Raw genomic sequence first — 101,651 nt, forward strand, 5'->3', positions numbered from 1 at the left:
ACCCAGCACAATCACTTTCCAACTTGTTGATTTGCCCAAAACCTTGGGAATTTTCACTTTCACTCCAACCCAAACATTTTGCTTTTTTAAACAACCAACGAACTGGAAAATCCATAATTCCCTCATTTCTTATCCTCCCCTCCCCACTCTGCCTCATTCAGGACCCAGCAACAGCCAGTGCCCTTAGCTCAGTATGGCCCTGAGAATTTCACACGAGCTCAGCTCTGCGCTGATTGGGCTGCAAGTGGCCCAAGTGGGCTGCAAGTGGCCCACGGGCCGCAGATTGAGAACCACTGCCCTAGCTTAATGCACACCCCATACCCCAGTGAAATCTTACCATCTCCAGAGCTCAGCATGGTATAGAGAGTCATGGGACCTTTGGTGTTTTTCTTCAAGCCCCAGCTCCCAGAGTCATGGGATTATGACACACTTAGTTAGCAATTTTAAAAATGTCTATAAGGCTTTGGCTACACGGGAAAGCTGCACTGACGTAACTAAAAGTGAGATTTTAAACTGCATTAGTGAGACTCCTACAGCCCCATGTAAATGCGCTCCTTTCAGTTTAGCTTAAATCAGTTCAAACCAGATTTAAGCTAAACCACAATATGCCACTCAAACTGCATCTACATAGGGGGTTGCACCAGTTTCACCAAACCCATTTAAAAGCTCATTTAAGGTAAACTGGCACAACTTTCTTGCACAGACAGCTCATCAAGAGAAATTCGGGGCCATACAACATCACGTTCACTCCCCCCCGCATTTCACCCCAGTAACAGATGTTTCGGGGGAGGGGCCTGAGAAAATGACCACCCCCACCCCCGCTCATCAGCCCTCCCATGGTCTATGTTTCTAGCCCTCTAGTTACAGACAAAAGCAGAAGGCAAATAAATGGAGCCCGACATGTACCTGTTTTAAATCGCGTGATTCTGAAGCTAATCTCGTGATTTTGGCCTGCTTGGGGTTGACCGCACTGCAGCACTCACAGGGCAGGCCAAGGGGTGAGGTTCCTCCCACAGCATTTACTCAGCTTCTTGCAGGGCCTGCTTAGTTTATGGGCTGCATTAATTCAAACAATGGTCCTGCCATTGGCTCTCCATGGGCAGACTACCCTCACCCCCACACGGAGTCCCAGTGGAGTCGAACACACGCAACTGCCTACACAGCTCTGATTGCAGCCTGGGGACAATAACCCCAAACATTTGCCCTGAAGAAGGAAAACAGGAAGAGTACCAGTTCTGGGGCCTGTAGTATAAAAAGAATATACAGGTACCTCCCCATGGTGGAGATTTCTGATTGCAGAGGGCTCCGTAAACTAGCAAAGGCAAAAGAACATCCCCAGGCTGGAAATTGACACTGGGTGACATCAGCCTGGAGCGGAGGTGCCAATTTTTAACGGTGAGGAGAACCACCCTTTGGAACAGCTCACTGAGGGTTGTGATTGATTCGCTGCTATGAGAGGCTTTACATCAAGAAGGGGAGTCTTAGCTCTGTTCTAGCTCAGCCAGCAGCCCTGGGCTCCGAGCAGCAGTCGCTGGCTGACATGCTCTGGCTTGTGCTGTCAGGAGGGCAGCTGAAGTGACCAGTACGGTCCCTTCTGGCCTTAACATCTAACAGTCAAGGGTGTTCGGAGTCCCCCTGAAAGTCTGTTCCTAGCTAAACAGCGGGAGCTGAGAGGGCTGAAACAGCTTTCCCTGCTGCAGCAAAGGAAAGCAAGAATCAAAGGCAGAGGATCATTTCCAGGGAAGCACAGGCCGTGCACCAGGTCATGTGTCCAGGCGTTGGGGGACTTCACTGCAGTGGGTCTCTCATTCACAAAAGGCTGCCATTCTGTGACTGGCTCTCTGGGAGATCCCGTCTGAGCAGCACACAGCGGGGAGGGCAATTGGGGGGAGAGATAGCTCAGTGGTTTGAGCATTGGCCTGCTAAACCCAGAGTTGTGAGCTCAATCCTTGAGGGGGCCATCTAGGGATCTGGGGCAAAAATTGGGGATTGGTCCTGCTTTGAGCAGGGGGTTAGACTGGATGACCTCCTGAGGTCCCTTCCAACCCTGATATTCTATGATTTCTGTAGCTTTTAAGGGCCAACTGGTCCAACGTTGGCCTCCATTTTCCCCTTGCAATTATTTGCAGGTGCCCAAGTGTCACATGGGCTGGGCCCCTGGGTACCTGGTTGTGCCCACACATCAGGACTTCATTGTTCTCACAAGCTCAGCAGCTTCTGCATGGCTGATTGCAATTTTTGGCCTTGAGATTATTTGCACCTGCAAAATTGCAGGTATAAAAACAAAGCTCAGACTGGAAATTTCACCTAAAAGGTGTGTTCAGGGCAGGAGGAAAGATGTCCTGGGGCTGCTCCATTGCCCCCGCGTGGAGGTGAACCTCTCTCAACTGAGGCAGGCCAGAGGTGGCTTCCTTCACAGCCCAAGACCCTTTCCTATCAGGTCACCCTTCAGCGTGGGAGCTGAGTCCCTTTGCTGCCCCCACCCAGCATGTAACATCTGGCAGGGTACCATCCCACGACGCCTGTGCAGCCAGCTGGCTGGGGCAGAACTCCTCACCACACCCCAGCGGGAGGCCTGGCTGGTGCTCTTTGCTGGAGCTGGGAGGTGACTGGTGGCTTAAGGAGGCTGGAAGTTCTCTACCACAGCAGTTCTCAACCCTGGGGGGCCATGAGCAGGTTTCAGAGTCACACAGGGCCAGCGTTTGACTCGCTGGGGCTCCAGGGCAGAAAGCCGAAGCCCTGCCGTGCGGGGCTGAAGCCCGTGGCCCCACCACCTGGGGCTGAAGCTGAAGCCCGAGCAGCTTAGCTTTGCAGTGCCCCGGACAATTGCCCGGCTTGCTACTCACATCCCTGGCCCTGGCTGCTTTATGCAGAAAAAACCCTGTTGTGGCTCAGGTGGGCCAGAGAGTTTTAGGGCATGGTGGGGGAGGGGTTCGGAAAGAAAAAAGTTGAGAACCCCCTGCCCTACCAACGTGGGAAAAGGGTGACTCCCTGCCACCCCCTGCAATAATAACCCTAAACCCAGCAGCCCCAGGCTCCCTCCTCCTGCGGGCCCCATTTGTGGGGGGCCTGGGTATCAGAGCAAGGAGGAAAACGGACCAGAGCAGCGCAGCTCTGATCGCAGCCTCAGGGCCATTGTATCGATGCAGCCCAAGGGCTGGGCAAGGGGAAGGCTGTGGGGGCAGCACAGGTCTCTGCTCAGTTCCAGCGTGCTGGGAGGGTCGTTCTACCCCATTTGATACCCCCACTGAAGAGAGGCATTAAACAGCCTCACTGCAGCTTCCTCTCCCAGAGCCCCTCTCCCGGCTTCTCTGGGGAGGGTTCTGCAGGTGCACAAAAGGGTTATCGCATGGAGCAATGACCCAACGGAGGGAGCTGCCTCTTCCCCCAGGAGCTGGGCAGGGCTCTCGAGGAGCCCAGCTGTGTCAGAACCACACCTAGGGACTCAGCTGTGGCATGCAGGTTGGTGGCTGGGCCCATATAGAGGGGGAGGGAGGATGGAGATAGCTCCACCCCCTGTGCACAGCTGAAAATGAGACCAGGAGTGGACCAGGGAAAACTGGTCCCTAGCACGCCAATTCAGACCCATGCCAGAGACGCACTGCTCGACCTGCAGCAAGGCCCAGCACCGCTCTTTAGCTCAGTTTCCCCAGCTGTGGAATGGGGCTCAAGCGGGCGAGGTACCTACCCAGCGCTCTGGCAAAGCAAAGCACCTGAGCAGGGGTTTAACTATAAGCAGGCAGGCAGCACCATCGGCTGCAAGGGGACTTGTTATGGGTTTAAGTGCTTTGCTGGCTTGAGGCTGGAAGAGTTCCCAGCACCTTGTAGGACCGAGCCTGACGTGCCTTTGTGAAGCTCTAAGAGACCCACAGATAAAAGGGTATCAGGACAAACTAAACATTAGCGTCAACCAGCTGCTGGCTTCTCCCTGAGCCTCAGTGCTACTGTAATCACTGCTATTGAACTGCAGTTGAAAGCAACAAGAGGCCTCTTAATTGTTTTATACTTAATTACTTAAAGCGCCTCACCTGGGTAGTGTGAGGCTTAATCAGCTGATGCCTGGAACCTGCTGTGAAGCTGCAAATCGCTATGTCATTAAGCAGTGTCATTATATTTGGGTGGATTTTATTTCTTTTCTTATTAACTTTATAGCCCAGGTCTCTGGCCCACCCCACCTAGTTTTAATGTTAAAGCACTAAGAAAGGCTGTACACGGAGCAGACACTAAATGTCACTTTGCACATTTCAGATTCAATTGTCTGAGATGTTCTTAATAACAAAGGGAAGAAGACAACATTTGTAGTACTATTTGACAGTATCGCTTCAGCTACTTATATTTGCCCGGTATATATCAGCGTTACCGCCACAAATGTACCGCAGTCACACACTGGAAAGTCGAGAAATGTCACAATTAAGGTTGCCCGTGCATGTAATTAAAGACTGCATATGCACCAGGGGGCTGAATCAAAGTTGCACAGGCTGTCTTAAGCCTGGCATCCCCTAACTGTAGGGTGCTTGATGGAGCCACCTTCAAACGGTCTTTTAAAAACTGAAAAAACAGAAATTCCATCACACGATGGAACCAAACTGGGTCATCAGCAGGGACCAGCTCTTTAGTGCCACCGAGCAGCCCTGTGCTAACAAAGGAACTGGGAGCAGTAGCAGGCTGAGTATGCTGATCAGGCATGAGAATGGGATGAGACACGCATTGCTGGTGCATTTCACAGCTATTTGCTGACAGCAGAGGAATAGTGAGACGCAGAACACCTGGGTTCCATTCCAGGTTCTGGAGGGGAATGTGTCTATCGGTTACAGACCTTTCCACCCCTGTCCTCAGCATACCTGTCTCTGTCCCCCCGTCTCTGTTCCTGCCCCCTCTCCCACTCTGCTCCTATCATCTCCACCATCGGTGCCTATATAGCCCCCAGCCCTTTCCCCCTCTGCTCCCATCCAACCATACCACTGGGTTCCTGTCCCACTCTGTAACACACCTCTCTCCTCCACAGCTCTCCCCCCACCCTTTTCTGGCTATTGCCCCCCAGCCCACTCTGCTTTTCCCACACCCCTGGTTGCTGCAAACCCCTCATCTCCCCTGGCCCACTCCCCATCCCTCTGCATTCTAAATCAGAACCATTCCTCCTCCTTGCTATCTGGGAGCCAGCCCTGGGAGCCTGGAGTGCACAGGAGAGACAGGCTCCCTGCTCTTGGCTCCAATGCCTGGCCCGGCCCCTGGCTGCCAGGACACACCATTACAGGGAAAGTCTGGTCACACATAGGGGCTGTGAGGGGCTGCAGCATGCTCAGCACAGACAGAAGAATCTTGAGGGAATGCAGCTGCCAAACCGTACCAAGTCTCTGCGGAACGTGTGTGACAGGGTCAGGCCAGAGGGCTACAGGAGAGTGATCCTATTGGGATCCGGGAAGTGCTGCTAAGAGGGGGATCGACAGGACCTGGACACCAAATAAATTTCAATAATGAAATAACAGGGACAGGAGTGTGGTCAAAGGGTCAAACGAAGGGAACCGGACGGGGACACCGAGCAGAGAACCCCGGACAGCACCCACTGCTCCTCAAAGGCATCAAGGGAGTCAGTGAACGCCGCCCAGAGGAACTCTGCCCAGATACGTGAACGGACCGAGGATCGGAAAGAGGCCCCACAGTCACAGGAGACTGCATCGGCCAACCTCCTCACCCTGGTTTTATAGATGGCCATTTTAGCTAGGGCCAGGAGGAGGTTGACCAGGAGATCCCGTGACTTTGTGGGGCCGCGGATAGGGAGTGCATAAATAAGAAGGTGAGGGGAAAAGTGCAACCAAAAACGTAATAAAATATTGGTGAGGAGCCGGAATAGGGGCTGCAGCCTGGCACACCCCAGATGTGTGTGCCAGGGTTTCCCTCATGCCGCATAAGGGGCAGGTGTCTGGGATAGAGGTGAACTGCACCAAGAACAGGCCCGTGCTCATGGCTCCGTGAAGGAGCCGCCAACGGATATCCCCGGCGGGCCTCGGGACCAAGATGGAATATAGGCTGGCCCACCGGGGCTCCTCACCTTCCAAAGGTGGCAGGAGGTCCCGCCATTTTGTATCGGGGCAGGACACCAGGGTGACGGCGTGAAGGGTGTGGAGCACGAGCGTGTATAGATGTTTCCTTGGCACGGTTTAGAAGCAGACTGGCTGCAGCTTGTGCAGCCGGCTCATGGTGAAGGGGCGGGTCCATGGGTCAGGGGCTCAATTTAAAGGTCTGGCGCGCCCTTGTGCAGGATCTGGTCGAGGTAAACCCGAGCAGCGGGCGGCAAAGCGGCCTTCACCTCCAGAAGTGCCAGGGAGTACGAGGTCTGGAGAGCCCCATGCACTGAGCGAGCGTCAGGGGGTCCAGCCAGTCTCCCCGGTCGTAGTCCAGGAGGTCTCCGACTCTTATGACTTCTGCCAGGACCAACCTCTGGCGCACCAAGGGGGACTCCGCCACCTGCACACGGAGCTGGGGGTTGTGTAGCAGGGGCTCCGTGAGGAGATCTGCCCCCTCGGTGGCTGCTATCGAGCTGCTCGTTGAAAACAGTTTCCAGGTCCGGAGGAGGAGGTCCTGGTAGAAGACCGGTGGCCCGGAGAGGTCTCACGGAAGACCTCTCGGATGGAGATAAAGGAGTTGCCAGTCGTATCGGAGCCCTCAGAAGCGGCGCAGGAAGGAGTGCACCAGTATGCTCCACGCCGGACTACCTGCACCATAAAGGAGCCTCTGCAGGGCCTGGAGGCGGAAGACATGGACCTGAGTGCGGAGACACTTCAGGCCCTGACCTCCCTCCTCCAGGGGTAGATGGAGAACCCCTGCAGAGACCCAGTGCAGTCCTGACCAGAAGAACTTCAGAATTGATGTCTGGAAGTTGGCTAGGAAACTCAGGGCCGGGACCAGGGTGTTGAGCCAGTACCAGAGCATGGACAGGACTAGTTGATTGAGCACCAGTGCCCGCCCTCGAAAGGACAGACACCGGAGTAGTCCTGTCCATCTCCGGAGCCGCTCTACCACCCTGCCCTCTAAATCGTGCCAGTTCTCCGGCGGAGACGGATGCGTGGCAGAAAGGTAAACGCCAAGATAGAGCAGCGGACCCACGCTCCACCGGATGGCTTGAAGCGCGGATGGGAGGGAGCTCGCCTGCCGCCAGTCCCCTACCACCAAGCCAGAGCTCTTGACCCAGTTGACCCGGGCGGAGGAGGCTGCCGAGTACACAGCCTGGCAAGCCTCCACCCGTGCCAAGTCGCCCGGGTTCCGGACCATGAGGAATATATCGTCGGCGTATGCCGACAGGATCAGCCGCAGCTCCGGCTCCCGTAGTGCCAACCCCGTCAACCTTCTGCGGAGGAGACAGAGGAAGGGCTCGATCGCTAGAGCGTACAGCTGGCCAGAGAGGGGGCACCCCTGCCGTACTCCTCGCCCGAAGCTGACCGGTTCGGTCAGGGTCCAGTTGAGCCTGACCAGACACTCTGCGGAGGCGTACAGCACCTGGAGAAAACCCACAAACTGGGGTCCGAAGCCAAACGCTTGCAGAGTGCTCAGGAGATACCCGTGATCCACCCTGTCGAACGCCTTCTCCTGATCCAGGGACAGGAGGGCGAACGACAGATCGTCCCTACACTCGAGTTCCAAGAGGTCCCGGACCAGATACAGGTTGTCGAAGATGGTGCAGCCCGGGACGGTATAGGTCTCGTCTGGGTGGATCACGTCCGCCAGCACGGACCCTCGCCGCAGCGAGATGGCTTTCGCTACGACCTTGTAGTCCGTGCTGAGGAGCGAGACGGGACGCCAATTTCGTAAATCGCGGAGGTCCCCCTTCTTTGGCAATAAGGCGAGCACGGCTTGCCTGCACGAAAGAGGGAGGACCCCGCTCTGCAAAGACTCAGCGCATGTGCGCTTGCACAGAGTCAGTTTGGCTGGCTGCTGCTTCTGGCCCAAAGGGTGGAATCGGGGTGTGGCAAGCCAAGCAAGCAGCTGAGTCCAGAGGCAGGAGCTGAGGCAGATAGTAAACAGCCAGTGGGGGTGGTGGAGGGGGCAGCGGTGGTGGCAGTGGTGGGGGTTTGGGGGGGACACAGATGGATCGGGGGGCAGCTCCACACCACACCCCTGTGTCCCTACAAACACAGTCAAGACCCCCGCCACAAGAGCACAGTTTGAAAGTTTCTCAGTTCCAAAGGCCCCCTCCACGGTGGTCTGCAAAGTCTCCAGGTGCTCCCCCACTGGTAGATGGTCCCCTTCTTCTCCTCCTCGGGGCTTCAGCAGCTCCAGGCAGCAGACTCCGCAGCAGCAGCTCCAGGAACTCCAGGTGGTGGTCCAGGCAGGCAGAAAGGACCCCCTCAGGTGGTGGTGGTGTTCACAGCAGCAACAGCTGGGGCTGGGGTCCCTCACTCCTCCCTTCTGGGGAGTGGGACAGCAGGCTCCCCCCCCCCGGGGGGCTGCAGTTGGAGCAGTAGCAGCACCCAAAGTTGGGGGGTCCAGCAGCCGGCCAGCAACCAGGTAGCAGCAGAGAAAGGGGTGGTGGTGTCTGGCCTAGCCAGGGGAGCAGCTGGAGCAGGAGCAGTAGCAGCAGGCAGAGCCCAGAATCAGCAGCAGCCCTCTCCCTCCTTCTCCCTTCAGGCCAGAGGGCTACAGGAGAGTGATTCAAAAGGAGAACTATGGGTCCCAGGTTAAGCAGGTCCCTTTTCCCTGGATAAGGGAACAGGGGCAGTTCCAGAACAATCAGGAACCTTCTGAAGACAATTAAGACAGGCTGATTAGAACTCCTGCAGCCAATCAAGAAGCTGCTAGAATCAATTAAGGCAGGCTAATCAGGGCACCTGGGTTTTAAAAAGGAGCTCACTTCAGTTTGTGGTGTGCGTGTGAGGAGCTGGGAGCAAGAGGCACTAGGAGCTGAGAGTGAGAACAAGGACTGAGGTGTACAAGCATTATCAGACACCAGGAGGAAGGTCCTATGGTGAGGATAAAGAAGGGGTTGGGAGGAGGCCATGGGGAAGTAGCCCAGGGAGTTGTAGCTGTCACACAGCTGTTCCAGGAGGCACTCTAGACAGCCGCATTCCACAGGGCCCTGGGCTGGAACCCGCAGTGGATGGCGGGCCCGGGTTCCCCCCAAATCCTCCCAACTCCTGGTCAGACACAGGAGGAGTCGACCTGGACTGTAGGTTCAGAAAAATGGCCAAGCTGAGGGCTGCCGTGAAGCTCTAAGGCGAGCAAATCCGCCAATAAGCGCAAGACCGTCCAAGGTAGAGGAGGAACTTTGTCACAATGTGCAAAGTGACATTTTTCAAAGGTTTAGAACTTGGCCAAATTAGGGCAGATTTTCGTGGGGTTGGCAAAGGGCATGTCCTTAACACCTGGGCAACCCCCCCTCAACAGCAAGTCCCTGCTACAAACCACGGCGGGGGGCTAGAACTTCTAAACAAAATGGCTGTAGTATTTGTTTTAACATGGGGAAAACAAATTTTTCCCTAATCTTGTTCTTGGTTGGTGGGGGGAGCAGAACCATTTTAGCTGAAATTCCCCCCCCGCCCGCAAAAAAAAAAAAAAAAAAAGAAAAAGATCAGTCTGAGGCAGACATCCGGCATGAACACTTTTCAGCCCAAAGAGTTAAAGTCTGGCAAAGTTATAAGCAACTACAAACAGGGCCTTGTAATGGGATGTGTTGGGCACCCTATACAGGCATCGCTATCTTTGCTGCCTCTGAGCAGTGTTTGCCATTTGTTCTGTGCTGTAGCTACATTCGGACTGTGGCAAAGGAGAGGTTCCAGCAAAAGAAGTGACTGAACAGCAACAATCACCTTTGATATTTTAAAAAGAAATTGAGGAGTCTCCTGCTGAATCACCAACCCCCTTTCCAGCCCCACCTTGGAGGGCTGTTGCTGGGGAGGCTCCATACAAGTTCTAACAGCCCAAGCCTGCTTGGCTTGTGTGATCTGATATGATCCCAGCACAAAGAGAGGCGGTCGCAGAGTAACCTGGGAGTAACCTGGGAGGCAGTGACCATGAGATGGTCGAGTTCAGGATCCTGACACAAGGAAGAAAGGAAAGCAGCAGAATACGGACCCTGGACTTCAGAAAAGCAGACTTTGACTCCCTCAGGGAACTGATGGGCAAGATCCCCTGGGAGAATAACATGAGGGGGAAAGGAGTCCAGGAGAGCTGGCTGTATTGTAAAGAATCCTTATTGAGGTCACAGGGACAAACCATCCCAATGTATAGAAAGAATAGTAAATATGGCAGGCGACCAGCTTGGCTTAACAGTGAAATCCTTGCTGATCTTAAACATAAAAAAGAGGCTTACAAGAAGTGGAAGATTGGACAAATGACCAGGGATGAGTATATAAATATTGCTCGGGCATGTAGGAATGGAATCAGGAAGGCTAAATCACACCTGGAGTTGCAGCTAGCGAGGGATGTTAAGAGTAACAAGAAGGGTTTCTTCAGGTATGTTGGCAATAAGAAGAAAGCCAAGGAAAGTGTGGGCCCCTTACTAAATGAGGGAGGCAACCTAGTGACAGAGGATGTGGAAAAAGCTAATGTACTCAATGCTTTTTTTGCCTCTGTCTTCACGAACAAGGTCAGCTCCCAGACTACTGCACTGGGCAGCACAGCATGGGGAGGAGGTGGCCAGCCCTCTGTGAAGGAAGAAGTGGTTCGGGACTATTTAGAAAAACTGGACGTGCACAAGTCCATGGGGCCGGATGCGTTGCACCCAAGAGTGCTAAAGAAATTGGCGGATGTGATTGCAGAGTCATTGGCCATTATCTTTGAAAACTCATGGCGATCGGGGGAAGTCCCGGAAGATTGGAAAAAGGCTAATGTAGTGCCCATCTTTAAAAAAGGGAAGAAGGATGATCCTGGGAACTACAGGCCGGTCAGCCTCACCTCAGTCCTTGGAAAAATCATGGAGCATGTCCTCAAGGAATCAATTCTGAAGCACTTAGAGGAGAGGAAAGTGATCAGGAACAGTCAGCATGGATTCACCAAGGGAAAGTCATGCCTGACTAATCTAATTGCCTTCTATGATGAGATAACTGGTTCTGTGGATGAAGGGAAAGCAGTGGACGTGTTCTTCCTTGACTTTAGCAAAGCTTTTGACACGGTCTCCCACAGTATTCTTGTCAGCAAGTTAAAGAAGTATGGGCTGGATGGATGCACTACAAGGTGGGTAGAAAGTTGGCTAGATTGTCGGGCTCAACGGGTAGTGATCAATGGCTCCATGTCTAGTTGGCAGCTGGTATCTAGCGGAGTGCCCCAAGGGTTGGTCCTGGGGCCGGTTTTGTTCAATATCTACATTAATGATCTGGAGGATGGTGTGGATTGCACCCTCAGCAAGTTTGCTGATGACACTAAACTGGGAAGGAGTGGTAGATATGCTGGAGGGTAGGAATAGGATACAGAGGGACCTAGACAAATTGGAGGATTGGGCCAAAAAAAATTTGATGAGGTTCAACAAGGACAAGTGCAGAGTCCTGCACTTAGGACGGAAGAATCCAATGCACTGCTACAGACTAGGGACTGAATGGCTCGGCAGCAGTTCTGCAGAGAAGGACCTAGGGGTGACAGTGGACGAGAAGCTGGATATGAGTCAACAGTGTGCCCTTGTTGCCAAGAAGGCCAATGGCATTTTGGGGTGTATAAGTAGGGGCATTGCCAGCAGATCGAGGGACGTGATCGTTCCCCTCTATTCGACATTGGTGAGGCCTCATCTGGAGTACTGTGTCCAGTTTTGGGCCCCACACTACAAGAAGGATGTGGAGAAATTGGAGAGAGTCCAGCGAAGGGCAACAAAAATGATTAGGGGACTGGAACACATGAGTTATGAGGAGAGGCTGAGGGAACTGGGATTGTTTAGTCTACGGAAGAGAAGAATGAGGGGGGATTTGATAGCTGCTTTTAACTACCTGAAAGGTGGATCCAAAGAGGATGGATCTAGACTATTCTCAGTGATAGCAGATGACAGGACAAGGAGTAATGGTCTCAAGTTGCAATGGGGGAGGTTTAGGTTGGATATTAGGAAAAACTTTTTCACGAGGAGGGTGGTGAAGCACTGGAATGCGTTACCTAGGGAGGTGGTGGAATCTCCTTCCTTAGACGTTTTTAAGGTCGGGCTTGACAAAGCCCTGGCTGGGATGATTTAGTTGGGATTGGTCCTGCTCTGGGCAGGGGGTTGGACTAGATTGCTTCCAGAGGTCCCTTCCAACTCTGTTATTCTATGATTCTATGATAACAATGCAGCTAATGACAGACCTTATGTGAAAAGACACCAGCGAAATGACACCAGAAAGCCACCAGCAGTGCAGTGGAGACAGCTCCAGAGCAGCAGTTTTGGTGGCACAGAGCACAGGGAATTCAAGGCAGCATCTCAGCACCAAATGCCCCTCGTTCCCAGGGCAGGTCTGAGCATGGTTTACATACCACATCTGACCCCGGTGTTTGTTAGGATAGATATTCAGGCCTGTCTGCAAAGGCCTGTACTTTAAGAATTTAGGTGTATTCTTATCACTTGGCTAGTTATAGAGGTATAAAAGAAAGAATCAAAATCACTGTCTGCCAGTGTAAGGTCCTTCTCTTACTGTGACAGTCTAAGGACCTGGTCTTAGGCTAAGGCCTTTGGCTAAGCGACAGAGGCAGCCATAAGCTGGGAAGCGACCGGTCACATCCTCACATTCCAAACTAGTCACATTGAAATCAGGTGCTATTGGGCTGTTAGGAATACAATCCTGTCCTGATAGTGCCTATCGCCTCCAGAGAAAGGGAAGTGCCTAGAAGGTGTAAAAGGAAACTTAGTTTGATAGCATCCTGTCTGGCAAGAACTCACTTATCAATACTGGGATGTGAAATCCTCACTTCTGTATTGTTTTGTCATTATAGTTCCCATTTTGCTATTGTTTATTGGCATGGTCTCTGTCTGGTTCTGTGATTGTTTCTGTCTGCTGTATAATTAATTTTGCTGGTTGTAAACTAATTAAGGTGGTGGGATATAATTGGTTAGCTAATCATGTTACAATATGTTAGGATTGGTTAGTTAAATTTCAGTAGAATGATTGGTTAAGGTATAGCTAAGAATATTACTATATAAATTAGGGGCAAACAGGAAGTAAGTTGGGATTCGAAAATAAGGAAAAAGAAACTTGTATTTAAGCTTGCTGGAGGTTCACCCCAATAAACATTGAATTGTTTGCACCTTCGGACTTCAGGTATTGTTGCTCTCTGTTCATGCGAGAAGGACCAGGGAAGTGGGAGAGTGAAGGAATAAGCTCTCTAACAGTGTTGTTTAACCAAAAAGGCAAGACAGAGCATATGGGCTGACCTGATCAGCGCTACACATCCAGTGTGTGTTGTCGGATCATGGCAAAGTACATTCCTACCCCAAAACGCCCAACAAAGGCCGTCAATAAGCCCCATTGGTCATGGTCTGCATTGTCTCGTAGCTGCGTGGCATGGAGATTGCAAAGACCCATGCACCCCAAAAGGTCTATAGAGCAGAGCTCATCTGCAGAGTCATGTGCTTCAACAAGGCTCCCTGTTATCCACGGCCATGGAGACCAGGGTGCTCCCTGATGGGCTAGCAGTCCCACAGCACTTTCCCAAGTATCTGGCCCGGCGCTGGTCCACTGCTGGCTTGCCTCTGCTGTTCCTCCAGCTGCAGGGGCTCTTCACCCCGCCCCACCCCACCAGGCTGGGTGTCACAGGGATGCAGGGGGAGGGGGCAGCATACTAGTCCATTGCTCCCTCGAGAGGGGAGGGGGCAGAGCCACCCTGAGCTGCCTGGCTCTTTCTGGCCCCCACGACCCCCATAACGGCATAGGCTCCTCCCTCCACTCAAAACCCCTGCTCGGCTCCTGGGGCTCTTACAGCTGTTCTGACTGGCTGCTCTCCCCCACAGGGTGGGGCTGGCAGGCATCCTCTTGCCGAGAGTGAACCTGCAGCCCTGAGGTGTGTTTGTGCAGCACGACCCGCTGGGCCCATGCATGGCGTGCTGGGCAATTCCCTCCCAGGGGATCAGCCTGCGCCTTGGACTGGGGCGTGTGTGGGTGTGTCTGACCAAACCCTGCAGCTCTGGCCTGAGGTCGGTTTCACACTCAGCCTCGGCCACCCAGAATGCCCGCCGGCTGCTAGGCTGGATGCCCGCCGGCTGCTAGGCTGGATGCCCGCCGGCTGCAGGGTCGGGGGTAGGCGCCAGACCAGACACCCACTGCCTTCAGGGGAGGGGGAAGGTGCTGGGCCAACAGAGGGGAAAGGTGCCAGGCCAGACACCCGCTGGCTGGCAGTGGGGGGGGGGGTGCCAGGCCGGACACCCGCTGGCTGGCAGTGGGGGGAAGTCGTTAGGCCGGACTCCCGCTGGCTGGCAGTGGGGGGGAGGTGCCAGGCCGGACACCCGCTGGCTGGCAGTGGGGGGAAGTCGTTAGGCCGGACACCCGCTGGCTGGCAGTGGGGGGAAGTCGTTAGGCCGGACACCCGCTGGCTGGCAGTGGGGGGGAGGTGCCAGGCCGGACACCCGCTGGCTGGCAGTGGGGGGAAGTCGTTAGGCCGGACACCCGCTGGCTGGCAGTGGGGGAAAGTCCATGTTGTCAAGTTCCATGAGACTGTGAAACCTGCAGGCTTGAAATGAGCAGGGAACATGTACCAACCCTGGGAAATGCTCCGAGCGAGCCCTAGGGCCGAGAGGCGGAAATGTAACACCGATGCAGGGAAAGGAACCAATGGTTCGCAGCGGAGTTGCAGGGGGAATGGCCCCCAGGAGCACACCGGGACGCTCTGGAAGCCGGGTGAGGGCTTAGCTACGCTCTGCTAAGCGGGTGTGTTTATTAATTTATGGTTTGCCTGGGGCCCAGATCTGGTACCGTAACCCCGGCTTACTTGCCCTGTCCCCCTCTAGTGGTGGCTAGGCCAGCTGGAGATTCATGCATTTAGCTCCAGAGGGCCCAGGTATGATCCCCTGGATGGGTCGGTGTTACGCTACCAAGCCCAGTGCCAAAGACACCTCTCAATCCATGCATAGAGCAGCCCTGTGCTTGCGGTCTGAACAGTGCCTTGTTTAGATTAAGGAAGCCCTGACGCTAGAGAACACCGACACATTTCCATGGGAGAGCACAGTGTGGGCATCCCCGGGAATAGGCTGCAGCAGCACAGGGAGACAAACAGCTGCAGGATGAGTTGAGGTCGTTTTGGGCCCTGATCCTGCCAACACCTGCACGTGGGCTTACCTGGATTGCTGTGGGTGGTCCCACTGCAGTCTGCAAGCGAGTGTTTGTAGACTTGCAGCGTAAAAGCTGCAGGGCACAGAAACCAACGGCGGCACAGATTCCTAGCACCAGAGTGTGGTCCCCTCCTCCCCAGGGCTAGGAGATGAGGAGTTCATAGTTAGGGTTATTTGATGTGACTGAATGTAAATCTCACAGCATGGGGGACACCCAATGGGATAAAGAGCGCTGGTAAAGCTGAGCTGACCTGTGTGGAAAGCATTTGAGGCTCAGAGTTGAAAGTCAAATATTTGAACCCTGCTAATCTTCCCTGGTTTGGGCCCTCCTGGTCAGGTACTTGGTGACTAGAAGATGGGAAGGGCTTTCAGCATGCCCAGCATTGCCAAACCCTCATGTTCAGAAAGCATGAATCAGGCCTCCAGACCTATGGGATCCAACCTTCTAAGTCAGAGATTTGAATAAGAGCGTGGCTTGGAGTGCTGGGCTTTCTGTTTGCCAGCAGAACCTGTTGGGTTCCCATTTCCAGGGTTTTCTCTGCAACCATGAAGGCTAAAACCATTCTTCAGAAAACAAAAGCTGAGGTTCTATGCATTCACAGGACTGTAGACCCAGGTGGTTAAGAAAAACCTCCAATCATCAGGCAGCTCTGGTTAAAGCCGTGAGAGCGAGGACACTGCATTTGTATGGTGAAACGATCATTCAAGTGGGTTCATTCACTTGGGAACCTGGATGGGGATTCTTGCCAAGTGGGTTTTTATAGCATTAAAATTTCTGTCTGCTCTGGTCAGACGAACCATGCTCAGACCCTAGGAGCAACCGTTGTATGTGACCTGATCTTTCTATCGCATCGCCCGCCTGAGCTGGTGGGATTATTCATTGCAAATAAATTATGGTCCTTATTCTCATTTATACCAGCCCCGTGAGCCCCGTGGCAGCATGAGGTGTCATTAAAGCGCATTCAGACATAACTGACACCCACCGTGTGGCCCGTTGACACTGCCCATGAGGTGTAAAGGGGTCTTGGTAGAACTGAGAATCCAAGCCCTTGGGACCATTGCCAGTTGTTATCCGAGGCAGGAGACTGGGCACCTGTCCATGTGCAGCTCTTAGCTGAGTTTGGAAGTGGTCTAGGGCCTGCTCTGCTCCGAACATAGCTTGTGTCTGCACATAGCCTGGGTCACCCTCAGTGACTGTGGCATCTATGCCCCTGGCAGCAGCCTGGGCTGGCACAGGCTTGGCTCCCTGGTGATCTTTGCCATGAGGAATGGCCCCCCCTCACTGCATCTGTGCAACTGGAGTGTCAGCCATTCCTCCCAGTACTGTGACATCCCACAGTGCACTGCTCTGGGTGCATGTCTTCTGGGCATCCACTCCCCTGCTGAAGCATTATGGGATAGTCGCCCAGCTTTTCCCATAGTTCACTGCAACACAGCTGGCTGGCCTGGCCGCTGTGGATGCCCAAATTCACATTCAGTTTTGCTGTGAAAGATGCTGCTAGGTGGCCAGAACTCACCTGTGCTAGCTGTAATGGGGTCTTGTGAGAGGGGCACAGGGTGAGTTCTGTGAAGCTTGATCTGCCTGCCCCCAGGCTGGGGGGCTACGGACACAACCCTGCCTGGAGTGCTCAGTGATCTAGGGCTAAGCATCATTATCAGACAGCAGATCAAATCATGCTGAACACAGTGCGCACGCAGGCACCAGTATCTGATGTCACTGATTGCCCTGTTCTCAGGCAATGGCCACTGCAGCAAGGAGTCCAAGTGAGAAGAGGCCTGTGGGGAAGGCTGTGCCCGGACGCTTCCTCTCCCAGTTGGCAGCTGCACTGAACAATCCAACCATCAAGGCGCTGGAGGTAAAGAACGATTGCACTTTTAGAATGCGAGCCATAATGGAACAGGCACGTTTGCAAGAGCTGCGGCTGCCTGAAGCAGGCATGTTCACAAGGGGCTCTGGCCAGGCGCATGGGGAGCGGGGAATGCGTCTCCTCCAGCCGCGGTGTGGGGCTGAGACGTGGCCAGGCCCTGAGGAAGCCAGCTCGTCTCCCCTGGGGAAGGGGCTGTGTCCCAGAAAGGCAACCTACCAGTTCTGTTACATTTCCACCTCGTCCTTGCGAGAGATTTAACAAGAAGAAGTGGGCCCCAAAATGATGATTTTCAAAGTTTCCAGTTCATTCGTGTGAAAAACCAGCTGGGTAATTTGGGGCTCACATTTCTCCTGGCTGTTTTGACACCTTCCTGCCCCAGAGACCCTGCCCAGGGTTCCCATTACAAGGGGACTTTGATAGTTACAGCTGACCTGCCTCCCTTGCATTGTCCTGCCTCAGTAGCTGACCGCGCAGCATTGCTGTTCAGCAGCAGTCTCACTCCCATGCTGTTTGTCTCATAGCAGCACAGAGCCCTGGCATCCTACCATGAAATTATTGTATCCTACCTTTGCGTATGTCTAACACCACAGAACCCAGCGTTTGCTCCGAGCTGCAGCACACGGGCCTCAAGCTGCCATGTAGGTCCTGTTGCTAGCCGGTCCTATGGCCTGGTGGGGGCAGGCTCTGTACCACAGCACAGGTCCAAGGACGCCTGATCTCTTATGCAGATGGATTTTAAACGTAGCTTAAGCAATTCACAGTCCAGAAACCCCCAGCCACGTGTTCAATGCGAAGCTCAGCTTCCCCTCCAGGACCAGAGGAGCAGCACAGAACGGGCTGCCGCGGGGCTGGTCTGAGAGCTGGCATCTGGGCCAGGCACTGCCGCCGCTAAGTGTTACTTTCATCTTACGCTTCCCAAGCAGTAACTTTTGTCTCCCTCCCTAGTGGGACGAGGACGGGCAAGGAGTGGTTGTGAACACCAAGCTGTACGATGAAGAAGGTCAGAAGCACAAAGAGCTCTTTCCGGAGCTGAAACCCCTGCGATCTGTCTCCGTGCTCCAGGCATGGCTGCTGACCTCTGGCTTTAAAGCAAAGGCAGTGAAGTAGGTTGGAGGGTCCCCTGTGGGCTGTATTACTAGCATCAAACTGCAGTGGGATCATACCCCAGTGTGCCACGGGCGCCAACCAAATGGCGAGGCCTAGCCTCTGGCTCCCAGGAGCTCACCACCTGCAAAGAGCTGAGACAGAGGCTGGGACCAGGGCCCTAACTCATGCACAAAGGGCTTAGGGCAGGGGCCAGCACATGGCGTCCCAGTGCCAGGCCTGGTTACACACTGGCTCAGACCTGTGTTCTGTTGAGAATTAAGTAGCTTGGCACTGGGGGTTGAAGTTGGGCAGGGAGTGGGCACGGGGGGAGGGAGGAGATGAGAATCTCAGAGGCCAGAATGAGAGGTGGGGGACACCAGCACCCAAGGGTAATGCAGCAACAGGGCGTTGGAGCTGAGTGAATGATGATGCCAGGTTGTGAAGGCTCCTGCCAGCTGCTGCTTGCTGCTCCTCTTGTGGGGGGAAAGGGAGCTGTTGGGTTTGGCGCCCCAAACAGGCCCTTCTGGGGATCCTGCAGGGGCTGGCAGGCCCTGACTTGCCCTGTTGTGGGGCTGTCAGTGTTCTGCGCCAGCCCTTTGCGCTGGGCCCTGGTACAGAGAGGCTGCTGGACCTGTGGATGGGCTTTGCACGTGTATGTTCCTACAGGGTTTGCCATCTCTCAACATGGGAGAGCCTCCAGTCTATGCTAGGACTGGAAGGATGGGATGGTCATAGGCCAGCCTGGCATGTCCCAGCCATTCCTGTGACAGCACCATTTATTCAGCCCCCAGGCCTGGTGGCAGGAGGGGTGGAGGGACAGCTGGGAAAGTGTTTGTTGTCTTTAGCACAATGGCATATGGACACTGGGTCGCTTGGGAGTCCTGAACCCTCTTGTCTCAGAGACAGAGAGTCGAACCCAGTCCAGGTCAGTATTGACCCAAAGTCAGGACCCACTGATGGCTGCTGCATGACCTTTCCGACATGAGCCAGCAAGACTGGTGGCCAGGGCTCATACCCACCACAGCTGGCACCCAGCAGAGGATCATAGAATCATAGAATATCAGGGTTGGAAGGGACCCCAGAAGGTCATCTAGTCCAACCCCCTGCTCGAAGCAGGACCAATTCCCAGTTAAATCATCCCAGCCAGGGCTTTGTCAAGCCTGACCTTAAAAACCTCTAAGGAAGGAGATTCTACCACCTCCCTAGGTAACGCATTCCAGTGTTTCACCACCCTCTTAGTGAAAAAGTTTTTCCTAATATCCAATCTAAACCTCCCCCACTGCAACTTGAGACCATTACTCCTCGTTCTGTCATCTGCTACCATTGAGAACAGTCTAGAGCCATCCTCTTTGGAACCCCCTTTCAGGTAGTTGAAAGCAGCTATCAAATCCCCCCTCATTCTTCTCTTCTGCAGGCTAAACAATCCCAGCTCCCACAGCCTCTCCTCATAAGCCATGTGTTCCAGACCCCTAATCATTTTTGTTGCCCTTCGCTGGACTCTCTCCAATTTATCCACATCCTTCTTGTAGTGTGGGGCCCAAAACTGGACACAGTACTCCAGATGAGGCCTCAGCCTCCAGATGAGGATCCAGGAGCTGAATGGAGCAGAGACTGAGCTGCCTTAGAGGGGCTCCCCTCCGAGCGGGCCTGTGGCACGTTGGCTGAGCACGGCGGCTGGGCACGGCAGGGGAAGCTGGCACAGCAGTTGTGGCTGTTCTGTGTTCTCAGAACACGGCCGTATTAAATAATACCAGCTTCAGTCCCATTAATAACACATCAGGAAATGGACCCAGAACAGGTTCTACTAACCAGCATCCCTTCTGGGACCATCTCAAGGTAACTCCAGCGTCCAGAGTAGGATTCAGCTGCACTGCAGCCTGGCAGCTCGCCATGACCAGCTTCTGCAATGCAGACGCATGCGTCGGGCGTGCCTGGTGAAGCCTCTCCCCACCGTTCCAGAGGAGAGGGCAGAGACAGCGGAACATGCCAGCCCGCTGGAGAGCTGCACCAAGGCTATGGGAGGCAGCCGCACCAGGGCTGCGTAAAGCAGGCTGGCTAAAACGCAGACCTGCCCTGACCCTCTCCTAAGATACAAAGCCAGCGCAAGGTTCAGCAAGGGTTGGGTTAATTTATAAACTGTTCTCTCGCAGTTAGGTCAGAGGGGATTGGGAATGTGAGTCCTGGGTTCTCTTCTCCCGACTCTGCCACTGACTTTGGGCACAACCCTGGGCAAGTCACTGCCCCGCTCTCTGCCTCAGCTTCCCCATCTGCACAAGGGGCGAGGTCCTACTTCTCCATCTTCATCAAGGGCTAAGGGCAGAGCATTTCAAGCTGTGATGCCTCGAGCTTCAGACAGGAGCAGCATTGCCCAAGCCCCCCGGGAAATACTCTCCCAGCCTGCGGAGGGCCAGAAGGAGTCAAAATAGCCCAAAGGTAAGCTTGTTTTCTGGAAGTTTCCTGGCACTGGTGCAGGTTGTGTGGGAAGCAGGGGACGCTTCTGCCCTGCCAGGGGCTGCTGTCCCTCTGCCCAGCAGCTCAAACCCACTGTCCCCTTGTCTCTGGTTCTGCTCCACAGGGCTGATCCTGCAGTACCTGTTTTCCAGCACGCTGACTTCAGGAAGCTGCCTCCCAAGGCGGGGGAGGTGGACTCTCCCCTCGCTACCAGGCAGCACAAGAAAGCCAAGAAAAGGAAAAGCTCGTCAGACCTCCCTGCTTCTGCAGCCAGCATGGCAGCGGCTCTGCCCCCGGACACACTGCGCACGGACAGTAAGTGCACACGATGCACCACCAAAGAATCGCACAGCCCCCTTCCCGGCGCGACGGCGGTGCTCGCTGTTCTCGTTGTACCTGTGGGAGGCAGCAGGCATCCTCCTTCTCAGTGCACGCCGGTGCCTTTGTGGTGCCGTCTATGGCAGTATGGTGGGCCGGCTTAGGGCAAGGTAGGTTGGCCCCCAGAAAAGATAATGGCCCTGCTAGTGCTACCAGCTAAAGGGGATCTCCTGTAGCTCAGGTAGCAAAGACCTGTGGTTTGGGGATAGACAGGCAAGAGCTCCAGGCTGGGCTCCCTGACTCTGTGTGTGTGTTGTGGAGTCCGGGTGACTGTTGTCCCCAGCAGCGGTTTCCTTACACGATCAGGCTGTGTGCGTGCCTGACATCCTCCACCTGCCAGCCTTGGCCTCAGGTCTAAGGAGCAGCCTGATCGCTGAGCTGGGGCCCGGTCTGCTTCCTCCTCCCCATAGACCCCATTGTACAGATTGGGCGAGTCCTGCCTCTCTCCAAATATATACAAGCAGGTGCCCTCCAAGGGGATAAGGGCCGAGCCCCAGTGCCAGATTCCATTCTTCCTCCTCCTCCCTGGTGTCTTTCCATCACCACCAGCTCTGAGCTCTTCCAGCCCAGGGAGGGCTCCCCTTCAGAGAGCTGGGCCCCCAAGGCAATCATGCTCCAAGAGCCTTGCTGCCCTTCCTAGGGCTGGCCCCCAAAGAGGATTCAGCCAGGAGAGACTCCCCCATTGCCACATACCCCAGCTTCTCCTTATGGTGATAGCACCCCCAGGCTGCGCCTGAGATTGGGGTTCCATCGCCCCAGACTCTTCCCAGGCACAGAGGGAGGCAGTCCCAGCACGGAGTCTAACTAGACATGACAGACCAAAGTGGGGGATGGAAGGGTTGGTATCCCCAGAGCACAGATGGGGAACTGACGGACTTGCCCCAGGGCACCCGGCCAGTCTGCAGCAGAGCCAGGAACTGAATCCAGGTCTCCCAAGTCTGAGATTGGAGCCTTCGCCACAGAACCAACCTCCTTTGCGAGAGTGGTCACTGCTGAACTGTGTGATCTTGGGCAAGTCCCTCCCCTGCCCTGTGCCTTAGTTTCCCCCTCTGTAGCCCAGGGATCATGCTCTTCCCTGGGGCCACGAGGCTTTGTTGCAGTGCGTTGGGGAGGTGCCCTGAGGGCCTGGGCTGGGAGGCTGGGGTGTAGAGTGCTGTGTGTTACAGCGGTGGTGTTATCACCCCGCTAGGGAGACCACAGCGCTTGCGACCCTTATACCAGTACATAAACTATGACAACCCGGAGCTGAACAGCCCTTCGGAGGATGAGAGCGACACACCAGGGACAGCTGTACTGGGGGATGCTGTGGGAGCCCCAGACAGGGCAGACACTGAGGAGTCAAAAGAGTCTCACCACGCAGGTAACAGGGAAGGAGCTGTGGCTCTGGGCCTGGGCCCAGCCACCAGACTAGCAATTGCTGGGGGCTAACACAGCAGTTTGCTCCAAGAAAGGGTGGCTTCCAGCCAGGGACACATGGGATGAGGCAAGAAGGGGGTTAAAGTATGGGGGGGCTCATGCTGTTCCTTCTGGGGCAGCCCAGCTCTGTCCTGTGGAGAGCGAGGGGCAGCCCACAGTGCTGTGTGTGTATGTTGACTCGTTACCACCCCTTTTCCACCCAGGGGCTCCTCCCTTGGGTTTGTGGGCACACTTCGAATCCTCTGCCCCGTTAGGCGGCTGAGGACGGCCCCAGCTGGATAGCGCTGGCAGAACTTGCCCTGACCTTGAGGGAAACCTGATCCCACTAAGACAGGGCCAGGCCGCCTGACCCAGCTTTACCCTCCTTGCTGTCCAGTTGCCTTTGGCCCCAACGCTCCATGAGCTGGGGAAGCAGGGGGTTGGGGCAGGGGCAGGAATTAGTCTGGGCCCCACTTACCTCTGGAGAGTAACATCACCAGAACCCACAGCCTTCTCCAGACTTCCTCACGCCTACAGCGCTACTGGCTGGTTCACAACGCAGGCCGAGTATCACCTCTTCTATCATGGGGGAAACAGGTGCCCAGAAGTGAAGTGACTCGTCCCAGGGCCCACAACAGGCCTGGGGCACAGCCAGGAGCAGAGTCCAGGTCTCTCACTTCCCAGTCCTGTGTCCTAAGAACTGCACCGTGCTGCTCAGCGTGAAGTGGGGACCCACTGGGAAGCTTATGGACTGAATGCTGTGAGACACAATCAGGTAGCCGGGTTCCCCTCTGTGGGGACAGCCCAGCAGTGAGGGGCCTGTGGACTGATTCTGGGCACAGAGAATGCTCCATCCTGCCTGAGCACACTGGGCTTCCCCGAGCAGCTGGCAGCGCCGTGTGTGATCTGCTCCGTCCCAGGGCTGGAACACTGCGGCTTCTGGCTGAGTCGCTCTCGGTACCCGTGCAGGCTGGGCCCTGTCACTGCTGCTGAAGCGAGCTTCCACTGCTCCCCATGAGGCCGGGTGGGCCAGGCCCTAGTTCAGTAGTTCTCAAACTTTTGTCCTGCTGACCCCTTTCACACAGCAGGCCTCAGGGTGCGACCCCCCCTTATGTATTAAAAACACTTGTTTATATTTAACACCATTATAAATGCTGGAGGCAAAGAGGGGTTTGGGGTGGAGACCGACAGCTCAACCCCCCATGTAGTCACCTCACAACCCCCTGCGGGGTCCCACCCCACCCCCTTTGAAAACCACTAGCTCTTGAGCAAGCCAGGGCAGAAAGAAACCTGTTTGCACCGTCCAGTGTGCAGAGCTCTCTGCCAGCCAGCAGCTCCTCCCCCAGGGACGCTCTGCAGGTTTGGTTGGTGTTTTGTAAACATTAATACCGATTTCCGGCTGCTTTGATGACAACTCCCTGCATGGTGGGGCAGCACCTTTGCAAGGAGGGGAGAACAGTCAAAACGCTTTGCCTGCTTGGAAGAGCTGCTGAGGGTTAGGATTTCCTCAGCCTACAGCCTCCCCCACACCCTGCATCACATCCCCTCGGAAGCTGGAAGAATTGCTCCTCCAGCCCCAAATAACTGATTCGCCTTTCTCTGAGCCCAGAAGAGCTCTTCTCTGCTCCCTGCTGAGGGTGTGGCCCAGGCTGAGTGGAACCCTTGTTTGAAGAGCTGATCACAGGCCAGGGGGTCATTCCCTCGCCCGCCCCCTTGCCCCCAAGTGAAATGCTCCAGGTCTGCGAGCATGCTGGTGGCAGCAGAGCTGCAATGAAGCATGCTCCCCCCTCTCCCCATTACCAAGTGGGCAGGAAAAGGCCAGGCCATGGCGCTGCGGGGTGGTTTCAATGCAGACTGAGAGACAGGCCCAACCTGCTCCAGCGCTCGGAGGGGTTGGGGGCAGAGGGCTCACTGCTCCCTGGGATGGACCATGAGAACTCCCCCCTGCGGGAGACATGAGGCCAGATGCTCTTAGTTGGTGGGTAGTAGCAGGGAAATGATCCATTGGGGCAGGTACAGCCAGCCTGTGTGTCTGCTCTGGGATGGCGTGTGGGGCATTGGTCCGAGGAAGAGCCAGGCTGGCCCTGCCCAGCCCCACAATTAGATCTGCACCAAGAGGGGCTCCCTCGCTGTGCTCAGAGAGGCACAGGCCTGACTAGCACATGTCTGGGAAAAGGACCCGTGACCTTCTGAGGACAGGAAGACACCCTCACACCCTGGGCAACCCCTGAACCAGCAGCTCCTGTTTATTCCTACAGCACAGGCTAGAGCACCCATCTCCTGTGTCCAGCCCAGACCTCCTGCGGGCGCTACAGAAGATCTTTGGGAAAGCTGCCCTTGCACAAGAGGGGGTGGGGGGGGTCCACAGCACCGAGCAACATTGACACAGGCACCATGCCTCAGTCTCCCTTTTGCCTGTAAATATACGGGAAGCATTAAAATGCTTCTAGCCCCTTTAATCAGTAACTCGGGGAGAGCTATGGAAGAGAGAAGATGTGGGTGGGCCGGGGAGGTTCATGGCACCCAGGCTCCAGGGGGATTTAGGAGCAGCGTGAGGAAAGGCTGCTGCCAGTGTGGCTGAAATGGGGAGTGCAGTAATGGGAAGACGACAGAGAAGAGGAGACCAGCTATGGTCAGGGAGTGAGCTGGGCGGCTCTCGTGGACGTAAGGTGTGTAGAGCAGCCGCCTACTGCCTGGCCTAAGGATGATGCTTTGCGGCAGAGTCACAGAGCTACCCTCGGTAAATCACCCAGGGAGTTCTGTGAGTCCAGCCTTTGTGTCCCGGCCGTGCCTCAGGCAGATATGAAGTGGCAGAGTTTGGGTCAGAAGCTCTCGGCCTCAGATGGGAAACCCATCACTGCAACATTAGCATCTCGCTCAGCACTGCTTTAACTCCACTCACAGCTGTGCAGGCCAGGACGGGTCTGCCCCTGCGTCTCAGATTCAGCAACAGCCATCATGTAGGAGCCAGTGCCAGGGACTAGTTCAAAGTTACCTAAGAGAGGGGAAGGGAACGGGCGCACAATTTACACCCGCCCGTTTCCTGTATGAAGGGCACAGGCTATAACCTTCTTTGTGTTCGAGTAATTTCCCGTTAGCCTAGGAAGCTGCGAAGCATCATTAGGGCTTCAGCACGTGCAGCTGAGTGACACTCAAATGGCAGCACAACCTCCAGGCATGGGACCCACCCTGGAGAGGGCATAGCTCCATGTGATCCTGTGACGTGATCCTGCCACTTTTGTTCCATTTACAGCTGTAGCTGTTCCAGATAAGCTGGACGCACCTGGTCTACTACACCCCATTTGACAGCAGTCTGTCTTTTATCATAGATTCTAGAGGGCCTAAGACAGACAGATTAGAAACTCTCCCAGCAGAGGAGCCCCTTCAGTTCCAATCTGAAATAGTCACCAGCTGGCATTCTCCTTCCAAAAACGAATCATCCTACCCATTTCTGCCCTGGGAGGTAAGCTCAGATACCCACCTGTCTTGCATCTCATTTCAGGAACAAAAAGCGATAATCCAGAGAGTTGCTCCCCAGGAACTCCACCCCAGGCAGCGGTCGACAAGTCAACACAAGTTGACATCGACAAGATGCTGAGTGTCTGTGCAGCTCACCTGGTGCCACCACTCTCACCACAGTATAAATAATCTCACAGGTTTCCTGCCTTGTCAGTTTAGCATAAAAGAAGCCTGTTGACTTTCGGCCTTCTTAAAACTCTGCAGTGAACCCTTAAGACAGCTTTTGCCAAGCGTTTCTGGTAAAAGCCACTGCCTTTATAATGAGCTCCTGCATCTCCCAGATGCTGCTCATTATGGCTGGGAGGTGAGCATTAACCTTTTGTGCCTTTCTGACTCGTTTATGAAATAAAGGGAGACTTTAAAATTGCTGGCTCTCAGAACTGTCTAAAGATTCAGTGCACCATTGTAACTGGCTTAGTTTGGCCCTGGAGCAGGAGTCAACCGCTGATTACATTTCTGGGTCAATCAGACTCTTCAGGCTCCCAGGTTCCCTTGGGCTGCCCTTCCCCAGCAGCAGAGCGCACTTGTTGGAGGAGATAGCATTAGAGACCTCTCCAGCCACAACATGCTGCACAAGCGAACAGCAGGTGGGGACACTGCTTACATTCCAATTTTCTAAAAAAGAGGGTCGGGGGGTTGTGCGGCAAAATCTCCTCTCACTCTACCAAGAGGTGCGGCGGCATGAGTCACTTTGGGTTGCGGGGTTCGGGCTGAACATCGATTTGGCCAGTGCCCCATATGCTATCACCATTAGATGGGAAGCCCAGTCCCAGCTCCAAACACAAAAGAAGCCACTCCCGGTTATCCTCTCTTCTCTCACTCCTCTTGTATGTTCTCCTTCCCTCCTAGGATTCCTACTCCACTGCTGGACTTGCTGGGGTCTATCTGGAATTGTTTTCTGAGTCCCTCTCTCCCTTGACGAACAGTGTTTCGTTTAATGTTTCCACTCCAGAATACATTTAATCCTTTTGCTGTACAAGACCATCTTAGCATTTGGAACACTGTCAGAGTCAGTTCAGGAATTACAGCTTCCAAATGGGCATAAAGTTAGCAGGAAATAAGCCAGTGAGATCCTCCCTGAAGGAATGTGACATCTGCTGTGAGTAAGCTCCACGGGGCTTATATTGTTGGTTTTACGGCAGCGCCTAGCACAGACTCAGATCAGAGCCTCATTGTGCTAGGCACATTACAAAAAGACCCAGTCGCCACGTACTTCTCCTTTCTCCTAATTAATGAATTTGCTTTCCTGACCACAGCCTTATAACTCCTCTCACTCACAAGGTTGTCCACATGGCCAGGTTTATTGCTGTTTGCACAGCCCCAGGTTATACACAGGGTCAGGTTCAACCAAGTTGGCTACCATACTAGTGGTTCACCCCCATCTTAAAGAAATATAAATAGAACTGTATCTACAACCAAAACAGACAGCTACAATTTAATCATCTATTAACCCTTTTATTGAAAAGAGACCACATGCTTCTGAACATTTCTAATTAAATAGAAAAATGCAAGTAAAACCACTGAGCTAAATAAATACAGCAGCAATCCAGCTACCAGAATATACAGCTCACACAATGATAAACATATTTTAAACCAGGTAATTCTCAAATAAGCCGGCGGTTCTATTTACACATCCAAAAGCAATGTCGAAAAGAGATTATTCAAAGGAGCCAAGCTGGTTAAAAAAGCGACTGCACTTGTGCTCAGCTGCAGTGACACCTGGCTGAAAGACGCAAGGATTAAATGCTCACATTAATTTAGCCCTTGCTGTGCAATGCAGTGTCATTGCACCATAGACTGACCACAGGCCGATGGGATGAAGCTAAATACTGCAGGCAGGGGGCACTAGAATCACAAGAGCTGCGGAGAGCACCCCTAAGAGAACTTTAATAAAATGTGCATGGGGTGCATAGACTAGGTCCAATGCATGCACTTGCTGGTAATCTGGGGGCAGAATGAGTTTGAACCTTTCCTGGGCAAGAGGCAGGCAGCACGGGAGGATGCTAATTGCAGGCTCTGATCCAGGACAAAGAATCTTTCTGGAAGTCTTCATCCCTTTGGGGGTTGGACTAGATGACCTTCTGGGGTCCCTTCCAACCCTGATATTCTATGATTCTGATATTCTATGATCCCTTTATGAGACCCTTCAAGCAGCATGAAGAGGAACATGGTGTTGCAGAAGGGTTTACTTTGAAAAAGGCTGATCCAAAACACCTGGGGGACATCCAGAGACGGGCAATCAACCTTGAGTCTGGCCGTGGGATAACAGCTTGAGCTCTCCTGGTTAAGGTGGAAGGCCAAGACCACCTCAGGGAGGAAGCTTCAGCTCGTTCAGAGAGCTAGTGTCTCCTTGTGGAAGTGAGAACTCAGGGAGCTATAAGCTCCAAGGCTCCCCAGGCTGAGGGAACAGGCACTTTCCAGACTGAGAGAGTGAGTGGAACAGCAAGGATGGGTCAAACCGCTCAGAGCGCAGGGCATTACCTTTAGGCTCCAAAAGACACAAGACACTTAATGCTCCTGGGGGAATTCTGTGTCACTGCGCATGCACAAAATTCATGTCCCCACGGAAAACAGATTCTGCCGGGGAGGCGCCACAATTACATGTCTCAGTCACCAGGGGCTGCTGTGTCACCAGAAGAGAGGGCAGCCAGCACAGGGCCAGAGCAGCCAGCCACAGAGAGGGAGGAGAGCAGAAGCTGCCTTCTCAGAGAGCTCTGCCCGCAGGGCCAGGTGAGGAGACACAGGATATGGGGGGGAAGGACAGAGCTGGGCACATGGGGCTGCTGGGGGGTCACAGACTGGGATTCAGAAGGGCTAGTGGGGGGAACAGACTGAGGCAGGGGCACAGAAGCTAGTGGGGTGATAGCATTGATACAGGGGCTGAATGGGAGTGGGGTTTAGGGACACATGAGGATAGGGGGAAGAGGTGGCTGAGTAGGGGTGCAAGGACACATGGGGACAGGGGAGGGGGACACATGGATGGGGCAGATGTGCCTGACTGAAAGGGAGAGGCTAGGAGTCAGGCAGAATCTGCATGGGGGAGGCTCTCCAGCTCCTTAACAATCCCCCCTCAAAAAAACCCAACTGTTCCATACTTCTCCCACCCTCACCCCTCCATGTTCACTCCCAGGCTCCTTCCCAGAAATTACTTCCCTCTCCCTCAGCTCCTCTGTTACCCCTGACTTCCCCAAGCCTTTGCACTGCTTCTGAGGGGTGCAAGAAATTTCTATATTGTAGTTTAAATGAATTATTTCTCAAAGTTCTTGACTAATATGCCTAGTGAGGAATCTATTTGTCAAAAAAACATATCCTGAATCTTTTTTGTTGTTCGCATTATTACAAACATACTTGCTAACAGATATTTCGAAATAAATTACCAAAACAACTGAAACTGGCATGATTATATTGTGTTACTTTGACAAATAAAATACACATAATTTTAAAATATTGTGCACAGAATTTATTTATTTTTTGGCACAGAATTCCCCCAAGAGTAACTTAACAGCGGGGTTAAGGTAAGATACTGCCTTAAGGAATCTGGTTATGAGGGCACGGCCCCCCCACTGGGAAGCTGCCTACAGAGCCCCTGAGGGTAGAAGCTGAGACCCTTAGGGAAGTAGATCTGCTCTAGTTCAAGAGGAATTATTTTGGGGAAGTTCTCTGGCCTGTGTTTACAGAAGTTTGGGCTACATGATCACAATGTCCCCTTACGGCCTTGGAATCAAACCTAGCATAGAGTCCTCCCTCAGACCCATACTGGGGGAGCTCCAGGACAGAGCGAATTCCTGGCCAAAATCCTATGGATGGCCAAAGGAGAAAGAACCCTTCGTCTGGGAATGGGGAAGGGTGATAAGAACCAAGCCCAGGATCTCTAGCTTCAGGAGGAAGGAGCATTTGGGAGTCAGGCCCTGAGTATGAGAAGGATGGGGCCAAGTAAAGGGTCAGAATGGTCTTTTCTGTCTGGTAGATACAGACTGAGACCTGGGGACAGCCAGATGTGGTCTGCAAATCAGGCTCCTATAGACCTTCTGAGGCTGGGGGATTCCGCAAACACCAATTCTCTTCTGCTTTCTTCACAACCCAATGTCACAGAAGGAAGGGGTGGTGTAAGCTACCTCCTCCGCCCATGACATCTTACACCCAGGCCTTGGGAGTGGCCAGGTACCTACTGCAGTATCTGGGAAGTAGGGAACTGCAGCTTGACAAGAAGAGGTTGATTGAGGGAAACCAGGACCAGGCAGCAGCAGGACTGAAAATCTCCTAGTGAAGGGGCTATTCCCTCTGGAAGGAGGTGTTTCTGGCTCAGCCCATCTGCCTGAAGATTCAGACAGCCAGGCCCCTGCAGGGCTGTGAGGCACCCTGGCTAGTTGTCAGCCCTGTGCAAGAGGATGCTGGATTCCTACTGGAGGGAAATGCTCCAGGTCCCATCTCGATAATTCAAATAGGCTACCTGGCTGATGTGGGTGTATGCTGGGGAGGATGCAACTGTGTGTGAGGAGGGGGATCTCTGAGGACTGACAGCCAACTTCGTGGAGACTTTAAAGGGCAGGGATGATGGAGGGTAGGAGGGGCTGGGAGCTCACGTGTTGAGGGAGGAGGCTCTCTTGGGAGTGCAGACCCAAGACTCGGCATGAACTCTGACCTGAGTTCTGGTCCACCTGTAGGGCCTCTCCCTGGGTGTCCAGGATTATGTGGGAGCTGTCTACAAAGTGTGCATGTGCGGGCCACTACAACGGAGCATGGCTGTGTGGGTCAGAGCAGCTCAGTACTTGCCCAGGCTTGGCTGCAGCAACTGGGCACAAGGCCACAGGGGGAGAGGGAAACAGAATGGACCTGCCCCCCAGCACCGCAGGACAGAGGCACAGGAGCAGGCTTTCCTCCCTGGTTTTTCTGGGAAGAGGTTTCCTTTGTCCTGCCCTGGCCCCTGCAGTTCCGAAACTCTGCTGGGGGCTAAGATGAACAGAAGGTGTTGCTGCTTCCAACTAGGCAGAAGATGTGGGAAGCCCACCTGCCCAACTGGTGGAGGAACTATATATAGAAATACTGCATCCATGTTGGTTACCACCTGATTGACTTACAGCTGAGGTGCACTGTACCCATTTGTACATACTGGTGGCAGCCACAGGTCAGAGAGAGAATGGCTGTTGAATTGCCCAGGAGTGAAGGGGCAGGACTTAAAAGGCTCTTGAAGCTACCTAGCACATGAGAGCAGATTTCTTCTCCTGTAGCTGCAACAGAAATTCTGGAAGTGGATTGAACTACCACCAAAAATCCCTGTATTTTATTGATTTCCACCCCGTTAGGTCAACACAGATATACGGTGCTGTCATAAATATAAAGGGAAGGGGAACCACCTTTCTGTATACAGTGCTATAAAATCCCTCCTGGCCAGAGGCAACATCCTGTTACCTGTGAAGTGTTAAGAAGCTCAGATAACCTGGCTGGCACCTGACCCAAAGGACCAATAAGGGAACAAGATACTTTCAAATCGGGGGAGTGGGGGAGAGAAGGCTTTTGTTTGTGCTCTTTGTTTACGTGTTTGTTCTCTCTTGGGACAGAGAGGCCAGACAGAAATCCATCTTCTCCAACCCATCCTAAGCCAAGTCTCCAATATTGCAACCAGTAGAGGTAAGACAGGCAAAGCGGATTAGTTTATCTTTTGTTTTACGTGAATTTTCCCTATGTTAAGAGGGAGGTTTATTCCTGTTTTCTGTAACTTTAAGGTTTTGCCCAGAGGGGGATCCTCTGTGTTTTGAATCTGAATACCCTGTAAAGTATTTTCCATCCTGATTTTACAGAGGTGATTCTTTTACCTTTTCTTTAATTAAAATTCTTCTTTTAAGAACCTGATTGATTTTTCATTGTTCTTAAGATCCAAGGGTTTGGGTCTGTGTTCACCTGTACAAATTGGTGAGGATTATTATCAAGCCTTCCCCAGGAAAGGGGGTGTGTAAGGCTTGGGGAGATATTTTGGGGAAAGACGTCTCCAAGTGGGCTCTTTCCCTGTTCTTTGTTTCGCTTGGTGGTGGCAGCGTACTGTTCAAGGACAAGGCAAAGTTTGTACCTTGGGGAAGTTTTTAACCGAAGCTGGTAAGAATAAGCTTAGGGGGTCTTTCATGCGGGTCATAGAATCATAGAATATAAGGGTTGGAAGGGACCCCAGAAGGTCATCTAGTCCAACCCCCTGCTCGAAGCAGGACCAAATCCCAGTTAAATCATCCCAGCCAGGGCTTTGTCAAGCCTGACCTTAAAAACCTCTAAGGAAGGAGATTCTACCACCTCCCTAGGTAACGCATTCCAGTGTTTCACCACCCTCTTAGTGAAAAAGTTTTTCCTAATATCCAATCTAAACCTCCCCCACTGCAACTTGAGACCATTACTCCTCGTTCTGTCATCTGCTACCATTGAGAACAGTCTAGAGCCATCCTCTTTGGAACCCCCTTTCAGGTAGTTGAAAGCAGCTATCAAATCCCCCCTCATTCTTCTCTTCTGCAGGCTAAACAATCCCAGCTCCCTCAGCCTCTCCTCATAAGTCATGTGTTCCAGACCCCTAATCATTTTTGTTGCCCTTCGCTGGACTCTCTCCAATTTATCCACATCCTTCTTGTAGTGTGGAGCCCAAAACTGGACACAGTACTCCAGATGAGGCCTCACCAATGTCGAATAGAGGGGAACGATCACGTCCCTCGATCTGCTCGCTATGCCCCTACTTATACATCCCAAAATGCCATTGGCCTTCTTGGCAACAAGGGCACATTGCTGACTCATATCCAACTTCTCATCCACTGTCACCCCTAGGTCCTTTTCCGCAGAACTGCTGCCTAGCCATTCGGCCCCTAGTCTGTAGCGGTGCATTGGATTCTTCCGTCCTAAGTGCAGGACCCTGCACTTATCCTTATTGAACCTCATCAGATTTCTTTTGGCCCAATCCTCCAATTTGTCTAGGTCCTTCTGTATCCTATCCCCAAGGTACGAACTTTGCCTTCGCAACTCTAGGGTCCCCACATCCGTACCCTAGAGTTCAGAGTGGGGAAGGAACCCTGACATGGTGGCAGAGCAGTGGGATCACTTTGAACCAGAGATCATTCTGAACCAAAAGCACAGACCTGAAGAGGTTTTTTTTTTTTAAGTTGAGAGCAGCTAGAGGGTTTTCTATTTGCCTGGAGACAGAGGTGTTAGTTTTTTTACAAAGGGATTTTTCTTTTTTGAGCTGGAGTTTTCTCTATCTAAAGGCAGGGTAGTTAACTTCCTGCAGGGAAATTCACAAGTCTCCCTCCCCTGAACTTTCAGGTATAGCTAGAGTTAAGCACAAGAAAGCAGGAAAATGACTACCAGTGAAGCAGCTAATAAACTAGAGCAAGCCAGAATCAAAGCTGAAGAGAAGCAAAAAGAGCATGATAGACAGATGGCCTTAAAACGCTTGGTGGTGGCAGCATACTGTTCAAGGCGAAGGCAAAGTTCGTACCTTGGGGAAGTTTTTAACCAAAGCTGGTAAGAATCAGCTTAGGGGGGTCTTTCATGCAGGTCCCCACATCCGTACCCTAGAGTTCAGAGTGGGGAAGGAACCCTGACAGGTGCCAAACTCAGAGCTGGTGAAACTCTGCCAGAGAGACAGCTGCCAACTCCAAATCTGAATGAGAAGTGTTCAAACCACCACCAATAAGGATAACCTGTTTTAAAACCTGTAAACATCCTCTCCCTTCCCTCCAGTAGAGGTCACTGTATAACAGCAATACCCAGGACTTAAAAGACAACTTAGTCATTCTGTAGTTCATTGCTATAGGGTACATATTCGGAATCAACTGGAGTGGAGTTATGAAACTTGGCTATACCGCACACAGCCAGAACTAAAGGGTAAAACTTCACAACTAGGATGGTTTTAAATATGATAAAGCTTTACTAGGCTGGCTAACACAGCCCTTAGAAACCTATTGCTCTGCATAGCAATACGGTACCAAAGGTACGCCTGTTATGATTAGATCTTTAGGTGGCAAACATCAAACATTGATTTTACTTTACATGGAAACCGACAAAAAATATTTCCATTGATATAATTGAAATTTACAGATAGGCAAAGTCAGAAAAATACTGCTTGAGAACTTATTCGAGTTTGATTTCAGGTTATTTACTTTGTATATTTTGACATGTGATATTGACAATTTGTGTTTTTGAATCTCAGTATCTATAGCTGTTCAATAATTATCTGACCCACCTCCCCACTGTCTGATAGAAATGGACAGAATTCTTTAAAAATACTGTAGAAATTATCAAAAAATTAAAAACCAAATTCTACCAAACCTAACCACAGGTCAAAACCCCCCTGTCATTTAAAGAGGCTCATTGTAGTTTTAACTATTTCTGTACTTGTAATTAATTTTAGGCAGTACCTGGTCACAATATATTTCCTGTTACAGAATGTGTCAGACTTTCCTGGAAACAATGGCATTCTTTAGTTTTCCTATTCCCCTGCAACATACAGTATTTCTTTTGTAACAAAATATCAGCTTCTAAAATAATGTTGAGACATAAATAAAATAAAAGCACATTAGGTATTAGATAATCTCTTCTCTCCCCTCACCCATAGCCCCTTTTCTTTCCTCTTCCTATCTCCGCACTGGACTTTTGGCTAAGCTTGAATGGAGGGGAACAGACAGGTTGAAGCAGCCTGCTTGACATATGGTTGAGTTCTTTCAGCTTACCCTGGAAATAGAAGGACTTCAATTAGCACCAGTTAATTAATGGTTTTCTTCTATTATTCTGAGTTTAAATACAAAATTAAGTTTTCACAAAAGATGGATGTGGCACTCTGCCCCTGTTCCACTTGTTGATTGCATTGAGGTGAACAGCACATTAATTAGGGAGTAGAGCAGAACACAGCTAATGCAGCCAGAAATTATATAGGATGTGTATTCTGGTGGTTCAATTACACATCACTAGACAATGAAGTAACACTTGTATGTTCAAGGATACAGCTGTGGTTATGGTTTACTTACATAATAAAGATAACTTTAAATAAATTGAAGACTCAGCAGATGAGAAAAGACCAGCATCAATACACAGTATAAAACAAGGTGAAACAGCCAATGGTCTTCTCTACTTCCATTGTTTCATCTAGTTAGAATGAAGTTTCTCCCTAAATGAAAACAGACTTCCCCGAAGACCAAAGCTTGGTTGTTTTCCATTTCTTTTTGATTTATTTGGAACCTGACAGGCTATATAAATGGATTCTAGTATTGATCTATTTTTAGTGTATCTAAGTCACTTCTGTCTTAATCCTACAAAAAACAAAGTACCAAACTTTAACAAGGGGGAGAGGTGGTTCAGTGTGGAGAGAAAGAAAAGTGCATTTATTAATAAAGCCAGGCTTGTTTCCATAACTATGGATTTGTCTACAAGGCAAGACCCTGCATGGCAAGCCAGGGTGTGTGGATCTACTGTGCACCAGCTTGCTGCCCAGTTAACATCCCGTGTGGACACTGCTAAAGGATAGTGAAAATCCCAGAGAACTGTATGGCTAATGTGATAAATACAGTAAATTGGTGTGTAGACAGGTCCTAGCTCTGCCTTGCACTCCAAGGGGTCTTTTCTGTGTAATTAGCAGACCAGTTGGGTGGCTCTCAATATACCACCACACATTAAGTGTCTACAAAGGAGCGAAAAATCCTGTGGCAAGATTCCCAATGACAGGGCAGGTCATGCTGGATATTGTCAGTAGCACAGAGAAGCAGTTCTTCTTCCCTCTAAAATGCCATTATGCTAGACCTGTCTCCGGCAGACATTTAGTGTGCCAAGAGAATGGAGGACTATTTACATTTATAAACTAAACCAAGTATTCAATTTGTACCAGGAACGCTGGGATCTTGCTTCTCAGGTATTCCTGCACCAAAACCCGCATACAGGTAGCCACACAAAGCAGAGAACCAGTTAATTACAAGGGAAGACATATGAAGTACACCAGGAACAGCCCAATCATCTCAGCCAGCTGCTCACTGGCTCTGTAGCCTGTATGAAATGGCAAGTGAAAGCAGGTAATCCCCAACCAGGAGTGAGGGAGGGGCAGGGAAACAGGAGTTGGAGACTGAAATTCTATATACCAGTGGTTCTCAACCAGGGGTCCGGGGCCCCCTAGGGGACCTCAAGCAGGGCCAGCATTAGACTTGCTGGGGCCCAGGGCAGAAAGCTGAAGCCCAGATCCCTGAGCCCCACCACCTGGGACTGAAGCCTGAGCAATGTAGCTTCATGGGGGCCCCTGTGGCATGAAGCCCCAAGCAACTGCCCTGCTTGCTACCCCCTAATGCTACCCCCTTGCTACCCCCTAATGCCGGCCCTAGCTTTTATATGCAGAAAACCAGTTATTGTGGCACAGGTGGGCCGTGGAGTTTTATAGCATGTTGTGGGGGCCTCAGAAGGAAAAAGATTGAGAACCTCTGCTATATACCATGGTCTCTAACTCATATACACCCATGACCTTGTAATGCAACAGCTTGAGGATGAGAAATAGTCAGCAAAAGGGGTAAGGAGTACCTTTCCCCTTTTCACATCCTAGTCTCACCGGAGAACAAAGCAGCACCAAAATAAGGGAATTCCTCAGACAGCAACTAGCCCGATCTCTGTGGACTGTCGCAATGAACAGATACTAATGGTTCTACAAGTTACAAAGGAGAGGTTTGCGCCAGTAACAGAAAAATAATGATCTCCTGGTGACCTTTTTAGGGGACTTTTCAGTTTGTCTAAAGAATAATCAGCTCTATGAAAGTTTGTCCTCAGCCAACTTAAATGTTTATTGCTGTAGAAAACAAGTGACACACTTTTTAGAAAGGACCATTTAATGAAAAGGTTATGTTTGCATGTTAATGCTTTATATAAATATACAGGGTTAAAACTTAGTGGGAAACATTAAAACATTCAAGTAAACAAGATAAACTCAATAAAAATTCTCTCCTTTTCCATGACAGCCTAATGAACAAACATACTTCTGGGATGGAGTGGAAATTCATTCAAGATCTGCAAGCAGCACAAATTTTCCCCACTGGGTATAAAATTATAAGGTGTGTGTATGTGGAGGGGTAATATTATCCAGTGTTCATGATTTAAAACAGGCTCACCCAAACCAAAGGCCGTCACTGCCCTAATGATTCAGTCACCGTTTTCTTTACCTAGCAGGGCCTGTGTATTCTAGTGATTCCCTTGCTGGCACAGAAGAGTATGGTAATGGCATATTTCCTACTTTTTCATCCAGGTTCAAGTTCCTAGAAGGCTTAATGTCTTCCAGTCTCATTATCAAACAGATAGCACATTACGGAACCCAGATGCACCACCTGGCAAGCTACTGGGGGTTTTATTATGTCACATAGGACTGGAAACACTGATGTAGATCTGGCACACATGCTGCCAAGGCAGTGAACACAAATCACAATTGGCCTGGGGGAGGGAAGTAGCAGGAAAAAGTTGACGTGAGGTATTAGTCTCCTAAGTATTTACTATGGAGGACCAACAGCCACACAGATGAAACAGCAGCTGAACTCATCCTAGCATTCTAACTCGTCCAATGTTTGCGGCAGAGACTCTCTCAATAATGTCAATGGAGAATCCATGGGGTAATTAGACACCAATTTAAATTAATTTGAAACATTCAGCACACTCACTATGTGCAGAACACTAAGCCTGATCTATATCTTACAGACTTGGCTCTGTCCCTTCTACTCTTCTTAACACTTGAGTTTAGAGATTTGCCATATCATTACACTTTTCTTTAATAAAGTTTTACAAGCTGAAGAATAAACCTAAAAAATGTCAGTGAAAGTCCTAGTAGAGAGAGCAAGAACAGCTGAGCTGTACATACTCCCTGATCTTGCTCTACTTGCTCTCAGATTAAAATTGTAAAAATAACTGAACTATGTGCAAGAGGGACTGTGTCCTGTCCCCCAACAATCCAACAACAAAAGATCCCTCACTTCATTTTAGCTACTGCAAGTGCAAAGGGCAATTCAAGTTTTCCTAACAATCTCCAAAACAGAAATTCAGCTTTAAAAAACAAAGTAAAAACCCCACCAAAACCCAAAAACATTTAAAACTCTCCAAACGAGTTTAAAAACAAAAGAATCTGCCCAGGAAGTAACAGTTTCATCAGACTATGGCATGTTTTACCCACAAGTATGAAAAAACAAAAAGTATTAAATAAGAACCTACATGTCCTAAAAACTGAGAAACTTCTATAGCTACGTCTGGACATCTTCAACTGTTCTCATCTTCCATAATGGACACCAGGAATGTTTATATTTTATAGGTTATTTCTTTGAAGTGCCTCACAAAGGTTTTGATTGGCATCTGGTTCCTCAGTCATCACTTCCACAGCTTCCCACTCCCCAGACCTGCTGGATTTTTTAATGGCATCTACTACACTTTGCATATAGAGACCATCTTCAAAAGAGGCTGCCATGGAGACTGGTTTGTGATCCCATGTCCGACGGTCTTCCTGGTCTTGGAAAGACAGTCTCAATGCTTGCACCATGTACACCATTCCTTTCAGGTACAGCAAGGGGATGTCTTTAAATCCCTTGTCCAGAAGGCCAGTGTTGATGGTCAGAGAATCTGTAAGCAGTAGTTCCTCTTGGAGTGCTGTATTCTTCTGCCCATACAAGTCTGTCCCACGAGCGATAAGACGACCTGTGGACCCAACAATCATGACTTCGTGAACAAATGACCCAGGCATGTTAAAGTTGAGAGTCACAGTGCTACAGACACCTCCAGTCATAAGCATCTGAAAAAAGCAAAAGTCATCACTAGTGACATGACGGATTCCACTGATAGCTGCGTTCTGCTTCACAAAAGTCTTAAGCAAGCCATGGACCTTCTCTGCCTTCCTGCTGGTTAGATGAGTTAAGAGGTCTATAATATAGGTGCCCATTGTGTGCAGTCCACCTCCTCCCATTAACTCATCACAGATCCAGTTGTACTTGTGGTTGAGCAGGCTTCCCCAGTACACTCGCACATCACAGATCATCACATTGCCTATGTAGTGTTCTTCTATTAACTGCTTCATTTTGACAAAGGCAGGTAAGAAACGGAGGACATTACCAACAATGCTCATCAGCTTGGGGTAATATCTGGCAGCTGTAACCATTCTGAAGGCATCCACAGAGGTAGCAGATTTCTCACAGATCACATTCTTCCCAATACCTGCAGACAACAAGAAAGACGTGAAAATTCTTCCATAGAGGCAAAATTCTTCCATGGAGGCAAAATATTGCTTTGAAGGCAATTTGCTTGTGCCGTTAAGCTAAAGGCACGTATCAGATTCCATTTCATTTTTTAAAATTACTAAATAGCGTCAACTGTTTTGTCTAGAAGCATGTGCCAAGATAAAACATACAGAGCATTGTCAACAATCACTAGAAAGGGTAGGAATAAATGGTCAGTTTTCACAATGGAGAGAGGTAAATAGTGGTGTCCCCCAGGAATCTGGACAGGAACCAGTGCTGTTCAACATATTCATAAATGATCTGGAAAAATGGGTAAAGAGTGAGGCATGTAGCCCAGTGGGATAGCTTGCCTTTATTATATTCATTGTTTTGCATTATATTCTGCTTTGCATTATTTTCAGCAGTAATGCAAGAAATCTACAGGCCTGTATCCTGTAAGACATGAGCTTCAACAGGTTAGCATAAGGCTTGAGGCCTACAAACTTTGAACAGATAAACGACCCAGCGAAAAACCCCAAGTATTTAGGGAGCTGAAAATAGTGTTTAAGGAGAAGTTCTGACCATGGGTACATGATTCAACTACAGAAGTGTCCTGGAAACGAACTGATGTACATAACCAGTACATAAGATACATCTAATGCTAGCCTGCTTGCTTGCCTATATCTCTATAAATATAAATAAAACAAACAAACAAACAGACTTTTCTTATAAGTTTATGGGTTTTATTAGTTTTATTATAATAGGTTTATATTTTGGCTGTAACACAAGGGACCTACAAGCCACATTTTGTATGTTAAGCTAGGACAAAGTTAGCATACATATGTTTGAGACCTTTCAACTAGAGATGGTGATGAAATAAAGCATAAGGTCCATATGTGGCTGCGACCTTTGCAATAGCTAGATACAGGATGCATTGAAGCAGGTTGGCATAAGGGCTTTCCTAAATTCATACCCTTTTAAACTTAACAGGTACCACAAGTTGGAAAGAATCAAAATGACTGGTTAGGACAGAAATAAAAATGTGATACCTAACCACAAAAGGGCCATGGTAATGAACTGATGTATATAATAAGAAATTGAGATCATTGATATACTAACCTATAGGAAGAAGACACTCCAACATTAGTAAGGTGAGGAAATACAAATAAGGAAAAGGGGAAAAATCCCCTACTGAATATGCATCAAACATAGAGGCGTCAGTGTAACGTATTATAAAAGTGGCATCCCAGCCTGGGGGTGGTAGAAGACAGAGATGCAGTCCTTGGGAAGTGCCAGAATGAGGGGAACTGGTGATGATAGGGAAGGTGATGGTGATGAGGAAGATGATGGCTGACATTTCAGGTTGTTCTACAGAAGATGGTGAGAGTATATTGATGTGCAGATGTACATTCTGTCGTATCTCTATCTATCTTACTAAGTTGGAGTGTTTGTGACTGTGCTAAATGTATTAAACTATATTTGTAAATATAAAAGAGTTCCTATAGTGTGAAACCTATAGTGTGAGTGTTACAGCTATGCACATCAGGGTTCGCAACTATATAATAATTTAAATAATACTGGGCCTGATCTTGGGACAAGAACCTGTCAACCCTCAAAGTGATAACTGGGGATTCGTAAGTAATCAATATAATTAATACATAATCTAAGATGAGGCAACAGATGGCAAAATTTACAGACAAGACAAAATCACTCAGGAAAGTTAAGTCCAAAGCAGATTGCGAAGAGTTACAAAGGGAGCTCACAAAACTGGGTGACTGGGCAACAAAATGGCAGATGAAATTCAATGTTGATAAATGTAAAGTAATGCACATTGGAAAACATAATCCCAACCATACATATAAACTGATGGGATCTAAATGAGCTGTTACCAATCAAGAAAGATCTTGGAGTCATTGTGGAGAGTTCTCTGAAAATGTCTGCTCAATGTGCAGTGGCAATCAAAAAACCTTAACAGGATGTTAAACACTAGGAATGGGATAGATAAGATGACAGAAAACATCATAATGCCACTGAATACACCTTGAATACTGTGTGCAGTTCTGGTCACCCCATCTTAAAAAAGAAATATTAGAACTGGGAAAGGGACAGATAAGGGCAACAAAAATGATGAAGGGGATGGAATGGCTTCCGCATGAGGAGAGAGTAAAAAGACTAGGACCGTTCAGCTTGGAAGAGAGACGTGGTATGAGGGGTGGTATGAAAGAGCATATAAAAATCATGAATGCTGTGGAGAAAGCGAATAAGGAAATGTTATTTATGCCTTCACATAACATACAAACCAGGCATCACCCAATGAAATTATGGGCAGCACATTTAAAACAAACGAAACAAAAAAACCCCAAACAAAACAAGAACAAAAAAAGAAGTGCTTCTTCACACAATGCACAGTCAACTTGTGGAACTCATCGCCAGGGGATTTTGTGAAGGCCAAAACTATAACTGGGTTAAAAAAAGAATTAGACAAGTTCACAGAAGAAAGGTCCATCATGGCTATTAGCCACGATAGTCGAGGATGTAATCCCATATTCTGGGTGTTCTTAGCATCTGACTGCCAAAAGCTGGGAGTGGACAACAGGGGATGGATCATTCAACAATTGCCCTGTTCTGTTCATTCCCTCTGAAGCACTTGGCACTGGCCACTGTTGGAAGACAGAATACTGGGATAGATGAACCACTGATCTGACTCAGTATGGCTGTTCTTATGTTCGTTTGTATGTAATACCCACTTTCAACATACACTTGGATCCTTCACCCTATTCCTTGTTATGTGTACACATGTGCATGACATGCAAGTTCATAGATTACAAAATAGTATATAGCACATACAATTCCACTGTAAACTTCAACCAAACTCTCCATTCTCTATCTTTCAACAGCATAGTTTCACCCTTATCCCAATGCCTATTCTGATGAAATACTGAGCAGTAGCTCATCGTTTAATATTAGAGATCTGCCTAAAACCTGAAAACATTAACAGGTGTCAGACTCAAATTTCAGCATTTTGGGCATAAGAAATAAAAAAGTAAGGCAAGTGACAGCAGCCACTTGTCTTAAAGCCCTTCCACACTTGGAGTGGATTCTGGTTCTTATCTCAGAATGTCCTTGCTTTTCATAGATTTTATGGTCAGAAGCAATCAAAGTAATCATTTAATCTGTCCTCTTGCAACACAGGCCATATAATTTCACCCAGGAATTCCTGCATCAAATCCATTAACTTCTGACTGAGCTAGAGAATACATTGTAGAAAAAAGAAAAGGAGTACTTGTGGCACCTTAGAGACTAACCAATTTATTTGAGCATGAGCTTTCGTGAGCTCATGCTCAAATAAATTGGTTAGTCTCTAAGGTGCCACAAGTACTCCTTTTCTTTTTGCGAATACAGACTAACACGGCTGTTCCTCTGAAACCATATTTTAGAAAGATAGCCAGTCTTGATGTAAAGGCTTCAAGTGACAGAGAATGCACCACATACCATGGTAAATTGGTTAATTACCAAAGGTTAATTATCCTCCACTGTTAAAAATGTGCACCTTACTTCTAAGCCTGAATTTGTCAAGCTTCAGTTTCCAGCTATTCAAATTTGTTATGCCTTTGTCTGATAGATTAAAGAGCCCTCTACTCTCAGAGCTCCTCCCTCTGTACAGGCACTCAGACCATGATCAAGTCAACTCTTAACCTTCTCTTGGATAAACTAAACAGATTATTGTTCTTTAATCTCACTGAAGGCAGATTTTTTAGACCTCAAAACCTTCTGTGGGTTTTAGTTAGACCCTTTAACAATAAATCCATGTAATCCAGGTTTTCTAAACTTTCCAGACACATTTAAACAGACTGATTCCTCTTGCCCAATAGGAACAATAGGAACATAAACCAGCACTTGCCATTATATGTCTAATTCAAACCATAAAAAGTTTTACAACAAAGTTAAAGACTCTTCTAAAACGTTATTTCTAATAAATACACTTAAGGACTCATCAGTGCAAATATACTACTGCAATAGTGTCCCAACACACTAGTCACTGGTAGTCATCTGAAAGAATGTGAACACCTCTTCGCCAAATAGCAAATTCTTGCGCAGACACAGAGTGGTAATCCAAATATTCTTCAGGTTTCTACAGTTTTAAGTCTCTTCCAGAAGGAACTGAATAAATGCAACTTTAGTTAGTTATGGATAGAAACAAGACAGCACATCTAATGATCAAAAGGCTTTTCAGCAGTTGAAACACGATTCTAAAAGCTGCTAAAAATGGCATTATAGGGCTCCATGTTTTTCTTCCCAATATAAATGGGATTATAGGGCTGTCAGGGTTCCCTCCCCACTCTGAACTCTAGGGTACAGATGTGGGGACCCGCATGAAAGACCCCCCTAAGCTTATTCTTACCAGCTTAGGTTAAAATTTCCCCAAGGCACAAATTCTTTGTCCTTGGACAGTACACTGCCACCACCAAGTGATTTAACAAAGAATCAGGGAAAGGACCACTTGGAGTTCCTATTACCCCAAAATATCCCCCCAAGCCCTTATACCCCCTCTCCTGGGGAGGCTTGAGAATAATATCCTAACCAATTGGTTACAAAGTGATCACAGACCCAAACCCCTGGGTCTTAGGACAATAGAGAAGTCAGTAAGGTTCTTAAAAGAAGGATTTTATTTTTAAAAAAAAAAAGGTAAAAATCACCTCTGTGAAATCAGGATGGAAACTAACTTTACAGGGTAACAAAAGATTCAAACACACAGCAGAACTTCCTCTTGGCTTAGTTTCAAAGTTACAAAAAACAGGAATAAACCTCCCTCCAGGAAAGGAAAAATTCACAAGCAAAAAACAAAAGATAATCTATTACGCCTTGCCTGGCTTTTACTTACAATTTTTGTAATATGAGAGACTTTTAGGATGGTTTATAGGAGAAGGAGTTTTCTGACCTGATGCTTCTCTGCTTCCGAAGAGAACACACAGCAAATCCTCCCCCCCGCAAGATTTGAAAGTATCTTCTTTCCCCATTGGTCCTTTTGGTCAGGTGCCAACCAGGTTATTTGAGCTTCTTAACCCCTTACAGGTAAGGAGGCTACTGTTAGCTGTATGGTTATGACAAGGGCTCCATGTTTTTCTTCCCAATTTCTGTTTCAAAAGGTGCTCAGATTACAAGTGAACAACTGTTGAGTTTTTTCCTGACTGCCAGATGTGCAAATTCAGCCTGGGATCTGAGAGTCAAACTAGGCCCTTTCTATCTTATACACAGTCACCAGTAACTCCACTGCCTTGAATGGGCTTGTACTCACCAACTACAGCACAGTAAATAACTCATTATATGCCAAGAGGAACAGAATCCACTTCACTCACATTTAGCCATATTGTCTCTGCAGGGCTCACAGGAAGAAAAACAATAAAGACTCAGTTTTGTCACTAAAGGATCAGCTCTGACTCTGAATACACAGCCAGTCTAGTTCTTGTGCACAAGAAGCTGCCTTCTTTAGACTTACTTTTCTGAGTGGATCCATATTTCAAATCCTTTGTTACTTAGACAGTGAACAAGGAAACACTAGTCTCAGTTATGTTCATATCCCTTTAATTGGATATTAAAAGGGAGGAAGAAAAAAAATCAAATGATACCATTTCTACAACTCTTTAACATAAACAATCATTATCCTACATGTGAGAAACAAAAGCCAGGCCAAGAATTTCCAAAACAGTGTCCTGGTTAGTAAATAGACTAAATATTTTTTTAAAATCCTTTCATCTTTCTATGATTTAATCTGGTCCAAATAGGGTTTCTGCCAGTAAGGCATCTTATTTAGAAGAAGTTTATACCCTACTGAAACAATCCTAAACTGTTTTAGACCGACCAAGAAGAGAGTTTAACACTTTAGAAAAAGTCAGATCGATATTTTCCTCCCCTGTATAGGGGCTAGAAATCTGAACTCTCATTTCTGGTTAGCGACCAGAGAACTAGTTAAGTCAGCTTTCTGCAGAAATCTTTCCAGTGATCAAGCATCTCTGATTTTGCTACCAGCTCTTTCCTTCCCTTCCCACAAAGAGCAGTGGCACGGCTATGGTGGACAACAGTTTCCTGGCGGTAAAATCCTGAGGTCATTGTAAGCCAGCATCTATCACAGGAATTATTAATAGGTTCTGGCTAGGCAACGTTTGTTGCCTAATACATTAATCTCCCACCATTCTACTGTAATAAATTATGCGTGTTCCATTCGGAGTTGCTTTCAGTCCCATGCAGTTTGCTTGTGTGTAGGTCACTCAGATAAAACTGTGAAAGCAGATGTCCTGTCTGCTCTGTGTGGGTATTAAAAGATGTCAAGATACTTTCTGTATGGGAAGTGATTTGTCCCTGTGTCCACTGTTGCTCACCTTACACCATCCTGCATTTCAGGGGTATGTATATGTATTGTAATGCATTTTTAATCATTCAGGTTAAAAGTTGCTATCGGAATGGAAGGCAATAGGATTTGGGGGGTGGCAAGTAAGAGATTAGTATTAAGTTTACATCATGATATAGCTATAAAGATTATTTGTAACTAGCCCTAAAGCTGAAGAATGACTATTCTGATTTAATTTAGCCAGGTCTAGGAGCAACATATGAGCTCCAGAGTACCATCCAATCTTCAAGCTAAACAAAAGTATCTGTCTGCTACAGTCTTCATTAAAGGGGAAGGTGCAAACAAGTATGGGAGGGATCCTCCACCGACCGAATACTACAAAAAATAATTGAAATGACTCCTTTTGATCTGTGTACAGGGCAAGAGGCTCTCTTTGGTTGTGAAGTAGTTTCTTGGCTCACTGCAGATAATGTGTCTTGGTAAAATGTAAAAATCAATATGTTTCAGCTGAGTCTCAGTGGAGATAATTGCAGGAGATCATTGCTCTGTATAAAGAAGAGCTGCTTGAAAACTAGACAGTAGAAAACACTGTCTGGAAACGAACCCTCTCACTTCAGATCTGAAGAACAGCTCTGTCTGTGTAAGCTCAAAAGCCGGTCTCTTTCCCCAAAAGAAGTTGGTCCAATAAAAGATTTTACCTCATCACCTTGTCCCTCTCACTTTAGGAAGATAATGAAAACTGATGTCTAAATGGAGAAACACACTTTCACAGATACTTGGAGACACTATGAAATTGTAAAAAAAAATGTAAAGAAAACTGTTTAAAGAGATTAACGCAGCATCTTTCTGAGAGCGAACCCAATGCTTTAAGGTCTGAGGCCTTTGTCTGCACTAAGGAGCCCCAGCAGCCAGAAACTAAGAAGCAGAGAGTCTCATCCTCACATTCCATCTAAATTGCATCAAAACAATGTAATATTGGGCTGTTAAGACGGCGCTCCTGTCCTAAGAGTACCCACCATCACCACGTAAAGAAACAGATGTTAACATGTTTAAAGAAAACTTCTATAGCATTCCGTTTGGCAAGAAACCACTTCTCAACCATTGTGACTGTGAAATCTATACTACTTCATTGTTTTTTGCCTTTTTGATCCCTATTTCTCTATTGTTTATCGGGTGTGGTTTCTGTCCGATTCTTTGTTTCAGTCTGCTGCATAACTAATTTTGCAAGATTTAAATCAACTACAGTGGTGGCATATGATTGGTTAAGGAAATATTTCATAATGGACTAGGATTGATGAAAAATACTGTTCCGTAGTACTTTAGTTTAAAATGGTTGGTTAAGGTATAGCTAAGTAGAACTCAAGTTTTAACTATACAAACCGGTGGGGTCCAAAAGGCAAGTTCTTTGGAACCTAACTCCAGGACACAGCCCACGATCAGAGCAGCCAGACCTTAACACACTGCCAATCATACTGTGCAGAAGCTGGAGCCCTGGATGATCTAATCTTAACTAGCCACCAAGAAAAGTTCATCTGTCTTATTGGGAGTGATGAGCACTGCATGCTTAACAAGAGTATTCTGTTTTGGTAACTATTAATAAACAGAGGTTAAGGATATTACTACGTAAGGCTCTTTCACTGGTAAAAGGCCCCGCAAACCAGCAGACAATTATGTCCTGAGCCCTAGGAACTGGGAAAGGGTGTGAGTGCCTAAATTAACCGGGTTATTCCTTGAGCCCACGGAAGGGTAAAGGTGGGGTGCCCTACAATGTGAGGGTAACAGTGCAGCTACTTTGCAATATGCTCATTAATACCCATTCAGATGTATTCCTTGCTTCCTTCAGATGGTGTTTGCAGGGGATCACACTGCTCTGAGCTACGACTGACTGTAACGAGTTTCGAGATGCACAGGAGGATTTATGTATCCTCTGAAATGGTTATGGAGGAAGGAAAGGGGAGACAGACTTGTCCCAGATGTTTCTTCCAGGATGTTTCCTTGAAATACCTGCATCTCTCACAGTCACCTGTGAGCAAGGTAATCTTTGCGCAGGTAGCCTCCTCAGTCCCATCTCAGCAAAGTTTCCTCCTAGGTCAGATGGACTCCACACAAAGGACAGATGACAGACAGATAGCATTAGCACTAGAGACTCAAGTGAGAGCGGTATTTATTATGCTTTTAATAAAATCCCTGTCACTGACACCATGAGATTAGAAAGTGATGCACTTCCTGTTACAAAAATAAGATTCTACCAGGCATCAAAACAGGAAGAAGGGAACAATAGAAGGCGCTTTGCCTTAGAATATGGATTAAATGCACCATGACACACTTTCTCTCTGCTATCCCAGCTGTCATGCTTCCTCTCTCTTTCTAGCCTCCAAAAGGAGGTTTGTAATCCAAGCCTAGCACTAATCACATTTAGAGTTTTCAATAATCTGGTCATTAAAACAGACCCTGAGGAACACCATTACTTTCAGATCATACATACTCCATCCTCCCCCCCAGTCCCCTGTAATGCTATTTGCTTTCACGTCAGCCCTTCCTAACATTAATCGCTACACTGTAGGATTCCTAAAGAAAGACTCCTGCCAGGAAGGGCCTGGGGTGCACTGGGGCTGAAAAGAGCTACCCCTGTTGTGGAATAAAAGCAATCATAGATGGACTTTGATCGCTATTCTCCTCCCCATTCACCAAGTCCCAGTCTTCTCCAGCCTCAAAAATGCACCATTGCTGAGGCAAGAGCCTTCTCCTTTGTGGCACCTACCACCTGGAGCAGCTGTCTTGTGTCTTTCTGCCTCTGCACCCCATCTCATCTCAAATCTATGTCCTTTACACAAACCAATTCCTCTCCCCTAATATTCCATAACCCAGTATCTCTTGTTGATTTTCTATTGGAGAAGCATTAATGTTGGTCTCTAGGCTGAGCAGTCTGGGCTCAAAGATGCACTGATGAGAGGTCGGAAGGGATAATATCCTGTTAAGGGAAAGCAGGCCCCAGAATGAAGGGACTAACCTACAGCAGTACACCACCTACTTAAAAATAATGCTTCTAGAAGACAGACAATAAAGAGGAATAAACTGGAATGCTTAACTAATTGTGGACTTGCAGACAACAGCCAGAAATCCTAGAAAGGAAGCATCAGTGCCCAGCAGATATACATTTGACAGTGGAACCGGACATAGCTTTTAAAACAGTCCGCGTGTGATGGACATGAGAAGATTTTCACAACAGCTTGTCAGCCAAAGGAGATCCCTAATATGTCATATACTTTGACAGGCTAAAGAGTTTCCTTTTTGCCTGATACAAACCAAAAAGCTGATCTACCTCCATTTCTATCATACGAGCAGAGAAACAGATCAAATCCTACAGTAAAACCCACAATCCCTGTGCTTCCGTCCGCATTTGGTGCCATCTTTCAACGGTTTGGGTACTGCGCGCTCTGCCTCTTTGGGCTACAGGAATGGATCCCGCACTGTTGACCAATATGCTGCTTGGTCTCTGTCAGGGTTCCTTCTCCACTCTGAACTCTGGGGTACAGATGTGGGGACCCCTATGCAAGACCCCCTAAGCTTATTTTTAAAGCTTACATTAAAAAAACTTTCCCAAGGCACAAATTCCACCTTGTCCTTGAACAGTACGCTGCCACCACCAAGTGATTTAGACAAAGAATCAGGGAAAGGACCACTTGGAGTTCCTGTTCCCCCAAAATATCCCCCCAAGCCCTTACACCTCCTTTCCTGGGGAGGCTTGGGAATAATATCCTAACCAATTGGTTACAAAGTGAACACAGACCCAAATCTCTGGATCTTTGGACACTGAGGGGAAAAAAAAAAACAAAAACCCAATCAGTTCTTAAAAGAAGAATTTTATTTACAAAAAAGAAAAGGTAAAAATCCCCTCTGTAAAATCAGTTTGGAAATTAAATTTACAGGGTAACAAAAGATGCACAAAACACAGAGGAACCCCCTCTAGCCTTAGTTTCAAAGTTACAACAAAACAGGGATAAACCTCCCTCCAGCAAAGGGAAAATTCACAAGTTGAGAAAACAAAGACAAACTAATACGCCTTGCCCGGCTGTACTTACAATTTCTGTAATATGAGAGACTGGTTCAGAATGGTTTGGAGGACATGGACTGATATCCGGTCCCTCTTAGTCCCAAGAGCGAACGAACACAGAAGCAAAGAACCCAAAACAAAGCCTCTCCCCCCGCCAAATTTGAAAGCATCTTTTGTCCCCATTGGTTCCTTTGGTCAGGTGCCAACCAGGTTATTTGAGCTTCTTAACCCCTTATAGGTAAGGAGGAACTGTAGACTACCCTCATGGGTAGGACAGTCTCACTAACAGGTCACGAGTGACAGTGGAGTTATTTCTTAAACTACAAAGGCAAGAGCAGCGTGACATCGATCTCGCCACGCGCGGTAGCTATGACACGAGATTGCTTGTGCCATTCGTAGGGGTGCTGACCACTGTGGAACGCCACTTTTGGGCTCGGGAAAGAAGCACTGAGTGGTGGGATCACATCATCATGCACATCTGGGATGACGAGCAGTGGCTGCAGAACTTTCGCATGAGGAAAGCCACATGCCTGGGACGGTCTGATGAGCTCGCCCAGCCCCGCGGCGCGAAGACACAAGAATGAGAGCTGCCCTGATGATGGAGAATCGCATGGCGATTGCACTGTGGAAGTTGGCTACTCCAGACTGCTACCGATCGGTCACTAACCAGTTCAGAGTGGGGAAAGTCGACCGGACGTGTGTTGACAGAAGTGTGCAGGGTCATTGATCACATCCTGCTCTGAAAGACCGTGACTCTGGGCAACGTGCGTGACACTGTGGATGGCTTTGCACAAATGGGTTTCCCTAACTGCGGAGAGGCGATAGATGGCACGCATATTCCAATTCAGGCACCAGACCAGCTAGCCACCGAGTTCATTAATCGGAAGGGGTATTGCTCTATGGTTCTCCAGGCGCCTGTGGATCATTGTCTGTGTTTCAGACATTAACGCAGGCTAGTCCAGAAAGGTGCATGTTGCCAGCATCTTTCAGAACACCGGCCTGTTCAGGAAGCTGCAAGCAGGGACTTTCTTTCTGGACCAGAAGATCATCATAGGGGAAGTTGAAATTCCCACTGTGATCCTGGGAGACCCTGCCTAGCCCTTAATGCCATGGCTTATATAGCCATACACGGGGAACCTTGACAGCAGCAAGGAGCAGTTCAACAACAGGCTGAGCAAGTGCAGAATGACAGTTGAATGTGCTGTTGCCATTTAAAGGCCCACTAGTGCTGCCTATAGGAGAGGCTGGACCTGGCCAATGACAATATTCCTATGCTTATAGCCGCATGCTATACGCGCAGTAATATTTGTGAAGGGAAGGGTGAAAGCTTCACTCAGAGCTGGACCACTGAGGCTTAGCGCCTGGAGGCTGAATTTGAACAGCCAGAGCCCAGAGCTTTTAGAGGGGTGCAGCACAGGGCCATAAGGATCAGAGATGCCTTGAGGCAGCAATTTGAAGCTGAAAGGCACTAAGATATGTTGCTGTGCTCGGGATTGCAGTGCTTGTAATGCTAGGTGGTGACTGGTGTAGACAATTCAAGAAAATTGCCTGTTGCTTTGCAGGGCTCGGTTTGCTTTCAAACCAAAACCATTCTTTTATTAAAAAGCAACAACTGGAGGGGAGAGAGAAACAAAAAAAACACATCAGCACTGTGGGGGATGGGGGAAGGGAGGGTCCCAGGAGGAGGTGGGGTCCCGGGACGGTTAAAGATTTGTGTATGTCCAGGTATCATATGCAATCTTGTCCTCTGGAGTACAGTGCAGCGGGTACTGTATTTCAGCAGAGGGATGGGTGTTGAGTGCAGTGGGTACCGGGAGACCACAGGGCTGGACTGTGACAGGGCAGGAGTGGAATGCAGCGGATACGGACTGGAGCCAGGAGGTTGATAAGAGCGTGCTGGCAGTGTCGGGGGGGGGCGCATGGCAAAGTTTTGTGACAGCAGCTGCAGGGGAGAGCGAGCCCAGAGCTGCTCAGTTTGCAGTGTAACAGCGCCTGGAGCGTGTCTGCTTGGTGCTCCATAATGTTTGAGAGCTGCTCTGTGCCTTCGTTCTGGCGCACCACATTCTCCTTTCAGTCCCTCTTCTTGCTGTCCTGCCACTCCTTCATATGCTGTTTTTCAGCCACGGATTGTATCATGACATCACACAGAAAGTCCTCTTTAGTTCTTCATGGCCACTTTCTAATTCTGCGCAGCCATTCAGTGGGCAATAACAAAGAGGGAGGCTGGGCTCCCAAGGTCATATCTGTGAAGCCAAAATGCAACATTTTACAGAAGCAGTATTGTTTGCAACACAGAGACCACTGATTCAACACTGATTAAAACACAGCCACTATTCACAAACCTGTCACTAACTGGCTAACCCCAGACAAGCACACGAGCCACATGATCCCCAACATGGTGAGTAACTGCAGTGGCAGGGGAAATCAGTGTTCCAGGACCGTACTGTACACTGGGCACATGGCTCTTGGGAAGAGACAGCGCTGTAGGGGGGAGCCTTATAATCGTTACTGTCCCCACATTTTCCACAGGCTGTGTTCATTATGGAAGATATCTCACTGCTGAGGGTGAGCAAAGAATCAAGGGAGGGTCTTCTCCAAGACTGCGGCTTCCGCCCTGGCCCTTATGAGGCTTGCCTGTGTGCAGCAATGGTCAGTCTCCCTGTGACGGCAGAGTGGTGCAGGAAAGTTACCCTTAATGGGGCAAGAAACAAAGCAGCTCTGTCAAAAAACCTGCGGCAGCAGATTGCCCAGTATCTCCATGAGGGTTTCGTGGAGATCTCTTGAGGCAGATTCCCGTGAAGTGAGGGAGTCAATCAACACCCGGTTCTGCAGCTCAGACTAGGCATGTGGTGGTATGTGCATCATACAGACACAAGCCTGCTTTCTGCAACCCTTCTGCCCCCAACAACTTGCTTCAGCAATTCCCAAAATCAAAGCCATTTACCAGGGCCTCCTCTCTTGTTTGCGCTTCACCAAGCTTCAACAGCTGAGACTGGCTAGCCTCCTCCAGGTAAGAGAAGAGCTCCTGGCTGCATGAATCTCTGACCTCTGAGTTGTCCTCTGCCTCTGGTTCCCTCTCTTCCTCAGCATCCTCGTCCAAGATTTCCTCTTCCTGGCTCGGTCCACTCTTGACTGGCACGCAAGCCACTGAAGTATCCAGAGTCACCTTCGCAGCGGAGGTGTGGTCGCCACCGAATATTGCATCTAGCTCTTTGTAGAACCTGCAGCTTGTGGGTGCAGCACCAGAGCAGCGGTTTGCCTCCCATGCCTTGTGGTAGGCGTTCCACAGCTCCTTCACTTTGACCCTGCACTGAAGTGTTTCCCGGTCATGGTCCCTTTCTGTCATGCATCGTGAAATCTGTCCGTAGGTATAATTCCTATGGCTGGAGTGCAGCTGGGACTGGACAGCCTCCTCTCCCCAAATGCTGATGAGGTCCAGCAGCTCGGCATTGCTCAAAGCGGGGGGATCGCCTGGTGCGCAGAGCGGGCATGGCCACCTGGAAAGATGCGCTGAGACCACTGCACGCATCACTGAGCAAACAGGAAGGAGACTTTAAAAATTCCCAAGGAATTTAAGGGGTGCGGCTCACAGTTGGTCACCTGAGGGCCGGGCAGTACAGTAGAGTTCAAACCGATGACCACAGAGGCGAGAACAGGCATTGCGGGACACCTCCTGGAGGCCAATCGCAGTGCTGTCATCGACCAGGGTGTCTACACTGGCCCCGCAGCACTGTAGCCCCGGCGCAGAAAGCTCCACGCCTCTCGATGGAGTGTGGTTTTTTACAGCACTGCAGCTGGGCAGTTTCTGTGCACTCAGTGGCGTGGCCGTGTGTTCACCTCGGGAGTTACTGCGCAGAAACTTGCCAGTGTAGGCAAGGCCTAAGAGAGCTACCAGCGGGGATCCTGAAACCTTACGTGGGTGTCCTTGAGGTACCACAAAGGGGGGAATACAGGCGCAGTTACTATGACATTGTCACTCTAACATACAGCCTTTCACCTCTAGGTGACGAGTTCAAATGTGGCCTGATGTGTTTTACTATTTCCGAAAAGGTCAACAGCGACTGAATTCACAAAATGTCTGAAACATGAAGCAGACACTCTGACTCAATCAGATTCAGATTTCAGCCACATGATTCCCTGAATGCAAAAGAAACATCGAATTACAGGTAAAAAAATTCAAGCTGAATGTAAAGTGTTCAAAACAATACTTCTTCCTAGTTAATACCTACATCCAAGACATGCAAAATGTCATGCAAATCACGCTTAATGTTTTGCTCAATACTTTGTAATTATATAGCACTCAAGGGCTTTACAGACGTGATCTAAGAGAGAAGACAAATAAGTCTTCCCTGAAATTTAGCTATACATGTTCCTATAAAGACTGCACCTATTAAAACGTTTTGAACAGAGTGTTCGAGTTCTTGAGCAGCGGCCAGAGAATGAAATATTTTGAAAACCAAAATATGTGGGCGATCAAGGAGCCAAGACAGCAGGTGGGCCTGTGAGAGGATGTCTCTTACAAAGTACTCTGCAGAATGAAACAGTGGAAAGGGGCTGTAGGCTAATGTGACTGGTCTCTTTAAAAAAAATATATATATATATATCCCTCCAAAAAGTTCCAACACATTATATTACCAGGACAGCTACACCAGATTCCTTTTCAAGTTATGTCACGGAGTCCCTGGGCGATGCTCTGGAACTGCTCCCTACAAAGCCAGTCAGGACTCTGGGGAAGTCTCCTTTCTGTGAGCAGACTATCTTCAGGACACAGCTCACACACCTTCTACCTTCCTGGGTCTGACCTCGGAGCATTCAGCATCCTCTGCCCCTCCTTGCGCTTCCCACAGCGAGTCCGCCCAGGCGGGGTCCTGGGGAAGCCAGAGGGTCCTGCACCCCAACTTCGCAGTCAGACGTGACTCTCAGCCAGCCAGTAAAACAGAAGGTTTATTAGACGACAGTTTGTGTCACTTTGGCAGAAGTTTAAGCTAAATCAAAAAAGCTATCTGTTCTGGAATAAGCTTGTCCCCAAGGGCTGGTATACCAGTATAACTGGTAACCTGTCCTGTGTGCATGCGTTCTAGGAGATGGTTCATGCTGTTCTGAACCACCCAGGATCTCTCTCTCTCGGTTTCATGCTCTGTCCTTTAACAGCAGCACTGCTGGAAAAGCCCTGAACTCCCCCTTGTGATAAAAGCCTACAGAAAGGAAAGTGAAATGGCTGGATATGTCAAGGAACTGGAAGGCGTTATTTTTGTGCATTGTGTGGCAAAGAGATTTAGGCGAAATTGTAAATTATATAGGCATTTGCACAGCAGAATAACTGTTACATACAGGGTCCTGACAATTGTAGAATCTCTCTGATGAAATACTACATCCAAGCTATCTTTCATATTCAATTGCAAGGAAAGTTGTTTACACAGAGTTAAGGTTGCCCGGTGATAGTTCATGCCCTTCCAGAATGGCAAGTTCAGCAAAACTCAACCCTCTGGAAAACCAGGGGCTACACAGTTAAGGTAAATGCTCATGCAACCTTAACTCTACCCTCTTCAAGTGATGCCCCAGTATGCCCATAACACACACACTCCCACTTTGCCTTTTCTCTGTAATGGACAGGTGCTACCTGCACTTGCCCTAGGCTCAAACAGAGAGCCTGCTCCCCCGATCAAATACCACATTTGTAAAATTTAACAACCACTTTGTACCCTTTTACAACCCCTTTACACTAGAACTTTACACTACAACCCCTTTACCCTAAACCTATAATTTCCCCTGCCCATCATTAAAGCCACACACTGCTCTCTTATACCACCTCACTACTGAGGATACCTATGGCAAGAAGCTCCCAGTGCCCTGGTATTGACACAAGCTACATAATTCTGTACTGAAACGATGCAGACTGGAACCTCAAGGTACATGTAAATGTTTTCCCTTTGATAACAAGGGCGGGGGAGGGGGGGGGGGGTTGGGGGGGGGGACACAATGCAAACCCAGATCTCCCCATATCACAATCACAGCTCTCCCAAGCTGCTCCAACTTATCCCTCCACCATTCAACAGCTATACCTAACACAGTGAATACAGCTGGAGTATTTGCAGAGGATTACTAGTGGCTATTGCCAGCACCAGACAGGCAGAGTTAACTCTATGTGGGCGTTTACCTTAACTCTGTATTTCCTGGTTCTCCGAAGGTTGATTTTGCTGAACTTGATGTTTTGGAAGGGCACGAAGTATCACTGGGCAACCTTAAATCTATGTTAATGAAGTTTTTTGCTATTTAATTTGCTAGATTTTTAAACAGAAAAAGAAGTGTTTGTCGATAGACGTTAACGGTCATTTAGACCATTTTAGTTCACACCGAGGCTTGCAGTGGATATGCTACCTCAGATATGTTATGGCTAGACAATAATCAAAAGACCTAGCTTTTATATAGTGATTTTCATCAGCAGATTTCAAAGAATTTTACTTGCATTCGCCCCCAAAAACAAACAAATCCAAAAACCCTGACAGGCAGATTTTCACAACCTGCCTTTTCCAAATTTCTGCCCAACATGGGACTCAAATTGATATTACCTGGGTAGGTCAAGTTCAAAGTACGACTGCTGATCCCCTTGAGCTACCCACCACATGTGGAACTATGGGGGCTAACAATCCTGTTAACTCTTTGTCCGTGCACGCTCAGTGTAACCTTTAAGTTGTGAGAATAGGCTCATGAGTCTTAGTGTGCCTAAAGTAGTAAACTTTTCCAATCAAATAACATTTTAATGTGATTTCCCCCCAAAGGGCTGCATTCTGTTGGGGTAACCCTAAAGCGTTTGGGACCCTGGAGCGATGAGCTGAGCCCTGGGTTTGATCTCTATTTGTGAGCAAAAATAAGTTGCTAGAATCTGTCAGCCTTAAGAAAAGTCTGTGTCTCTCCTCTCCCCCCCGCCCCCGGCTGCATTTTAGGAAACCCTGGGTCAAATGGCCCCAAATTTGGATCCATGAAAGAACCCGGAAACCCCATGAAGCACATCAAATTTCAAAGCAATCCAAGTAACCATGTACATTTTAAAGCACTTAGGGTTGAGCTTTAAACAGAAAGCTGGTCTTAAGGTTAACTATAGCAGAGCTCTCGCTCTGCTGTAATCCATTTAGTCTTGGCCATTTTAATATTAGTTTGAAGAAAGAGCGTGCACATTAGATACCTCAGGGAATTATTATTGGGATATGGAGCCTTTCAGCAGTTCATATACAGCCCAGGTCAGAGGTGGGCAAACTACAGCCTGCAGGCCTATCCTGCCCAGCCCTTGAGCTCCCGGCTGGGGAGGCTCGCCCCCGGCCCCTCCCCACTGTCCCTCCTCCCCACGCCGCCACGTGGGCAGCGTGGCTTGCGGCCGCCCACCTCCCAGGCTTTCCAATAAGCCAGTCCTGCTGCTCTGAGCGGCATGGTAAGGTGGTAGGGAGCCGGGGCCGGGGGGGGGTAGATAAGGGGGAGGGGGCACCGGGGGGCAGTCAGGGGACGGGGAGCAGGGTGCAGTTGGCTGGGGTGGAGGTTCGGGGGGGGCGTGAGATCCCGGGGCGCCTGTCAGGGGGAGGGGGTGTGGATGGGGTCGGGGCAGTCATAGAATCATAGAATATCAGGGTTGGAAGGGACCTCAGGAGGTCATCTAGTCCAACCCTCTGCTCAAAGCAGCACAAATCCCCAACTAAATCATCCCAGCCAGGGCTTTCTCAAGCCTGACCTTAAAAATATCTAAGGAAGGAGATTCCACCACCTCCCTAGGTAACGCATTCCAGTGTTTCACCACCCTCCTAGTGAAAAAGTTTTTCCTAATATCCAACCTAAATCTCCCCCACTGCAACTTGAGACCATTACTCCTTGTTCTGTCATCAGCTACCACTGAGAACAGTCTAGAGCCATCCTCTTTGGAACCCCCTTTCAGGTAGTTGAAAGCAGCTATCAAATCCCCCCTCATTCTTCTCTTCTGAAGACTAAACATCCCCAGTTCCCTCAGCTTCTCCTCATAAGTCATGTGTTCCAGTCCCCTAATCATTTTTGTTGCCCTCCGCTGGACTCTTTCCAATTTTTCCACATCCCTCTTGTAGCGTGGGGCTCAAAACTGGATACAGTACTCCAGATGAGGCCTCACCAATGACGAATAGAGGGGAACGATCACGTCCCTCGATCTGCTGGCTATGCCCCTACTTATACATCCCAAAATGCCACTGGCCTTCTTGGCAACAAGGGCACACTGTTGACTGATATCCAACTTCTCGTCCACTGTAACCCCTAGGTCCTTTTCAGCAGAACTGCTGCCGAGCCATTCGGTCCCTAGTCTGTAGCAGTGCATGGGATTCTCCCGTCCTAAGTGCAGGACTCTGCACTTGTCCTTGTTGAACCTCATCAGATTTCTTTTGGCCCAATCCTCCAATTTGTCTAGGTCCCTCTGTATCCTATCCCTACCCTCCAGCATATCTACCACTCCTCCCAGTTTAGTGTCATCTGCAAACTTGCTGAGGGTGCAATCCACACCATCCTCCAGATCATTAATGAAGATATTGAACAAAACCGGCCCCAGGACCGACCCCTGGGGCACTTCACTTGATACCGGCTGCCAACTAGACATGGAGCCATTGATCACTACCCGTTGAGCCCGACAATCTAGCCAGTTTTCTATCCACCTTATAGTCCATTCATCCAGCCCAGACTTCTTTAACTTGCTGACAAGAATACTGTGGGAGACTGTGTCAAAAGCTTTGCTAAAGTCAAGGAACAACACGTCCACCGCTTTCCCTTCATCCACAGAGCCAGTTATCTCATCATAGAAGACAATTAGATTAGTCAGACATGACTTGCCCTTGGTGAATCCATGCTGACTGTTCCTGATCACTTTCCTCTCCTCTAAGTGCTTCAGAATTGATTCCTTGAGGACCTGCTCCATGATTTTTCCAGGGACTGAGGTGAGGCTGACTGGCCTGTAGTTCCCAGGATCCTCCTTCTTCCCTTTTTTAAAGATGGGCACTACATTAGCCTTTTTCCAGTCATCTGGGACCTCCCCCGATGGCCATGAGTTTTGAAAGATAATGGCCAATGGCTCTGCAATCACATCCGCCAACTCCTTTAGCACTCTCGGATGCACCGGCCCCATGGACTTGTGCTCGTCCAACTTCTCTAAATAGTCCCAAACCACTTCTTTCTCCACAGAGGGCTGGTCACCTCCTCCCCATGCTGTGCTGCCCAGTGCAGTAGTCTGGGAGCTGACCTTGTTTGTGAAGACAGAGGCAAAAAAAGCATTGAGTACATTAGCTTTTGCCACACCCTCTGTCACTAGGTTGCCTCCATCATTCAGTGAGGGGCCCACACTTTCCTTGACTTTCTTCTTGTTGTTAACATACCTGAAGAAACCCTTCTTGTTACTCTTAACATCCCTCGCTAGCTGCAACCCCAGGTGTGATTTGGCCTTCCTAATTTCACTCCTGCAAGCCCGAGCAATATTTTTATACTCATCCCTGGTCATTTGTCCAATCTTCCACTTCTTGTAAGCCTCTTTTTTGTGTTTAAGATCAGCAAGGATTTCACTGTTAAGCCAAGCTGGTCGCCTGCCATATTTACTATTCTTTCTACACATCGGGATGATTGTCCCTGTAACCTCAATAAGGATTCTTTAAAATACAGCCAGCTCTCCTGGACTCCTTTCCCCCTCATGTTATTCTCCCAGGGGATCTTGCCCATCAGTTCCCTGAGGGAGTCAAAGTCTGCTTTTCTGAAGTCCAGGGTCTGTATTCTGCTGCTCTCCTTTCTTCCTTGTGTTAGGATCCTGAACTCGACCATTTCATGGTCACTGCCTCCCAGGTTCCCATCCACTTTAGCTTCCCCTGCTAATTCTTCCCGGTTTGTGAACAGCAGGTAAAGAAGAGCTCTGCTCCTAGTTGGTTCCTCCAGAACTTGCACCAGGAAATTGTCCCCTACATTTTCCAAAAACTTCCTGGATTGCCTGTGCACCGGTGTATTGCTCTCCCAGCAGATATCAGGGTGACTGAAGTCTCCCATGAGAACCAGAACCAGTCTGGGGGGTTGGATAGGGGGTGGGGTCCTGAAGGGGCGGTTAGGGGCAGGGGGTCCTGGAAGCGGGTGGTCAGGGACAAGGAGTGGGGGTTGGATGGGTCGGGGGTTCTGAGGGGGGCAGTCAGGGGGTGGGAAGTGGGAGGGGGCAGATAGGGGGCGGAGGCCAGGCTGTTTGGGGAGGCACAGCCTTCCCTACTTGGCCCTCCACACAGTTTCGCACCCCGATGTGGCCCTTGGTCCAAAAAGTTTGCCCACCTCTGGCCCAGGTTGTTAGAGACTAAAAGTCACCTGAAGGCTGTACAGTAATCTGTCAAGCAGCTGGCAGGTCAATCTTTTAATTTTGAGATCACACTTCACACACTTCTGGCCAGTCACAGCAGAAAGGCTCAGGGCGATACAAAATAAACTCCCCCTCTTGCTCCTGCGTGGGGTGGTCCCTTTAAGGTCAGGTCTTGTGCACACTGGCAGCTGAGTTGCAGGAAAATTATTCCGCAACCCTACAACCCCAATCCCTGACGCACCTATTCAGTGATTAACTGACATGGCTGCAGTTTCCAGAACTGTCTATCCAGCACTTCTCACAAATACCAGATTCATTTCAGCTTGCCCCTCCTGCCTCCAAATGTGCAAGTGACAATGTTGATCCAACCACAACCAGTACTGCTAGTTGTCCTACATTAAAATGTCTATCAAAGGAAATTTTAAAGAATCCTAGCGTCATTTAGTCCACAGGCTCTTCAAGAGTTCTGAACAGTGTGAAGTGAAGTGCATGTGGATATACTTCATGGAGATGTATAATCAATAACTAGAAGCATGCTCCTCTATTGCCCTGTCCTCCACAGGCATTTGGGAGGGACTGAGCAAATTCCAATTTCAATCATAATCACAATTAAATGACCAGCTATGTTTCAAACCTCAAGAAATCCTGCCTGTTTTGAAGTCCTGCCAACGTGTGACAACTCTGTCTATGCAGGAATGTGATAAACTCAGTCCAAAATGCTTTCCTTCATTTTGGTACTTCCTGTTTACACAAGCTCTTAAACACAAAAATCCTCCCGCTGCTTGCGATAAGGAGATGGAAAAGCTGTATGCAGATGGTAATAGTAATATACTTGGTCAACATCACAGGACACCTGCTACAGGAATGACAAAGGTGAATTATCTAAAAATGCAAAACAGCAATAGAGCCCTTTTCTGTCTACCTCAAGACAAACATACATTTAATGTATTTGTAACACATTATCCCACAAAACCAGATGGACTTTACATCACAAAGATCTCTTTTATCTTTCAAATACGTAAAAACCCACCCAAGAGAGCAAATGAATGGCTCCCTCTTTATCTACTCCACAGAGCAACTCTTTAAAGGATCAGCGCGGTAGGTATTCTTGGTGTCCTGAACAAATTCTAATTTGGGTTTTTCTAATATTCTGCCTCCCTAAGTTCCCAAGCCATTTCAGTTAAATATGGTTCTTTTTGCTTTCTACCTTAAACTGAGGCATTCTATCAAGAGGTGGCTGCATTTCAGTTGTGGGAAATATGAGAGACATTTTATGAAGTGGCTTTAGATCCTTTGGGATGAAAAGTGGTACATAAATGTAAAATAGCTTCTTGCCTTACTGGTTACTTATTAGTCATGCTGGTCTTAATTTTAATTACTGTCTAGGCATTGATCAGCTATGCCTTGCTCAGGGCTCGAAGTTAATACTACAATGTCACTTATGTTAGGATTGTACCCCTATGTGTTATTGGATTGTTGCTTAACTGTTTATGATTACCAATAAATTAAAAAAATGTAAAGTAATATTAGTGCCACCTGGCACCACTGCCTCCTCCCATGGCCAAACGGCTGACATGGCGAGACTGGCTTTCATTGCACAGCAAGCAGTCTAGCCATTCTCAGTTCCCCAATCTCCCAGCTGGTAAAGCACAATTATGCCCCCAGCCATATACAATTCCCTTTCAAAAAGGCTCTAGATGTAATGATTGCTACATTAATGTTGATATCCTAACAGGCATACTTGCCATCTCTGAGCCCATCATATAACAGGTGTTCGTCCAAAATTCTGGACCAAGGAAGAACATTCTTGGTAGTATGTGCATGCCTCCGGAATTTGGTCCCACCAGAAATGTGTTTAAGGAACATCCTAGACAAATTTAGAAAAAGCTGAAAGACAGGAGAACTAGTAATTACCTATTGACTCTGAAATGGCACATCAGACAGTCTTTAGATGAGAGCACTTTAGGGAAAATAAAAATAAATGAAAAGTAAATAATCCTCTGCTGTTCCAGAGGATATCTGATAATCTCTTAAAAAGCCATCAGTCCCTCTCTTTTCACCTTTCCATTAACTACATAAACACTTGTCTCACAACTAATCTTCATTTCATCTTCATTTTCTTCACCTTCTTTGATTGGAGTGATGCCGTTTCATGTTTCCTTATGTTTGAGGAATGGAAGTTTTATTAACAACCTAAATTTGTCTCGTGTTCAGTTTAGTTTACCAGAAACGGTTCAAGCACATAAATTCATCTAACCGACAGAAAGTATCGTAGCAAGCGAAACAGTCACCATTTAAACAGCATTTAGAAGAGATTTTAGCATATTTCAAGCAACGAATTCTCACATATATGTTAAATTTTCCATCGCAGTAGTTCCTTGGGACCTAGGACTAGCAGTAGTAAAGCACTCAATACAAGTCTAACAACAACTTGAAGACAAAATCCAAAGATCACCTCCCCAAACATTTGACTGACATCTTAGAAGGGTTAGCATGAGATGTTTACTTCAAAAGCGTTACTTTAGCACAAAAATCTACTTAAAGGCAGAGAATAAAGGATTACCCTAGTTGATACAGCATGACATAATCTCCAGTCCTAGAAACCTATTCACTTTGAGCTTTATTAAGAGTCAACAAGAAGTCGAACTTTAGATTTACAAGACTATCTATAGGTACACACCACCCTGTATAAAAACATTAAGGTCAAGAAGTCAAAAGTTAGGAAGTTGGTGAACTCAAATTGCTTATGTAACCAGTTCCCAGTCTCCTTCTCCAGCCAGTCCCAGTATCACTCCGTCTCCCCACCAGCTCTCAGCCCTCCCCTTCCAGAGTTCTTGTCCCAGTCCACTTCTTCCACCCTTCTCTTGGCTCAGCCTTTGTCCCCTCTGTATTTCAGTCAAGGTGATTCCTCCTCATACACCATGCTGCCGGGTGCCAGCAGAGGGAGCAACAAGAGATACTCTCCAGGCTTTCAATTCATGTGTGTAGTGCCAGAGGAGCCCTCAGCAACTAGGAGCAGGGCAAGTCCAGCTCAACCCCTGGATGGAGCATGCTCAGTACTGAATTGTCAGAGACTTTAGCTCCCAAGCTCAGAAATCTCTTGAGCATCTGCAGATTTTTTTAAACCTCATCACTTGGCCAAATTTTGTCGTTTATTTATGTGAACAGCAAAATAAATACATAAATAAATAAATATATCAATCCCTGATGGGGTGGGGGAGAAAGAAGAGCCAGCACCACACCACCACAGCATGGGGGCGCTAGAGCTTCTCAGCTAAACCCTTGTAAAAAAAAATTTTGAACGTGGGCAACAAAATGTATTTTGCCCTAATCTCATTCTCCAAAGTAGCTGACCATTTTTTCTAAAATTTTCCAAGACACCCAGCATGGGAAATTTCAGCCTAAACAGTTAAAGTTACAAGAAATTATAAACAGGGTCTTATAATGGGAAGTATCAGGTAACTTTAACGACAGGCAGCATTACCAGCTCCAAATACAACACAATTTAGAATGGCGTTTTTATAGTACTACTGATTATGCATTGACAAGCCAACAGCAACAAATTTAAATCTATTAGAACGTGTTTTTTCAATCAGATAGTCAAAAAAACCTTTTGCTCTGACTCAAAAGAGAAAACACAGTACCTAGAGCTTTCACAGCAATTTGCCGGGTTAGTGGTGGAGGGATGTTGATGCAAACCAAATCTACATCCTGGTGCAGCAAGACATCATCAGTCTGACTGGTGTAGAATTCAATGTTCATTTCCTCTGCTAGCCGCTTTGCTTCCTCTTCAGTCTTCCCCCAAAGTGCTTCGATGGAGAAACCCTCTGCTCTCAACAAAGGCACCAGTACCCGGGCAGTGCTGCCAGTCCCAAAAACGCCCACACCAGGAAGCATTTTCATTGCGTGTTCACTCAAGCCTTAGTGTCCATACGTAGACCGCCAACATAAGGTTTAGCTCCTCAGCCTTCCATCTCAACCACAGCTCCTAAAAACAGCAAATGTTACAGCTGGATATTACCAGAGGGTACATTTTTACATCAAATGCATTCACTACTGAATGTTAGGATCTACCATTTTGATGTCATATGCAAAATGCTGAGAGACTCACTCAAAGTGAAATCATAGATAAACCTAAGATAGAGCAGCAAAAACCAGCAGACTAAAAGGAGATCCACAGTGCCCATGTCTTTAATGAGAAGGTGTAACAGAGAAACAACATCTTAACAGGTGAGCTTCCAAGAGGCTACTTGGCTCAAGATGAAACACTGCATACTGAGATATTTAGTCTTAGCAGCTACATCTTCACATTAAAGATGAAGGAGAATACCATATGCCTCATTTTTTGCCCATTTGGTGCAGTCCCCAGATAATCTGGCATGGTTCAGTGACGTTTAGACATGCCAGACCTATGGTCTCTGTGTTATAAATGTAAATCTCTATAATCACATATAAGTAAATATACTGTTCTGAACAAGACATATTCCAAGTAATTATCTTAGTAAAATGTCAAGTGTGGTGGGTCTCTGTTTAACTAGTTTAACTTTAAGCACTAAAAATAAATGATACAAGAGGAGACAGTAGATGGTACAGCCACACTACAATTTGGGAATACAGTAACATCCAGACTGTTGATGTCAGCAGAGAAATAAAGATATTGGTTTTCATAGATTCCAAGACCAGAAGGGACCACTGTGATCATCTAGTCTGACCACCCTGTAAAAAACACAGGACATAAAACTTCCCCAAAACAATTCCTAGAGCAGATCTTTAGAAAAACAGCCAATCTTGATTTAAAAATCACCAGTGATGGAGAATCTACTAAGACCCTTGGTAAGTTTAGGAATGTAGGTAGAGAGAGAGGAATACGTAATACTAAGCACCCTTGTAAAGAAGAGACATAAAATGTCTAACAAAGAACCAAGGAGAATGGTACTACAGCCCTGCTAATCTTGGCATACTTTATATTACTAAAACCTCTCCTGATTGTAGATTCTAAGCCTGAGGCAGTAACCTTTCATATGAAGGGTTAAAGGGAAGCAAAGAACAAAGAAACCTATCAAGCTATTTAACTGTAGGGAAACTCAGTATCATCATTGCACAATAAGATTTAGTTAAAAACAAAGTTTTAACAACTAATATGATGAAAGTGTTCTCTTCAGTGAGAGTAAGGAGAAGGAGGTGTACTTAGTTTGCTTTTATTCCTTCCCACATTTTACATTCTATGCCTGATTCATTCCACATACCACCATTAGTGCCTTGTGGCAGTCCAAATATAAATTCTTTGCGCATCTGATGCCTAGCTGATGTAATTCCCTTCTGCCCAATTTCCACATCAGCAACTAACTAAAATACCCCTCAAAGTGTCTCTTAGTTATCATAGCATTGTTTATGTTTCACAGTGAGGGTACAGTACCTTGGTACATGTAAAAAGTACTTTAAGTTAAGCAGTGTGAAACGAAGCAAGCAGGGGGAGACATGACAATAAAATGAAGTTTTACAACTCTACTTTAACAGGAAAACTAATGGATAGTTTGTATTCCTGATGCCCAGTGTGTGGAAGGATGTTCCACAGCATTTGTCTATAAAAAGCTTCTTTCCATACCAAACACTGTCTCCTCAGTGTGTTTGTTCTGCTTAAGCTTTTTTACTCCAGCCAGGATCTCCCCTTAAAATTTGCTCCAGTGTCCCTGGTAGGAAGTTTTACTAAACTTAGTTGATTAGAACAGATAGAACATATTTTCTTGAACTAGTAGGTTATACAAGATCTTTCCCATTGAATTTTAAATAAAAAGTATTTTATTACAAGAACCGCATGATCCTTAGCTATACAATTATTTTTGCTCACACACTATTTAAAGAAAACCTCAGTTTGCAGGTGTACAACAGACGAAAAATAGAGGGTGCAAAGCAGTTCATACTATATTTCTGGTTTAACATTTGTTTAAGGTACATAAAAGAAAAATGAGTTAATAACTAAATACAAATGTGAAATCAAATGAAAACTTGTTACATTTTTCATCTTCATATAAACAATTCCAGTTTATATGTAACTATGTTTTGTGAAAGATTGCCATATGTAATCTCTCCACATATCATCTTGTTTTATATATTCATTTTTCTGTTGCTGAAATATTTAATAAGACACTATTATGTTTCAGTTATATAACCCTTAATAATTTGATCAATGGTATTTTGCAAGCCCCTTACCAACCAATATATTTGCATTCTAAAAGATGATTGCCATCACCAATATACCAATGCCTGTTTACTTTCTGAGATGTTCTTGTCCTATGTATCGCTACACAGAGAGATATTATTTGTTACTTGGGCACCTTAACAGTGTTCCTTTAATAGGTTTTTATTTCCCTATAAAGTGGAAACATATGGAAATTAAGGCTCTTACCACACCCCTCTTTCTCTAGATGCATCAATATGTTGACATTTTATTGATAAATAAAATATTTAAAAATTAAAATAAGAACTGTCTATACAGAGCTGACAGTTTACTGAGCACCAGATTTTGCAACCTTTACTCATGCTGAGAAGTATCTTACTCCTTGAATAGTCCTCACTGACTATGAGTAGAGCATTGTTCTACTCAGTGTGTGAGTAAGGGTATCACAATCCGGCCTGTTAACTGAAATGCGAGACCATATTGAGCAGCACTGTTAACCTGAGATTATATCCTTCGTTTCTCCTGCCCAATACCACATTACACCTGCTATTGCAATTAACTGATTTCTTCATCATCCATTACCGTGATTTACATTTTAATGTGCTTTTGCTGATCAATTTACAGAACTCTTGTGGCTTTATCTCTAGTATTCCAACACATAAATGTGTGTAAATTTGTGTTTGTCTAATCTAGGGTTGCCACCTTTCTAATGGCTGGTAACCAGACCCCGAGGCCTCACCCCTTTCTCCTCCTCTTCCCCCAAAGTCCCACCCCTTTCTCCGCCAATTGCACCTCACATTTAAAAAAAAAAAAAAAAAATGGCACCCGGACACACAAGCCAAAACCCCGGACTGTCCAGGTGAAAACTGTACTGGTGGCAAAATGTACAGAAAACAATATATTTCATTGAACTATTGCATTTATATACTTTCAGCTTGAACAAAAGCAGAGAAACAGCTTGAGCAGCATATGCTTGTGCAAACTGTTCTTGGGGAACAGACAAACATACAATGCTGCTATGCCAATTTCATTTGTTTCAGTTCCAAACTATACCTTCAGGTTTGGCTGCATGACTAATTATAGAGATATGATGACACAATATCCTTGGTTTTGGATCTACTCTACATTTTACCCTAATATCACACACATGCACAAAATATCCCAAACAAATATCCAGTGTCAGTCAAAGACAAGGTCATGTAGCGCATTCTCAAGTTGTTCTCCCTGAGCCAGAATACCTTATTCCATAGCATTTGAATGGTGTCAATTTAGTCCTTGATGTGTAATTCTGGATACTTCTCTGATTAAATAGAGTTAATTGTTGCTGAACCAAAATGAGGAAATACTGAATTAAACCTGAGGGGTAAAACTGAAATATTGTTCTCTGTCAATTCAGCTCGTGTTTAAAATCTTTATGACAAGAGGACTAGGGTAGGACCTTTGGTAGGATGATTTCAATAGCAAGAAATAAATTTTACTACATCTTCTACACCCTTCTACTCTCAAATATTTTGTTTTTAAATAACTAAGTCTTTCTGGCCAAGGCTTGTCAGCATCAATATGCAAGTAAAGCACAGTTAAAACGTTATGAATTTTTCAGTTGTCAAATTTAATCTGAGTACTACAGTCATGTATTAAAACAAACAGAGGTGCAGTTATCTTGGATATCCATTCTCTTCTGATTCATTTTGAGGCACAGGGCTATGTCAGGGGCCATTTCAAGTTGCAATTTCTTGTTTCCAAGCAAAGCAGTAGATTTGGGTTTTTTTTTTAAAATGTACCTATCCAAGTACTCTAGCAGCACATACACCAACACATTTTACAAAGAATAAACCGATAATGGGGTAGAGACCAGCAGTAAAGGAGAGAGAAGTATTTGGGATGAGCTCCTAAGACAATGCAGCCAGAAGTCTTACTACCCTCTGATTTAGACTGTTGCTGTAAATGCACTTCAAGTAAACAATGCTTACAACTAAAGAAGAGCCAATGTTTAAACCTAAGCCTAAGCCGTGCAGGACATATTGCAGCAGATAACCTGTTCCTCCCATCTCTGTAGCAAGATTGTTCTACCCACAACTTTTGGAGTCACTCTACACTAGAATGGATGGCCCCACACTAAAATGGAAATAAAACTAGAACTTTATCAACTAAAAGTAGCTCCTTTGAAGAAAGAGTGATTAGAAGAACAGTCAGATAAAGTACAGCGCAATGAGAACAAGCAGTCAGACCTTTTTAACTAATGGAGTGGTATTAAAATATTTCTGATTTATTATTATTTGTACTGCAGTAGCACCTAGAGGCCTAAGCCCCATTATACAGGGCACTGTAAAAACAATCTGCTTTGTAACTGTCCAGTTCTCTGGTTTTACAAACACATTTTCCTTTTAAACCTTTCTCTTTTCCCTGTTGCGTGAAATAACACAACAGAGGGAAAAGAAAAGGAGTACTTGGCCCTGAATCCTGCAAAGATTTATGCACATGCTTAACTTCAATCAAGTTTAACACACGCTAAGTCTTTACAAGATTGTAACCTAACTGATAATGCAGAGGAAACCACGAAACTTAAAATGCACAAACTAAAAACAAATTTTCCCTTCTAAACTTTGAGAATTTAAGTTTTATTTGTAATTATACTCGATTTTCTTTTAAGGAGGAAGAATGATTTTTTAACTGGACAGAGTTCCTTTAAATGTTAAGTTTCAGAGTAGCAGCCGTGTTAGTCTGTATCCGTAAAAAGAAAAGGAGTACTTGTGGCACCTTAGAGACTAACCAATTTATTAGAGCATAAGCTTTTGGGAGCTACAGCTCACTTCATCGGATGCATCCAATGAAGTGAGCTGTAGCTCACAAATCCAATAAAGTGAGCTGTAGCTCAAGAAAGCTTATGCTCTAATAAATTTGTTAGTCTCTTAAGGTGCCACAAGTACTCCTTTTCTTTTTAAATGTTAAGTCATGCTTGATGAGATTTCATTCTGCTGTTACTCTATGCTAAATTATGAATGGTCATTCAACATTGAACTGCGGACAAAATCACTGAGTCATAGAAAAAATATAAGTTTACATATCTTTTGGCTATGTTAACATATTTCTTTATAACTACTGTATTCTTTTAAATTGCTAAAAGTGAATAAAAAGAAAATTAAAATAGCTTACTCTGCCTTAAACAATTAATCCATCAGAACAATCAGCAGCACCCTAAATCCTCCTTACCCACCCTCTTCTTAAAAGCCTGGGAAAACACACTGACCTTGTAAGCATGCCTCAAAGGTCAGACTTGGGCTTTGCTGGAGCAGGGGAGTAAAGCAAGCTTTAGAGCCCCTCCCTGAAACGTTCTCCAAGCAACATACTCAGTTAAACACAGAGGATTGTCAGTTTGTACGCCTCAGCTGCTCTCAACTGTAGTTGTATCACATACAAATCAAACCAAAACTTTGAATTACACCCAAAATCAAAACTAGAAGCCAGTGCAAAGGAAGAACACAGCTGTGATGCAATCCCTGTGGGAAATATCACTAAGTACGAAGGCTGCCTCATTAGTTGAGGATTCCAAATATTAAAATGCAGCCCTACATTCAGAGCATTACAGCAATCCAATTGTCAAGTGATGAAGACCCATACATCTGAACAAAATAATCAGACTTCTAGCCAGGTGCAAAAAGAAAAAAGCCTGGAGCACAACTGCAACCTAGAAAATCTGGCAACCAACAAGATTGCTAGGTTGCAAACTTGTGTGAAAAATAGCAAACATATTTCTTCCCCCAACCAAAGAGCTGAAACTTCCTCCACTAAAAGAAAAGGAGGATTTGTGGCACCTTAGAGACTAACCAATTTATTTGAGCATGAGCTTTCGTGAGCTACAGCTCACTTCATCGGATGCATACTGTGGAAACTGCAGAAGACATTATATACACAGAGACCATGAAACAATACCTCCTCCCACCCCACTCTCCTGCTGGTAATAGCTTACCTAAAGTGACCACTCTGTTTACAATGTGTATGATAATCAAGTTGGGCCATTTCCAGCACAAATCCAGGTTTTCTCACCCTCCCCCCCCCCCCCCCCCCCCACACACACACAAACTCATTCTCCTGCTGGTAATAGCCCATCCAAAGTGACCACTCTCCCTACAATGTGCATGATAATCAAGGTGGGCCATTTCCAGCATAAATCCAAGTTTAACCAGAACGTCGGGGGGGGGGGGGGGGGGGGGGGAGGAAAAAACAAGGGGAAATAGCCACTCCCAGTCTCTATTTAAGTCTAAATTAATAGTATCCAATTTGCAAATGAATTCCAATTCAGCAGTTTCTCGCTGGAGTCTGGATTTGAAGTTTTTTTGTTTTAAGATAGCGACCTTCATGTCTGTAATTGCGTGACCAGAGAGATTGAAGTGTTCTCCGACTGGTTTATGAATGTTACAATTCTTGACATCTGATTTGTGTCCATTTATTCTTTTACGTAGAGACTGTCCAGTTTGACCAATGTACATGGCAGAGGGGCATTGCTGGCACATGATGGCATATATCACATTGGTGGATGTGCAGGTGAACGAGCCTCTGATAGTGTGGCTGATGTTATTAGGCCCTGTGATGGTGTCCCCTGAATAGATATGTGGGCACAGTTCGCAACGGGCTTTGTTGCAAGGATAGGTTCCTGGGTTAGTGGTTCTGTTGTGTGGTATGTGATTGTTGGTGAGTATTTGCTTCAGGTTGCGGGGCTGTCTGTAGGCAAGGACTGGCCTGTCCCCAAGATTTGTGAGTGTGTTGGGTCATCCTTCAGGATAGGTTGTAGATCCTTAATAATGCGTTGGAGGGGTTTTAGTTGGGGGCTGAAGGTGACGGCTAGTGGTGTTCTGTTATTTTCTTTGTTAGGCCTGTCCTGTAGCAGGTGACTTCTGGGAACTTTTCTGGCTCTATCAATCTGTTTCTTCACTTCAGCAGGTGGGTACTGTAGTTGTAAGAACGCTTGATAGAGATCTTGTAGGTGTTTGTCTCAGTCTGAGGGGTTGGAGCAAATGCGGTTGTATCGCAGAGCTTGGCTGTAGACGATGGATCGTGTGGTGTGGTCAGGGTGAAAGCTGGAGGCATGTAGGTAGGAATAGCGGTCAGTAGGTTTCCGGTATAGGGTGGTGTTTATGTGACCATTGTTTATTAGCACTGTAGTGTCCAGGAAGTGGATCTCTTGTGTGGACTAGACCAGGCTGAGGTTGATGGTGGGATGGAAATTGTTGAAATCATGGTGGAATTCCTCAAGGGCTTCTTTTCCATGGGTCCAGATGATGAAGATGTCATCAGTATAGCGCAAGTAGAGTAGGACGTTAGGGGACGAGAGCTGAGGAAGCGTTGTTCTAAGTCAGCCATAAAAATGTTGGCATACTGTGGGGCCATGCGGGTACCCATAGCAGTACCGCTGATCTGAAGGTATACATTGTCCCCAAATGTAAAATAGTTATGGGTAAGGACAAAGTCACAAAGTTCAGCCACCAGGTTAGCCGTGACATTATCGGGGATAGCGTTCTTGACGGCTTGTAGTCCATCTTTGTGTGGAATGTTGGTGTAGAGGGCTTCTACATCCATAGTGGCCAGGATGGTGTTATCAGGAAGATCACCGATGGATTGTAGTTTCCTCAGGAAGTCAGTGGTGTCTCAAAGATAGCTGGGAGTGCTGGTAGCATAGGGCCTGAGGAGGGAGTCTACATAGCCAGACAATCCTGCTGTCAGGGTGCCAATGCCTGAGATGATGGGGTGCCCAGGATTTCCAGGTTTATGGATCTTAGGTAGTAGATAGAATATCCCAGGTCGGGGTTCCAGGGGTGTGTCTGTGCGGATTTGATCTTGTGCTTTTTCAGGAAGTTTCTTGAGCAAATGCTGTAGTTGCTTTTGGTAACTCTCAGTGGGATCATAGGGTAATGGCTTGTAGAAAGTGGTGTTGCAACAAAGCCCGTTGCCAACTGTGCCCACATATCTATTCAGGGGACACCATCACAGGGCCTAATAACATCAGCCACACTATCAGAGGCTCGTTCACCTGCACATCCACCAATGTGATATATGCCATCATGTGCCAGCAATGCCCCTCTGCCATGTACATTGGTCAAACTGGACAGTCTCTACGTAAAAGAATAAATGGACACAAATCAGATGTCAAGAATTGTAACATTCATAAACCAGTCGGAGAATACTTCAATCTCTCTGGTCACGCAATTACAGACATGAAGGTTGCTATCTTAAAACAAAAAAACTTCAAATCCAGACTCCAGCGAGAAACTGCTGAATTGGAATTCATTTGCAAATTGGATACTATTAATTTAGACTTAAATAGAGACTGGGAGTGGCTAAGTCATTATGCAAGGTAGCCTATTTCCCCTTGTTTTTTCCTACCCCCCCCCCCCAGACGTTCTGGTTAAACTTGGATTTATGCTGGAAATGGCCCACCTTGATTATCACACACATTGTAAGGAGAGTGGTCACTTTGGATGGGCTATTACCAGCAGGAGAGAGAGTTTGCGGGGGGGGGGGGGGGGGAGAGGGTGAGAAAACCTGGATTTGTGCTGGAAATGGCCCAACTTGATTATCATACACATTGTAAACAGAGTGGTCACTTTAGGTAAGCTATTACCAGCAGGAGAGTGGGGTGGAAGGAGGTATTGTTTCATGGTCTCTGTGTATATAATGTCTTCTGCAGTTTCCACAGTATGCATCCGATGAAGTGAGCTGTAGCTCACGAAAGCTTATGCTCAAATAAATTGGTTAGTCTCTAAGGTGCCACAAGTACTCCTTTTCTTTTTGCGAATACAGACTAACACAGCTGTTACTCTGAAACCTACCTCCACTAATTCTTCCAATTCCTTCTTCCATTCCACAGCCGTCGCCTTCATTTTGTCTAGACCGAGTATCAATCGGCTCATTCTCAACCAAGCCCTCGTCTCAGTTAGAAATTGGTTGAGTAACTCCTCACGAAAGCTTATGCTCAAATAAATTTGTTAGTCTCTAACGTGCCACAAGTACTCCTTTTCGATTTGTTGGGTCAGCCTAATATGGAATGCAGTAGATTCTCCATCACTTTAAATCTTTACATCAAGACTGGATGTCTTTCTAAAAGATATGATCTAACTCTACCACAAGTTACCACACTCCACATAGGGATCACCACATGAAGTTCTATGGTCTGTGCTACACAGATTATACAAGAGTGATCACAATGGCCACGACTTGTTCTTAAGAACGATTAATCTCTGAAACCCGCTCAGATAATATTACACAAAGCTGGTGATATTCTGGATCTAAGGCTGAGCAGAACGTTCCAAGTCACAGACAGGCAGTTACATTCAGGGAGATTAAGCATATGATTCAATATGAAATAAACAAGTTTATATCCTAAACATTATACAGTTTCAGAAAGGAATTTGATATAGTCAACTTTAAATAGTTAAATTTTAAAAATGAGTTGAAAGTATTTGCAGGTCCTATCCCTGCCTTGAATGCCCCTGCCAGTTTTGTGGGTTACAGTTAGAGAAATTTTTAAAATGAGACAATCTTTCTCATTATACTCTTAGCCCGGCAGAAGAGTCTGTCCTATCTTGGGGGCCTCTCCTTTTGTCCCTCCAGGGCCACGAACGTGATACAGTTCTGTGGTGACCTAGAATCCTACTTTCGACGTCTCCGACTCAAAGAATATTTCCAACACACCTCTGAACAACATACTAACCCACAGAGTCCTTCCTACCAACACTACAAAAAGAAGGATTCTGCGTGGACTCCTCCTGAAGGTCGAAACAACAGACTGGACTTCTACATAGAGTGCTTCCGTCAACATGCACGGGCTGAAATTGTGGAAAAGCAGCATCATTTGCCCCATAACCTCAGCCGTGCTGAACACAACACCATCAACAGCCTGAGGAACAACTCTGACATCATAATCAAAAAGGCTGACAAAGGAGGTTCTGTCGTCATCATGAATAAGTTGGAATATGAACAAGAGGCTGCTAGACAGCTCTCTAACTCCACATTCTACAGGCCATTATCCTCTGATCCCACTGAGGATTACCAAAAGAAACTACACCATCTGCTCAAGAAACTCCCTGAAAAAGAACAGGAACAGATCTGTGCAGACACATGCCTAAAACCCCAACCAGAGGCATTCTATCTGCTTCCCAAGATCCATAAACCTGGAAATCCTGGATGCCCCATCATCTCAGCATTGGCACCCTGACAGCAGGGTTGTCTGGCTACGTAGACTCCCTCCACAGGCCCTAAGCTACCAGCACTCCCAGCTATCTTTGAGACACCACTGACTTCCTGAGAAAACTACAATCCATTGGTGATCTTCCTGAAAACACCATCCTGGCCACTATGGATGTAGAAGCCCTCTACACCAACATTCCACACAAAGATGGACTACAAGCCGTCAGGAACAGTATCCCCGATAATGTCACGGCAAACCTGGTGGCTGAGCTTTGTGACTTTGTCCTCACTCACAACTATTTCACATTTGGGGACAATATATACCTTCAAGTCAGCGGTACAGCTATGGGTACCTGCACGGCCCCACAGTATGCCAACATTTTTATGGCTCACTTAGAACAACGCTTCTTTAGCTCTCGTCCCCTAACGCACCTACTCTACCTGCGCTATATTGATGACATCTTCATCATCTGGACCCATGGAAAAGAAGCCCTTGAGGAATTCTACCATGATTTCAACAATTTCCATCCCACCATTAACCTCAGCCTAGATCAATCCACACAAGCGGTCCATTTCCTGGACACTACTGTGCTAATAAGCAATGGTCACATAAACACCACCCTATACCGGAAACCTACTGACCGCTATACTTACCTACTTGCCTCCAGCTTCCATCCAGGACACACCACACGATCCATTGTCTATAGCCAAGCTCTAAGATACAACCACATTTGCTCCAATCCCTCAGACAGAGACAAACACCTACAAGATCTCTATCAAGCATTCTTAAAACTACAATACCCACCTGCTGAAGTGAAAAAACAGACTGACAGAGCCAGAAGAGTACCCAGAAGTCACCTACTACAGGACAGGCCCAACAAAGAAAATAACAACACCACTAGCCATCACCTTCAGCCCCCAACTAAAACTTCTCCAGCGCATCATCACAGATTTACAACCTACGCTGAAAAATGATCCCTCACTCTCACAGATCTTGGGAGACAGGCCTGTCCTCGCTTACAGACAGCCCCCCAACCTGAAGCAAATACTCTCCAGCAACCACACACCACACAACAAAAACACTAACCCAGGAACCTATCCTTGCAACAAAGCCCAACTCTGTCCACATATTTATTCAAGTGACACCATCATAGGACCTAATCACATTAGCCACGCCATCAGGGGCTCGTTCACCTGCACATCTTCCCATGTGATATATACCATCATGTGCCAGCAATGCCCCTCTGCCATGTACACTGGCCAAACCGGACAGTCTCTACGCAAAAGAATAAATGGACACAAATCTAACATCAGGAATCATAACATTCAAAAACTGGTAGGAGAACACTTCAACCTCTCTGGCCACTCAGTAAAAGATTTAAGGGTGGCAATTTTGCAATAGAAAAGCTTCAAAAACCGACTCCAATGAGAAATTGCTGAGCTTGAATTAATATGCAAACTAGATACCATTAACTTTTGAATAGAGACTGGGAGTGGCTGGGTCATTACACATATTGAATCTATTTCCTTAAGTGAAGTATCCTCACACCTTCTTGTCAACTGTCTAAATGGGCCATCTTGATTATCACTACAAAAGTTTTTTCTCCTGCTGATAATAGCTCACCTTAACTAATTAGCCTCTCACAGTTTGTATGGCAACTTTCAACATACCTGTATGTGTGTGTGTATATCTTCTTACTATATGTTCCATTCTATGCATCCGATGAAGTGGGCTGTAGCCCATGAAAGCTTATGATCTAATAAATTTGTTAGTCTCTAAGGTGCCACAAGTCCTCCTTTTCTTTCTCCTGTTGCTGTGTGAAAGATCCAAGAAAGCTATAGGGAAAAACTAACTATACACAAGGTGCTGTCACACACACAAAAGCTGATGAGAGAGATTTCCCCCTCAAATCCTAGAGTTACTGGTCATATCAAAGATTATTGTAACAAGTAAACATTTTTCATATTAAAGTGCTATTTCTAAACTGAAGGTGTACCTGTAAACGCTTGCTTTCCCCCTCCCCACACCGGTTCTGTAATAGCTGTGACATTATAGCACAGGGTAGGGCAAACTTTTTGGGCCGAGGGCCACAGCTGGGTGGGGAAATTGTGTGCAGGGCTGGGGCAGGGGCTTGCGGTGCGGGAGGGAGTGCGAGGTGTGGATGAGGGTGCGGTGTGCAGGAACAGGCTCAGGGCAAGGGATTGGGGCAGAAGAGAGGTGCGGGGTATATGAGGGGGCTCAGGGAAGGAGGTTGGAGTGAAGGAGGGGTGCGGACTGCAGGAGGGAGATCAGGGCAGGGGGTTAGGATGCAGGAGGGGTGTGGTGTGTGGCAGGGGGCGCAGGGCAGGGGGTTGGGGTGCACGGGGGTGCGGGGTGCAGGCAGGGAGTTGGGGGGCGGGGTGCAGTAGGGGTTCAGGCTCCGGCCCGGCGCTGCTTACCTAAAGTGGCTCTGGGGTGGCAGTGGTGCGCACCAGGGCCAGGGCAGGCTCCCTGCACACCTGCCCTGGCCCCACGCCGTGTTGCTCCGGGAAGCGGCCGGCACCACATCCCTGCGCGGCCCTTGGGGAAGGGGTAGGCACAGGGCGCCGCGTGCTGCCCTTGCCACGCCTCCAGGTACCGCCCCCGAAGCTCCCATTGGCTGTGGTTCCCCATTCCTGGCCAACGGGAGCTGCGGGGGGCGGTGCCTGGAGGCAAGGGCAACAAACAGAGCCCTCTGCCTCCTTCAGGGCCCCAAGGACGTGGTGCCAGCCGCTTCCGAGAGTGGCGCGGGGCCTGCGGCACCATGGGGGACAATCCCACGGGCCAGATCCAAAGCCCTGACCAGCTGGATCCAGCCTGCAGGCCGTAGTTTGCCCACCCCTGTTATAGCATAATACGTAGCATGTTTCAAACAGTAACAAACCCTCACAATCCCCCTGTGAGGCAAGTACTACTCCATTCTACAAGTTGGAAAAACTAAGATAGGGAGAAGAGAAATGACTTGCCAAAGTTCAAATGGTAAGTCAGTACACAGACCCCAGGGCTGCGCTAAGATCACACCTCCCCATGGTGTGTGTTGGGGCTTCAGGGCATCACTCTGGGAGACTTCAGTACAAGAGGAAAACAAACAAACAAACAAAAAAATCTTAGGCACCCTGAACACCCATTTTTCCTACTACAATTTGAGGCATCCAGCATGTTACCTTATTTAGTGAATTTCTGATGGCACTTCGCTAACCTGAACAAAAAGTCACCTTTAGGTTTTCTCTATGATATTGCTAATTTCAGACTTTTTGCACAGGTACAACTCAAAGCCTTTTTAAAAAAAATTACATTTGCAGGACCTCAACAAGAGGCAAGGAATCTGAGGTAGTGTTTTGTTTTGTTTTTTAATTAATTTAGTGCAGGGGGAATGTGCCAGATCGATACGGTGGAGATCAAAATCTTGTGTCTATGCACAAAACCTGTACCTCATGGATTAAAAACAAAAGGGCATACCTCTCTCTCTCCCCCTCACTCACACACACACACCCCCCTCCCTGCAATTAATAACCTCTCTCAATCTCAGTCTGATGGCGAAAGGAAAGTTTAATTTCTGGTGCTGATTCAATACTTCACCTCTCTACTAAGTTCAAACAAAAGGGCCAATTCGTGCCAATTGTCAATGTGATTTATGTGCTTATTTTTATCCGATGTTTATTTGTATTTATTTCACACAGGCCAAACAGCTGGACAGGAACAATTTTCAGTCACCTCCAACATGGACATAGGTGAGTTTTATTTTGTTTTTTTGAAGTTTAATGTATCATAAACTATACCATATGAATAGTCAACTACTGTGCATTTGTGTAGCATTTATACTAAAGATTGATGGTTATAACAACTCTGTATTGCTGTCTGAACAGTATATACTGTGTTGCCTCAAGCATTCTGCATTCACTACACGGCTGACTATATTGGTTCCAAGGGAGCCATTACATATTTGCTCTATAATCTGACCTTAAAAGAATGTTTGCTGATATTCAATAGGCAAATACAACCCCAGTTATAAAAGTCCTAAGACAGGTACCCATACAACCTTATGTTTTGCTTAGACACTCCAGTATACCCATTTCTGTGAATTACAGGCAGTATAGGAGAGGTATTACAAGCAGAATATGAGAGGAATGCAGGTAGACCGAGAGAAGTTTGAAAAAAACACATTATTTGACTCTCCCAAGAGAAAAAATGTGATCAAAATTGAAAGTGGCAGTTCATTCTCTGAAAGTTGAATAAGGGGTTCAAATCCATCAAGTAATCAGGAGAGGCTGCTCATAAGGAAAAATAATCCACTTTATCGTTAAAAAAAAGTGTCAAAATGGATAATAAATTTGTGTGCACCTATATCCTAAAACGAGACTCTCTCAAATACGAGTCAGTCTTTTCAGATCAGGGAAAAGGTATATTGGCTGCACACAGGTGACGTTTGTATTTCTATTGCTCTTGCAGCACCTGTCCTACAGATAAGAGTCTTCAGTCTCCAAGGCTGTTAGACTGGCACCTTTCATCAGCATGGAATTCACATAAAAAAAAATCACTCAAATATATAGTTAACACGATAAAGTTTAAACTACAGGACATAGGATGTGTTTTAATACAGCCAAATACAAAGTTATACATCTAGGAACAAGGAATACAAGCCGTACCAACAGAAGGGGGGTTGTATCCTGGAAAGCAGTGGCTCTAAAAAGGTCCTAGAGGTCACAGTGGGCAAACAACTGAACATGAGCTCCCAGTGCTGCACTGTGGCAAAAAGGGCTAATGTGATCCCCACATGTATAAAAACAGGAGTAGCAAGTAGGAGCATGAAGCAGATTTTACCTCTGCATATGGTATGGATGAGTCAGGTACTGGAATACCATGTCTAGCTCTGGAATCCACATTTTTAAAAGAATGTTGAAAAACTGGAGAGGGTGCAGAAAAGACAAAAATGATTTGGGGATTGGAGAAAATGGCTTTTTTACGGTGACAGATTTAAAGAGCTCAATCTGTTTTTAGTTTATGAAAAAGACGACTGAGAGGTGACTTGATTACAGTCTGTAAGTATTTTCATAGGGAGAAAATACCAGATACAAAAGGAGTCTTTAATCTAGCAGAGTAATACATAAAAAGAACCAGTGGCTGGAAACTGAAGCCAGACAAATTCAAATTAGAAATAAGGCAAACATTTTTAATAATAAGAACAAAATACCAAGGGAAGGGGTGGATTTTCCACATCTTGATGTCTTCAAACCAAGACTGCCTGGATCTCTTTCTGGAGGATAGGCTTTAGCCAAACACAAAAGTTACTGGGCTTAATACAGGGTTAAACAGGTAAAAGCAATATTCAGCAGGTCAGGCTAAATGATCTAATGGTCCCTTCTGGCATTAAACTTTTTGAATGAAAATCTTGGTGGGAATCTTCTTGGATTTTGTGTATTTCTGTATTTTATGGCTTGCCTCAGACGTCATAAACCTTATGAGACAGTCTAGGAGGACTAGGCAGGGAAAGATTAATGGACAAAGTCAAATATGAACTAAAGCAAACTCTAATATTGTATTCAATAAGTTTTTATACTACAGTCATCGCTCTAGTACCAGAGCACCTTCTTCGTGCAGTAAGGAAGATCGCTACACAGCTGTCATGTTTGTTGTCTCATCCTCTCCCAGGGGAGAAGCATGTACAGTAAATTATCTTGGTTTAGTATATTTTCAGGTTGTTGGTTTTAATATACATGTTGCTATATATTTATGTCAGGGAAGGCAGGATCAAACAAATGTGCATTGCACACTTGAAGCAGAAGGTGGTGAGGTTCATCATGATCCACATTTCTCCGGCCCTGCCTCCTCACTTTGCAAGCAACATTAAACGTTTATTAACCAGAAGCATTGTGGTTGCTTGTAAATAGATTCCTTTTGTATAAAAGAATGGTCTATGACAACACGAATTTTAACTATCCTGAAAATAAAATACACTTTGGTTTATTCTGCCATTATTATCCAGGAAAACCCATTTGTGCCTGATGATAAAGACTGTGTCACATCTTTGCACTTCTGCAGATCAAAAGATGTCCCTGAATAAATTCACCGTATCTATCAGTCTGGGAGCATGTGTAATTCCATGGCCAAGTTAATGATAGAAAGGAAAGGGAGGTGTCATTTGATTTGTAAAAATCATAATTTCAATGGTATCATCCTCTGTAACTTGGCAAGTGGAGGGACTTGCTGCCCCCTCAGCTCCAGATCCTTCAGTTGGTGGATATTTTTATAATATAAGGTCTCTGGAAATGGGTCAAGTTAGGTATCATTCGAAAGCCCTTTCTCCCACAAACACAAGATACAAAACATGACAAGTCTAAAACAATTATGAAAATATATATTCAAGAAAATGTTTAAAAATCAACTTTTTAAAATTATATGTTAACACATCTTTAACAGGTAGTCCTCTCAAAGTTAATACAGTAGTCAGTCAGTCAAGGGCCACAATTTATCAATTAATGCTCAGATCATCATACCTGATCAATTTTTTTAATGTTAGAAATGAGTAAAAATGGAAGGAGTGCTTCAAGTTGATTTGCCATCATCAGCAAAAAAAGAAGACAGTCCACATGGGTTGGTGGGATTTTTAAAAAAAGTCATAAAAATTACAGGCTTTAGCTGGCATTATGGGATGGGGACAATTGCACGCTGGGAAGCTGACCCCTTGCTCACAGTCATCCCCGCGCAACTCATTTCTGCCCCACTATCCATTTCCAAAACTTCCCAACAGAGTGTGCTGGACAGTGGTGTGTTGCACGCTAGGATACCTCCATGGTGCACTACACTGTGCATCGACACAAGCACTCCGGGTGAGTATGCACAACGCCGATGCAAGCAGCCAAGTATGCACACTCACAAGCAATATACTAACAGTGGGCTGGCTTTATGCCAACATAACTTGCGTCAACCAAAGTTTGCCGTATAGACATGGTCTTAGACTATGTCTACTGCACAGATCTGAATAACTGAAGTGCTTTTGACAGAACTGTTTTAAGCACAAACTATTCACTGCAACCACACTAGCCATACTGAGTTGTATTCTGAACCATGAAGCTTTGTCCTACGTCCCTACTAGTACCGCTCTGAACTACTTCAGTTACAGTTCCCTCTGGGTACCTATCCCATAGTTCACTGCACACACAGAAGCAGTGGACTCAGATTCTGAAAGACTCTGGTACACTATAGGACAATAGTGGAAGGAGTATTTGAACAATTTCAGTACCATTCCCACTGGCAGTAGATGCATGCAGGCTGAATTGATTCAGACTAAATCAGGTTTGCTTTCAGCGACACTAAATACTGGGTTGAAAAGGGGCAACAAGTGGCTAGTCAAAGTTTGGGGCCTTGGATATTTTCCAGTTGGAAGTAGAAATTGATGAAGTCTGGTATTTTCTTTGATGCAATCTTGTTTATTTACAAAGAATGTACAAAGTCCTGTGTCTCTGACTATAGAAGGAACCAAGAACAAAAGAACCTTTTACTGAGCTTACATAGCCAGCAAGCCTCTTTATTTAGCCAATACCAGACCCAAAAGCTCTCTTTCTAGCTTTTTCCAGGGTCAAACTTTGCTTACAGGCTCCTGATTGGCTTTCTTGCCTGGCCTCTCCCTCTCTTTTTGTTCTTGTAGGTTCTCATTGTGTGCGCATGATCTCTTGTCCCACACAAACACCACCCCTACCCAACACAACAGTCAGCCAAAAGTCCTGGGTGGTTTCAGACACACCTTTTGCTTTAAGTGTAGCTTATGCTTAGTTATGTTAACAGAACTCACACCTGTCAACCTCAATGGGGTCAAGATTTCACCCAGCTCATAACAGTACTGACCCAAATGATATTGTGTATGAGTGTAAACAGTTTGAGCAATTTTACATGCAGATGCAAGGAATGTTACAAATTTGCTAGGGGGCACCACATAGCTCTTGCAAGAGTAAATTTTCTCTTATGTAGAAAAGATATTCAATCTCAAAATACTTTACAAATAATCTACTTTTCAAAGTGCCCCTGAGTTGGTATTAACCCCATTTTACCAATGGGGAAATTGAGATTTGCCTAAAGTCACACAGGAAGTCTGTGGCATTACCAAGCACCTCTCCTTAATTCCTTTTCCAAGCCATTTTTCCGTTCTTTTGTGCCTTCATTTATGGAGTACCTGCACTGAACATCCGCTACACACTTAAATAAAGAGTTGCGACATGGTCTACCGCCGTCATGCTATGTATGAACAGAGCCCACCTGAACCTGCTGTGAGGAAGGCGAAAAAACCCCCATTGCACCTTGCCAATATAGTGGTAAGGGAAAAATTCCTTCCCAGCCCCCCTTAGTGAGGCAGCTAGCGTAATGCCACGGGACTCCTTGTTGTTTTTAACAGACCCTAGATCTCCAAACACCCAGTCAGTCCTGTGCTTTAACTGAAAGTAACATTTTGAACGATGGTGCATCAATGGCTATCAATTATTCCAAGAGCAGATACGTAGCACTACTGACCTTGTTTCACATCTGCTTCTATGCTCCTTACTTATGGGCTGTTCTCCTAGCACAGCAAATTCTTACCCATTTCAATACAGAGCTCATGGGCAGATGGGAAAAGAAGAGCGGCAACACAAAGGATATGCAAGTGAAAAGGCTTCAAGACTAGAGTACTCACCACTAAAAGTCCACATTTGTCAGTTACTACCCCACAGTGATGGCAGAGACCTATTCTACGATAAGGACAAACTAGAGCACACAACATGTAACTGGGAGAAACTGCTGACAAATGCGGACTTTTCCCAGCCATCGCTATGTGATTTGCTAGTTTCAGAGGAACAGCCGTGTTAGTCTGTATCCGTAAAAAGAAAAGGAGGACTTGTGGCATCTTAGAGACTAACAAATTTATTAGAGCATAGCACCCTCGCTCAGCACCACCCCCAACTCCACACTCCCCCAGCACCCCCAGCTCCACCCCCCCCAGCTCCGCGCCCCCCCACCCCCTCCCCTCGCTCAGCACGCCCCCCACCCCCGCGCCCCCCACCCCCTCGCTCAGCACGCCCCCCACCCCCTCCCCTCGCTCAGCACCACCCCCAGCTCCACGCCCCCCACCCCCTCGCTCAGCACGCCCCCCACCCCCTCCCCTCGCCCAGCACCCCCCCAGCTCCGCGCCCCCCACCCCCTCCCCTCGCCCAGCGCCGCCCCCAGCTCCGCGCCCCCCACCCACCTGGCTCCGCACCCCCCATCCTCTCCCCTCCCCCAGCAGCCCCCCAGCTCCGCGCCCCCCACCCCCTCCCCTCCCCTCGCTCAGCACCACCCCCAGCTCCGCGCCCCCCACCCCCTCCCCTCGCTCAGCACCCCCCCAGCTCCGCGCCCCCCACCCCCTCCCCTCGCTCAGCACCCCCCCAGCTCCGCGCCCCCCACCCCCTCCCCTCGCTCAGCACCACCCCCAGCTCCGCGCCCCCCCACCCCCTCGCTCAGCACGCCCCCCACCCCCTCCCCTCGCTCAGCACCACCCCCAGCTCCACGCCCCCCACCCCCTCCCCTCGCCCAGCACCCCCCCAGCTCCGCGCCCCCCACCCCCTCCCCTCGCCCAGCACCCCCCCAGCTCCGCGCCCCCCACCCCCTCCCCTCGCCCAGCACCCCCCCCAGCTCCACACCCCCCACCCCCTCCCCTCGCCCAGCGCCGCCCCCAGCTCCGCGCCCCCCACCCACCTGGCTCCGCACCCCCCATCCTCTCCCCTCCCCCAGCAGCCCCCCAGCTCCGCGCCCCCCACCCCCTCCCCTCGCTCAGCACCACCCCCAGCTCCACGCCCCCCACCCCCTCGCTCAGCACGCCCCCCACCCCCTCCCCTCGCCCAGCACCCCCCCAGCTCCGCGCCCCCCACCCCCTCCCCTCGCTCCACGCCCCCCCCTCGCCCAGCACCCCCCCAACTCCACGCCCCCCACCCCCAGCTCCGCGCTCCCCCAGCACCCCCCCAGCTCCTCCCAGAGCCCCGCCGGGCGGGTCTCTCACCTGCGGGCCGGAGGCGGCACGGGGCCGCGGGCTGGGGCAGCGAAGTCCAGCGGCCCCGTCTCGCTCCCGGGCGCATCCTCGCGGGCCAGGCGGGGGCGGGGGCGCGGGCGCGCTCCCGCGGGGCAGGAGACGGACGAGGTGGCGCGCTCCCGCGGCGCCGGGCTGAGTCCTGGGCGCGGCCCCTCTGTGGCAGCGCACGCTGCAGCGCGCGCCGCTCACGCTCTGCGCGAGACACTCTGCCCACCCCGGCAGGTCGCGCGCATGCGCGGAAGGGTGGGGGGCTCTTAAGCCTTAAAGGAGCCGCGTCCAATTTCTCAGGCCCTGCGCTTAGGCCGCCTGCAGCAGCAGCGGCAGGGGGAGCCCGCGGGCGGGTTACAGTAGGACCCACAATAAAAGAGTGGGGGACCAGGGCCAGATCCACAGACTGGCACCCGCGCAGCCTCTCTCCCGGCCCTCCACAGGGCCCAGTGACCCCGCAGCACAGCCCGCAGCCAGGACTCGCAGCCCCCCAAGCCTTTGCTGGGCGCTACCCACCAGTGCATGGCGCTGACCCCAGGGCTAACGCCACCCGCCCTCGCCCCCACCCGGCACCGACCCCTGGGGCTGCACCCCCCAACCTGCCCTTCCGCGCCCAGCCCCTCCCTCAGACTCACTTCCCACCTCAGCCCCCATACACCCCGTCTCAGAACCCCCCACCCCGTCTCACCCTTCCCCCACGCCCAGCCTCAGTGTCTCCACCTACACATCCCGCACAGCCAGCCTCAGCATCCCACCCCCCATACACCCTCCTCTGAGCCCCTCCCCCCCACTCAGCCTCAGCACCCCAGGTACAACCTGCCTCGCCCTCCCGCAACACCCCACCGCTGTGCCCTCCCTCAGAGCCCGCCTCACCACCGACCCATTGTGACACTGTACCTCAAAGCAGCGCCCTGGACCCCCATATTCACCCCACTGTCCTATAATTATATGTTTTGTACAAAGTATATCTTGTGAGGTATAATTTTTAAAGTCGTGATCCACTGAACATGAATAGCCTGTTGGATTGTGTGTGTGATCAGTGCCTGTGAAGTTATTCAGCATTGCTATGTGTGTTACTGAAATAGGTCTTTCAGTTGCAACCAAGGAGTAGCCATCACTGGCCAAACAGGCGTTAATCATAGAATATCAGGGTTGGAAGGGACCTCAGGAGGTCATCTAGTCCAACCCCCTGCTCAAAGCAGGACCAATCCCCAATTAAATCATCCCAGCCAGGGCTTTGTCAAGCCTGACCTTAAAAACTTCTAAGGAAGGAGATTCTACCACCTCCCTAGGGAACGCATTCCAGTGTTTCACCACCCTCCTAGTGAAAAAGTTTTTCCTAATATCCAATCTAAACCTCCCCCACTGCAACTTGAGACCATTACTCCTCGTTCTCTCATCTGCTACCATTGAGAACAGTCTAGAGCCATCCTCTTTGGAACCCCCTTTCAGGTAGTTGAAAGCAGCTATCAAATCCCCCCTCATTCTTCTCTTCTGCAGGCTAAACAATCCCAGCTCCCTCAGCCTCTCCTCATAACTCATGTGTTCCAGACCCCTAATCATTTTTGTTGCCCTTCGCTGGACTCTCTCCAATTTATCCACATCCTTCTTGTAGTGTGGGGCCCAAAACTGGACACAGTACTCCAAATGAGGCCTCACCAATGTTGAATAGAGGGGGACAATCACGTCCCTCGATCTGCTCGCTATGCCCCTACTTATACATCCCAAAATGCCATTGGCCTTCTTGGCAACAAGGGCACACTGCTGACTCATATCCAGCTTCTCGTCCACTGTCACCCCTAGGTCCTTTTCCACAGAACTGCTGCCTAGCCATTCGGTCCCTAGTCTGTAGCTGTACATTGGGTTCTTCCGTCCTAAGTGCAGGACCCTGCACTTATCCTTATTGAACCTCATCAGGTTTCTTTTGGCCCAATCCTCCAATTTGTCTAGGTCCCTCTGTATCCTATCCCTACCCTCCAGCGTATCTACCACTCCTCCCAGTTTAGTATCATCCGCAAATTTGCTGAGAGTGCAATCCACACCATCCTCCAGATCATTTATGAAGATATTGAACAAAACCGGCCCCAGGACCGACCCCTGGGGCACTCCACTTGACACCGGCTGCCAACTAGACATAGAGCCATTGATCACTTCCAAGTTGATAATGACTCATCAACACCCAATCCGGTATCCTAGAGACTCCCCATGGGGGCGGACTAATCCAGTTACAACAAGGATCTTTCTAGCAGCTGGAAGAAAGTATAAAAGGGGGAGAGTGGTCATCACTTGGCCCTCCCCCCATCTCAACAGCTGGAGGTACTTCTGGAAGACAAAGACTTTGAACTGGGTAAGGGCTTGTCTACGCCGGCAAGTAACAGCGCGGCAACTTTCTCACTTAGGGGAGTGAAAAAACACCTCCCTGCCCGCAGCAAGAGTCAGTGCAGTAAAGCGCTAGTGTAGACAGTGCCCCAGCGCTGGGAGCTGCACCCCTTGTGGAGGTGGGTTTTTTAGAGCACAGGGAGAGAGCTCTCTGACCACAGAAGGCACGTTAAAGCACTTTATCACTGCCCGTGTAGACTAGCCCTAAATTCGGTCCCAGGCCGGAAGGAGGTCTAGGCTGCGTATTGAGGAATTGTAACCTGCTTGCACCGTCTGTTAGGGTGAGAGAGTGCTTGATTCAAATCTTGCTCAGGGCACGGCTACACTTGCAGACGTAGGGCGCTGTGAGTTAAACCCGCCCTCGGAGAGCACAGCAGGGAAAGCGCTGCCGTCTGTCCACACTGACAGCTGCAAGCACACTGGCATGGCCACATCTGCGGCTCTTGCAGCGGCATTGGGAGCGGTGCATTATGGGCAGCTATCCCACAGAGCCCCTCTTCCCATTCTGGCACTGTGGCTTGTGGGAAGGGGGCGGGGAGTGCGGGGCATTCTGGGTCCTGTCCCAATGCCCCGTTATGCATCGCTTCGCATCCCAGCTATCCCTGTGCTTCCATCCACATTTGGCGCCGTCTTTCTACGTTTTTTTGTACTGTGTGCTCTGTCTTCCCTTTTGGTCTGCAGGAATGCAGCCCGAACTGCTGAGGAGTTTGCTGATGGGTCTCACTAGCATGTCACGAATTGCAGTCGAGTTACTCCTTAAGCTACAAACTGACAGCGAGGGCTCCGACGATGATGTTGACTCACGTAACGCATATGACACGAGATTGCTTGTGGCATTCACAGACATGCTCACCACTGTGGAACGCCACTTTTGAGCTCAGGAAACAAGCACTGAGTGGTGGGATCACATTGTCATGCAAGTCTGGGATGACGAACAGTGGCTGCAGAATTTTCGGATGAGAAAAGCCACTTTCATGGGACTGGGTGAGGAGCTCACCCCCACCCTGCGGCACAAGGACACGAGATTGAGAGCTGCCCTGACGGGGGAGAAGCAGGTAACTATTGCAATCTGGAAGCCAGCAATTCCAGACAGCTACTAATCAGTCACTAACCAGTTTGGAGTGGGAAAGTCGACCATTGGAATTGTGTTGATGCAAGTTTGCAGGGCCATTAATCCTGCTCAGAAGAACCGTGACTCTGGGTAATGTGCATGACATTCTGGCTGGCTTTGCACAAATTATTTTTCCTAACTGTGGAGGGGGGAAAGATGGCATGCGTATTCCAATTCTGGCACCAGCCCCCCTAGCCTCCAAGTACATACATCAGAAGGGGTATTTCTCTATGGTTCTCCAAGTGCTTGTGGATCACCATGGGCATTTCATGGACGTTAACGCAGGCTGGCCCGGAAAGGTGCATGACGCACGCATCTTTCGGAATACAGGCCTGTTCAGGAAGCTGCAAGCTGGAACTTTCTTCCCAGACCAGAAGATCACCATAGGGGAAGTCCAAATGCCCATTGTGATCCTTGGAGACCCCGCTCACCCTTTAATGCCATGGCTCATGAAACCCTACACAGGGAGCCTTGACAGCAGCAAGGAGCAGTTCAGCAACAGGCTGAGTCGGTGCAGAATGACTGTTGAATGTGCTTTTGCCTGTTTAAAGGGCCACTGGCGCTGTCTGTATGGGAAGTTGGACTTGGCCGATGACAATATCCCCACGGTTATAGCCGCATGCCATACCCTCCATAACATTTGTGAAGGGAAGGGTGAAAGATTCACTCAGTCATGGAACTCGGAGGTTCAACACCTGGAGGCTGAATTTGAACAGCCAGAGAGCAGGGCTATTAGAGGGGCCCAGCACGGGGCTGCAAGAATTAGGGATGCCTTGAGGGAGCAATTTGAGGCTAAAAGCCACCACTAATGTTTGGTGCCCTGCACGGGAGTGAAGTGCAGTGGTTCCGATGTTAGTAGGAATCTGTGTTTGCTACGTATGATGCACTGACTTGCAGTGACTGTTGCTTTCCTGGGCTACGGTATCTTTTACTTAATACAATAATAAATAATATTTTCAAAGGGAAAAAATTCATTTATTGAAAAGAAAATTCATTTATTGAAAAGAAACACAACTGCTTGGGAAACAGAAAGGGCATGATACATTTGTGCTGTGTGGGATGAGGGAAGGGGGTGGGATGGGGAACAGGACAATCACAGATTTGCATATGTCCTGTTATCATATTCAGCCTTCCTGTCTGGAGTTCCGTGCAATGAGTACTGCACTTCTTGCTGGCTAAAATGCATGGTGATGGGGGCTGAGTGCAGTGAGTAACCGTCATAGTTTGCAGGTGGGTGGTGAAGCTACAGGTGTTGGAGGCAGCTGGTGGTGATAAGACCCTGGATGTTGGGGAAAGTGGGTTGGAGGTGACATGAGGGCAAAAGGGAAAGAGTTTTGGACAAAGGCTGCAGGGGAGGGCGGGAGTGGAAGCTACAAGCGCCTATATTGAGTCCGCTTGGCGCTCCATGATGCTTAGCAGCCGCTCTGTGCTTTGGTGCCGGCGATCCGTATTTTGTTGGTGGACCCTCCGTTCACTCTCCCGCCACTCCTGCACCTTTTGATTTTCACTAAGGGACTGCTGCATGATTTCATGCAGCAGGTCCTCTCTGGTTCTTCGTGGACGCTTCCTGATTCTTTGGAGTCTTTCAGCTGTTGATAACAAGGACGGCTGGGATCTCAAGGTTGCATCTGTAAAGCCAAAATGCAACACTTAACAGAAGCAGCATTGTTCACACCAGACAGAGCAATGATTCCCCGTCATAAATATAAAGGGAAGGGTAAACACCTTTAAAATCCCTCCTGGCCAGAGGAAAAACCCTTTCATCTGTAAATGGTTAAGAAGCTAGGATAACCTTGCTGGCACCTGACCAAAATGACCAATGAGGAGAAAAGATACTTTCAAAGCTGGAGGAGGGGAGAAACAAAGGTTCTCTCTGTCTGTGTGATGCTTTTGCCAGTGACAGAACAGGAATGGAGTCTTAGAACTTAGTAAGTAATCGAGCTAGATATATGTTAGATTTTGTTTTCTTTAGATGGCTGAGAAAATAAGCTGTGCTGAATGGAATGTAGATTCCTGTTTTTGTGTCTTTTTGTAACTTAAGGTTTTGCCTAGAGGGATTCTCTATGTTTTGAATCTAATTACCCTGTAAGGTATTTACCATCCTGATTTTACAGAGGTGATTCTTTTACTTTTTCTTTAATTAAAATTCTTCTTTTAAGAATCTGATTGATTTTTCATTGTTCTTAAGATCTAAGGGTTTGGGTTTGTGTTCACCTATGCAAATTGGTGAGGATTTTTATCAAGCCTTCCCTAGGACAGGGGGTGTAGGGTTTGGGAGGATTTTGGGGGGAAAGATGTTTCCAAGTGGGCTCTTTCCCGGTTATATATCTGTTAGACGTTTGGTGGTGGCAGCAATAAAGTACAAGGGAAAAAGGAAAATAGTTTGTACCTTGGGGAAGTTTGAACCTAAGCTGGTAAAAATAAGCTTAGAGGGTTTTCATGCAGGTCCCCACATCTGTACCCTAGAGTTCAGAGTGGGGAAGGAACCTTGACATGGTGGCAGAGCAGTAGGATTAACTTGAAATCATTTTGAGATCAACTTGAGATTTTTTGAACCAGAAGCACAGATTTTAAAAGGAAATTTTTTTTCCTTTGGGCTGCTGGAAAGCAGGTATTAAGCTGAAAGCAGTTAGAAAGTTTTTTTTTCTCTGCTTGGGAGCCAGAGCAGAGACAAAAGGGGATTGTCTTTTGTGAGCTGGAGTTTTCTCTACCTAAAGGCAGGGTAGTTAACCTCCTGCAGGGAAATTCACAAGTCTTCACAGACCTGAAGTCGTTTTTTACCTAAGAGCAACTAGAGAGGTTTTCTGCCTATTTACCTGGAGACAAAGGTGTTAGGTTTTTTTTAAAGGATTTTTCTGTAGGCTGACAATCATTATCAGAGACCATAGGTATCTGGACAGCACAGCTACATTTTACAACCCAAGTTTTTTTTTTTTGTTTTCTTTCTAACTCTCGGGTGTAACGTTAGTTAAAAACAGAGAGGTTAGGATGACAGACTGCACTGTTCAACAGAAGCTGGAATTAGCCAGATTTGAGGCTGAGGAAAGACAAAAGGAACATGAAAGACGGGTAGAACTCAGACAGATGGAGATGGATGCACAAGCAACCAAAGAAAAAGAAATGGAGGCTGCCCACAGGAGAGCTATGGAGGCAAGGGACAAAGATCTGGAGAAGGAAAAAGAGAGGAAACATGCGGAGGAGGAAAAGGAAAACGAGAGGAAGCATGCACTGGAGATGGAGAAGGCAAAGGCTCAGCAGAATATGCCAACAAACCCTAGCAATCCTTCTCCAGGTACCACTTCCCATCCAAGAAAGTTCCCCACCTACAGCGCAGGCGATGATACCGAGGCCTTCTTAGAAAACTTCGAAAGGGCCTGCCTTGGGTACAGCATCTCCACAGACCAATATATGGTAGAGCTGAGGCCGCAACTCAGTGGACCCTTAGCTGAGGTGGCGGCTGAAATGCCTAAGGAATACATGAACCAGTATGAACTGTTTAAAAACAAGGCGAGAGTCAGAATGGGGCTAACACCCGAGCATTCCCGTCAGTGGTTCAGAGCCCTAAGGTGGAAACCAGACATGTCATTTACCCTACATGCCTACCACACTGTGAAACATTGGGATGCCTGGATATCAGGAGCAAGTGTTAAATCTCCAGAAGATTTGCCCTTCCTAATGCAAATGGAACAGTTCTTAGAGGGTGTTCCTGAGGAAATAGAAAGATACATCCTTGATGGGAAGCCCAAAACTATAATCGAGGCAGGGGAGATTGGAGCCAAATGGGTGGAAGTGGCAGAAAAGAAAAAAACTGGTCGCAGTTGGAGCGGGTACCAGAAGGGACAACCTCAGACCACACCCTACTACCGGGGGCAGCCCAAGGACCCACCTACTCCCCAAGGAACCCTCCAGCCACCTTATCGTCCCGCCACACCGTTCTATTTCCGACAGCAACCCACCTCGACCCAGTGACCCGTCAGCTGGATGATGTTTTAAATGTAACGAGCCAGGGCATGTAAAGGCCAACTGCCCCAAGAACCCCAACAGATTACAGTTCATTGCACCGGAATCACACCAGAGGTCCTCAAGCCCAGATACCTCCCAGATACCCTCGGAGCGGAGGAAAACTGTGAGTGTGGGCGGGAAGAAGGTCACCGCGTGGAGGGACACTGGAGCACAAGTGTCGGCTATCCACGCTTCCTTAGTGGACCCCAATTTAATCGACCCAGAGTGACGATTCAACCCTTCAAGTCCAACTCTTTCAATTTGCCTACAGCCAAGTTGCCTGTCCAGTGCAAAGGCTGTTCAGGAATGTGAACTTTTGCAGTCTATGATGATTATCCCATCCCCATGCTGTTGGGGGAAGACTTGGCCAATCGTGTGAAGCTAGCCAAGAGGGTGGGAATGGTCACCCGCAGCCAAGCTAAACAAGCCGTCACGCCTAGCTCTGTTCCGGAAACTTCTACCAGGACCCGGTCAGAGGTGATGGACCCAGACCCCAGGCCAATGTCTGCAACAGCAGTAGTGGATCCAGTCCCAGAGACCCAAACAGAGCCGGAACCGGCGGAACAACTAGCACCAGACCCATTGCCAGCACTGAATCCAGTACTTGCAACCCCAACACCAGAGGGCCCCACCGAACCTGAACTGGCAGCAGCCCATAACCCTACACAAGAGGCTCAGCCGGAGCCTGAACCCCAACATAGTGCACCAGCGGAGAGCGGTTCACAGTCCACGGAAACAGCCCCATCTCCTACATCGCTTCCAGAGGGACCAAGCCCAGGTCCACAATCCAATGAGGAACTGATGTCTCCAGCATCAAGGGAACAGTTCCAGACCAAACAGGAAGCAGATGAAAGCCTCCAGAGAGCTTGGATGGCGGCACGGAGCAACCCACCGCCTCTCAGCTCTTCTAATTGATCCAGGTTTGTTGTAGAAAGAGGACTTTTATACAAGGGAACTCTTTCTGGTGGACACCAGAAAGACTGGCATCCTCAGAGACAGTTGGTAGTTCCAACTAAGTACCGGGTCAAGCTCTTGAGTTTAGCCCCCGATCATCCTAGTGGCCATGCTGGGGTGAACAGGACCAAAGACCGTTTGGGGAGGTCATTCCACTGGGAGGGAGTGGGCAAGGATGTTTCTACCTATGTCCAGTCTTGTGAGGTATGCCAAAAAGTGGGAAAACCCCAAGACCACGTCAAAGCCCCTCTCCAGCCACTCCCCATCATTGAAGTTCCCTTTCAGCGAGTAGCTGTGGATATTCTGGGTCCTTTTCCGAAAAAGACACCCAGAGGAAAGCAGTACATACTGACTTTCATGGATTTTGCCACCCGATGGCCGGAAGCAGTAGCTCTAAGCAACACCAGGGCTAAAAGTGTGTGCCAGGCACTAGCAGACATTTTTGGCAGGTTAGGTTGGCCCTCCGACATCCTCACAGATGCAGGAACTAATTTCCTGGCAGCAACTATGGAAAGCCTTTGGGAAGCTCATGGGGTAAATCGCTTGGTTGCCACCCCTCATCACCATCAAACAAATGGCATGGTGGAGAAGTGTAATGGAACTTTGGGGGCCATGATACGTAAATTCGTAAATGAGCACTCCAATGATTGGGACCTAGTGTTGCAGCAGTTGCTCTTTGCCTTCTCCAGGAACTAACATTCTGGACTTTGTAACCAACCTACAAAATACCCTCCGAACCTCTTTAGCCCTTGCTAAAGAAAACCTATAGGATGCTCAAAAAGAGCAAAAAGCCTGGTATGATAAACATGCCAGAGAGCGTTCCTTCAAAGTAGGGGACCAGGTCATGGTCTTAAAGGCGCTCCAGGCCCATAAAATGGAAGTGTCGTGGGAAGGGCCATTCATGGTCCAGGAGCGCCTGGGAGCTGTTAATTATCTCATAGCATTCCCCACCTCAAACCGAAAGCCTAAGGTGTACCATATTAATTCTCTAAAGCCCTTTTATTCCAGAGAATTCAAGGTTTTTCAGTTTACAGCCCAGGGAGGAGATGACACTGAGTGGCCTGAAGGTGTCTACTACGAAGGGAAAAGTGCTGATGGCGTGGAAGAGGTGAACCTCTCCATGACCCTTGGGCGTACGCAGTGACAGCAGATCCAGGAGCTGTGCACTAGCTACGCGCCGATGTTCTCAGCCACCCCAGGACTCACTGAACAGGCATACCACTCCATTGACACAGGTAATGCTCACCCAATTAAAGTCCAACCTTACCGGGTGTCTCCTCAAGCTAAAACTGGTATAAAACAGGAGATCCAGGATATGCTACAGATGGGTGTAATCCGCCCCTCTGGCAGTGCATGGGCATCTCCAGTGGTTCTAGTTCTCAAACCAGATGGGGAAATACGTTTTTGCATGGACTACCGTAAGTTAAATACTGTAACTCGCCCAGACAACAATCCAATGCCACGCACGGATGAACTATTAGAGAAACTGGGATGGGCCCAGTTCGTCTCTACCTTGGACTTAACCAAGGGGTACTGGCAGGTACCGCTCGATATCAGCCTTCACCACCCATGTCGGGCTGTATGAATTTAATGTACTCCCTTTCGGGCTGCGGAATGCACCCACTACCTTCCAAAGACTTGTAGATGGTCTCCTAGCGGGATTAGGAGAATATGCAGTCGCCTACCTTGACGATGTGGCCATATTTTCGGATTCCTGGGCAGAACACCTGGAACATCTACGAAAAGTCTTCGAGCGCATAAGGGAGGCAGGACTAACTGTTAAGGCTAAGAAATGTCAAATAGGCCTAAACAGAGTGACTTACCTTGGACACCAGGTGGGTCAAGGAACTATCAGACCCCTACAGGCCAAAGTGGATGCTAGCCAAAAGTGGCGTGTCCCAAGGTCAAAGAAACAGGTTCAATCCTTCTTCGGCTTGGCCGGTTATTACAGACTATTTGTACCGCAATACAGCCAAATTGCCGCCCCACTGACAGACCTAACCAAAAAGAAACAGCCAAATGCTGTTCAGTGGACCAAAGAGTATCAGAAGGCCTTTAACCAGCTTAAAGCGACACTCATGTCTGACCCTGTACTAAGGGCCCCAGACTTTGACAAACCGTTCCTAGTAACCACAGATGCGTCCAAGCGTGGTGTGGGAGCAGTTTTAATGCAGGAAGAACCGGATCAAGAATTCCACCCTGTAGTGTTTCTCAGCAAGAAGCTGTCTGAGAGGGAAAGGAACTGGTCAGTCAGTGAAAAGGAATGTTACGCCATTGTCTACGCTCTGGAAAAGCTACGCCCATATGTTTGGGGCCGGCGTTTCCACCTGCAAACCGACCATGCTGCGCTACAGTGGCTTCATACCGCCAAGGGAAATAACAAAAAACTTACTCGGTGGAGTTTAGCTCTCCAAGATTTTGATTTCGACATCCAACACATCTCAGGAGCGTCTAACAAAGTGGCTGATGCACTCTCCCGTGAAAGTTTCCAGAATCAACTGGTTAAAATCGTCCTTGAGATGTGGAAAATATTGTTAGTCTTTATATACTTGGAAGTATGTTTAGAGGTGCATGTGTCTTATTAACTCTGTTTTCTCCTAGAGCTCCAGGAAGAAATCACAGTTAGCGTTTCACCCTATCTGTGATTTGGGGGGCGTGTCATAAATATAAAGGGAAGGGTAAACACCTTTAAAATCCCTCCTGGCCAGAGGAAAAACCCTTTAACCTGTAAAAGGTTAAGAAGCTCGGATAACCTCGCTGGCACCTGACCAAAATGACCAATGAGGAGACAAGATACTTTCAAACTGGAGGGGAGAGGGGGGAGAAACAAAGGCTATGTCTGTTTGTGTGATGCTTTTGCCAGGAACAAAAAAAGGAATGGAATCTTAGAACTTAGTAAGTAATCTAGCTAGATATGCGTTAGATTCTGTTTTCTTTAAATGGCTGAGAAAATAAACTGTGCTGAATGGAATGTAGATTCCTGTTTTTGTGTCTTTTTGTAACTTAAGGTTTTGCCTAGAGGGATTTTCTATGTTTTGAATCTAATTACCCTGTAAGGTATTTACCATCCTGATTTTACAGAGGTGATTCTTTTACCTTTTCTTTAATTAAAATTCTTCTTTTAAGAACCTGATTGATTTTTCATTGTTCTTAAGATCCAAGGGTTTGGGTCTGTGTTCACCTATGCAAATTGGTGAGGATTTTTATCAAGCCTTCCCCAGGAAAGGGGGTGTAGAGTTTGGGGAGGATTTTTGGGGGAAAGACATTTCCAAGTGGGCTCTTTCCCGGTTATATATCTGTTAGACGCTTGGTGGTGGCAGCAATAAAGTCCAAGGCAAAAAGGAAAATAGTTTGTACCTTGGGGAAGTTTTAACCTAAGCTGGTAAAAATAAGCTTAGGAGGTTTTCATGCAGGTCCCCACATCTGTACCCTAGAGTTCAGAGTGGGGAAGGAACCTTGACACCCCCATACTTAAAGACAAGCACAGTCTACACAATAGCAGAAATTGCTGTCCCAAAGTGAGTGCACCTAACTCAGAGGAGCCCCAAAATGGTGAGCAAGCACAGGGGTAAAGCAGACTGGTTGTTTCACGGCCGTAGTCCTCTGGGGTTCTGTGCCTTGGGGAGAGCCAACAGTGGCAGGGGGGCCCTATTCTAAACACTGTCCCCACATTTTCCACAGGCGTTCGTCCTGGAAGATATCTCGCTGCTGAGGGTGACCTGGGAAGCAAGGGAGGGTCTTCTACTGCAAGGCAGCTTCCGCCCTGGCCCATCTGCAGCTTGCCTGTGTGCAGCAATGGTCCCCCCCCCGCCCCTTGCGGCACACTGTCGTGGACATGTTAGCCTTACTGGGACATGGACCACAGTGGCTCTCCCGTGAAACCCGCACAAGCGCATTGCCCAAGTTCTGGATGAGACCTTTGAAGAGATCACTGAGGCCGATTACTGCGATGTGAGAGAGCATGTTAACACGCTATTCCGCATCTAGGCATGCATGCAGCCCTAACCATCTACGCCCCAAGAGCCCGCACCAAATAACTTCCTTCCCAAAATAAAAGCTGCTTACCGGGAACCTCCTCTGGTATTTGTCCTTCCCCAAGCACCAGCCGTCATGACTGGCTACCTTCCTCCTGGCTTGAGAACAGCTCCTGGCTGCATGCATCTAGGGATACCGGTGTGTCTTCCTCCGCCTCAGCACCCTCGCTCCCGCTTTGCTGCTGCTCCTCCTGCCTTGTTGAACTGGGCTCCAAAGCGTCCATGGTGGTACTCGGAGTGGAGGTGGGGTCACCCCCAAGTATTACATCCAGCTCTTTGTAGAAATGGCAGGTCGCGGGGGCAGCACCGGAGCGGCTGTTTGCCTTGCGGGCTTTGCTGTAGGCATTCCACAGCTCCTTCGCTTTAACCCTGCACTGCAGTGCGTCCCGGTCACGGCCCCTTTGCATCATGTCCCTTGATATCTGCCCAAAGGTATTGTAATTCCTACGGCTGGAGCACAGCTGGGACTGGACAGCTTCCTTCCCCCCAAACACCGGTGAGGTCCAGCACCTCGCCATTGCTCCATACTGGGGCTCGCCTGGCACGTGGAGACATGGTCACCTGGAAAGATTCGCTGAGAGCCCTCCATGCTGGCTGAGCAAACAGAAAGGGGATTTTCAAAATTTCAAGAGAATTTAAAAGGCAGGTCTGATGATTGGTCACCTGAGGGCAGGGCAGGGCAGTAGAGTTCAAAGCGATGACCAGACTGGCTAGAACAGGCATTGTGGGACACTTCTAGAAGCCGATCAGAGCGCATTTACAGACCAGGGCGTCCACGCTGGCGCCATGGTGCTCCAGCTGGGGCGCAGCAAGCGTTATGCTTCTCGTGGAGGTGGATTACCAGGGGCGCTCCAGCCGTGGAGTCCAAGTGCTCTACTTGCCTTGCCCGTGTGGACGCGTCATCAATTACGGCACCCGGGGCTGCTTTAATGCACTGTAACTCGCAAGTGTAGCCAAGCCCTTAGTCTGTTTAAATTAGAATTCAGACCTCAAGTTTATTTATATTTCTTAGAAAACGGACTTTGATCTCTATGCCTGCTACTTATAATCACTTAAAATTTGTCTGTAGTTAATAAATTTTGTATTTTACCTAAAACAGTGTCTTTAGGTTGAAATGCTTGGGAAATCTCAGCTCAGACTACAAAGGCTAGTGTGTGTCCATTCCACACTGAGGGAGTGGCAAACTAGGTAATGAGTTTAACTGGTCAGACTTCTGACCAGTACAAAACGGTACAGTTCTGGGGTGTAAGACTGGAGAACTGGGGGGAATTGGCTGAAGCCTCCCTCTTGTTGTGTTGTTCATGAGTGGCTGGGAGATCATTCATGTAACTCAGCTGTGTCCCTGCCTGTAGATGGCTGTGTGGGTGCAGTGACTATCAGAGACTCGTAGCTTGACATGAGCATCACAGGGAGGGGCAGCCCAGGTTGGTGGGTTTGGAGGACTCTGCGGTCCCATGGTCCAGGTTGCACTGCAGGGACCCTGTCACACTTCATACACCCTGCCTCTATCACACCCCACCTCAACAGCCCCCACTCACATTCCACCTCTGTGCCCTCCCCATATTCTGCCTCCACATCCCCCCATACAACCTGTCTCAGCACTGCCCCACACCACCTCTGTGCCCCCCACATACACCCTCCTCTTCAGCACTCTCCTTAATGTTCTCACCCCCACCCCCGGCCTCAGTACAGACACACCTGTGCTTGCTCCAACTGAAAAATAGAAGCATAGCCCCAGCTGCATGGGTGGCAGGAGAGATGAGCCAACCCAAGTGTCACGTTATTGACTTGAACTGGGACCGTATAGAACATGGTTGCAACCAAGGTCCTGTAGTGGCACCAAATCTTGTATAAAGGGGGTCAAATGAGGTGTCTCAGACAAGGTTATGGTTGGCTGGTTATGATGATGCTGTCTAGATGTGTGTATCATTTTTGTAGTTAAAGTTATGAATATTGGCTCTATACTGTCTGCATTTCAAACTTATGCTATGCTTCTGGGTGACACCACAGACAAGTTGGTGTCAGCTCTGCCTAGCCTGCTTGGTGGCCCATTAAGGACCATCAGCTATACTATTGACCCATTGAGAGAAGGCAGACACGCCTTGGGACTCAGCAAAGTATGCAGGGACTTGCCCATGTGACTCCAAATTCCATTTTGCTGTAATTTTGCACAGTAAGAACAAAGAGGTGTTCTTACACCTGGAGAAGCCTCATCTCCATCTGGTCTTCAGTCTTGCTTCTTACCTCTGGAGGGACTTTGCTACAAACGGAAGCTCTAAACGAAGGACCCATCCCAGCTGTGGATGTTCTCCAGCGACTTGATTTGAAGCTGCCGTTTATTCTATCACTGCTACAAGCCTGAACCAAGACCTTTGCCATTACTGTATGTCATTGATTCCATTTAACCAATTCTAGCTCTCATCTATATCTTTTTCCTTTTATGAATAAACCTTTAGATTCTAAAGGATCGGCAACAGCATGATTTGTGGGTAAGATCTGACTTGTATATTGAGCTGGGTCTGGGGCTTGGTCCTTTGGGGTGGAGGGAACCTTTTTTCTGTTACTGGGGTACTGGTTTTCATAACCATCTGTCCCCATAACGAGTGGCGCTGGTGGTGATACTGGGAAACCGGAGCGTCTAAGGGAATTGCTTGCGTGACTTGTGGTTAGCCAATGGGGTAAAACCAAAGTCTTCTCTGTTTGGCTGGTTTGGTTTGCCTCGGTGTGCAAAGGAACCCCAGCCTTGGGCTGTGACTGCCCTGCTTTAAGCGATTTGTCCTGATTTGGCACTCGCAGTTGGGTCCCGCCCGAACCGGCATCATTCCACCAAGTACATACCTAAGGTTGCAGATGGGATTGTAAGTGGGGTGCTTTGCCCGGCCCCTTACCCCGTAGCCGTGACTACGCTTCTATGTGGATTGCGGTACCTTGATCAGAGTTAGTGCAGGTATGGCCACCTGAGCTGGAAATTACAGCTCCAGCGCCAGAGTAAAAAGACTGGGGCTGCATTAGCAGTTCGTCATGACGACGCCACACATGAATTACTCCCCTTCCAGACAGGGATGTTGAAATGCCCTTTCTACAATGTTGCTAACTCTGCGGTGAAGCTTGTGAGAGTTGGTATGTTTCAGAAAGCCCCAGCTCCTGTGTCCTGTGATTACATGAGGATCTCGGCTTCTTTACAAATAAATAAACAAGTTTTTAGCCTTTGCGATTGCAGCAAAAAGCTTGAAAACATGACCCGAGCGTGACCTCAGGCTCAGAGACCAGAAAGCAAAGAAAAAGATCCAACTTTTTATTTTTTAAAACCTCCTGCATTTTAAGACAAGCTAATGATTTTGGGGCAGGTTGATCATTTCTGAACCCTGCGGGTTGGCCACTCCCTTTGGCCCAGTGCTGCAGCAGATGTGTGTGGGGTACACCTTTCAACTGGTCCCAATTGTGCAGGACATCCCACATCTGGTCCTGATTTTTAAAGTCGTCCCGTGGTCCCTCATTGCCATTGCAAAGTATCTGATTCAGGCCATTCAGCTGCTGCCATCAGTTCCCCTTTCTCTCCCCTCCCCTCAGCTGGCTGTGTGGTGTGCTAGGACGCTGGGGACACCTGCCCTTACAGGCAGTCACTCGCAGTGCAGGGGCAGCAATTAGCAGCTTCCCTGCAGGGAGCAGAGCCAGGCTTTGGTCCCCACGCCTTTGGGCAGCAGGGGGAGTGAAGGTGGATGGGTGGGCTGGTTGGTTGGTTGATTTTGGAGGGGAGGTTGGGTAGTTTTATCTGCCCATCTCAGAAGGACTTCATGATGATGATGATGGTGGTGGTGGTGGTGAAGCAGTGGAACGGGTTACCTAGGGAGGTGGTGGAACTTCCATCCTTAGAGGTTTTTAAGGTCTGCCTTGACAAAGCCCTGGCTGGGATGATTTAGTTGGGGATGGGTCCCGCTTTGAGCAGGGGGTTGATGACCTCCTGGGGTCCCTTCCAACGCTGATAGTCTAGGATTCTATGATGATGATGAAGAAGAAGAAGAAGAAGAAGAGGTTACTCCCAGTGTGCAGTAACTGTGGTTCTTTGAGGTGTGTCCCGCTCCGGGTGCTCCACTTCAAGTGTGCATGCGGCTCTTGAGCCTCGATCACAGACGTTCAGTTAGCATTGTCGGTTTGGCCCACCTGTGCGCCCTGCACCTCCTCATGCTGGACAGTGGGGACAGCCGGGGTGCCCGAGCTAACCACCCTCCACTTCTTCTCCACTCAAATGTCCTTTAAGGAATAGTCCAAAGTGAGGGGAAGGAGGGGACACATCTCAACTCATGGAATGCAGCAGAGACCTGGGGTGGCTATGGCTGGTCCTTCCTGGCCGTTGCAGGCCCGGCTCCAGCTTACGACAGGCCCATGACGAGAGGTGGTCCACACACTCTGGGGCAGATGTAACCCAATTACCATTCACACACAGCTTTTGTTAGCCAGATGGCCTACACATTCAAAACCGGTGGGGGAGACTCCCTGGAGTATCAGGATATATTTTAAAATACACTTCTGCCCTCTGGTTGCTGAGCCTGTAGGTGACAGTTTCAGGCTTTTCTTTGCAACCATGAGAGCTAAAAACACTGTTACCAAGAGTCTCTTGATTCCAACGACGGGTTTTTTTTTTTAAAGAAAAACACCAAATATCACAAGAGGTCGCAGTGCTTTCTGAAGCAAACCTGCGGGAGGACACTTCTTGGGGATTACGAGCATCCGAACAAGTTTACACTAAATCAAAAGAGGCAGAAATCAGAATGACCACACAGGTCTGCAAAGTAACCAACATGTGAATTGAACCCAACTGAAGGCACTTTGGTGCCATTATCTGAAGACCAGCCCCAGATACATGGGAGGAGGGGAGCACATGCTGTAAAGTCCACTACTGCATTGTCTTTTCTCCCAGCCCCCTCCGCTGCCCATCATTTGACAACAAACTCAGTAGCGTTAGCAGCC

General features: G+C 48.0%; 2 protein-coding genes across 4 annotated transcripts; one reads left to right on the top strand and one right to left on the bottom strand.

Annotated features, from left to right (window-relative positions):
* Window positions 1-16,944: 16,944 nt before the first annotated feature.
* Window positions 16,945-26,269, top strand: C12H16orf86 (chromosome 12 C16orf86 homolog). 2 transcript variants are annotated; one of them, XM_048817061.2, is made up of 5 exons: window positions 16,945-17,061; window positions 18,019-18,176; window positions 20,735-20,925; window positions 22,178-22,348; window positions 25,886-26,269. In XM_048817061.2, the coding sequence occupies exons 1-5, from the start codon at window positions 16,945-16,947 to the stop codon at window positions 26,029-26,031; spliced, it is 783 nt and encodes a 260-aa protein (XP_048673018.1). In that variant the 3' UTR covers window positions 26,032-26,269. The 2 variants fall into 2 exon arrangements, 1 of the variants encoding a protein (XP_048673018.1); XR_007352344.2 differs by lacking the exons at window positions 16,945-17,061; window positions 18,019-18,176; window positions 22,178-22,348; window positions 25,886-26,269 and adding an exon at window positions 20,142-20,592 and having other exon boundaries at window positions 20,735-20,851.
* Window positions 26,270-32,427: 6,158 nt separating this feature from the next.
* On the bottom strand, window positions 32,428-84,370 carry GFOD2 (Gfo/Idh/MocA-like oxidoreductase domain containing 2). Of its 2 annotated transcripts, XR_007352343.2 has the most exons (4): window positions 84,186-84,370; window positions 63,452-63,795; window positions 38,092-39,081; window positions 32,428-34,602 (listed from the first exon to the last, which is right to left on the bottom strand). XR_007352343.2 is itself a non-coding variant. In XM_048817057.2 (3 exons), exons 2-3 carry the CDS (start codon window positions 63,708-63,710, stop codon window positions 38,183-38,185), a joined length of 1,158 nt encoding a protein of 385 aa, XP_048673014.1. In that variant the 5' UTR covers window positions 63,711-63,795; window positions 84,186-84,370; the 3' UTR covers window positions 36,653-38,182. The 2 variants fall into 2 exon arrangements, 1 of the variants encoding a protein (XP_048673014.1); XM_048817057.2 differs by lacking the exon at window positions 32,428-34,602 and having other exon boundaries at window positions 36,653-39,081.
* Window positions 84,371-101,651: the final 17,281 nt, after the last annotated feature.

Source organism: Caretta caretta, chromosome 12, assembly GCF_965140235.1.
Source record: "Caretta caretta isolate rCarCar2 chromosome 12, rCarCar1.hap1, whole genome shotgun sequence".
NCBI lineage: Eukaryota > Metazoa > Chordata > Testudines > Cheloniidae > Caretta > Caretta caretta.

Bases quoted from the DNA above. Each gene is read 5' to 3' on its own strand.
- C12H16orf86 (XM_048817061.2), top strand. From the start codon at position 16,945: ATGGCCACTGCAGCAAGGAGTCCAAGTGAGAAGAGGCCTGTGGGGAAG. The intron at 17,062-18,018 runs GTAAAGAACGAT...CTCCCTCCCTAG, and splicing joins CAACCATCAAGGCGCTGGAG to TGGGACGAGGACGGGCAAGG. The intron at 20,926-22,177 runs GTAAGTGCACAC...TCACCCCGCTAG, and splicing joins GGACACACTGCGCACGGACA to GGAGACCACAGCGCTTGCGA.
- GFOD2 (XM_048817057.2), bottom strand. From the start codon at position 63,710: ATGAAAATGCTTCCTGGTGTGGGCGTTTTTGGGACTGGCAGCACTGCC. The intron at 39,082-63,451 runs GTACTGTGTTTT...TGTTGTCTGCAG, and splicing joins AATTGCTGTGAAAGCTCTAG to GTATTGGGAAGAATGTGATC.